The sequence below is a fragment of the Pongo abelii genome, chromosome 19 (genome assembly GCF_028885655.2).
Source record: "Pongo abelii isolate AG06213 chromosome 19, NHGRI_mPonAbe1-v2.0_pri, whole genome shotgun sequence".
NCBI classification, from domain to species: domain Eukaryota; kingdom Metazoa; phylum Chordata; class Mammalia; order Primates; family Hominidae; genus Pongo; species Pongo abelii.
In genome coordinates, this window is record NC_072004.2 from 8,097,202 (window position 1) to 8,236,180 (window position 138,979).

General features: G+C 49.5%; 7 protein-coding genes, 1 long non-coding RNA gene and 1 other non-coding gene across 15 annotated transcripts; 5 read left to right on the top strand and 4 right to left on the bottom strand.

The window, feature by feature from the left end:
* Positions 1 to 980: 980 nt before the first annotated feature.
* PFAS (phosphoribosylformylglycinamidine synthase) lies at positions 981 to 21,046 on the top strand. Its single transcript, NM_001133493.1, is given in 28 exon segments — positions 981 to 1,027; positions 5,536 to 5,736; positions 5,823 to 5,958; positions 6,684 to 6,789; positions 7,158 to 7,347; positions 7,461 to 7,566; positions 7,923 to 8,063; positions 8,182 to 8,306; positions 8,472 to 8,600; positions 9,454 to 9,585; positions 9,721 to 9,849; positions 14,578 to 14,651; positions 14,767 to 14,923; positions 15,233 to 15,294; positions 15,433 to 15,594; positions 15,869 to 15,994; positions 16,127 to 16,258; positions 16,552 to 16,782; positions 16,945 to 17,125; positions 17,213 to 17,296; positions 17,507 to 17,662; positions 17,879 to 17,998; positions 18,431 to 18,576; positions 18,706 to 18,913; positions 19,050 to 19,141; positions 19,230 to 19,344; positions 20,166 to 20,489; positions 20,587 to 21,046. Coding segments are annotated over 27 exon segments (4,017 nt in total). The 5' UTR covers positions 981 to 1,027; positions 5,536 to 5,594; the 3' UTR covers positions 20,898 to 21,046.
* A 5,802-nt stretch (positions 21,047 to 26,848) lies between these two features.
* Positions 26,849 to 40,736, bottom strand: LOC134760458 (uncharacterized). The gene is made up of 2 exons (XR_010137916.1): positions 40,601 to 40,736; positions 26,849 to 30,677 (listed from the first exon to the last, which is right to left on the bottom strand). It is a non-coding gene; the product is annotated as an uncharacterized LOC134760458 (long non-coding RNA).
* Positions 38,355 to 41,792, top strand: RANGRF (RAN guanine nucleotide release factor). The gene is made up of 5 exons (XM_009251277.4): positions 38,355 to 40,567; positions 40,658 to 40,774; positions 40,960 to 41,116; positions 41,205 to 41,290; positions 41,515 to 41,792. Exons 1-5 carry the CDS (start codon positions 40,491 to 40,493, stop codon positions 41,636 to 41,638), a joined length of 561 nt encoding a protein of 186 aa, XP_009249552.2. The 5' UTR covers positions 38,355 to 40,490; the 3' UTR covers positions 41,639 to 41,792.
* SLC25A35 (solute carrier family 25 member 35) lies at positions 41,761 to 47,676 on the bottom strand. 2 transcript variants are annotated; one of them, XM_024234688.3, is made up of 5 exons: positions 46,122 to 47,676; positions 44,217 to 44,282; positions 43,029 to 43,181; positions 42,538 to 42,672; positions 41,761 to 42,374 (listed from the first exon to the last, which is right to left on the bottom strand). In XM_024234688.3, the coding sequence occupies exons 1-5, from the start codon at positions 46,494 to 46,496 to the stop codon at positions 42,201 to 42,203; spliced, it is 903 nt and encodes a 300-aa protein (XP_024090456.1). In that variant the 5' UTR covers positions 46,497 to 47,676; the 3' UTR covers positions 41,761 to 42,200. The 2 variants fall into 2 exon arrangements, with proteins under 2 accessions (XP_024090456.1, XP_024090457.1); XM_024234689.3 differs by lacking the exon at positions 43,029 to 43,181.
* A 15,913-nt stretch (positions 47,677 to 63,589) lies between these two features.
* ARHGEF15 (Rho guanine nucleotide exchange factor 15) lies at positions 63,590 to 74,628 on the top strand. Its single transcript, XM_002827006.5, has 15 exons — positions 63,590 to 64,228; positions 64,510 to 64,842; positions 65,088 to 65,142; positions 66,490 to 66,548; positions 66,650 to 66,861; positions 66,984 to 67,144; positions 67,324 to 67,476; positions 67,588 to 67,717; positions 69,981 to 70,055; positions 70,165 to 70,257; positions 70,345 to 70,505; positions 70,602 to 70,754; positions 70,908 to 70,990; positions 71,095 to 71,199; positions 72,451 to 74,628. The coding sequence occupies exons 1-15, from the start codon at positions 63,631 to 63,633 to the stop codon at positions 72,600 to 72,602; spliced, it is 2,523 nt and encodes an 840-aa protein (XP_002827052.4). The 5' UTR covers positions 63,590 to 63,630; the 3' UTR covers positions 72,603 to 74,628.
* Positions 74,629 to 81,205: 6,577 nt separating this feature from the next.
* LOC112129786 (small nucleolar RNA SNORA69) lies at positions 81,206 to 81,343 on the top strand. Its single transcript, XR_002912139.1, has one exon. It is a non-coding gene; the product is annotated as a small nucleolar RNA SNORA69 (small nucleolar RNA).
* An 11,426-nt stretch (positions 81,344 to 92,769) lies between these two features.
* ODF4 (outer dense fiber of sperm tails 4) lies at positions 92,770 to 99,087 on the top strand. Its single transcript, XM_054535391.2, has 4 exons — positions 92,770 to 93,454; positions 97,907 to 98,080; positions 98,383 to 98,517; positions 98,708 to 99,087. Exons 1-4 carry the CDS (start codon positions 93,001 to 93,003, stop codon positions 98,890 to 98,892), a joined length of 948 nt encoding a protein of 315 aa, XP_054391366.2. The 5' UTR covers positions 92,770 to 93,000; the 3' UTR covers positions 98,893 to 99,087.
* Positions 99,088 to 112,101: 13,014 nt separating this feature from the next.
* Positions 112,102 to 135,583, bottom strand: KRBA2 (KRAB-A domain containing 2). Of its 6 annotated transcripts, NM_001133876.1 has the most exon segments (6): positions 120,480 to 122,225; positions 123,140 to 123,912; positions 126,828 to 127,032; positions 132,206 to 132,346; positions 134,545 to 134,717; positions 135,538 to 135,583. In NM_001133876.1, coding segments are annotated over 2 exon segments (1,398 nt in total). In that variant the 5' UTR covers positions 123,285 to 123,912; positions 126,828 to 127,032; positions 132,206 to 132,346; positions 134,545 to 134,717; positions 135,538 to 135,583; the 3' UTR covers positions 120,480 to 120,972.
* RPL26 (ribosomal protein L26) lies at positions 128,449 to 136,061 on the bottom strand. Its single transcript, XM_024235677.3, has 4 exons — positions 135,538 to 136,061; positions 134,545 to 134,717; positions 132,206 to 132,346; positions 128,449 to 128,618 (listed from the first exon to the last, which is right to left on the bottom strand). Exons 2-4 carry the CDS (start codon positions 134,710 to 134,712, stop codon positions 128,490 to 128,492), a joined length of 438 nt encoding a protein of 145 aa, XP_024091445.1. The 5' UTR covers positions 134,713 to 134,717; positions 135,538 to 136,061; the 3' UTR covers positions 128,449 to 128,489.
* Between the last annotated feature and the right edge of the window lie 2,918 nt (positions 136,062 to 138,979).

The following is a 138,979-nucleotide window of genomic DNA, read 5'->3' on the forward strand; positions in this document are numbered from 1 at the left end:
GCGCGATCTCGGCTCACTGCAACCCCCGCCTCCCAGGTTCAAGGGATCCTCCGGCCTCAGCCTCCTGAGTAGCTAGGATTACAGGCACCTGCCACCATGCCCGGCTAATTTTTGTTTTTTTTGTATTTTTAGTAGAGACGGGGTTTCACCATGTGGCCAGGCTGGTCTCGAACTCCTGACCTCAGGTGATCCACCCGCCTCAGCCTCCCAAAGTGCTGGGATTACAGGCGTAAAACACAGCCCCTGGCCCTCTGATTTTTTTTTGAGACGAGGTCTCGCTCTATCGCCCAGGCTGGAGTGCAGGGGCGCCATCTCGGTTCACTGCAGCCTCGAACTCCCGGGCTCAAGCGATCCTCCCACCTCAGCCCACCGAGTAGCTGGGATCACAGGCGTGCACCGCCACACCTGGCTAATTTTTGTATTTTTCTGTAGCGACATGGTTTCGCCATGTTGCCCAGACTGGTCCCTAACTCCTGGGCTCAAGCGATCTGCCCGCCTCGGGCTCCCAAAGTGTTCGGATTACAGGCGGGAGCCACCGCGCCCAGCCTCCGTCTCCCTTCTAAGTGACATCCTCTCCGGCATCCCGCAGGCCTTCAGATGGATGGGGTGGGAGAGCTCAGGAACTCAAACACAGCCCGCCTGGTGGATGACTTCTAAGCATCTTTCAGTCTCCCTGATCTTGCCAAGCAGAGAAGCGCTTTCTCGTAATGCCACCAAAGCACAACTTTCACATGCTTGCGTTATGGCCTTAACTAACTGATGTCGTTACTTAACTGTCCCCGCAGGGACGGGGAACTGAATGTATTTTCACAAACGTCAATTCAAGACAGATTTGTGGGAGAAACCACCTGAGGATAAACCTCTCCCCACCAAGAACCTAGAATTCTGCCGGGTGGCTGGGAAAAGTGGGCGGGGCGTAGTCGCCCCGGCGCTGGCAGGTCCAGTTTCTGCCCGCGGCTCACCCGGATGACGTAACAAGCGCGCGCGACGATTCGAGGTGCTCTGTGGCCGCGAGTGCATCTTCCACGTGAGTATAGTTACCGCGTGCGGACCTGGATCCTCCTCCAGGTGCAGCGTTTCGTCATCTAGCCCAAGCCTGGTCTGGCCGCTTCAGTATCCCCACCGGGCCGAGCTGTGTCTACTTGGTGCCCGCGTATTTGCTTTAGTGGAGGCGTCCATTCGTCCTATCCTGCGTGCGTTCCGCAGACCCCAGGCATGGCCGACCCCCATGTAAACTTAGCTCCATTGTCCCATTCATGGATTCAACTAACAAAGTCTGCCGGCCGCCTACTTTATATCAGGCACCATGCTGGTCATGGGATACAGCCCTCATGCACGCAAACCCTGTCTCTGAGCTCTTGAAGCTTATATTTTACTGGGAATGATAGACGGAAATCAAGTGGCTTAATAAACAAAATGCCTTCAGGAAGACTGTCCTGAAAGCGGGGGAGGGGCTGAAGAGTGGTGAGAATCAAGAGTTCATTTAGTCAGTCCACAAGTTTTAGAATTTCTTTGCGTTTCAAGCCCTGGTATTGTTCTAAGCCTTGGTAATTCAATGGAAGCGAAGCAGCAACATCCCATGCCCACGTAGAGATTTTTTTCTAGTGGGGAATACAGAGCGAAAAATAAAAACATCCGATAGTGATAAGCGCTTTATAGGAAATTAAAATAGTTCCGGCCATCTGATAGTAACTACTTGAGTGGCTAGTGAAGCCTTTTCCACGAAGGCGAATCACCAGAAATGTAAATAACAAGAAAGAGCTAGCCATGCATATGTCAGGGTGAAAAAAATGCCTTCCAGGACTGAGCTTGGCAAGTTAGAGAAATAAAAAAGAAGCTAAGGTGTGGTTGGTGCATTGTGGGTGAAAAAGAGAATGGTGTGAGATAGGGTTGGAAAGGTAGGCCAGAGAGTGGCCAGACTTGGTAAACCAGGTTGCTGAGTTGGAATTTATACCATGTGTAATGGGAAGCCATAATCCACTTTATGCTGATGTGTGACAAATGAATTGTGGTTATGCGGTGGTCAGGAGGTTAATGCATTGGTCCAGGTGAGTGATGGTGGTGGCTTACTTGAACTAGAGTGAGGCAGTAGAGATGAAGAGATAAGAGATTTGAGACATGATTGGAAATAGATTTCCTGGTGGATTGGATTTAGAGAGTCTGAGGGAAAGAGAATTAAGGATGACTTCTGTGTTTTTGTCTTGAGCAACAAATTGGATGATGGTAGTGTTTACTGAGATGGCAAGACTAGGGGAACAGCAGAGTTTGGTGAGTAAAGCCAGGGTCCCGCTGAGAGGCAGTGGGACCAGAAATTGGATAGGTACTTTGGGATAGATGGGGAGGGCCTTTGAATGTTAGGCTAAAAGTATTAACTGTAATAGTTCTGTTGCCTGATGCACACGGGAGGTCAATACACCAAGACACCAGGTTGCAGCAGAGAAAGAGGTTTAATGATAGGGCTGCTGAACAAGAAGACAGGAGGAAACCTCAAATCCATCTCCCAGAGTACTTTGGGGCTAGGGTTTTTAAAAAGGATTTGGAGTAGGATTGGGATGAAGTGTGAAAATCATTGATTGAAGAGTGCAGGGTGAGGTCATGAGACAAGGAGATGAAGAAACTGATTCTCATGCTCACTTGGTTCCACTGTGGGAGTCTTTTTCTTTTTTCTTTTTTTTAATTTGAAAGATGAGGTCTGCCTGGCGCAGTCGCTCACGCCTGTAATCCCAGCACTTTGGGAGGCTGAGGTGGGTGGATCACGAGTTCAAGAGATCGAGACCATCCTGGCCAACATGGTGAAACCCCATCTCTACTAAAAATACAAAAATTAGCTGGGCATGGTGGTGTGCACCTGTAGTCTCCGCTACTCGGGAGACCGAGGCAGGAGAATCGCGTGAACCCGGAAGGCAGAGGTTGCAGTGAGCCGAGATCATGCCACTGCAGTCCAGACTGGTGACAGAGTGAGACCCCATCTCAAAAAAAGAAAAAAAAAAGAAAAAGAAAGACAGGGTCTTGCTCTGTCATCCAGGCTGGAGTGCAGTGGCACAATCGTAGCTCACTGCAGCCTCAAACTCATGGGCTCAAGCGATCCTCTTGCCTCAGCCTCTTGAGTAGCTGGGACCACAGGTACATGCCACCATGCCCCGCTAATTTTTAATTTTTTTTTTTATAAAGACAGGGTCTTACCATGTTGCCCAGGGCTGGTCTCAAACTCCTGGGCTCAAGCAGTCCACTGCTTTGGCCTCCCAAAGTGCTGGGATTACAGGCGTTGGGATTATAGGTGTGAGCCACTGCTCCTGGCTTCTGTGGGAGTCTTTGAGCTGGTGGAGTCAGCTGTTCTGCTGGAATTCAGGATCTGCTTAAGCAATTCTTTTTTTTTTTTTTGAGTCAGAGTCTTGCTCTGTCACCCAGGCTGGAGTGCAATGGCTCAATCTTGGCTCACTGCAACCTTTGCTTCCCAGGTTCCAGCGATTCTCCTGCCTCAGCCTCCCGAGTAGCTGGGACTACAGGTGCTTGCCACCACACCCGGCTAATTTTTTGTATTTTTAATAGAGACAGGGTTTCACCATGTTGGCCAGGTTGGTCTTGAACTCCATACCTCAAGTGATCTGCCCCTCTTGGCCTCCTAAAGTGCTAGGATTACAGATGTGAGCCACCGTGCCCAGCCCTGCTTAAGCAATTCTATTTTTTTTTTTTAAATAATTTATGGGTCAGAATGGTGGCACACGCCTGTAATCCCAACACTTTGGGAGTCCGAGGCGGGCAGATCACTTGAGGTCAGGAGTTGGAGACCCAGCCTGGCAAACATGGGGAAACCCCGTCTCTACTACTAATACAAAAATTAGCTGGGCGTGGTGGCGCATGCCTGTAATCTCAGCTACTTGGGAGGCTGAGTCAGGAGAATTGCTTGAACCCGGGAGGCAGAAGTTGCAGAGAGCCCAGACTGTGCCACTGCACTCCAGCCTGGGTGACAGAGTGAATCCATCTCAAAAAAAAAAGAAAAAGAAAATAAGTAAATAAATAAATAATTTATGACATGATATCATCAAGCAGTAAATTCTTAAACAAAAGCTTTGTGATCAGAGATCCTTTTTTGTTTGTTTTGAGACAGTTTCACTCTTGTTGCCCAGGCTGGAGTGCAAAGGCTCGATCTCAGGTCACTACAACTTCCGCCTCCTGGGTTCAAGTGATTCTACTGCCTCAGCCTCTTGAGTAGCTGTGATTACAGGCATGCACCACCACGCCCAGCTAATTTTGTATTTTTTTAGTAGAGATGAGGTTTCACCATGTTGGTCAGGCTGGTCTCGAACTCCTGATCTCAAGTTCTCACTGTGTTGCCCAGGCTGGAGTGCAGTGGCTTGATCACGGCTCAGTGCAGCCTCTGCCTCCCCAGGCTCAAGTGATTTCCCACCTCAGCCTCCCTAGTTGCTGGGACTACAGTCACATGCCAGCACACCCAGCAAATTTTTGTATCTTTTTTGAGAGAGATGGGGTTTTTGCCATGTTGCCCAGGTTGGTCTCAAACGCCTGTGCTCAGTCCTCCCACCTCAGCCTCCAGAGGGCTAAGATTACAGGTGTTAGCCACTATGCCCCACCCAATCTGGCCTCTTCTTATAGGGGCAGATTATAAGAGGTTTGGTGAGATTAGTAGCTCATTCTTGAGAGTTCCACTTTCATGACCTAATTACCTCCCAGAGGCCTCACCTCCAAATACCATAACATTGAGGATTAGGGTTTCAATATATGAATTGGGAGGGGGAGATACACAAACATTCAATCCATGGCTGATGCCATTTCTCTCAGGAAATTTTTCCTGACACCTGAAGTGCAGTATTGGTGTCCACAGTCCCCTGACCTTCACCACACGGGACTGGAAATGTCTGGGTACTTGGCCTTTCTCCCCCAATAAAATATAAACCCTGTGAGAGCAGACATAGTTTCTGTCTTGATTCACAGCAGTGTTCCTAAGACCTTGCCTGGGGCCCAACAAAGTGCATGTACTCCAGGAACACGTGTCAAGCATGTACCTGTACACCTCCCTACCACATTAATAAAGACCACATTTTGCAAGATTCCTTAAAATCTCCAAGGTTACATTTTTCAGGTTATCTTGTTTCTCTAAATGTCCATATGACTTTCCCCTACCCTATCCCTAATGCCGCAACTTTCCTTGAAATCTGAAATCAGTTCAACAGATAGGACATAGTTAATGTTATTTTTATTTTATTTATTTATTGAGACGGAGTTTTGCTCTTGTTGCCCAGGCTGGAGTGCAATGGCGCGATCTCGGCTCACTGCAACCTCTGCCTCCCGGGTTCAAGCAGTTCTCCTGCCTCAGCCTCCCTAGTAACTGGGATTACAGGCGCCTGCCACCACACCCAGCTAATTTTCTATTTTTAGTAGAGACAGGGTTTCAGTATGTTGGCCCGGCTGATCTTCAACTCCTGACCTCAGGCAATCCACCCGCTTCAGTCTCCCAAAGTGTTGGGATTACAGATGTGAGCCACCGCGCCCGGCTCAGTTAATGTTATTTTTTAGGAACCTAATTCATCTCTCCAGCAAAGGACACATCTCTCCAGCAAAGGACACCTGCAGAGATGTCCCCAGTCCTTCACTTCTATGTTCGTCCCTCTGGCCATGAGGGGGCAGCCACTGGACACACTCGAAGGAAACTGCAAGGGAAACTGCCAGAGCTGCAGGGCGTCGAGACTGAACTGTGCTACAATGTGAACTGGACAGGTTGGGCCCAGTTATTAGATTCTTGGGGGACATGCCTCGGTGCTGGGGGCAGTGTCTCAAGGTGTCCTTGCCCTGTCTCCCTGCAGCTGAGGCCCTCCCCAGTGCTGAGGAGACAAAGAAGCTGATGTGGCTGTTTGGTTGCCCCTTATTGCTGGGTGATGTTGCTCGGGAGTCCTGGCTCCTTCGTGGCTCCAATGACCTGCTGCTGGAGGTCGGGCCCAGGTAAGTATCTCATCCTACCCACCCCTTTCTCCTGCTTTCCTCTGCTTCCTCTTGTGATCCTTGGGAGATTTGTTTTTCCTTTGCTCTTTGCTACTTCCTGCCCAGGAAACCACGCCTGTGCTTTCCCCATTTGGGTAGATCCCTCCAAAGACCTAGCCTGCTCCAAAACATGTTCTCCAAGCAAAATAAATTAGATTCCAAGTTAAAATCAAACAGTTTTGGCCGGGCGCGGTGGCTCACGCCTGTAATCCCAGCACTTTGGGAGGCAGAGGCGGGCGGATCACCAGATCAGGAGATCGAGACCATCCTGGCTAACACGGTGAAGCCTCGTCTCTACTAAAAATACAAAAAATTAGCCGGGTGTGGTGGCGGGTGCCTGTAGTCCCAACTACTCGGCAGGCCGAGGCAGGAGAATGGCGTGAACCCGGGAGGCAGAGGTTGCAATGAACCGAGATCGCGCCACTGCACTCCAGCCTGGGCAACAGAGCGAGACTCTGTCTCACAGAAAGAAAAAAAAAATCAAATAGTTTTGATGCTAGAGGACAGTTTTGGTATGATTTAAGTGTACTTTGAAAGCAGGTTTCTTGTTGCCCAGCCTGAGGCTGAAAGCCAATGGTGAGGGGATAGCGGTGGGAGGTTGTCCAGACAGCAGTGGGCAGGATCCACCCTCCCAGCTGAGGCCTGCCGGGGGTTCTCCAGTCCTAACCATCAGGCCCACTGTTCAGGCTGAACTTCTCCACCCCAACATCCACCAACATCGTGTCAGTGTGCCGCGCTGCTGGGCTGGGGCCTGTGGATCGTGTGGAGACCACCCGGCGCTACCGGCTCTCGGTGAGGTGATGGGGAATCAGGAGTAGGAGATGAGCCAGAGATACAAGATTAGATCCTAAGTTCTAGCGAGAAGCAGGGACAGGTGCTCCTGGCTTTAGGCCTGCTCTGTATGGTTGTACAAGTTGTTCACTGCCTGAAGGTACCGGGTTGAGGGGTAAATGGGGCAGAAATCCAGCCTATGCTTCCTTTAGTCTGTGCATCCTGGCATGGATTCATACCTGGAAAGGGCGTCTTTTTGTAATCTGAGAAAAAGTGCCATATGGTGTGGCAGTGGGCTAGCCTTGTATGACTAAGGGGGTAGGAGGTGGACCATTTCTCTCCATTCTCAAACTCTTCACCCCTTGCCCTCTGTGTGTCTGCACCCCTAGTTTGCCCACCCCCCGTCAGCTGAGGTGGAAGCCATTGCTCTGGCTACCCTGCACGACCGGATGACAGAGCAGCACTTCCCCCATCCCATCCAGAGTTTCTCCCCTGAGAGCATCCCTGAACCCCTCAATGGCCCTATCAATATACTGGGCGAGGGCCGGCTTGCGCTGGAGAAGGCCAACCAGGAGCTTGGTGAGTAGCTGGGGAGGGAGGTGTGGGGCCCAGGCTAGGCCAGTAGGGGTGCTGAGATCTGGAATGAGGCTGCCTGAGTTCCATAGTCACCTCTTCCTGGATTTGTCTCCTAGGTCTGGCTTTAGACTCTTGGGACCTAGACTTCTACACCAAGCGCTTCCAGGAGCTACAGCGGAACCCGAGCACTGTGGAGGCCTTTGACTTGGCGCAGTCCAATAGGTGGGGAGGAATGGGATTGTTCCCATACCTGAGCCCATGGGTGTTGGGAGGTACCACAGGGACTCGCCTTTATGGCCCTCCCTTGGCTTAGGGGCCTCCCTGAGTCTCTGAGGGCCTGGGCTCCCATCATCCATCAAGGAGTCTACATTCAAATCTTGGTTTTATCTTCACTTTGGCTCTGGATAGCCCGAAATGACAGAATACTTGAAGATTATGACTTTTTGGAATATATTTTGATCTATTATCTAAGTATGAATTTGGCTGTAACTCTGCTGTTAAATGCTGGTGAGAAGACATGGCATTAAGAAATGACCCCGTTTCCACTTGCCTTCCCCTCCCTGCGTCGCCCCCTGCAGCGAGCACAGCCGACACTGGTTCTTCAAGGGCCAGCTCCACGTGGATGGGCAGAAGCTGGTGCACTCACTGTTTGAGTCCATCATGAGCACCCAGGAATCCTCGAACCCCAACAACATCCTCAAATTCTGTGATAACAGCAGGTGGGCTGTGCCCTAGATTGGGGTGGCGTCAGGACCCGGGGAGGGGAGGCCCCAGGCCCTGGTTGGGTTAGTGTAGGTCCCAGAAAGGAAGCAGGGTCCACGACGGATATGTCCACAGTGCAATCCAGGGAAAGGAAGTCCGATTCCTACGGCCTGAGGACCCTACACGGCCAAGCCGCTTCCAGCAACAGCAAGGGCTGAGACATGTTGTCTTCACAGCAGAGACTCACAACTTTCCCACAGGTGAGCTGGGTTCCCTGCAGAAATACGTCAGATCACAGAATAGGGTAGGGGTGGGCCTGGGGAAAATAATCGGGGAAGCTGGTTGTCCTTATTTTCAGTGGGGGTGGCCAGAGATGGGGGTTTGTCTCTGAGGCACCCAGACCTCTCCCCATTCTCTCTTTGCAGGAGTATGCCCCTTTAGTGGTGCAACCACTGGCACAGGGGGCCGGATTCGAGATGTCCAGTGCACAGGCCGCGGGGCCCACGTGGTGGCTGGCACTGCCGGCTATTGCTTTGGAAATCTGCATATTCCAGGTTCCATCTCCTTCCTCTGTATCCACCTTCCATTCCAGATTCCTTGTCTTGGCAGGCACCAGACTTCTATCTGTTAGGTCATAGGGTTATCCTGTGTGCCTTTTCTCAGGAGGAAGGGCTCTAGGATAGCTGGTCTTTCACTAACTATGGTCATAAATGTAGACCTGGGGAGATGAGGTGGCCAGACTGATTTTGCAGGTCCATGATTTTCTTTAGAAACTAGCCTTCATTCAGCCAGAAAGCATGATATTGGGTTGGTCTTATGATCACCACCTGCCCCTCAAATCTGATTTCTTAGAAAGCCAAAGAAACTTGGCTGGGCGTGGTGGCTTACGCCTGTAATCCCAGCACTTTGAGAGGCTGAGGTGGGCGGATCACAAGGTCAGGAGATCGAAACCATCCTGGCTAACACGGTGAAACCCTGTCTCTACCAAAAATACAAAAAATTAGCCGGGCATGGTGGCGGGCGCCTGTAGTCCCAGCTACTCAGGAGGCTGAGGCGAAAGAATGGCGTGAACCCGGGAGGCGGAGCTTTCAGTGAGCCAAGATCACGCCACTGCATCCCAGCCTGGGTGATAGAGTGAGACTCCATCTCAAAAAAAAAAAAAAAAAACAGAAAGCCTGTGTAACTCTGATCGCGAGATTCAGAGGGAAGGCTGGTGTGGGTGGTGGAGAGAAGACCAGTGCCTCACTGCAGGCTCTACGGCTTCCTAAAACAGGACTTGGTGAAGTGGAACATTGCAATCATGCAGGTGGTCCTTGGTGGCCTTGACTCTTCCTGAAGGATGCAGGCTGCTCCGGCCTGTCTTCACAGTTCATTCAGTTCATCCAGTTCTCTCTCCTTCCCTCCCAGGTTACAATCTGCCCTGGGAGGATCCAAGCTTCCAGTATTCTGGGAACTTTGCCCGGCCCCTGGAGGTTGCCATTGAAGCCAGTAATGGAGCTTCTGACTATGGCAACAAGTTTGGGGAACCAGTGCTGGCTGGTGAGGCTGGGGGTGTGGAGGGATGACAGACACCCAGAGGGGCTTGTGGGTGGGGTGTGCAACCCGGGGACTGTGCTATTATTGGGTGAGCACAGGGCAACTGAGTGACGGGTCCCTCTGATGTTCACACTCCAGGCTTCGCCCGCTCCTTGGGCCTCCAGCTCCCAGACGGCCAGCGGCGTGAGTGGATCAAGCCCATCATGTTTAGTGGGGGCATTGGGTCCATGGAAGCTGACCACATAAGCAAGGAGGCCCCAGAGCCAGGTAAGAGCCTGCCACCTTTCTCTGGATCCAGCCAGCTTTCTCCCCAGCACAGGATGGCTACAGGGAGGGAACTTAGGGAACACTTCAGTGGTTAGTTTTTAATGTGTTGGCTTATGTTATGTGTCACATAATGATGGACAACTGATTCTGAGAAATGTGGCTATTAGGTAATTTCATTATTGTGCCCGCTTCATAGACTGTACATACACAAACCTAGATGGCATAGCCTGCTATACAATCCACACAGCCTCTTACTGGCAATATTATCCAGGAATTTTGTACACTTAGGAGCCATGATGAACAAAACAGCCTGAGAATAAATTAAGCACAAGAGAAAATAATGCAATCAAGACGTAGTGGGCCGGGCAGGGTGGCTCGCACCTGTAATCTCAGCACTTTGGGAGACTGAGACAGGTGGATCACCTGAGATCAGGAGTTCCAGACCAGCCTGACCAACATGCTGAAACCCTGTTGCTACTGAAAATACAAAAATTAGCCAGGCATCTGCCGGGCGCGGTGGCTCACGCCTGTAATCCCAACACTTTGGGAGGCTGAGGTGGGCGGATCACGAGGTCAGGAGATCCAGACCATCCTAGCTAACACGGTGAAACCCCGTCTCTACTAAAAAAATACAAAAAATTAGCCAGGCGTGGTGGCGGGCGCCTGTAGTCCCAGCTACTTGGGAGGCTGAGGCAGGAGAATGACGTGAACCCAGGAGGCAGAGCTTGCAGTGAGCTGAGATCCCGCCACTGCACTCCAGCCTGGGTGACAGATCGAGACTCTGTCTCAAAAAAAAAAAAAAATTACGCAGGCGTCATGGTGCACGCCTATAGTCCCAGCCTCCTGAGGCACAAGAACCACTTGAAGCTGGGAGGTGGAGGTTGCAGTGAGTGGAGATCGCACCACTGCACTCCAGCCTGGACAACAGAGCAAGACCTTGTCAAAAAAAAAAAAAAATAATAAGACATGGTAAATATGAGATATATGAAGCTACTGTCAATCTAACATGGCATACTGTTTTTAAGTAAACTTTTTTTTCTCTTTGTTGTTAATTATTATTATTTTTAATCTGCATTTTCTTTCTTAAGTCAGATTTTTTTTCTCTTTTTAGAGACAGGGTGTTACTTTGTCACCCAGGGTGAAGAACAGTGGTTCTGTCCTAGCTCACTGTGGCCTTGAGCTCCTGGACTCAAGCAGTTGTCCTGCTTCAGCCTTCCAAAGCACTGGGATTACAGGTGTGAGCCATGGTGCCCAGCCAAAATAAACTTGCTTTATATAAGTAGAATGAGTACATTCTAAAATAACAGTAAAAAGTATAGTTGGCTGGGCACAGTGGCTCACGCCTGTAATCCCAGCACTTTGAGAGGCCAAGGCAGAGGGATTACTTGAGGCCAGGATTTTGTGACCAGTCTGGGGAATATAGTCAGACCCCTGTCTCTAAAAAAATTAAGAAATAAAACTTAGCTGGATATGGTGGTGTACACCTGTAGTCCCAGCTACCCAGGAGGCTGAGGTGGGAAGATCGCTTGAGCCAAGGAGCTCAAGGCTGTAGTGAGCTATGATCATATCACTGCACTCCAGCATGAGTGACAGCGTGAGACGCTGTCTCCAAAAAAGAATAAAAATAAAAAATAAATGTAGGCTGGGTGCAGTGGCTCATGCCTGTAATCCCAGCACTTTGGGAGGCCATGGTGGGCAGATCACCTGAGGTCAGGAGTTCAAGACCAGCCTGGCCAACATGGTGAAACCGCCTCTCTACCAAAAATTCAAATATTAGCTGGGTGTGGGGGCACGCACCTGTAATCCCAGCTACTTGGGAGGCTGAGGCAGGAGAATCACTTGAACCTGGGAGGTGGAGGTTGCAGTGAGCCAAGATTGCGCCACTGCACTCCAGTCTGAATGACAGAGTGAGACTCTGTCTCAAAAAAAAAAAAAATACATAAACCAGCAATAGTCATTTATTGTCATTACGAAGTATTATGTAGTATACATACAATAATGGCTGCAGTATACTTTTGTGTGACTGGCAGTGTAGTAGGTTTATTTACAATAGCATCACCACCAGCGTGCCACGATGCCACTAAGCAATAGGAACTTTTCAGCACAATTATAATCTTAAGGGATCACTGTTGTATATGTGGTCTGTTGTTAAGCAAAATGTCATTAGTCAGCCCATGACCATAATGGAATCATACAATATGTGGCCTTTTGTGTCTGCCTTCTTTCACTTAGCTTAATGTTTTCAGGGGTTATCCGTTGCATCAGTACTTTATTTCTTTTTATGGCTGAATAATATCCCATTATATAGCTGTGTCACATTTTGTTTGCCCATGCCTTAGTTGGTGGACATTGGGATTGTTTCAACTTTTTAGCTATTATGCATAATGCTGCTATGAACATTTATGTACAAATTTTTTTGTTCTGTTTTGTTTTGTGTTTTTTTGAGATGCATTCTCACTCTGTCGCCCAGGCTGAAGTGCAGCGGCACCATCTCGGCTCACTGCAAGCTCCGCCTCCCTGGTTCACGCCACTCTCCTGCCTCAGCCCCCCGAGTAGCTGGGACCACAGGTGCCCACCACCACGCCCGGCTAATTTTTTGTGTTTTTAGTAGAGACGGGGTTTCGCTGTGTTAGCCAGGATGGTCTCGATCTCCCGATCTCGTGATCCGCCCACCTCGGCCTCCCAAAGTGCTGGGATTACAGACGTGAGCCACCACGCCCAGCCTATGTACAAGTTTTTGTATGAACATATGTTATCATTTCTCCCAGGTATATAACTAGGGGTGGAATTGCTGGGTCATGTGGTAACTATGTTCAGCTTTTCAAAAAATTGCCAAACTATTTTCCAAAGCAGCTATACCATTTTACATTCCCTCTAGCAGTGTGTGAGGGTTCCAGTTTCTCCACATCCTTGACAACACTTGTTATTATCTGTCCTTTTGATTGTAAGGCATAATAGTGGGTATGAAGCAGTATTTCATTGTGAATTTGGTTTGTTTTTCTCTGATGACTAATGATGTTGAGCATGTTTTCTTTCTTTCTTTTTTTTTTTTTGTAGAGATGGAGTCTTGCTCTGTTGCTCAGGCTGGAGTGCAGTGGCACAATCTCAGCTTACTGCAACCTCCGCCTCCCGGGTTCAAGCAGTTCCCCTGCCTCAGCCTCCCAAATAGCTGGGATTACAGGCACATGCCACCACACCCAGCTAATTTCTTTTGTATTTTTGTAGAGATGGGGTTTCACCGTGTTGCCCAGGCTGGTCTCGAACTCCTGAGCTCTGGTAATCCACCTGCCTCAGCCTCCCAAAGTGCTAGGATTACAGGCATGAGCCACCGCACCTGGCCGAGCATGTTTTCGTATGCTAGTTAGCTATTTGTATATCTTCCTTAGAGAAACATCTATTCAGATCCTTTCCTATTTCTTTTTTCTTTTTTGAGATGGGATCCCGCTCTGTCACCTAGGCTGGAGTGTAATGGTGAGATCTCAGCTCACTGCAACCTCCGTCTTCCGGGCTCAGGCCATCCTCCCGCCTTAGCCTCCTGAGTAGCTGAAACTACAAGCTCCCGCCACCATGCCTGGCTAATTTTTGCATTTTTTGTAAAGATTGGATTTCACTGTGTTAGCCAGGCTGGTCTCGAATTCCTGAGCTCAAGTGATCCGCCCGCCTCAGTCTCCCAAAGTGCTGAGAGTGTGGGTGAGTTCTTCCACAGTTTCCACCCTGGAGCCCCCAGGCTTCAGGACCCTTCCGCGTCCAGAGGTTGCAGTGAGCCAAGATTGCGTCACTGCACTCCAGCCTGGGCAACAGAGCAAGACCCCATCTCAAAAAAAAAAAGTTTTTAGTGTATAAGCCTTACTTCTATTGTTAAATTTATTCCTAATTATTTTTATTCTTTTTGATGCTACTGTAAATAGACATACATATTTTTGCCTTTTTCATTTTTCGCTTAGCAGTATATCTTGGAAATAATTTCATATTGATGAAATCATATTACTTCATTACATTCCTATATTCTCTTTTTTTGGTGGCTTAGTCTTTCATTGTATAGACATACCATAGTTTACTTAATGAGGCCTTTACTTAATAATCTTTAGATTATTTCATGTACTTGCTAATACAAACGTTACTGTGGTTAATCTTATAAGTAGGTGATTTTATACCTGTGCAAATAAATCAGCAAGATAACTTCTTCAAAGTGTATTTACCCAATCAGAGACTGTGTGCATTTGTCATTTTGGTTGTTATTGCCAAATCGTCCTCCGTAGTTGATACCAGTTTACTCTCCTATCAACCCAGTCAAGTGGTAAGGCTTCTGGGCTAGGCAGGGTGGCTCACGACTCTAATCCCAGCACTTTGGGAGGCCGAGGTGGGTGGATCACCTGAGGTCAGGAGTTTGAGACCAGCCTGGCCAACATGGTGAAACCCTGTCTCTACTAAAAAAATACAAAAATTAGCTGGGCACGATAGCGGGCGCCTGTAATCCTAGCTACTCAGGAGGCTGAGGCAGGAGAATCGCTTGAACCCAGGAGGCGGAGGTTGCAGTGAGCTGAGATCATGCCACTGTACTTCAGCCTGGGCAACAGAGCGAGACTCCATCTCAAAAAAAAAAAAAAAAAAAAGGTGGTCAGGCTTCTCCTCCCTAACATCAGCTTCCTCTGTGCTCACGCTGCCTTGCGTTCGAGGCCTCTTCTTGTGGCTTCCCCGGTGTTCTGATTCTGCCTTCCCTTCTTACAGGCATGGAAGTTGTAAAGGTTGGAGGTCCCGTCTACAGGATTGGAGTTGGAGGTGGAGCTGCTTCATCTGTGCAGGTGAGTGGGAATTGCTAAAGGTGCAGAATCCTTGATATAACCGGGCCCCAGGCATAGGGGAGCGTACAGGAGCTTCCAGCCTCGCTGAGCTGAGCTATGCCATATATGCCCCCAGGTGCAGGGAGATAACACCAGTGACCTGGACTTCGGGGCTGTGCAGCGAGGAGACCCGGAGATGGAACAGAAGATGAACCGTGTGATCAGGGCTTGTGTGGAGGCCCCCGAGGGAAACCCCATCTGCAGCCTTCATGATCAGGGCGCTGGTGGCAATGGTGAGGAAAGGAGTTGGAACAAGAGACTGGGCCTGCCTGGTATCCTGCCAGGTTTGGTTTAGGGAGAGGTATCAGGAATCTCCAACCAACCACCCAGCTCTGGGTCCCATTCTCCATGCTCTGTACGTTCTAGACAGGTTCAGGGTTGGAAGGGCGGAAGCCTGCTGCCGTGGGATGATTGGTGGTGAGGGTGCGGCAGCAGTTGACACAGGGACACACCGAATTACAGGCTCATTTGGAGTCCAGGGACTGCCCTTTGTTGCCTGACCACCACTAGGTCACTGCTTCTCCTTGCAACCCTCTCACCAGGCAATGTCCTAAAAGAGCTGAGTGACCCAGCTGGAGCCATCATTTACACCAGCCGCTTCCAGGTGGGTCTTGTCCCCTGAAGTCTGGCATTTTCCCACCCCTGCCAGCCCCAGCCCGCTTCCACCCATCTCTCTTGCAACAACATGAGATGTGGGAGTGCCCACTGGCCCTTCTCTTTCCTCCCCACCATGGCTGTGCAGCTTGGGGACCCAACCCTGAATGCCCTGGAAATCTGGGGGGCTGAGTACCAGGAATCAAATGCACTTCTGCTGAGGTCCCACGACCGGGACTTCCTGACTCATGTCAGTGCCCGTGAACGTTGCCCGGCTTGCTTCGTGGGCACCATCACTGGAGACCGGAGAGTGAGTTGGCCCAGGGAGTTGGGAGCAGCACTGGGGCAGACATGAGCCACCTGGGTACGGGTTAGAGGGAGAGCTGTCAAGGGAGAGAGACGAGAGGAAGATGGGAGGTAGTGGCAAACAAGCTGTGGGGAATGTAGGATCCAAGGAGGGGCAGGGACTTAATACGGAAACCAAACAAGGAGTGGAAAGCACATTTGTGCCCTGATTTCTAGGAACATTCCCTGCTGGTGTTCATAGTCTCATCCTCTCTGGGTGGGGTCCCTGCGGTCTACAGATAGTGCTGGTGGACGATCGAGAGTGTCCTGTCGGAAGAAATGGCCAGGGGGATGCCCCCCCGACACCCCCGCCAACCCCTGTGGACCTGGAGCTCGAATGGGTGCTGGGCAAGATGCCTCGGAAGGTATGTGGGGTTGGGGGGATGGGTTTCTCCTGTGGTCCTCTCCACACCACCCTTTACCCTCCGTGCACTTTGTCACCTGTGTGTCCAGCCCGCCCCAGGTGCTCACACTGCCTGTTGCTGTCTGTGTTGCAGGAGTTCTTCCTGCAGAGGAAGCCCCCTGTGCTGCAGCCTCTGGCCTTGCCCCCAGGGCTGAGCGTGCGCCAGGCCCTGGAGAGGGTTCTGAGGCTACCTGCCGTGGCCAGCAAGCGCTACCTCACCAATAAGGTCCTCCCTGCACCCTTCCTCTGCCCCCTGCCTCCTTCCTCCGCTCAGCCTCCTCTGCCCTCCCACCCTTAGAAACTGCTGTGGGGGGTTTTGCCTGGCCCTGGGGGAAGCAGCAGGGGCAGGGCAGCCACCCTGATGGCCTGGTCTCCCTGCTACCCACCTTCTGAGTAGAGCTGTTGTCTGCACTGGGGGAAAGACAGGCCTCCCACCGCCCTGGGTCCCTTGGGGGCATGTGCGGGAGCACAGGCTGTCCCTGTCCCTTGCTGTCTTGCTAACCCCACCTGGTTCCACAGGTGGACCGCTCCGTGGGCGGCCTGGTGGCCCAGCAGCAGTGCGTGGGGCCCCTGCAGACTCCTCTGGCAGATGTAGCGGTTGTGGCACTGAGCCATGAGGAGCTCATAGGGGCTGCCACAGCCTTGGGAGAACAGCCAGTCAAGAGCCTGCTGGACCCAAAGGTCGCCGCCCGGCTGGCCGTGGCCGAAGCCCTCACCAATCTGGTGTTTGCTGTGGTCACTGACCTCCGGGTGAGTTCTCCCACAGCTTCTATCCTGGAGCCCCCGGGCTTCAGGACCCTTCCGCATCCATCTGTAGCCCTTCATTTCATGTTGCAACCTCCCAGTCCCCCTGCACCCCTGGCCTCTCCACATCTCTCTTCCCCTCTAATGCTGTGCCTCTGCCGCCCCCAGGATGTGAAGTGTAGCGGGAACTGGATGTGGGCAGCCAAGCTCCCAGGGGAGGGCGCAGCTTTGGCGGATGCCTGTGAGGCTATGGTGGCAGTGATGGCAGCCCTGGGTGTGGCAGTGGACGGTGGCAAGGACTCCCTCAGCATGGCTGCGCGGGTTGGCACCGAGACCGTGCGGGCTCCTGGTGAGGTGTGGGAGCCCCAGGGAGGGGAGGAGGAACTATGGAGCTGGGTTGGCAACTCATTCCTTTGGACTCCTCCTTGCTCTACAGGGTCACTGGTCATCTCAGCCTATGCCGTCTGCCCAGACATCACAGCCACCGTGACCCCAGACCTCAAGCATCCTGAAGGGAGAGGTATGGACATGGCCCCATCCCTTGTGATCTTTGCTTGTGTGATCTTTGCTTGGCTCCTGCTTTGTGAGTGCTGGGCCCCCATCTCAACACTGGGCTGTGGTGTTTTCTGGGACTGATTGTCTACGTGTCTCACCACATGCTGGGAATAGCAGTGCTGTGAGCACCTCAGGGACGGGTCCTCCTGAGCTGTTCCCCTCCCCGTCTCCCTAGGCCATCTGCTCTATGTGCCTCTGAGCCCTGGGCAGCACCGGCTGGGGGGCACAGCTCTGGCCCAGTGCTTCTCCCAGCTCGGGGAGCACCCTCCAGACCTGGACCTTCCTGAGAACTTGGTGTGGGCCTTCAGCATCACCCAGGGGCTGCTGAAAGGTGAGTGAAGACCCCTGGGAAGATGGCACACAGGGTGCCAGGCGTGCAGCAGGCGTTCACCAGCTGAGCAGTGGGGCAAAAGGGACTCCAATGGACGATGTACCCCAGATCCCCTGACATTCTGACACACACTCTTGATGGACTGACTCCAGAAGGTGGGGCGGGGCTATCAGGTTTGGGCCGTGAGGTTGCTGAGCTTTCTTCTCCTTCCTCCAGACCGCCTCCTCTGCTCAGGCCACGATGTCAGTGACGGAGGCCTCGTCACATGCCTGCTGGAGATGGCCTTTGCTGGAAATTGTGGGCTACAGGTGGATGTGCCTGTCCCCGGGGTTGATGGTAAGGAACCTGGGGTCTAGTCTGAGGCCTGGGCTGCCTTCTCCACCCTGCAGACCCCATTTCCAATATATTAAAGAGTGGAGTGCCCTCCAATCCCCTTTCCCTGAGTCTTCCCTGGCTAGCTTTTCTGTGCCGTCTCTCTGACAGCTGAACTGGATGGAACTGGCTGACACCTGCCATGTTCCTGACTGCACCCCTCTGAGACTTCCCATCCCTGAGATGTCCGTGATGAGACATCCTCAGTCCTGCCCTCCCAGCCCTCATCCTCCCTGATCCCCACGCTACTCTCTGGCTGCGTCCGTCTGGCCCCCGCCCCGGCCCTTCCTGCATCCCTCTGACCCCCGCCCCGGCCCTTCCTGCATTTCCCTGATCCCCGCCCCGACTCCCTTGGCCCTTCTTGCATCCCCCTGACTCCCCTGATTGCTCTCCCAGTCCTGTCTGTGCTGTTCGCTGAGGAGCCAGGCCTCGTGCTGGAGGTGCAGGAGCCAGACCTGGCCCAGGTGCTGAAGCGTTACGGGGATGCTGGCCTCCACTGCCTGGAGCTGGGCCACACAGGCGGGGCCGGGCCCCACGCCATGGTGAGGAAGTGAGGGAGAGAGCGGTGTGCAGTGGGCAGTCAGCGTGGGGTGGCCGCGGTCCATCCCTCTCCCACTGTGGAGGGGGCCGTCCTTTCTCCTAGCCCGTGGGAGATTTGTTCCTCTTCCTAGGTCCGGGTGTCAGTGAATGGGGCTGTGGTTCTGGAGGAGCCTGTTGGGGAGCTGCGAGCCCTCTGGGAGGAGACGAGTTTCCAGCTGGACCGGCTACAGGCAGAGCCTCGCTGTGTGGCAGAGGAGGAACGGGGCCTGAGGGAGCGGATGGGGCCCAGCTATTGCCTGCCCCCCACTTTTCCCAAAGCCTCCGTGCCCCGTGAGCCTGGTGAGGGAGTGTGTGCAGAGGCTCCACGTCCTGGGGGCACTGAGCCTGGATGCCTGGGCCTGCCCTCGAAAAGGTGTCTGGGGAGTTGGGGTGGGGAAGTAACTTTCTGGCCCAAAGACACTTATTCTCCCCCAAGGTGGTCCCAGCCCCCGAGTCGCCATCTTGCGAGAGGAGGGCAGTAATGGAGACCGGGAGATGGCCGATGCCTTCCACTTGGCTGGGTTTGAGGTGAGCAGGGTAGGGGGCAGCTGGGGGGTGGTTGTCCAGCCTCAGCTGTGTGTCCTCCCACCCACACTCCCCCTCCCCACCTTCGCAGGTATGGGACGTGACCATGCAGGACCTCTGCTCTGGGGCAATTGGGCTGGACACTTTCCGTGGCGTGGCCTTCGTGGGCGGCTTCAGCTATGCTGATGTCCTGGGCTCTGCCAAAGGTCAGTGTGCAGGCTTCTGCCCACTCCCTTCCCTCACATTCCTGAAGAGGTGCCTTTAGCCCCCTCTTCCTGGGCTGGGGATTGGCCTCTCACTCCACCGAGCTAGGAGAGAGTGGGCCCATTCGTTCCGGGCCACATGCCAACAGAAGGCTGGTAGTACATTTTTAATTTTTTCATTTAAAAAAAAAGTATATATATATAATTAAAAATATATATAATTAAAAATATATATACTTAAGAATATATATTATTAAATACACATATTATTAAATAATATATATATTATTAAATATATATGTTATTAAATAATATATATTATTAAATATATATATTTTTTAATTTTAATTTTTATTATTATTTTTTTTTGAGACGGAGTTTCACCTTTGTTGCCCAGGCTGGAGTGCAATGGCGCGATCTCGGCTCACCGCAACCTCCACCTCCTGGGTTCAAGCAATTTTCCTGCCTCATCCTCCCGAGTAGCTGGGATTAGAGGCATGCAAAAATACAAAAATTAGCCAGGCGTGGTGGCAGGCGCCTGTAATCCCAGCTACTTGGGAGGCTGAGGCAGGAGAATCACTTGAACCCAGGAGGCAGAGGTTGTAGTGAGCCAAGATCGCACCACTGCACTCCAGCCTGGGTGACAGAGTGAGAGTCCATCTCAAAAAAAAAAAAAAGAAAGAAGGAAAGGAAGGAAGGAGGGAGGAAGGGAAAAGGAAGAAAGAAAAAAGAAAAGAAACAGAAGAGCAGTTATTCTCTTTCATTCCCAATTCCCTTTTCTGAGGTCCTCCACGTCTCACCCTGACTTCCCTATTCCCTGCTAGGGTGGGCAGCTGCTGTGACCTTTCATCCCAGGGCTGGGGCTGAGCTGAGGCGCTTCCGGAATCGGCCAGACACCTTCAGCCTGGGCGTGTGTAATGGCTGTCAACTGCTGGCTCTGCTGGGCTGGGTGGGAGGCGACCCCAATGAGGATGCTGCAGAGATGGGCCCTGACTCCCAGCCAGCCCGGCCAGGCCTTCTGCTACGTCACAACCTGTCTGGGCGCTACGAGTCTCGCTGGGCCAGCGTGCGTGTGGGGCCTGGGCCAGCCCTGATGCTGCGAGGGATGGAGGGCGCCGTGCTGCCCGTGTGGAGTGCACACGGGGAAGGTCAGGCCCAAAGAAGGCTGGGGGAGGGCCTGAGGGTTGGGGGCAAGGGTTGGCATGAAGGACTTTGGCTCTCACTTCCCTCCTCCTTCCATCCCAGGTTACGTGGCATTTTCTTCTCCGGAACTCCAAGCTCAGATTGAGGCCAGGGGCTTGGCTCCTCTGCACTGGGCCGATGATGATGGGAACCCCACAGAGCAGTACCCTCTGAATCCCAATGGGTCCCCAGGGGGCGTGGCTGGCATCTGCTCCCATGATGGCCGCCACCTGGCTGTCATGCCTCACCCTGAGCGAGCCGTGAGGCCTTGGCAGTGGGCATGGCGACCCCCTCCATTTGATACTCTGACCACCTCCCCCTGGCTCCAGCTCTTTATCAATGCCCGAAACTGGACCCTGGAAGGGAGCTGCTGACTGGCCACAGGGGCTCACCTGGGCCCTATGGCTTTTCCCCTAAGTGGGTCCTGCCCCCTCCCCCATGACCTTCAGGAGCACTGCATAGTATTTCCAAAAATATCTTGGACAGACAAGGACCAAAATGCCAAAATCTCAGTGGACTCGTTGATCTGCCTGCTGATGTTCCTTCTGCGGCTGTGTCTATTTTCAGTTCTGCTCTAACATGGCATGCCCTTTCTCAGCCCAGGAAACAGCATGTGGTTCAGAGAAAAGAGCGACAAGGAAAAGTTAGGACTCCTGAGGTCCCAACAGGGGCTTCTGTTGCCTACTTCACAACACCCACCGATCACCGGCATGCATTTGCCTCCTTGGCTCTGAGGGATGTTTTGCGCTCCCTTTTCTCATCATTGGGGTTTAGGGGGTGCAGACAAATTCAGCAATAGTATGCAGATCAGCCCCTCACCACCTCATTGTTCTCATCTGGAACTGAAACTTTCTGGATTTCTCTTGAAGTGCTACACTGCGCTGAATGTAAGGAATTGTTGCTTGTGGAAGTTTCTCAGCGTTTCTGGCTGTCTCAGGGCTGGCCTCAGAACCCAGCATTCCTGTTATTTGCTTCTAAATTAGCAGCTTTTTTTTTTTTTTTTTTTTTTTTTTTTGAGGCAGTCTCACTCTGTCACCCAGGCTGGAGTACAATGGCGTGATCTTGGCTCACTGCCACCTCTGCCTCCTGGCTTCAAGCAATTTTCCTGCCTCAGCCTCCCGAGTAGCTGAGAGTACAGGCACACACCACCACACCCAGCTAATTTTTGTGTTTTTAGTAGAGACAGGGTTTCACCATGTCTCCCAGGCTGGTCTCAAACTCCTAACCTCAAGTGATCCGCCTGCCTCGGCCTCCCAAAGTGCTGGGATTACAGGTGGGAGCCACTACACCTGGCCCAGCAGCTCTGTTTCTGATAGAGGTGGTTGGCGCTCTCATCCCTAGATCCTAACCCTACTCTTCACTTACTCCATTGACTATTGTTGATTAGTTATTATTGCAAAGCACTGTCACGGCCTCAGGGAGTTTATGTGTAATAGAATTAAAAATAATAGCTGCGTATAACACTTACCTCACACGCATGTGTGAGGCATTTTGTATGTATCTGAATTAATTCTCACTAAAATTCAGCAAAGGACTTGATAGCCCCTCCCCGCCTGTTCAGTAAAGGATGAAGGTTGACTGCATTGCCTGGGGTCCACAGATGGTGAGGGGGGCTGGGCTCACCCATACTACATCTGCTTCCTGCCATCCTGCAGTCTCACTTCTTGGAGGCAGTGTGTCCAGACTTTGTGCTGGCAACTGTCTTTGCTTCGTTTGCTGTCTTTTGCTTCCTTTGCTCACAGGACTTTGGATAGAGGTCCCTTCCTCATGACTGTTCTGTTGTACACCTCAAGTCAGTTGGCTCCCTAGAATGTTCAACATCTTGATAAAAGGAGTTTGCCTGAGAATGGAGACTATAATCCCATATCCCTGAGGGCTAGGAGAGCTGGGTGGGGGAGCTGAGCACTTCTGTGTGCTCCTGGTAGAGTAGCCACCCTGAGAAGAAACTGATAATAATGAAACAATGTTAAATGGTGGCTATGGGGAAAACAACTTATTTCAGAGATTTTTCTCATTGCTTTGCAAAGTGACCTACTCTGAGCAATATAGGACTCCTCCGGATCATTTTTGACATTTGAATGTTCTTTCCTGACCCTTGGAAAGGATATATGTATGTGTCAAATTTATGTATCGAACGTACAATTTGGGGGCTGGTACCAAGGCTGAGATATCAAGTTTATTAAGTGCTTGATGCAAAAGTCAAAGGATGGCATGTGAGGTAACCTCCTGGTTGGCTGTGATAAGTAAATTCGTGGATTTTGAAGGGGGAGCAGTTTCTGGTTTGGGTTGCAATGGCCACGTAAGACCCACCCTCCTCAGACACTATCAAGACCAAGTCCATTGGCTTTTCATCCGTGTTTTCATCCAGTAGCCATGTAACCCTGTCCTTGCCGACCCCCACCCAGCTCCATTCCCACTCACCCACTCCCAGGGGCCGTCTGGTGAACCCTCCAGGCTAGCTCTCTGCCCCCTCCTTGCCTTCATGGGAAACCAGCTATCCTCTGAGAGCAACTTCTGCAGCCCCTCCAAGTGGTGGCTTTTCTTCTCAAACCTCAACCTCACGTATCTCATCTTCCCCAGGCTGGGGAGTTGGGGTCCTCGTACCACTGCCAGACTGTTCACCCAGTTCAAAGAAAACCCTGCCCATTGCAGGCTCATGCCATTCTACTACATCCCTTTCACCCAATTCTTTGTGTTCTATTGACTTCCCCAGCGCTCCTGGTGGGAGAGGGTGCCAATTCTTCAATAATTGATTCCTCTCTAGAAATAGAATGTTCCTGCCAGGTGCAGTGGCTCATGCCTGTAATTCCAACACTTTGGGAGGCCAAGGCTGGTAGATCACCTGAGTTTGAGACCAGCCTGGCCAACATGGTGAAACCAGTCTCCTTTGATCTTTTTTTCTTTTTTGAGACAGGGTCTGGCTCTGTTGCCCAGGCTGGAGTGCAGTGGTATGATCACAGTTCACTGCAGCCTCAACCACCTGGGCTCAAGTGATCCTCCCACCTTAGCCTCCCAAGTAGCTTCCTCTTGTTGCTCTGCATGGTACCAATTCCCAAAGCTACTTCAGTATGGCTACTGAACTTCCAGCTGTCGTGTCTGCATTCCAGACAATCGGAAGCAAGAATGGATAAAGGAAAAAATGTACCCTTCTTCTAAGAACACTTGGAAATTGTATACATCATTTTCTCTACCATTGGCCACAATTTAATCATAACTGGGAGGGAAGCTGGGAGATGTCATCTTTATTTTCAGCAGCCACAACCCCAGCTAAAATACTGGAACATTCTATTTCTTTTTTTTTTTTTTTTTGAGATGGAGTCTCGCGCTGTCGCCTAGGCTGGAGTGCAGTGGCGCAATCTCCGCTCACTGCAAGCTCCACCTCCTGGGTTCACGCCATTCTCCTGCCTCAGCCTCCCGAGTAGCTGGGACTACAGGCGCCCGCCACCTCGCCCAGCTAATTTTTTTTGTACTTTTAGTACAGACGAGGTTTCACTGTGTTATCCAAGATGGTCTCGATCTCCTGACCTCATGATCCGCCCTCCTCGGCCTCCCAAAGTGCTGGGATTGCTGGGATTACAGGTGTGAGCCACTGCACCCGGCCCTGGAACATTCTATTTCTTTCCTTTTCTTTCTTTCTTTTCTTTCTTTCTTTCTCTTTCCTTTCTTTTTCTTTCTTTCCTTTCTTTCTTTCCCTCCCTCCCTCTCTCTCCCTCTCGTTCTTTCTTTCTTTCTTTTCTTTCTTTCTTTCCTTTCTTTCTTTCTTTCTTTTCTTTCTTTTCTTTCTTTTTGAGATGGACTCTCTCTGTTTCCCAGGCTGAAGTGCAGTGGCATGATCTCGGCTCACTGCAACCTCCGTCTCCTGGGTTCAAGCAATTCTTCTGCCTCAGCCTCCCGAGAAGCTGGGATTATTGGCGCACACCACCACACCCAGGTAATTTTTGTATTTTTAGTAGAGACGGGGTTTCACCATGTTGGCCAGGCTGCTCTTGAACTCCTGACCTGAAGTGATCTGCCTGCCTCGGCCTCCCACAGTGCTGGGATTATAGGCGTAAACCAAAGCGCCAGCCTATCTTGTTTAAGCACTGTTAATTTTGGTGTTTTCCATCCCTTGTAACTAAACCTTACCCTATTCAACCACTCCTAACTCCCTCTCATTCTTCAAGGGTATTAGGCCCTGGTTCCCTGTCTTGTGCTTCACCTCAGCCCCTTCTGTTATCCTGTATCCATGTCGGTGACCATCCGACACTCTGAACTTTTCTACAGTGACCTTCATTCCACCTCAGCTAACTATCCCACTTGGATTTTATCATCACCCAGGATCGGCTCTATCTCCAAACTTATTTATGCAGGTGTCCTGTTTTCTTCCAACTTTTTTTTCTTTTTGAGATGGAGTCTCACTGTCGCCCAGACTGGAGGGCAGTGGTGTGATCTTGGCTCACTGCAACCTCCACCTCCTGGGTTCAAGTGATTCTCCTGCCTCAGCCTCCCGAGTAGCTGGGATTACAGGCATGTGCCACCACACCTGGCTAGTTTTTGTATTTTTAGTAGAGAAGGGGTTTCACCATGTTGGCCAGGATGGTCTCAAACTCCTAACCGCAAGTGATCTACCCACCTTGGCCTCCCAAAGTGCTGGGATGACAGGCATGAGCCACCGTCATCCCTGGCCCTTTCCTTCCATCTTGCTTCTTTATCCACAATACTCTGAGATTTCAAAGTAATTAGGACCTCCAGTGCAATAATTACTTTACCCCAATCCATTGCTCCTTTTCTTTCTTCCCTCCTTATCCAGCTTCCAGTAACAGCCTTTCCAAAGCCCCTTCACTTGAGCTATGACCTTTTCATCATACCCATTTGGCAAACTCCCAACCTACCTGCTTTCTCTGAGAAAGCCAGACAGAGCAGGTTCTTTCATAAGTTCATCATTAACCACCTATGGGGAAACAGGGAATGGGAAGGAAAAATGGAGGTGAAAGTTTAATAAGAAAGTGCCCAAGTGGGCCTTTGATGATACAATGTGCCATGAACCAAGGGTCATGATGACCTTAGTTCTCTAAACCTGAGGTCTAAAAGCAAAAACCATTTACAGCAACATACACACCTAGTGATCAAGTCCTTCCTTTGGGTTTCAGCTGAGTCAATAGCACTGCTCAAATCCTTTGTGAGAGGTTATTTCAGTAGCACCACATGCCTCCCTTTTCAGCCCAAGTCTCTGTTGTACTTTATTTTTCACCATTGCAATCAATGAACTGTCAACTGTTTTTATTTATTAAGAGATGGAGTCTAGCTCTGTTGCCCAGGCTGGAGTGCAGTAGCATGATCTCAGCTCACAGCAACCTCCACCTTCTCCTGCCTCAGCCTCCCAAGTAGCTGGGACTACAGACACGTGCCACCATATCTGGCTAATTTTTATATTTTTATTTATTTTATTTTATTTTATTATTTTTGAGAGGGAGTCTCTGTCGCCCAGGCCGGAGTGCAGTGGCGCGATAATTTTTATATTTTTAGTAGAGACAGGGTTTTGCCATGTTGGCCAGGATGGTCTTGAACTCCTGACCTCATGATCTGCCCGCCTCGGCCTCCCAAAGTGCTGGGATTACGGGCATGAGCTACTGTGCCTGGCCTGAACTGTTTCTTTGATCAAAGATCTGTCTCCCTGTTAGTGTGTAAGTTCCATGGGTAGGAGATCCATTTTTGCTCCCCACAGTGTCCTAATACCTAGCACAGTGCCTGGCACCTAGTAGGTGCTCAATAAATATATGCTGAACAAATTAATACATATGAATGTTAAAATTAGTAAGTATTGACATACTTTTTTTTCCCTTAATACAAGAGTGAATTAGTGGATTGGGTTCATGGGTGGTTGGACTTTGTATATCCTCTCAAGCATTTCCCCTTTTTACCTCATTTGTCCAGTTAAAGTCACGAGTTCTTGTTATCAGGTCAAATGAAGGGGACTGGCCCTGTGTAAGTGGAAAGACAGGGAGAACCAGTAAGTCTCTTTTCTTTCTTTCTTTTTTTTTTTTTTTTTTTTTTGAGATGGAGTCTCACTCACTCAGCTGCCCAGAGTGGAATGCAGTGGTGCGATCTAGGCTCACTGCAACCTCTGTCCCTCAGGTTCAAGCGATTCTCCTGCCTCAGCCTCCCAAGTAGCTGGGACTACAGGCGCAGGCCACCACGCCTGGCTAATTTTTGTATTTTCAGTAGAGATGGGGTTTCACCATGTTGGCCAGGATGGTTTCGATCTCTTGACCTTGTGATCCACCCGCCTTGGCCTCCCAAAGTGCTGAGATTACACGTGAGCCACCGTGCCCGGCCTCTTTTCTTGCTTAGTTTAACATTTTTTCTTTGTTTTTCTTTTCTTTTTTTTTTTTTTTCCCCCCCGCTTAGTTTAACATTTGCCTGGCAGCCAACAGGGCCCTTCAGTTGCACAGAAAAAGACACAACACTGAACTAAGCACACATTACCGTCATCCTCAGTTGCTGGGGAGGCAGCAGGCAGGGGCTAAGCACAGAGAAGAAGTGTGAGTGGGAGCGTCCAGATGGGACCACCTGGTGGGAGCCACCTGTTTTAGAGAGGCTTCCCTCCAGGGCACCCTCTGCTCTCCAACAGGCCAGCCCACCAAGGGTCTTCGTTCTGAACTGTGTCTGGGACACTGCTCAAACTAGAACATAGATAATGGAGAAAGACTGGAAAGAAGAGGGGTGGGCATCAGTCAGTGGTGAGCCTGGTGAAGGAATGTCTCCCACGGCAGCTGGGTGGTCAGTATCCCGGGGCCTGGCTGGCAGCGTGCTCCCAGCACCTGCTGTATGTAAGACCCTGTGGTGGTGGAAACCAAATAAACCTTCTGTCACTGGTCACTTGGGGGCGGCAAACAGCCAGATGGCAGAGACTGGAGACCTGCTGCAGTGGAGCCTGGGTCTTGGCTTCTTGTGGGGCTTCAGGAAACCTTTCCGTGTGAGCAGCCCACTAGGAATGCCTGCGGCATTGGGCCATCCTCCCCCAAGCAGGAAGGGCTTTGTGCAGCTCCCTCTGCCTGGTCAGGCTGGAGGGGCAGCCTGCGACTACAGAATGAGACAAAACACTGTGAAACAGCCCTGCCCATACTGTCACTCAGGGAACAACATTGTCAAGGGCCTCCTCCTGAGGGGCACACATGAGGCAGATAGACTTGGAACAAGTGACTTCAATCCAGTGCCTTTTAGGGGAAGCTCAGGGTGCCGTGGAGCTCATAGCAGGGGAAGTGGCCCAGACTTTTGGGATCAGGGAGGATTCTCGGAGTGAGCTGAGACCTGAAGGATGAGTAGCAGTTTGTTACATGAAGGTGGGTGGCACTCTAGAAAAACAACAATATTTGCAAAGCCTCAGAGGCGAGAGACATGGTAAGGAGCTAAACAAAGGTGAGTGAGTCTGTCTGGAACATCAAGTGTAATATAACTGGGAAACAGGACAGGCAAAATCAAAGTCCTAACAGAACAGGAATCTGGACTCGATTCTAAGAGCAACGGAAGCCATTTGGAGGGGTTTATACAGCAGGTAGACATGAGCAGTTCTGCATTTTTGAGAAATCACTCTGAGAGGAGGGAGGCAGGAGAGGACATGGGAGTCCACGGAGAAAGCTACACAGTCTCCAGGCAGAAACAGTGCTAGCTCGGACTACGATAGTGGCAGTGGAGATGGCGAGAAGTGGAAGGATTCAAGGGCTATTAGGAGATAGAATCACCATGAATGGCAAGGTGCGGTGGCTCATGCCTGTAATCCCAGCACTTTGGGAGGCTGAGGCAGGCAGATCACAAGGTCAGGAGTTCAAGACCAGACTGGCTAACATGGCGAAACTCCATCTCTACTAAAAATACAAAAATCAGCCGGGTGTGGTGGTGCACGCCTGTAATCCCAGCTGCTCAGGAGGCTGAGGCAGGAGAATTGCTTGAACCTAGGAGCCAGAGGTTGCAGTGAGCTGAGATCACACCACTGCACTCCAGCTTGGGCCACAGAGCGAGACTCTGTCTCCGGGGTGGAGGGGGGACGAATCACCACGAACTGGGTGTTGGGGAAGAGGGATGGGGAGAGAGGAGCCAGTGATGATGCCCATGCTTCTTGCTTGAACCACTGCGTAGATGATGTCATTACCTGTGATAGGGACATGTCTGGGAAGAAGATGATGTGCTTTGCTTACAATGTGTTCAGTTTGAAATGTCAATGAGACATGTAGGTGGAGGGATCCAGGAGGTGGTCAGAAGAGATCTGGGACGGAGATGAATGTTTGGGAAGCACTGGTATGTGGATGGGTAAGGTTATCTAGGGGGAGTGTGCAGGGCCTGGTAGCCCAACATTGAAGGGGTTGACAGAAAAAGAGGAAGCTGAGAAGGAATGGCCACGACTAACCCAACAGTCTAACCAGTAGAGCAGCTTCCCACTGCCCAGCGATCCAAGGCAGCAGAAGAGATTAGGAAGCAGGCCTGTTCACCACAACTCCTCTCCCCTAGATCATTGCCAAACGCAGTACAACGGCCCTCCCCACTCCCAAACATCTCACCTGTGGAAAGTTACAGGGAAGTGGCCTTGGCTAAATCAAGCAGATGGAAAGAACTAAATTAGGCCAGGTACGGTGGCTCATGCCTATAATCCCAGCACTTTGGGAGGCCGAGGCGGGCGGATCACCCGAGGTCGGTAGTTCGAAACCAGCCTGACCAACATGGAGAAACCTCGTCTCTACTAAAAACACAAAATTATCCGGGCATGGTGGCACATGCTTGTAATCCCAGCTACTCAGGAAGGCTGAGGCAGGAGAATCACTTGAACCCAGGAGGCAGAGGTTGCAGTGAGCAGAGATGGAGCCATTGCACTCCAGCCTGAGCAACAAGAGTGAAAAAAAAAAGAAAAGAGCTAAATTATATGGTGCTTTGGAAGCTGGGACCACATGGACTCTTAAGAGGGATGGCACCTTCTAAGAGGTTCCAAGGGCAGAAACAAGGGGCAGTTCCACTGGGTTTCAGACACAGAGATCCCAGCCTGGATTATCGTGGAGGATGAAGCTGCTCCATCTTGGATGCTGATCCGCCATGTTGTCCTCTGGTTAACCCCTGTTCTGGAATGCCTCCTCTAAGATTGCCACTTTAGCTACTGTGACCTTAAATCCTGCTCTTAGATAGATTCACATAGCATTCTGCGCCTTTCCCTGAGGGGTTGACTTCAGTGGTGCCACACATTTCTACTGAGGCATTTATACCTTTCTGGTCAGGTATATCAGCCCTGGGACTCGGGGATAACTGACCGACAGCCGCCTGGCTTCTGTTCTTAAGTCACTATTAAATGTTTCTTTCAGAGTAACTGGATACATCAGTCTCCCTCTTTCTTTTCTTTCTTTTTTTTTTTTTTTTTTGAGATGGAGTCTTGCTCTGCCACACCCAGGTTGGAGTGTAGTGGCACTATCTCAGCTCACTGCCACCTCTACCTCCTGGGTTCAAGTGATTCTTCTGCCTCCCGAGTAGCTGGGACTACAGGCGCACACCACCACACCTGGCTACTTTGGTATTTTTAGTAGAGACGGGGTTTCACCATGTTGGCCAGGCTGGTCTTGAACTCCTGACCTCAGGTAATCTGCCCGCCTTGGCCTCCCAAAGTGCTGGGATTATAGGCGTGAGCCACCATGCCCGGCCTCAGTCTCTTTCTTCAGCCTCTCAGCTCCCTTGGCCTTTGGGTAGGTTTGCATAGACTGGTTGTAGATGTGGAAAGTCCTCCTTCCCTTGTCCATGTTGTGCCTCTGTCTCTGCAGGAGGCCCATAGGATTCTGAAGAGCTGTGATGGGAGCCCCGCCTTGGCTCTCCATCAGACTCAGGACAGGCCAGCAGGGTTGCTATCCATCACCACACACCACCTCTCCCTTTTGACAGTGTCCAAATTGCCTCTTCCTCCCACTTCTGGAATATGTGTTGAGAGACAGCGGTGAGATGCAGGAGGGCGTGTATCTGTGGAGAAGTCAAAACTAAAGGTTGCCAGAATCTAGTTGGAAAAGTACGTCCCTCGTTCCTCGTTGGGAGAGCAGTGGGTCATGTGCTGTTAGCCAGCTCCAGGCACAGGGTCCTTATGGAGAAATGTTACGGAGCACTGGCATATGGATGGTGGTCCCCGCTGCACTGGCACTGATGATCTTATGCTGAAAAGGGATGAATGACAGAATCAGAGGAATTGGACTCCATTGTAGGGAACTAGGGGACAGAGGATAAAGTGCCCAATCTCGTGACTTAGCAGCAGCAAAGAACAGAAGCCCTCTCTCCTCTTTGCCCTACTTACAACCCAAACCCTCCAACTCTGTCTTTCTGTCATTGGTCTCTCCATTCTTCTTTTTTTTTTTTTGAGGCAGAGTCTTGTTCGGTTGCCCAGGCTGGAGTGCAGTGGCACGATCTCGGCTCACTGCAACCTCCGCCTCCCAGGTTCGAGTGATTCTCCTGTCTCAGCCTCTTGAGTAGCTGGGATTACAGGTGTGCGCCACCACGCCTGGCTCATTTTTGTATTTTTAGTAGAGACGGTGTTTCACCATATTGGCCTCAAATTCTCGACCTCGTGATCTGCCTGCCTCAGCCTCCCAAAGTGCTGGGATTACAGGCATGAGCCACCCGGCTGGTGTCTCCATCCTTCTTGACCAGGCTTCCATCTTGGAACCTGCTCTACATTTTTCCCCTCCACCTTGTGCATCGTCCCATATTATTGTTTTCCTTCTGCATTGCTCATCCTGGCTTCATCTCTCCCTCTCCAAACTGTAACAGCTTAGCACAGACTCTCATCCCTCTACACACACTATACAAGTCTGGTGCTGACCACCCGGAGTTAGTGTCAGATCCCACAAGTAAAGGTCTGAGTCTTCCACAAGACTCCCCTCATTTCAGACAGTAGCCAGAAATCTCAGGGGTCCCCAAGTCAGCCACACTTTGCCTGACTGGCTATATATTCAGAAGTTCCCACAATCCCCACAGGCTCAATAATTCACTAGAAGGACTCACAGAACTCAGAGAAGCACTATACTTATGATTGTGGCATTGTGGTTTTATTATAAAGAATATGCATAGGTGTCTGGGCACGGTGGCTTACGCCTGTAATCCCTGCATTTTGACAGGCCGAGGCAGGCAGCTTACCTGAGGTCAGGAGTTCAAGACCAGCTTGGATAACATGGCAAAACCCCATCTCTGCTCAAAATATAAAAATTAGCCAGACATGAGATCGTGTCACTGCACTCCAGCCTGGGCGACAGAGTGAGACTCACAAAAAAAAAAAAAAGGGCCGGGCGCGGTGGCTCACGCCTATAATCCCAGCACTTTGGGAGGCCGAGGCGGGCAGATCACGAGGTCAGGAGATCGAGACCATCCTGGCTAACATGGTGAAACCCCATCTCTACTAAAAATAGAAAAAATTAGCCAGGCGTGGTGGTGGGCGCCTGTAGTCCCAGCTACTCTGGAGGCTGAGGCAGGAGAATGGCGTGAACCCAGGATGTGGAGCTTGCAGTGAGCAGAGATGCGCCACTGCACTCCAGCCTGGGCGACAGAGCAAGACTCCGTCTCAGAAAAAAAAAAAAAAAAAAAAAAAAAAAAAAGAATATGCATAGGGAAGGTTGGAACAGGTCCCAGAATCTGAGCTCCTGTGGGGACTGCTCAGGAGTCAGGGCACAGAGCCCACTGGCACATCAATGTGTTCACCAACCAGGAAGCCTCACTGAACTTCAGTGTCCAGAATTCCTATCGCAGTTTTATTGGGCTGATATCAACGGGGCCAAAGCTCCAACCCTCTAATCACACGGTTGATCTTTCTGGCATGGCTCACCCCCATCCTGATTCATGTCCTTAGCATAACCTATCTAGGGGCCCACCATGAGTCACCTCATTAGTATAAACCATTAGGGCCTATCAAGAATAACAAAGAACTCCAATAATGGGAAATTCCACAGATTTTGAGTTTTTCAGGAACCAGGCATAAAGGGCAATTAAGTTTTCTGTTTGTTTGTTTGTTTGTTTGTTTGTTTTGAGACAGAGTCTCCCTCTGTAGCCCAGGCTGGAGTGCAGTGGCTCAATCTCGGTTCACTGCAACCTCTGCCTCCTGGGTCCCAGTTCAAACAATTCTCCTGCCTCAGCCTCCCGCGTAGCTGGAATTACAGGCACGTGCCACCGTGCCCAGCTAATTTTTGTATTTTTGGTAGAGATGAGGTTTCACCATGTTGGCCAGGCTGATCTTGAACTCCTGACCTCATGATCCACCCGCCTCGGCCTCCCAAAGTGCTGGGATTACAGGCTTAAGCCACCACACCTGGCCTTTTTGTTTTTGTTTTTGTTTTTTTTTGAGACAAAGTCTTAACTCTGTCGCCCAGGCTGGAGTGCAGTGGCGTGATCTCAGCTCACTGCAACCTCCCCCTCCCGGATTCAAGTGATTCTCCTGCCTCAGCCTCCTTAGTAGCTAGGATTACAGGCACCCACCACTGCGCCCGGCTAAGTTTTGTATTTTTAGTAGAGATGGAGTTTCACCATGTTGGCCAGCCTGGTCTTGAACCCCTGACCTCAGGTGATCCACCCGCCTCTGCCTCCCAAAGTGCTGGGATTACAGGCTAGAGCCACCATGCCTGCTCTTTCATTTTTATTTTTATTTTTATTTTTTTTAAGAGATGGAGCCTTGGCCGGGCGCAGTGGCTCACACCTGTAATCTCAGCACTTTGGGAGGCTGAGGCGGGCGGATCACCTGAGGTCAGGGATTCAAGACCAGGCTGGCCAACATGGAGAAACCCTGTCTCTACTAAAAATACAAAAAAAAATTAGCTGGGCATAGTGGTGCATGCCTGTAATTCCAGCTACTTGGGAGGCTGAGGCAGGAGAATCGCTTGAACTTGGGAGGCGGAGGTTGTGGTGAGCCGAGATTGTGCCATTGCACTCCAGCCTGGGCAAGAAGAGTGAAACTCTGCCTCAAAAAAAAGAGAAAAAAAAGATAGAGTCTTGTACTGTCATCCAGGCTGGAGTGCAGTGGTGTAATCATAGTTCACTGCAACCTCAAACTCCTGGACTCAAGCGATCCTCCTGCTTCAACTTCCCTGGGATTACAGGTGTGCATAGCACCATGCCCAGCTAATTATTTAAATTTTTTGTTGAGATGGGGTCCGGTTACATTGCCCAGGCTGGTCTCGAATTCCTGGGCTCAAGTGATCCTCCCACCTTAACCTCCCAAAGTGTTGGGATTACAGGCTGAGCCATTGCGCCTGGTCCAGTCAAGTTCTTTATTGTACAACATCTCTTAACAGGGCCTAATTGGTAAATAACCTATCTCTTAACAGCCATCCAATAAATACAGGCCAGGCCCTGTACAAGTCAGTGGAAAGTTGATGGTGAAAAGACACACATGGACCCCTCTCTCCTGGTGCTTAGTGTATTATACAGCGAGGTGCCTGCAGTGGTGACAGGAGCATAGCAGCACAGCAGGAGCCAGCAGTTAATCCACAAATGTTTTCTGGAGATCTGAGGATGAGCTAGCTAGGGAAGAAGGGGGAAAGAAAGTTCTAGGCAGAGGGCATCACATGTGCAAATGCCCAGAGGCATGAAAGAGGCTGACTCAGTCAAGGGATCGAAGAAAGTTCAGTGTCTAGCACACAGACTATAAGGGGAAAACAGCAGGGCGCAGTGGCTCACACCTGTAATCCCAGCACTTTGGGAGGCTAAGGCAGGTGGATCACCTGAGGTCAGGAGCTGGAGACCAACCTGGCCAACATGGTGGAACTCCATCTCTTCTAAAAATACAAATATTAGCCAGGAGTGGTGGCACATGCCAGTAATCCCAGCTACTCGGGAGGCTGAGGTCGGAGGATCACTTGAACCTGGGAGGTGGAGGTTGCAGTGAGCCAAGATCATGCCACTGCACTCCAGCCTGGGTGACAGAGCGAGACTCCGTCTCAAAACATAAAAGAAAAAAAAAAGACTATAAGGGGAAAATGATGGGATATGGGGCTGAAAATTTCCAGGGAAAGGACTGAGTGACAGGTATAGAATTGCTCCAAACACTAGGACACACTGGTCTTCCTCAGACACTAACTTGGTTATAGCAGGCCTTTGTGTATTGTGTATCTACTGTGGCTACCACTGATTGCCAGACAATTCTAAGCATCTCCCCAAGGCAGGTTTCTCAGCCGGGGACTAAGCAGGGGCACGAACTAGATCTCATTACAGGATATGAACTCTAGCACGCCCTAGCTCTTCCTGTTCAGGCTGAAGGCCCAGAAAGAAGGGCCATGTTTTACCCATTTTTAGACCCTCTCCTAAAGCCTAGTACAGGGCTAAATACACAAAATACTTCATAGCTGGATTTCCTAATCTTTAGTCAATGAGCTTGGATAAAAATTTCATGTTTCTTTTTTCTTTTCTTTTTTTTTTTGAGATGGAGTTTAGCTCTTGTCGCCTAGGCTGGAGTGCAATGGCGTGATCTTGGCTTACTGTAAACTCTGCCTCTCGGTTCAAGTGATTCTCCTGCCTCAGCCTCCCAGGTAGCTGCGATTATAGGTGTGCACCACCATACCCGGCTAATTTTGTATTTTTAGTAGAGACAGGGTTTTGCCATGTTGGTCAGGCTGGTCTCAAACTCCTGACCTCAAGTGATCCACCTGCCTCAGCCTCCCAAAGTGCTGGGATTACAGGCGTGAGCCACTGCGCCCAGCCCATCTTTATTTTCAATATGTATAATATTTTGAGACAGGGTCTCCCTCTATCACCCTGGCTAGAGTGCAGTGGCATCTCGGCTCACCGCAGCCTCAACCTCCTGGCTCAAGCCATCCTCCCACCTCAGCCTCCCAAGTAGCTGATACTACAGGTGTGTGCCACCACTCCTGGCTTTTTTTTTTTTTTTTTGAGACAGGGTCTCCCTCTGTCACCCAGGCTGGAGTGCAGTGGCATGATGTCGACTCACTGCATCCTCAAGCTCCCAGGCTGAAGCAATCCTCCCACCTCAGCCTCCCCAGTAGCTGGGAGGTGTGAGTCACTATGCCCAGCTAATTTTTGTATTTTTTTGGTAGAGATGGTGTTCTGCCATGTTGCCCAACCTAGTCTCGAACTTCAGGGCTCAAGCAATCCTCCCTCCTGGGCCTCCCACAGTGTTAGGATCACAGGGGTGAGCCACTGTGTACAGCCATGTTTTCAGTAACCTTTTAACTGAAATTCAGCATTTCCTTTCACTGTGAATTTAGGTAACAAACCACAGTAATATTAGCAGTATCTGTGGTTTCATCTCAATAGCAGTTACAGATATGCTTACTTTAGAATGACTGTGGATCTCTTGAACCATAATTTGTATGCATCACTAGTTTTTTATTACATTTATTAGAGACTGCTGCTAGATCTAGTTAATATGATAACAAAGAAGTAGATTTGTACCCTATCAAATATCTGGGTTTAATTTTCTTTTTCATTTTTTGAGAAACAGTCTGGCTCTGTTGACCAGGCTGGAGTGCAATGGCGTGATCTTGGCTCATTACAACCTCTGCCTCCCAGGCTCAAGTCATCCTCTCACCTTGGCCTCCTAAGTAGCTGGCACTACAGGTGTATGCCACCATGCCCGGCTAATTTTTTTTTTGGTAATAGAGACAGAGTCTCACTTCATTGTCCAGGCTGGTCTCAAACTCCTGAGCTCAAGCAATCTGCCCACCTAGGCCTCTCAAAGTGCTAGGATTACAGGCGTGAGCCACCGCACCTGGCCCATGCCTGTAATCTCTTTGACAGTCCAGGGTGGGAGATGGCTTGAGCCCAGGAGGTTGAGGCTGCAGTGAGCTGTTATCATGCCACTGCACTCCAGCCTGGGTGACAGAATAAGACCCTGTCTCAAAAACACAGAAAAAATAAAAATAATAATAACATTACACCGAATAGGGGATCATGGGCTTCACAAAACTGCCAAAGCAGTCCACAGTAGAAAAAAAGATGAAAACCCCTGCTTAATAGAAATATTCATTGTCCTAACTCTTCTCAAAGGAATGCTTGACTTTGGGTGTGGTGTTGTCTTTCTGATCTGAGTCCATCTCTTGGTGCCCTAAAGGGGAGAGTCTCTGGGACTCTTGTCCCCAAAGCAAACAGCTGCATCAACTGCATGCAGCGCACTGGATAAGGGAATGTCCCAGGTGTAGAGAATCAATCAGTTGCAGGCCTACTTGCAACCAGTGGGCTGAGAGCCAGCCATACCCTCACATTCTCCTGAGAAAAGTGGCTGCTGGCCATCTCTCTACTGAGATTTGTCTCCTGATACTCATCATCCTAGCCACAGCCAGCTGGATCAGAGATCTCCCTTGTGTTTGGGTGGTGGCCTGAGGAGTGGCCAGGCAGGAGAGCCGGCCAAATAGGTACTTTCAGATTGAATAACAACTAATCGACCCAATTGGATCCTGTCCCTTGGGAAGTTGGAATTTAAACACTTGAGGGAGTCGACAGGTGGCAGGGCCAGCAGAATTGACAGGCACACACACAAAAAAAAAGGTGAAGGGAGAAGGAGAAGTGGAGCCAAGCGTGGGGATTTGCCAAATGAGGGTGGCCTTCCACCCCATTCATTCAGAGGAGGTCCGGCTGAGCAGCCCCCAAGAGCCCACAGAATTGTGGAGGGCCAGGGGTCCCCAGCTGCGCAGGGCTCATGGTAGAACACGAGACAGGCCAGACACCCAAAATGAGGAAGTTGGGGGGGCTTTTTTCTCAGCCTTTCTGACCTAGCGTGACCTCCTCTGGGCCCATGTAACAGGCCTCCACACCCCCTTATGCCTGGTGCAGGCACCCTGTTAACTTCTATGTCCCTGTAGGTCCCTTTCCAAGGACTCTACCTGCTTGACTGCTCCCAAAGCAGCCAGAGCCAGCATTGCCCCTGGTGGGGAACGGAGCTGGAGAGCAGGCTGGCAGCAAGGAGGAGGGAGGGACAGAGAGGTCTGTCACTCATTATCCCAGAGAAGCATCATGGGGTGGACTCCTCTGACCTGGCTCCTTTTGTTTCCCATGGCTGGGCTCCTTCTCTCCCTCTAGAGCCTGTAACGCCCCCGCTCTGTCAAATTCCTTGTACAGCAAACTTATTCTACTCTCTTTACCCAGAAATAGGTCAGACCCAACTACATCCATATCTGATTTCTTCCTTTTTTTTTTTTTTTTTTTTTGTATGTTTAGTAGAGACGGGGTTTCACCATGTTGGCCAGGCTGGTCTCGAACTCCTGATCTCAGGTGATCCACCCGCCTGGGCCTCCCAAAATGCTGGGATTACAGGCATGAGCCACTGCACCTGGCCCATATCTCGTTTCTTCCTAACAGCATTTTATTTCATTTTTGAGACAGAGTCTTGCTCTGTCGCCCAGGCTGGAGTACAGTGACGTAATCTTGGCTCACCGCAGCCTCCACCTCCTGGATTCAAGCAATTCTCCTGCCTTAGCCTCCCTAGTAACTGGGATTACAGGTGCCCGTCACCACGCTTGACTCATTTTTGTGTTTTTAGTAGAGATGGGGTTTCGTCATGTTGGCCAGGCTAGTCTCGAACTCGTGATCACAAGTGATCCGCCTGCCTCGGCCTCCCAAAATGCTGGGATTACAGGTGTGAGCCACGGCGCCTGGCCCACCAACAGCATTTTAGAGATGAGGAAATGAGACTCAGAGAGGAGTCTGATGGCTATAGTAAGAAATGAGGAGTCAAGCTCCTTAGTGTACGCTACAAAAACCCTGCACACCTGACCGTGTTTGCAGCTCCCTGCCACCCATTCCTATCCTACCCTCCCTTGCCAAACAGATACACTTGCTTTCTCCAAAATATGCCCTCTCATCTCCAAGTTTTTGCTCCTGATGTTCCCCCAGCTAGAATACCCCTAGGATGTCCTACTGAATTCTGAGTCAAACTTTAAGACTCAAAGTATGGGCCAGGCATGGTGGCGTATGCCTATAATCCCATCACTTTGGGAGGCCAAGGCAGGAGGATCACTTGAGACCAGAAGTCCGAGACCAGCCTGGGCAACACAGTGAGACTCCATCCCTAAAAAAAAAACACACACACACACACAAATTACCGGAGCATGGTGGTGCATGCCTGTAGTCCCAGCTACTCAGGAGGCTGAGGCAGGAGGATGGCTTGAGCTCACAAGGTTGAGGCTGCAGTGAGCTATGATTGCACCACTACAGTCTAGTCTCGGCAACAGTGAAACCGCCTCTCAAAAAAAACCAAAAAGACTCAAAGTGTGCTCCACTGTTCCTTCAGTGAGGCATCAGGGGCTGTGTCCTAAATGTCTTTGTATCTCCAGCCCTTCACATAGGGCCTGGCAAGGTAAGAGACCAATAAATATGTACCCTTTGGCTTCATTTCACTAAGTCATTAGGGTCCAGAGGTATGGTCAGCACTTGGAACCCTGTGGAATGGCCTCAAGATCAGAGTCCTCTTGCCCAATTCTTGGCTGGGAAGTAGGTGACATCTAGAATCCATGAGGATATGGGTGATCTCCTGGGTTCCAGACATTTGCATTGAGTTTATTCAATCACTTAACAATATATATTAGGTCTGGGCTGGGCACGGTGGCTCACGCCTGTAATAATCCCAGCACTTTGGGAGGCCGAGGCAGGCGGATCACCTGAGGTCGGAAGTTAGAGACTCGCCTGACCAACATGGAGAAACCCCATCTCTACTAAAAATACAAAATTAGTTGGGCGTGGCGGTACATGCCTGTAATCCAGCTACTTGGGAGGTTGGGGCAGGAGAATAGCTTGAACCCAGGAGGCGGAGGTTGCAGTGAGCCAAGATCATGCCATTGCACTCCAGCCTGGGCAACAAGAGTGAAACTCCATCTCAAAAACAAAACAAAACAAAACAAAAACAATATATATCAGGTCTGTTATGCTCTAAACACCGTGCCAGGTGCTGGAGATCAAAGATGAATAGAGAAATGAACTGAAATGATATAGTGAAGTTAAAACTTAAAGAACACAACAAATCTGTAAAAGACGAACAAAAGAGGGTTTAATCTGTGCTTCTGTCCAGGTGTGCGGAGCTGGGGGTGGGGTTGCACCTGCCTGGGAGCATTCCCAAGGCAAATATTTGAGAAGAATTAGATTTCTAATACCCAGGTTGGCTCTCACTTTCAGGAAGATGTGAGACCTGAATCCTAACCTGGACGCATTGTTCCCCTAATTCCCAGCAGCGGATCTATGAATTAGCGGTCTGGGTGGCAGTCCATTCGTCGTTCAGAGGCCCAGAACACCGTGAAACTATGCTTTCCTGACTCAAGAGACCCTACCTAGACGTGGGCCCCTTTCACGAGAATCTGCCCCTCAGGAGGGTCTCAGGCGACCTTCTTGGAAGGTGTGACCACTTGAAAAGGACGAGGAGGCCAGGCGCGGTGGCTCTCGCCTGTAATTCCAGCACTTAGGGAAGCCGAGGCGGGAGGATCGCTTGAGTCCACGAGTTTGAGGCCAGCCTGGGCAAGATAGGGAGACACTCCCTACCCCGCCCCATTTCTACAAGTAATTAAAAATTTAGCCGGACGTGGTGGCGGGAGCAGGAGCCACTCGAGAGGCTGAGGCAGGAGTATCACTTGGGTCCTGGAGGTGGAGACTGCAGTGAGCCGTGATCGCGCCACTCCATTACAGCCTGGGCGACACAGCGGGACCCTGTCAACCAATCAATCAAGAGGAGGCTGGCGGGAGCATGCGCGTGACCACCGAGGGCGACAGAGACCCTAACCCTAAGTCCAACCCCAAGGCAGACCCCACCGTCCCGCCAGGCGCCCTCCTAAGAGCGCGGCTTCCGGAGCAAAGCCGCTGACCCCCGCCCCCAGGGTCTTGGCGCCGATTGGCCAGCGAGAGCGCAGGGCGGAGCCAAATCTTAAAGGATCCGGGAGCTAAGCCAGAACCGGGTGGCGGTGGCAGCGGCGAAACCCAGGGAGCCGATGCCACGTGACCCAATGTGGGCTCCTTTTAAACCTTTCTAATGCCCATAACCCAGCCGCAGGCCCATGGAGCCCACGAGAGACTGCCCATTGTTCGGGGGCGCCTTTTCCGCCATCCTCCCCACGGGGGCCATTGACGTAAGGTGAGAAGGCCGGGGCGCCCAGGGGCTGCTGACCGGGTGGGTGGTGGGAAGAGACCGGGGTCAACCAGGGTCTGCCTCGCCTCACTCCAGCGACCTCCGACCGGTCCCGGACAATCAAGAAGTTTTCTGCCATCCCGTGACGGACCAGAGCCTGATCGTGGAACTTCTTGAGCTGCAGGCCCACGTGCGGGGCGAAGCGGCTGCGCGGTGAGAGAATGGCCCCCAGCTGGCCAATGGCAGGGGCGGGGTCGGGCCAGTGGGCGGGGCCCGCGGCCGACGGTTAATCCGGGCGGTGAGACCTCGCAGGGACCGGGAGCCAGGCCTGCAACTTAAAGATGCTCCTGGGGAGGCGACCAGAGATGTCCCTTCCTGACCCCGCTTCCCTACTCCAGGTACCACTTTGAGGATGTTGGTGGCGTGCAGGGGGCTAGGGCTGTCCATGTAGAGTCTGTTCAGCCTCTCAGTTTGGAGAACCTGGCCCTGAGGGGCTGCTGTCAAGAAGCCTGGGTCCTCTCTGGCAAGCAGCAGATAGCTAAGGAAAACCAGCAGGTGAGGGCCCGAGAGTGTGCAATGTCCTGGAAGGGCGGTAGCGGGGACGCAGAGATCCAGGTAAGCATCCTGACTCTGATCCCCTTAGGTAGCAAAGGACGTGACACTTCATCAGGCCTTGCTGAGGCTGCCCCCGTACCAGACTGATCTCTTGCTCACCTTCAATCAGCCCCCGTAAGGAGGAAGGAACGGGCGGGTATCTCACGACTGGGTTCCTAGGAGAATCGGGCTGGGAGGGACAGAACAGGGAGACTCACTGGTGGGATCCTCCAAGGAAGCGGGAGTGGGCCAGAGGTTTAGGGTAACTGATACCCAGGTCCTCTGGGGAACAGGAATTGGCAATTTCCAAACCTCAGGCCTGGATGATGTTCTCTCTCCATCTGTTCCCCCACCCCAAGCCCTGACAACAGGTCATCTCTTGGCCCTGAAAATCTGTCACCTGCACCCTGGAGCCTGGGTGACTTTGAACAACTGGTGACCAGTCTGACCCTTCATGATCCCAACATCTTTGGTCCCCAGTAAAGGCGCCGAAGCACTGCATGATGTTGCTGAGAACTTGGGGACTCGGTTCTGTGAGGGGGAAAAGGGGTTGAAAAGAGGGTTTCCTCTTATTTCTTCCCTGTGCGTAAACATAAGACACCCTCTTCAGAATAAACTTGCTTTATAATCAATATAATCTCTGTGCCTTTGAATCTAACAGGACACCTGGGTCCCAGACGCCTGGGAATTGGGTCTCTCAATTCCCTTTGGTTTTGGAGGGAGGAGTTTAAAGCTGTGCATGGGAGCAGGAAGGACTCAAGGGTGGCAGTGGTGAGAGGGAGGAAATACACTTTGGGATGACTCAGCCCTGAGAGAGGGGTGTGAGTTACCCAGGGAATGGGTAGGGAAGGTTTAAAGCAACACCCAAGGAAAGAAGGGAAACTCATCTCTTGTAGTGATTCAACCCTGAGAACAGATGGGGAGTGGGGTTGGCTGTCTCCCATGGATGGATGAAAGGTCACCTAATCAGTAGTCACCAGGACATAGTGGTGGAGGCACAAGTGGCCAAGGAGTACTAATTTGGTGGAGACTGGGAGAGCGGCTGTTATTTAGTGTATGTGTAGTAGAGGGAGCGCAGCTGGTCCCAGAAGAAGAGGGAGAGGATGGTGTGGGGGCCGAGGCGGAAGTAGGAGGCACCTATACCCTTGTACATGCCAAAAATGCCCTCGGTCCGAGATGTCTGCAGCAGAGCGTCCAGTATCCCCCGGTACATGAGGCCCTGAGAGCGTGTCAGAGAGGGAGGGAGAGCACAGAGAAGGAGTTTGTCAGGGCCCACCATGGGCAGCACCTCCACAGGCTGCATTTCAGGCTATCCCACCTGCACCCGCAATCTGCCTTCCCCATCTCCTGCTTCCCGCCTGCATCCCAGAGCACTTCCTTACCTTGCCCTGTGCATCTGTGGGCTGGTTGTAGAGCCTTGTGCAGGCCACATCAAAGGGTGCCATGGCCAAGACAACTGCAATGCCACTCGTCATGGCAGCCACCAGCGCCAACTTCCAGCTCTGGGGAGGAAAGATCTAAGGGGGTAGAGAGGAAGAGCATTGTCAACCAGCCAACCATTCCACCCCAAGGACAGGACAGTCCCTGCCCTGGGGACACAGATGCTGGTAACTCAGGGAGCTTCTACTGCACCAGTTATAACAGTGCAAAAACAGTGAGAAGGAGGAAGGCCAGGGTACCCTGAAGGCTCAGGTACCCCTTCTGGGAGGAAGTGACAAGAGAACTGCGGGAAGGGTCTAAAGAGTTGACCTCCAAGCCCTCCTGCCACTCCCTCACCTGTGAATGTTGGGCACCATCTCCTCCAGGGCCTAGTGCAGCTTGCCCTCCCCTTCCCCCCTTCCCGAAACAGACCCACCCATTTCCCAGGCAGTACCTCCCACTGGCTCAGGAGGTCCTTGGTGGATGAGAAGGTGCACAGCTGGGTGGAGGAACCGACGATAACTCGGGGCAGGCCGCCCAGAGCCCCACGCCATAACCCCACCAGACCATGTTTCTGGCCAATCTCGGTTAGTGCCTGAAACATGCCCTAGTGTGGGGAAGACCAGGGGTGGGGTTCAGACAGCCCAGCATCAGGGGCTGCCATCCTAACACTGCCAAGGATGGGTCCTTAATAGGAACCTCTTGTCCAGACAACCAGTTCAATGTGGGCTTAGAGCCAGAATGTGGGCCCTTGGTTGTCTAGCCACCCCATTGTTCCCTCCCTGGGCACCCAAAACTGGGGCGGGATGTATGCAAGTGAGGCCATTCACTGGTCAGGAGAAACAGGGGCAGAAAATTAGAGGAACTGGAGTACATATTGGAAAGGGGTGTCAGGCGCGGTGGCTCACGCCTGTAATCCTAGCACTTTGGGAGGCCCAGGCGGGTGGATCACCTGAGGTCAGGAGTTTGAGACCAGCCTGGCCAACATGGTGAAACCCCATCTCTATTAAAAATACAAAAATTGCCAGGTGCAGTGGCTCACGCCTGTAATCCCAGCACTTTGGGAGGCCAAGGCGGGCGGATCACAAGTTCAGGAGTTTGAGACCATCCTGACCAACATGGTGAAACCCCGTCTCTACTAAAAATACAAAAATTAGCTGGACGTGGTGGCGCATGGCTGTAATCCCAGCTACTCAAGAAGCTGCAGCAGGAGAATCACTTGAACCCGGGATATGGAGGTTGCAGTGAGCCAAGACCGCGCCACTGCACTCCAGCCTGGGCAACAGAGCGAGACTCCGTCTCAACAAAACAAAACAAAACAAAACAAATTTAGCTGGGTGTGGTGGTGCACGCCTGTAGTCCCAGCTACTCAGGAGGCTGAGGCAGGAGAATCACTTGAACCCGGGAAGCGGAGGTTGCAGTGAGCCGAGATCGTGCTAGTGCACTTCAGCCTGGGCAACAGAGCAAGACTCCGTCTAAAAAAAAAGTAAAGAGGGTCTGGGTAGACTCCAGGGGCAAAATGGGACAGAACCGATAGGTTGAGCAGAGCAGTGGCTGGGATTGGAGCTGTTAGGCGCAGGCAGAAAGCTAGGGGAAAAGAGAAAGGATGGTCAGGGATTTTGGCAGACTTGGGAACCCTCACCTGATGCTTATACTGGTGTCCTACAGCAATTTCTGAGGCTGCCTGTGCCTGCAGGTGTGTCTTCACCTGGGAACAAGAGAATATCATAGCCTGTGCCCCAGTGGTCATCCTCCTACCTCAGAACCAAATGTCTCACCCCTCACACTTCATCTAGGGTGTTCAGCAAGGAATAGCCTCTTATTCTGATTATTGTTGTTCCTACTTAACAAACTGGTTAACAAAAAGACTGTCTCTAGGCTCCAGCCCCGGGGGGATGGATCTCCCAGCACTGCAAGACACCCCACCCCCTTCATATCCTCCTTCCCTTGGGGCTAGCAGTGGGGGGTGGAGTGGTTGGAGAATGGCAATATTTCCTAAGGCTGTTCATGTTAGGCAAGACCTGGTGTCCAGCCTCTCATGCTAGCTCCCATTCCCAGACTGGATCTCCAGCCACCACTTCTATCAGGCTCCCCATCAGACTCTGGGCAAAACTTGCTCTCTAGCCCCCAGTCCCCACAGAGGTATCTAGCTGACTTTGGAGACACCACTGTCCCTGAAACTCACACCCTGAGAATGAGACCAGACTGCCTCTGCTACAGGACATACTACTTCCCAGTCTCTTTTGCTCTTAGGAGCACTAAGCAGGGCCTAGCCCTAGCAATAAACAGCTGTGTGACCTTGAGTGGGTCACTTCCCCTCTCTGGGCCTCAGGCTCTTGACCCTTCACCTATACCACATAACTCAAAGGGGCAGACGTTGAGATTGTTAATTCTGTGATACCCAGGGTCTTCCTGATCCCCAGACTCTCTGACGTATGTTAAATTCCTTATCCTCCCCTTCACAAATCCAACCTCAATATCAACACATAATAATAAAAACAAATGCTACCAAATGCTTACTGTCTGCCAGGATTCGCACTAATGCTTTCACGTCTACCGCATTTGTCTCCCTCGATCCTCCCAATAATCACACAGAAAGGGCACTACAATTATCACCATTTTACAGATGTGGCAACTGAAGCTCAACAACTAGTAATTTTCTTTCTTTCTTTTTTTTTTTTGAGACGGAGTCTCGCTCTGTGGCCCAGGCTGGAGTGCAGTGGCCGGATCTCAGCTCACTGCAAGCTCTGCCTCCTGGGTTTAGGCCATTCTCCTGCCTCAGCCTCCGGAGTAGCTGGGACTACAGGCGCCCACCACCACGCCCGGCTAATTTTTTGTATTTTTAGTAGAGACGGGGTTTCACCGTGTTAGCCAGGATGGTCTCGATCTCCTGACCTCGTGATCTGCCCACCTCGGCCTCCCAAAGTGCTGGGATTACTGCCGTGAGCCACGGCGCCCAGCCAACAACTAGTAATTTTCAAAGCCAGGATTTTAGTTCCAGAAAGGCTGATTCCAGAGCCCATAATCTTTTTTTTTTTTTTTTTGTGAGATGGAGTCTTGCTCTGTCGCCCAGGCTGGAGTGCAGTGGCACGATCTCGGCTCACTGCAAGCTCCGCCTCCCGGGTTCATGCCGTTCTCCTGCCTCAGCCTCCCGAGTAGCTGGGACTACAGGCGCCCGCCACCACGCCTGGCTAATTTTTTGTATTTTTTAGTAGAGATGGGGTTTCACCGTGTTAACCAGGATGGTCTCCATCTCCTGACCTCGTGATCCGCCCGCCTTGGCCTCCCAAAGTGCTGGGATTACAGGTGTGAACCACTGCGTCCGGCCCCAAAGCCCATAATCTTAATCAATACATTCAATCGTGTCCATCAGATGGGTGTGTATAGGGCAGATCAGAAGACTCCAAAGCCTACCAGCACTTTCCTGATGCCTTTCTCTGCTTGCAGTGGGGCAGCACCCTGCCACCTATGCCCTTGGGAAAGACCAGGCTCCTATCCTACAACAAGGATCTGCCCTGAAGGTCCCAGGCAAGAGCCCTCTTCTTACCATGTAGATGGGGCTCCCCAAGTAGGCTCCCATGACCCCAGCCATGGCCCCAGCTGCTGCGCTGCGGGCAGGACTGTGGGTGCCTTCCGCTGTGTGCAGGTAGCCCCCAGCCTCAGCCAGCCCATAGGTGCCCAGTCGGATACCATTCATCAGGAACTGGTATAAAAGGGCAGGGGCCAGACCCTTCTGCAGGGCAGCCAGGCCATCCACCTTGCCGATGGTGATGAAGGCATGGAAGACATTTCGGTAGTGCCGCTGGTATGTGCCAGGGGCCTGCAGTTCTCCCTGCAACTGCATCCTGGTCTTCACCACCTCCAGGGGATTGGTGAATACACAGGCCCCGCAGGCTGCCAGGCCACTCATCAAGAAGTCCATGGTGGGATAGCTGTAGCAGGAACTGACCCAAGAGTAAGAAAGTAAAAATGGGTGTCAGAAAGCGGGGTTGGAAGACAAGGGGAAGGCCTGTTTCAGCAGTACAGGCTGCAGAAGGTAAGAATTTAGATTTGCAGTCAAGGGTGCCAGGGTCAAATGTCAAGTGGTCAAACGTCAGCTGGAATTTGGGAGTCAAGAGCTGGCAAGCAGGGAAGAGACAGAAACCTAGGAGATTCTGGTGAGAAGCTTATGGCAGGACCCTCTGAGGTCAAGGAGGGGCAAAAGACAGAAGGTTGCAGGTGGGATGGCTTAGGATGGCGGGCGACGGGGGCAGGGGAGTAGAGGAGAGAATCGCGGGGTTGGGAGATGGAAGCTAGGGAGGCAGGAAGAAGCAAGCCAGCAAGTGAGAGAAGAAAAGGATCCGGGAGAAGAGCCGGTGATTTCCTCGAGCCAGCAACGAGATCTGGATCCGAGAAAGAAGTCAGGACTCTGGCCAGGAATGAGCGTCCCTAGGCAGCCACCGGAGCTCGCAGCAGCTTCAACCCCGGGTAGCCTGCGGAGGCCGGGCCGCCACACTCCTGCCACTGGAGCGCGGGGCCAATGGGGAGCCTTCGAGAGCCACAACCGAGGCTCTCAGCCAATCAGCGCCGAGCCGGCTCCGCGGCCAATGGGAGGAGCTCTCGGCGCTCCCGTCCCCGGAATCACCCGAAGGCGGGTGGAATTAACTCTCCCGGCCCCGCCACCAGCGCTCGGCCGCCGACTGCGGCTCCGGAAGGGAGGCCCGGGACGCGGCGGTTTTGTTATTGGCAGGGAAGAGACCTGGGTTCCCGATCCAACACAGAGGCCGAGCGCAGCAGTCCCCCACTGGGGTGCTGGGACCGCCCCTCGGGTGGGCGGACGGCTTCCTTCTTTAGCTTCTTACCCCGGGTTGTGACCGGGTGGGGTCACATAAGTTCAGGTCCACGCCCTGCTCGGTGCTGGCGCCAGGAGAGCCAGCAAGACGCGGCCCGGTCTGCGGGGGGTAGAGGGACACACCTGTGCTGCGGGACCAGTCTCCTGAGGCCGGGTGGTACTTGGTTAATTAAATCCTTAGTCCTTAGGCTTTTTTTTTTTTTTTTTTTTTTGAGACGGAGTCTCGCTCTGTCGCCCAGGCTGGAGTGCAGTAGCGCGATCTCAGCTCACTGAGAGCTCCGCCTCCCGGGTTCACGCCGTTCTCCTGCCTCAGCCTCCGGAGGCCCGGCCGAGATTTCATCATTGTTTTAAATCTTGAGTTCATGCTGGGTGCGGTGGCTCACCTGTAATTCCAGCACTTTGGGTGGCTGAGGCAGGAGGATTGCTTGAGCCCAGCAGTTTGAGACCAACTTGGGCAAAATGGTGAAATCCTGTTACTAAAAAAGAAGATTAAAAAAAAAGAGATACAAGCCGGGCGCGGTGGCTCACGCATGTAATCTCAGCACTTGGGGAGGCCGAGGCGGGCGGATCATGAGGTCAAGAGATCGACTATCCTGGCCAACATGGTGAAACCCTGTCTCTACGAAAAATAAAAAAATTAGCTGGGCATGGTGGCGCATGCCTGTATTCCCAGCTACTCAGGAGGCTGAGACAGGAGAATCTCTTGAACCTGGAAGGCAGAGGTTGCAGTGAGCCGAGATTGCTCCACTGCACTCCACCCTGGTGACAGAGCGAGACTGTCTAAAAAAAAAAAAAAAAAAAAAAAAAAAGGCTGGGTGCGGTGGCTCACGCCTGTAATCCCAGTACTTTGGGAGGCCGAGGCGGGCGGACCACCTGAGGTCAGGAGTTCGAGACCAGCCTCAACATGAAGAAACCTCGTCTCTATTAAAAATACAAAATTAGCCGGGCATGGTGGTGCATGCCTGTAATCCCAGCTACTCGGGAGGCTGAGGCAGGAGAGTTGCTTGAACCTGGTAGGCGGCGGTTGCGGTGAGCCAAGATGGCGCCATTGCACTCCAGTCTGGTCAACAAGAGCGAAACTCTGTCTCAAAAAAAAAAAGAGAGAGAGATACAGTGGATGCTTTATTCAGATTTCATTGGTTTTTGCTCAAAGTCCTTTTTCTGTTCCAGAATCCCATCCAGGATACCAAGTTACATTAAATTGTCTGTCATATCTGTAGCTCCTCTTTTTTTTTTTTTTTTTTTTTTTTTGAGAGGGAATTTCAATCTTGTCACCCAGGCTGGAATGCAATGGCTCAGTCTCCGCTCACTGCAACCTCCACCTCCTGGGTTCAAGCGATTCTCCAGCCTCAGCCTCCCAAATAGCTAGGATTACAGGTGCCAGCTACCACACCTGGTTAATTTTTGTATTTTTAGTAGAGATGGGGTTTCACCACGGTGGCCAGGCTGGTCTCAAACTCCTGACCTCAGGTAATCTGCCTGCCGCAGCCTCCCAAAGTGCTGGGATGACAGGCGTGAGCCACCGCACCCAGCCCTCTGGCTGCTCTTGGCTGTGACATTTTCTCAGAATTTTCATGTTTTTGATGACCTTAATAGTTTTAAGGAGCACTGGTCAGGTATTTAGTAGGATGTTCCTCTGCCGAGGGCTTTTCTTAGGATTGTACTGGGCTTTTAGCAGGAAGACCCACCAAGGTAAACTGCTGTTTTCATCACATCATATCAAGGGTGGTACTTGATCCGTACTGTCAACATGACTCATCACTGTTGATGTTGACCCTGATCACCTGGCTGAGGTGGCGTTTGTCAGCTTTTCCCATTATAACATTCTTTTTTTTTTTTTTAAACGGAGTTTCACTCTGTTGCCCAGGCTGGAGTGCAGTGACGCGCTCTCAGCTCACTGCAACCTCCACCTCCCAGGTTCAAGCAATTCTCTGCCTCAGCCTCCCGATATAACATTATTATTTTTTCCCCCTTTCCATACTGTACTTTTTGGAAGGAAGTTCACTAAACACAGTTCACATTAAAGAAGTAGGAAGTTATGCCTCTCCCTCCTTGAAAGGGGAGTATGTAAATACATTATTTGGAGGTTATTTTATTTTGAAGATGGAGACTTACTCTGTTGCCCAGACTGGAGTGCAGTGGCACGATCTCAGCTCACCGCAACCTCCACCTCCCAGGTTCAAGCAATTCTCTGCTTCAGCCTCCCAAGTAGCTGGGATTACAGGCACTCACCACCATGCCCAGCTAATTTTTGCATTTTTAGTAGAGACAGGATTTCGCCACGTTGGCCAGGCTGGTCTCAAACTCCTGACCTCAGATGATCCATCCGCCTCAGCCTCCCAAAGTGCTGGGATTGCAGCTGTGAGCCACCAGGCCTGGCCTGGAGTTCTTTCATATGAGATATTTGTCTCTACTCCCCCATTATTTATTCAACCATTTATTTAATCAGTATGGACTCATGGACATTTATACTTTAGGTTCTAATCCAATATACTTCATATTTATTTTCCAGCTAATTTCGTTCTAGCTTTGGCCTTTGAGAGCTCTTTCCGTTGGCTCCTGTGTCTCTTTAGCATACCCTCATCCATTTTTTTTTTTGCACACAAAAGTTTTTAGTTTATAAATCTTGTGAAAAATCCACAATGACCACAGATGTTATTGTAGCATCTTTACTCCTTTGGCTTTTTGCCACACCAACACTGTCCTTTGCAGTCCCCCTTTCTTCATTCTGGTCTTGTGTTCCTTTCATTGCTTTCTTGAGTTCTTTTTCTTCTCATCCAGGCCATGTCTTGGAAGTCAGCATTTGGGTTTATTTTTCTTTGCATAATCCAGTGAATCATAAATCATGCCAAAGCCAGTTGTCTTGCCACCACCAAAATGAGTTCTGAATCCAAATACAAAGATGAGGCCAGGCGTGGTGGCTCATGCCTGTAATCCCAGCACTTTGGGAGGCAGAGGCAGGCATATCACCTGAGGTCAGGAGTTTGAGACCAGCCTGGCCAACATTGTGAAACCCTGTCTCTGCTAAAACTACAAAAATTAGCTGGGTGTGGTGGCAGGCACCTGTAATCCCAGCTACTCGGGAGGCTGAGGCAGGAGAATCACTTGAACCCGGGAGGCGGAGGTTGCAGTGAGCCAAGATTGCGCCACTACACTCCAGCCTTGGTGACAGATGAAGACTCCACCTCATAAAGACAAACAAAAACAAACACAGATGATGACATCTAGTGTAGTCTCATACATTTTGGCTACTTTTTCCTGAATTTCTGTCTTAGGTACTGTTGCCTTCCCAGGGTGAAGGACCTCAATAACCATTTGTTCCTCCTGAAGTATGTAATCAGTTGATCATGAACTCCTAGTTCAGAGAGTTACTAAGTCATTCATGATGGCGGTCAATCCTCAGCCAAGGAGAAACATAAGAGTCCCATCAGTGTCGTTGTCAACGTTGTTGTTTTAATTAAAACCTTGTTTTTGTTTATTTAGTGTCACCTTACTTTCTGGTACTATAAAATGCTCCAGGCTCATTTTGTGTATTTCCTGCCACAGTCCTGCAATCAGCCATTTCTCCAAGGACCCCTATTTTCTTTTATTGGCAAATGGTTTTAGAATCCAAGATTTGGGCACTAGGTGTGCTTGTTGCTTTTGAGGTATCATTGCTTCTGGACCCTCACATCTGAGAAAGCAAGGAAATATATGTGTGTATACTAACCCATGTATATACACAAACACGTATTTCCATATGTAACCATCCATATCTATATTAAGCTATATTAATATACATTAATATGAATTCATACTGATGTCTCCAACTTTAATCCATTACTACATGGATCATTCTAGCCACCTCCCCTGTTTATCTAAACTCCCACCCCAACTGTGAGAAACCTGGCTTCCATAATTTGCCATCTATTTACTTAATTGTTTATTCCAGGACATGTGTATAGGAGTATCAGAATTGTTTTGTTTTTCTTTTTAAATTCTTTATTATTATTATTATTATTATTATTATTATTTGAGATGGAATTTTGCTCTTTGTTGCCCATGCTAGAGGGCAATGTTGCAATCTCAGTTCACTGCAACCTTCACCTCTCAGGTTCAAGCGATTCTTCTGCCTCAGCCTCCTGAGTAGCTGGGATTACAGGCATGAACCACCACACCTTGCTAATTTGTTTTTGTATTTTTAGTAGAAACGGGGTTTCACCATGTTAGCCAGGCTGGTCTCGAACTCCTGACCTCAGGTGATCCTCCCGCCTCGGCCTCCCGAAGTGCTGGGATTACAGGCATGAGCCACTGCACCTGGCCTAAACTTTTTCTTCTTTCTTTCTTTCCTTTTTTTTTTTTTTTTTTTTTGAGATGGAGTTTTGCTGTTGTTGCCCAGGCTGGAGCACAATGGCGTGATCTTGGCTTACTGCAACCTCTGCCTCCCAGGTTCAAGTGATTCTCCTGCCTCAGCCTCCCAAGTAGCTGAGATTACAGGCATGCGCCACCACGCCTGGCTAATTTTGTATTTTTAGTAGAGACAGGGTTTCTCCATGTTGGTCAGGCTGGTTTGCGAACTCCCGACCTCAGATGATCCACCTGCCTCAGCCTCCCAAAGTGCTAGGATTACAGGGGTGAGCCACCGCACTCAGCCTAAAATTTTTCTTTATTTGTGGCCAGGCACAGTAGCTCATGCCTGTAATCCCAGCAGTTTGGGAGGCTGAGGCAGGTGGATCACCTGAGATCAGGAGTTCAAGACCATCCTGGCCAGCATGGCAAAACCCCATCTCTACTAAAAATACAGAAATTAGCTGGGCGTGGTGGCACGCACCTGTAGTCCCAGCTACTTGGGAGGCTGAGGCACGAGAATTACTTGAACCTGGGAGGCGGAGGTTGCTCTGAGCCAAGATTGCGTCACTGCACTCCAGCCTAGGTTCCAGAGCAAGATTCCGTTTCAATAAAATAAAATAAAATAAAATATTTCTTTATTTGTAATCGTAATGTCTCAAAAGAGAATTGTTAACACATACCCCTGTGGGGAACAATCTTATAAACTAGGGTACAGTGCTTATGTGTAGTTCCATTTGCCTTTGATTGTACAGACTCGACTCATTTCCAAAATTACTCAGGTCAGCACCTTTCCCCCCAGCTCCCTTCAGAAAAGTTATTTCATACATTAGTAGTATCATTAAATTCTTTTGCCACAATCTGCCTTCCATATTGGGTTCCCTGACCTCCTAATTTTTTTTTTAATTAAAAATATCAGGAGTCTGGGTGTGGTGGCCCACACCTGTAATCCCAGCACTTTGGGAGGCCAAGGTAGGCGGATCACCTGAGGTCGGGGGTGCGAGACCAGCCTGACCAACATGGGGAAATCTCTTCTCTACTAAAAAAAAATACAAAATTAGCTGGGCGTGGTGGCGCATGCCTGTAATCCCAGCTACTCGGGATCCGTCTGAGGCCAGATGCAGTGGCTCACACTTGTAATCCCAGCACTTTGGGAGGCCGAGGTAGGTGGATCACCTGAGGCCAGGAGTTCGTAGACCAGCCTGGTCAACCTGGTGAAACCCCGTTTCTACTAAAAATACAAAAATTAGCTGGGTGTGGTGGCGGGCACCTGTAATCTCAGCTACTCGGGAGGCTGAAGCAGGAGAATCACTTCAACCCAGGAGGCAGAGGTTGCAGCGAGCTGAGATCGCACCACTGCACTCCAGCCGGGCAACAGAGCTAGACTCTGTCTCAAAAAAAAAAAACAAAAACCCAAAAATGTATAATTAAGCCCAAGGTCACCTAGATTTTCTTTTATGTTTTCTTCTAGAAGGTTTATAGTTTTACTTTTTACATTTAGGTCTATGATCCATTTTGAGTTAATTTTTGTAAATTATGTGAGGTCTGAGTTTGGTTTCTTCTTCCTTATCCTCCTCTTCTCTCTCTTTTCTTCTTTCTTCTTTCCTCCTCCTCCTCCTTCTTTTTCTTCCTCTTCCTCCTCCTCTTCCTCCTCTTCCTCCTCTTCTTCTTCTTCTCCTTCTTCTTCTTTCTTCTTCTTCCTTTGGCCCTTTGTAAAAAATCTGTTTTCTATATTTGTGTGGCTCGATTTCTGTGCGCTCTCTTCTGTTCCCTTCATCTGTGTGTCTAGTCTTTGACCAATATCATGCTGTCTTGATTTATTGCAGGCTGTTATCATTTTTTTCCTGGATGTGAATGTCCTGAATCAGACTTGAGAGGAGTTGCATAGGGAACGTAAAAGTCCCCAGGTGTCTGAAAGAAGGGGTGGTAACATAGAGAGGGAGCGAGAAAGACGCAGGGGCTTGGAGGGCAGGGGGCTGTGTCTTTCTTGCCTCCTCCTAGACACTGATGGGTTCCTTTTGACTGCTGACCCCGCACCCGAAGTGCTCAGACTCCACCTAGTGGTGGTGAGGAAGGATCGTCTGTGTGTATCCTCACCTGGGCCAAAACCTGTATAAATTCCCAGAGCAGGCCAGCTTTTCCTTACTGCTTCTTCCTGATTTATCCCCCATCACAGGCAGGCTACCTACATTAACAGCTTTCCGGACAGAAATGAGGCCCAGGTGTTCTGAGCTCCATGAAAGATTCTACTGGACTTCCAAGTCCTGGCCCTACCGGAGGCAGTTGGACGCAACACTTATTTTATTAGAAGCTCCCTTTATAAGGGATTGTTTTGTTGTTGTAAGTGACAGAAATCCAGCTCAAACTAGCTTATGAAAAGGGAACTCATTGACTCACACAACTGAAAGCTCCAGACACAGAATCAGGCACTCAAATCTGTCTCTCTCCACCTCTGCCATGTTATCGGTTTTATTCTCAGGTCACCTCATTGATGGCCACTAGTAGCTCCAGGCCCATATTCCACCAGCTTAGCATCCTCAGTGGAAATGTAACTGCCCAATGGGCTCTTCCTGTCCGCTGCACAAATAAAGACCACAGCATTGCAGTAAAGAAAGAGTTTAATTGACACGAGGCCGGCCATGCCACATGCAAAATTGATTATTACTCAAGTCAATCTCCCTGAAAATTCAGAGATCAGGGTTTTTGATAATTTGGTGGGTAGGGGGTCGGAAAGTGGGGAGTGCTAATTGGTCAGGTGGGAGATGAAATCACAGGGAGTTGAAACTCTCCTCTTTCACTGGGTCGGTTCCTGGGTGGGGGACACAAGACCAGATGAACCAGTTTATTGATCTGGGTGTTGCCAGATGATGCTTTGAGTGCAGGGTCTGCAAAATATCACAAGCACTGATCTTAGGTTTTACAACAATCATGTTATCCCCAGGAGCAATTTGGGGAGGTTCAGAATCTTGCAGCCTCCAGCTGCATGACTCCTAAACCAAATCCTGCTTTTTTTTTTTTTTGAGACGGAGTATCACTTTATCACCCAGGCTGGAGTGCAATGGCATGGTCTCTGCTCACTGCAACCTCTGTTTCCTGGGTTCAAGCGATTCTCCTGTCTCAGCCTCCCGAGTAGCTGGGACTACAGGCGTGTGCCACCACACCTGGCTAATTTTTTTGTATTTTCAGTAGAGACGGGGTTTCACCATGTTGGTCAGGCTGGCCTTGAACTCCTGACCTCGTGATCCGCCAACCTCGGCCTCCCAAAGTGCTGGGATTACAGGCTTGAGCCACCGCGCCCGGCTACCAGAATCAGAGTTTTTAAAGATCATTTGGTGGGCAGGGACTTGGGAAATGGGGAGTGCTGATTGGTCAGGTTGGAGATGCAATTGCAGGGGGTTGAAGTGAGTTTTCTTGCTGTCTTCTGTTCCTGGGTGTGATGACAGAACTGGTGGTGCCAGATTAAGGTCTGGGTGGTATCAGCTGATTCATGGAGCCAGCGGCTGCATGACCCCCAAACTAATTTATAATCTTGTAGCTAATCTGTCAATTTGTTAGTCCTGCAAAGGCAGACTGGTCCCCAGGCAAGAAGGGGGTCTTTTCGGTTAAGGACTATTAACAATTTTGTTTCAGAGTCAAGCCATGAACTGAATTCCTTCCCAAAGTTAGTTCAGCCTACGCCGAGGAATGAACAAGGACAGCTTAAAGGTTAGAAGCAACATGGAATTGGTGAGGTCTGATTTCTTTCCCTGTCATAATTTCCTCAGTTATAACTTTACAAAGGCGATTTTAAGACCCTGTCTCAAAAACAAACAAACAAACATACAAAAACTATTGTGATCCACTCCCCCTACTCTGCTCTGAAATCTTCAGGGCCTGTCTGCCCAGTGTGATTGCTCACGATATGGCCTCCATGTGTCCCTCTTTTCATTTCACGTAAGTTTGTTTCCCTTTCACAGTTCTCCAGATGTGCCTACTTTCCTTTTCGCTGTGCCTGCGCTTCCCTGGATTCCCACAATGCTCATTCATGCCTTGCCTATTGGCTTGGCTAAACCCCTCTGCCTGATTTTAAAGGAACAGTCTAAGTGCCTCTTCTCCCTGACACCCACTTTTTCCAACCAACAGGTCAGTGACATGAGGAAGACTGAAGGAGGCTGCTGGGTGTGGACACAAAGAGATGGGGCAGACACCTGTGGGCTCCTTCATCCTTCCAGAACAGACTCTCCAGGCAAAGTCTAAACCAGCGACCTTGAAGCTCCTAGGGTTACTTCATTAATAATATTTCAGGCCAGGCGCGGTGGCTCATGCCTGTAATCCCAGCACTTTGGGAGCCTGAGCCGGGAGGATCACAAGGTTAGGAGTTCAAGACCAGCCTGGCCAATATGGTGAAATCCCATCTCTACAAAAAGTTAGCCGGGCATGGTGGCGGGCGCCTGTAGTCCCAGCTACTCGGGAGACTGAGGCAGGAGAATGGCTTGAGCCCAGGAGGCGGAGCTTGCAGTGAGCCGAGATTGCACCGCTACACTCCAGCCTGGGCAACAGAGCGAGACTCCGTCTCAAATAATAATAATAATAATAATATTTCAAAAAGACTTCAAATTGAAGTCTTTTTTTTTTTTTTTTTTTGAGATGGATTCTCTCTCTGTCGCCCAGGCTGGAGTACAATCATGTGATCTTGGCTCACTGCAACCTCCGCCTCCTGGGTTCAAGTGATTCTCCTGCCTCAGCCTCCTGAGTAGCTGGGATTACAGGCTCGTGCCACCATGCCTGGCTAATTTTTGTATTTTTAGTAGAGACGGGGTTTCACCTTGTTGTCCAGGCTGGTCGTGAACTCCTGACCTTAAGTGATCTGCCTGCCTCAGCCTCCCAAAGTGCTGGGATTACAGGTGTGAGCCACCACGCCCGGCTGCACTCATTATTCGTAATGGTAAAGACTGTAAGGTTCCCTAGGAGGACTGTCTCCCATTTGTGCACTAGGTGATAAATTGTAATGGTCAAGATTCTTTCAGCAGTAAGTGACAGAAAACCAGCTAAAACCAGCTCAAGCGCAAAAGGAAATGTCATGCTTCTGGAAACTGGGACGTCCAAGGGACTCAAATATCATTGTAATCCCTCGCTTTTTTTTTTGAGACAGGGTCTTGCTCTGTCACCCAGGCTGGAGTGCAGGGGCGTGGTCTTGGCTCACTGCAGCCTCTAACTCCTGGGTTCAAGTGATCCTCCTGCCTCAGCCTCCGGAGTAGTTGAGACTACAGGCATGCGCCACCACCAGGCCTCCTCCCTCTCTTGGCTCAGCTTCCCTCAGGTATGGGGCTCATTTTCTCCCACTGTTGACTGGCTTCCTCCTCTTTGCAGGGGAAGGAAGAAGGCCAAGGTACAGACAGCTCCTGACTTAGATTGTTCCTGCCTTGTGAGCTTGGAGGAAGGAGAAAGCTTCTCTGTCTCAGAGGCCCAGAAGCTTCTCTTTCTCCTGGAGTCTGTCCTGACCCGCTCATTCCTGGACCCGTCTCCGTGGCCGGAGGAATACGGTACTATGATTGAACAAACCTGAGTCACGTGGCCAGAGGGAGGCTGTTGTGATTGGCTGTCCCACTGGAACCACATGGAGTGGGGTGGGTGATGGAGAGTTTCGTAGGAGATGGGCACTGCTGTTACCAGGATAGTGAAATCCATTTGATGCAACATTATATTCCAGGAAACGTTATAGCTGCAAAGACCACGTAGCGACCTGAAAATTGGTTATAAAGCAATGCTAAGAGAACAAGGCAGAAGACAGACTTGAAACTATGATGGCGCCTTTGGAATATGAAAAAATAGAAAACTTTTGCTCTGTAAGGGTGGAAGAAGAATGAATTATTACGTCAAAAACCTTCAGTGTCTTTGCAAAAGTATTTTATAATAACATGTGCATGCAAAAATAATCTCATGTTTACTGCATAATATGATTTTCGGAGCTCAGTTTCTTTTTGTAATGAGATAAGACACAAATAAAATAGATGGTGATGTTGACAAAAAGAGTCAAACTCTGTAAAATATTTGAAGAGATTTATTCTGAGCCAAATATGAATGACCATGGCCTGTGACTCAGCCCTCAGGAGATCCTGAGAACATGTGCCCAATGTGTTTGGGGTGCAGTTTGCTTTTATACATTTTAGGGAGACATGAGACTTCTATCAAATACTTCTTTTTTTTTTTTTTTGAGACCAAGTCTCACTCTGTCACCCAGGCTGGAGTGCAGTGGTGCAATCTCTGCTCACTGCAACGTCTGCCTCCCAGGTTCAAATGATTCTTCTGCCTCAGCCTCCCGAGTACAGTAGCTGGGATTACAGGCGCTGGCCACCATGCCTGGCTTATTTTTGTATTTTTAGTAGAGACGGGGTTTCACCATGTTGGCCAGGCTGGTCTCGAACTCCTGGCCTCAGATGATCGGCCCGCCTCGGCCTCCCAAAGAGTTTGGGAGGGCATGGAGAGGGCTTCCAGGTCACAGGTAGGTGACAGACAAACTGTTGCATTATTTTCAGTTTCTGATTAACCTTTCCAAAGGAGGCAATCAGATATGCATTTTTTTTTTTTTTTTTTTAGACAGAGTCTCGCTCTGTCACCCAGGCTGGAGTGCAGTGGTGTGATCTTGGCTCACTGCAACCTCCGCCTCCCGGGTTCTCCTGCCTCAGCCTCCCGAGTAGCTGGAACTACAGGCGCCTGCCTATAGCCCTCTCCATGCTTGAGTTGTCCTGCCTTTCTGGACTAAACCAATGTACATCTTACATATATCGATTGAGGTCTTATGACTCCCTAAAATGTATAAAACCAAGCTGTGCCCTAACCACCTTGGACACAGGTCATCAAGATCTACCGAAGCTGTGTCACAGGTGTGTGCTCTCAACCTTGGCAAAATAAACTTTTTTTTTGTGTGTGTGTGTGATGGAGTCTCACGCTGTCGTGCCCAGGCTGGTGTGCAATGGCGTGATCCTGGCTCACTGCAACCTCTGCCTCCCAGGTTCAAGTGATTCTTCTGCCTCAGCCTCCTGAGTAGCAGGGATTACAGGCATGCGCCACCACGCCCGGCTAATTTTTTGTATTTTTAATAGAATCGGGGTTTCACCATGTTGGCCAGGCTGGTCTTGAACTCCTGACCTCCGGTGATCCGCCCACCTTGCCCGGCCAAACTGCTTACTTTTGTATTGTGTTACCTGATTTATTGACTAAAATAGTTACTGAAACAGAGGCTACTCTTGTTTTTTTTCTTTTTCCTTTTCTTTTTTTTTTTGAGATGGAATCTTACTCTGTCGCCCAGGCTGGAGTGCAGTGGCACGATCTCGGCCCACTGCAACCTCCGCCTCCCAGGTTCAAGCTATTCTCCTGCCTCAGCCTCCAAAGTAGCTGGGATTACAGGCACCTGCCACCTCGTCTGGCTAATTTTTGTATTTTTAGTAGAGATGGGGTTCCACCATATTGGCCAGGCTGGTTTTGAACCCCTGACTTCAGGTGATCCACCCACCTCGGCCTCCAAAAGTGTTGGGATTACAGGTGTAAGCCACCATGCCAGGCCAAAAACAATTTTTTAAAATTAAGTTTGTTACATCCATGTATTTTTCTGTATGTGCTTTTAAAGTCCTTGTGACACTGAGTTACAGGGCTTTGATTCTTGGGTCTAAAAAGGACACCAATTCTGCTAAATCTTAAAAACTGACATCAACTAAAGCCTCATCTTCAGGCCCAGTAGAAGATGCCAATCAAAATAACTGTATTGCCAAGACACACGGCCACAAATTAAAGCTATGAAACTCCTCAAGGCCCAGGGGCTATCGCAGAAGAGGTGCGCATGTGAGATGGTAAGGGTGATTTTGAGAAATAAAATAAATTCAGTTTCTCTATAAATTAACCATTGATGTCAAAGACACACTGATGCAAGACCAGCATATGGGCCCCTGTGTCAGATTAACAAGGTTTTCTTGGAGCATTAACTGACTCCTAAATAAAGGTTATAAAGGTTATGGAAGTTACATCTTATGGTCAAGATTAAAATGTTATAGACTGTTTATAAAATTTTTGGGGCCAGGTGTGGTGGCTCATGCCTGTAATCCCAGCACTTTGGGAGGCCGAGTCGGGCATATCACGAGGTCAGGAGTTCAAGACCAGCCTGGCCAACAGGGGGAAACCCTGTCTCTACTAGAAAATACAAAAAATTAGCCGGGCATGGTGGCAGGTGCCTGTAATCCCAGCTACTTGGGAGACTGAGGTAGAAGAATCACTTGAACCTAGGAGGCGGAGATTGCAGTGTGCAGAGATCGCACCACTGCACTCCAGCCTAGGCGACAGAGCAAGACTCCGCCTCAAAAAAAAAATTTTTTTTGGCAAAAATTTAATTGGCTTCATGCTGTTTTTATTGGGGCTTATTGTTTGGAAAATTAAGTCTCTTCTGGGATTACAGGGGAGTGCCACCATGCCTCGCTAATTTTTTTTTTTTTTTTTGAGATGGAGTTTCACTCTTGTTGCCCAGGCTGGAGTGAAATGGCGCAATCTCAGCTCACTGCAACCTCCGCCTCCTGGGCTCAAGTGATTCTTGTGCCTCAGACTCCTGAGTAGCTGGGATTACGGGGGAGTGCCACCATGCCCGGCTAACTTTTCTTTTTCTTTTTTTTTTTTTTCAGATGGAGTTTCACTCTTGTTGCCCAGGCTGGAGTGCAATGGCGCGATCTCGGCTCACTGCAACTGCTGCCTCCTGGGTTCAAGTTATTCTCTCTCCTCAGCCTCCAGAGTAGCTGGGATTACAGGTGCCCGCAACCATGCCCAGCTAATTTTTGTATTTTTTTTTTTTTTTTAGTAGAGATGGGGTTTCACCATGTTGGCCAGGCTGGTCTCAAACTTCTGACCTCAGGTGATCCACCCTCCTTGGTCTCCCAATCTGCTAGGATTACAGGTGTGAGCCACGGCTCCTGGGACATTTTTTATTTTTATTTTTTTTGAGATGGAGTCTTGCTCTGTTGCCTAGGCTGTAGTGCAGTGGCAGGATCTTGGCTCATTGCAACCTCAACCTTCCGGGTTCAAGTGATTCTCCTGCTTCACCCTCCCGAGTAGGTGGGAGTACAGGCGTGCACCACCAGGCCCAGCTAATTTTTTTGTATTTTTAGTAGAGACAAGGTTTCACCATGTTGACCAGGCTGGTTTCGAACTCCTGACCTCACGTGATCCTCCTGCCTCGGCCTCCCAAAGTGCTGGGATTACAGGCATGAGCCACTGCGCCCGACCTCTGCACATTTTTTATTGTTGTTTTCAGACAGCATATTGCTCTGTTGCCCAGGCTGGAGGGCAGTGGTGCGATCACGGCTCACTGTAGTGTCCAACTCCTGGGCTCAATCAAGCAATCTTCCCACATCAGCCTCCTGAGTAGCTGGGACCACAAATGTGTGCCATTATGGCTATTTTTTTTCTTTTGAGATGGAATTTTGCTCTTGTTGGCCAAGCTGAAGTGCAATGGCGCGATCTCGGCTCACTGCAACCTCTGCCTCTTGAGTTCAAGCAATTCTCCTGCCTCAGCCTCCTGACTAGCTGGGATTACAGGCGTGTGCCACCACGCTTGGCTAATTTTTTGTATTTTTAGTAGAAATGGGGTTTCACTATGTTAGTCAGGCTGATCTCGAACTCCTGACCTCAGGTGATCCACCTGCCTCGGACCCCCAAGTGCTGGGATTACAGATGTGAGCCACCTCACCTGGCCTGTCCACGGCTAATTTTTAAAAAATCTTTTGTAGAGACAGAGTCACACTATGTTGCCGAGGCTGGTCCTCCCACCTTGCCTTCCCAAAGTGCTGGAGTGCTGGGATTATAAGGATGAGCAACCACGCCTGGCCCCATGCAAATGTTATACCTCCCTGGAGGAGACAGACCCCAAGTCCACACCTCTCCTCTCTTCAGTCCTACCTCCTGGCCCTCCCCTTTTCTCCCTCCTCTAACACACACACACACACACACACACACACACACACACACACACACACACACACACACACACACACACACACACCAGACACAATGGCTGGGTGGGGCTGAGGAACTGGCTTCCTCCACAGAGATCTCAATCTGGGCCCTGAGTTCCCACCCCAGAATCACAGGAACAGACACTTGGAGACCTCAGCCCTGCATTCCTTGCTCCAAGGGGCAGACAGGACAGGCTGAAAATAGCAACTGATTCCAAAAAGATAAAGGTAAATTCATGGGGACCTACTGCAGAGTTAGGGAGGGAAGCCTGCGGGAGGGTCCCTCGGTGTGAAATAGGCATTGGCTCACGCCCGGCTCAGGAGACAGGTGGTGGGGCAAGTCCGAGGAAAGATGGTGAGACTCACCGTGGAGGGACGCACGCAGCATCCCTTAGCTGAGACAGAGGCATCCAGACACCCATGCTGCCCAGCTAGGCTCTATGCCATTACCGTCTTGTCCTCATCCCTACCCCTGTCCACCTCACCCCTATGAGCCCCGATTCACACAGCTGTGCAGGTAGAAACTGCGCACACGCTTTCCAAGCCTGAATTTCAGCTTTTCCCCAGACCCCTTTAACCTCTGAGACCCTGGATACCTCTGTCTCCTAGGGCCCCGTGTGATGTGCGCATGTGGAGAGTGGTGTGGTTTGTGAGGTGGGGGGGGTGTCCGGTTGGGAGGCGGATCTGATTCCTGTTTCCTGCCCCTACTCACTCAGCCCTGGGAGGTGACTGAGAGTGGAGGGGATTCAAGGGTGAGTGCTTGGGGCCTGAGTACCTGGGTTCCTGAGTTGGGGGGTAGGGAAGGAAGTAAATGCAGGTACCCGAGAGGGGGTGGGATCCCTGAGGGGCAGGGGCTGGGGAGGAGCTGGCCAGTGGTCAAGACCACCGTGTGGGTCACTTTGCTAAATGACTTTCTGCCAGAACACAGAGGCCACTGAGCTGCAAGACCCATCATCTACAACCCCCTTGTTCCCCCTCATCATTTCTCAAGGACCCAATCCGAGGCCTGGAGGGGTATGACTCTCCTGCTGACCCCTGAAGGGAGTTTGGAGGTTCCTCTGCTTCCCAGCCCTGACCCTGCAGCCTTCTTGGGATTGTAGCCTCCTTCCTCGAGGGAGGAAGAGAAACCCAGGCCACAGCGCCCTGGCCCGACTGGTCCTCTCCTTCAGTTCACTCTCCCAGCCACCTCCCCAGGCCTCCTGGCAAGACCCATGCCTGTGCTGGGCCTCTCTCTGTGACCAGACCCGAGGGCAGGCGGGGATGATCAGACGCAGGACAGGAGAGACTGCGCCAGGACCTCCTCATCTCCGGGGGTCAGAGGCTCCAGGAATCTTGATGGCAGGAAAAGGAGACTAAAAATAATCCGGAAAGGGAGAGTCCGGAGAGAGGAACTGGGAAATGGGGGGCGGAGGGCCGGTGGAGCAGGGAAACAGTGATGCATGCCTCGCAGCCCAGGCCCGGCGGACAGGCGCGCCCACGGCCCCCAGACCCAGACAGCACAGAACACACATGGTACACCCACCCTGGCACCGCTATCTCAGACACTCACACCGAGAACTTTCTAAAGGGCCACACGCCACACACTGTACACTCCACTCTCCCCCTGCACACCCACCCGGCAAGCACAGAACTCGCACACTCACAACACACCGTGCCACCCCCCACACAAACCACACACAAACCTCCACAACACACTCCACGGACACACGGTTCAGTGGGCAGACACAGAGCAGCTGTATCCCGTATTGAGTTTTAGGGATTCTCTGGAACCCCCACACCAGCCTTCCCTCCTGACTTCAAAATCCTGCCTTCCGGTGGCCTCAGTTTACCCTCCATGTGGGGCACTAAGGGTCTTTCTCTTTCCCTCCCTCCTCCTCAGGGGATGACTCCAGCAGAGCACCTCACTCCTTTGAAGAGCACAGAGGAAGATGTCAGCCCAGTCCCTTCCTGCAGCAACACCCCCCACGCAGAAGCCCCCTCGGATCATCCGCCCCCGCCCTCCTCGTTCCAGGGCTGCCCAGTCCCCAGGGCCTCCCCACAATGGCTCCTCTCCACAAGAACTACCCCGAAACTCCAATGATGCACCAACCCCAATGTGCACCCCCATCTTCTGGGAGCCCCCAGCTGTATCCCTCAAGCCCCCTGCTCTTTTGCCCCCCTCAGCTTCTAGAGCCAGCCTGGACTCCCAGACTTCCCCAGACTCACCTTCCAGCACCCCCACACCTAGTCCAGTGTCCCGGCGCTCTGCCTCCCCAGAACCTGCTCCCCGGTCTCCAGTCCCCCCACCCAAGCCCTCTGGGTCACCCTGCACGCCTCTACTCCCCATGGCCGGGGTCCTGGCTCAGAATGGCTCTGCCTCAGCCCCTGGCACTGTGCGGAGGCTGGCTGGCAGGTTTGAAGGGGGTGCTGAAGGCCGGGCTCAGGAGGCAGATGCCCCGGAGCCAGGTCTCCAAGCGAGAGCAGATGTGAATGGGGAGAGAGAAGCTCCCCTCACCGGGAGTGGGTCCCAGGAAAACGGTGCTCCAGGTGAGTGTGGGGGGCGGGGGGAGCTGGGTGACCTCAATCCACCCATCTTCTTCGTTTTCAGTGCTAACAACTTTCAGGGGCTACCTTTTCAAAAATGGATTTAATGTTTGGGATATCTGGTTTCTGTATGTCGGGATTTGAAGGGAGTCAGGGTGGAGGAGACGTATAGATGCCTGGACCTTGATGTTGCAGTTGCTGGGCAGGTTAAAGATGGAGATGGTCTGGGCGGGGGTGGAGCTGGGCCCCAAGGGCTTTCTCCTTAGGCTACCCATCTCCCACAGATGCTGGCCTGGCCTGCCCTCCCTGCTGCCCCTGTGTCTGCCACACCACCCGGCCTGGCCTGGAGCTCAGATGGGTGCCTGTGGGGGGCTATGAGGAGGTCCCCAGGGTCCCCCGTCGGGCCTCCCCACTGCGGACCTCTCGCTCCCGCCCCAACCCTCCAAGCATCGGTCACCCTGCCGTCGTCCTCACATCCTACCGTTCCACTGCTGAGCGCAAACTCCTGCCACCCCTGAAGCCTCCCAAACCAACTCGTGTCAGGCAGGACGCCACCATTTTCGGGGACCCCCCACAGCCAGATCTTGATCTGCTTTCTGAAGATGGAATCCAAACAGGTGCAGGGCCTGGGGGAGTGGACCTCTGGGCTGTGAGGGGACAGGAGAGAGGCAGGGGGGACTAAAGCCCAGAAAGCTACAATCCCCAACAGGCCCTGGGCTCTTTGCTTCCCTACCAGCTGCTGCTCTGGTGCTGAAGGGAGTTGCAGTTTTTATAGTAACCGTCCCTGCTGGGGCTGGAGTCGGGAGTCCTGGGCTGGGGATCCTGGAGTTTTTTTTCTCTTCACTGTGGCTTCTGTCTCCAGGGGACAGTCCTGATGAAGCTCCTCGGAATGCTCCTCCAGCAACTGTGGAGGGGAGGTACCGAACACCCCCACCCCTGCTCCCTGGTTCTCCCCACCATGCTTCTACCTGAGGGCAGACTAACCTTCAGCTCCAGCTAAATCCCACCTCCACAAAGGTGAGGGGACAAGGGCCACGGCTCTAGAGATAAGCAGCCCTTGTTTCGAATCCCAGCTCTGGCCCTTATCAATTCTGTGATCTTAGAGAAGGCCGGGCGCGGTGCCTCACGCCTGGAATCCCAGCACTTTGGGAGGCCAAAGCGGGAGGATCACCTGAGGTCAGGAGTTCAAGACCACCCTGGCCAACATGGTGAAACCCCGTCTCTACTAAAAATACAAAAATTAGCCGGGCATGGTGATGGGTGCCTGCAATCCCAGCTACTTGGGAGGCTGAGGCAGGAGAATCACTTGGACCGGGGAGATGGAGGTTGCAGGGAGCCAAGAGCATGCCACTGCACTCCAGCCTGGGCGACAAGAGAGAAACTCCATCTCAAAAAAAAAAAAAAAAAAAAAGATCTATAGCCTTCCTGGGTCTCAGTGTCCTCATCTATGAAATGGGTCTAAGCATAGGAACCACCTCATGGAATCGTGGGGATATGATATTGTGAAGAGCCGGGCCCAGAGTAAGTGAGTGCACCATTTTAACTCCCTTCCCTCACCTTGAGCTTCTATTGCAATTATTGTCTGAAAATCTATTTGGCAATCATGACCATCTCTTCTATGCTATCCAGGCTTGTTAATTATCTTAGATTCACCATTGTTATCAGAAGTTATCTGGGTCCATTCATTTATTCAACAAACATTTACTAGTGTGGTTTTTAGCTTGGGCAAATGGGGGTGTGGTGGTGCTGATGACCAGAGCAGGGGAGATAAGGGGCTGCAGGTGCTGGTGGGAGGTGTGAGAGTTTGCAGTCCATCACGTTGAGCTTTCTTGACACACAAATAGGGCGTTCCAGACAATGGTTGCTATGTGAGACGGCTGACAAGGAGACTCAGAAATCTCTGGTCTACAATAGTTGATATAAGAATGGGGCCCACTTAGTTCAGGGGCTCCTCTCTAAAAGGCACATAAAAAGATCTGGAATTTGGGCCGGGCAAAGTAGCTTACGCCTGTAATCCTGACACTTTGTGAGGCCGAGGTGGCAGGATTGCCTGAGGCCAGGAGTTTAAGACCAGCCTGGGCAACATAGCGAGACCTTGTCTTTCCCCTTAAAAAAAAAAAAAGCCTGAGGTTTGATGTGGGGAGCCGTCAGGGTCCCTACATCCAACCTGCACGTGGGTTGCCCTGTCCAGCGTGGGAACAAGCACCCCTGTGGTGGGCAGCAGTGGTGGCCCTGGGGACTCCCTTCCCTTTGTTTCTCCACAGGGAAGAGGAGGGGCTAGAGGTGCTGAAGGAGCAGAACTGGGAGCTGCCTCTGCAGGATGGTGAGGGACTCTGGACCTGAGGGTCCCTGCTGTGACTATCAAGCAGTGGGGAAGGGTTTGGGAGCCCTGGGCTTCCCTGAAGTGCTATGTTTGCCCTCTAGAACCTCTGTACCAGACCTACCGAGCAGCGGTGCTGTCAGAGGAGCTGTGGGGGGTCGGTGAGGATGGGAGTCCTTCTCCAGCAAATGCTGGAGATGCACCCACCTTCCCACGACCCCCTGGACCTCGCAACACCCTGTGGCAGGAGCTTCCGACTGTGCAAGCCAGCGGCCTTCTGGATACCCTCAGCCCCCAGGAGAGGCGTATGCAGGAGGTGGGAGCTGGAGGTGGGAGATGGGAGGCGGCTGCATGGGTCAGGCATAGGGCAAGAGGGCCCAGGGTCCTAGCTTCCCGCGGTGAACTGGGCTTCCCACGACTGCCTGCTCTTCTTTCTAGAGTCTTTTCGAGGTGGTGACGTCCGAGGCTTCCTACCTGCGCTCCCTGCGGCTGCTGACCGACACCTTCGTGCTGAGCCAGGCACTCCGGGACACGCTCACCCCCCGTGATCACCACACACTCTTCTCCAATGTGCAGCGAGTCCAGGGAGTCAGCGAGCGGTCTGTGGCTTTCCGTCCTTCCAGGGAACCTGCCCTTAGGCTGCTGGGCACGCCCTTTCCTCTCTCCCGGGCCAAGTCCTTCCTTCTACGGACCCAGTTAGTTCCCAGCCCTTCTCTGAAGAACCCGGGAGACCTGGCTCTCTGCCCCGCCCCATTGCTTGCTTCCCCAATTCCTTCAGGTTTCTAGCAACGCTCCTGTCCCGTGTGCGCTCTTCCCCCCACATCAGCGACCTGTGTGACGTGGTGCATGCCCACGCTGTGGGGCCTTTCTCGGTGTATGTGGATTATGTGCGGAACCAGCAGTATCAGGAGGAGACCTACAGCCGCCTCATGTGAGTGTCCCAGGGGTGGGGAGGAAGCTGGGGCAGGGGATGGGGTCGAGGCCACAGCAGGCTGGGGCACCAGGGCCTCCGGGCAGCCGCTAGCCATGCCTGCTTCTGCAGGGACACCAACGTGCGCTTCTCCGCCGAGCTGCGTCGGCTGCAGAGCCTCCCTAAGTGTGAGCGGCTCCCGCTGCCGTCCTTCCTGCTACTGCCCTTCCAGCGCATCACCCGGCTTCGCATGCTGCTGCAGGTACCTGTCCCGGCTGCGGCCGTTTCTGCCCCATCAACCCCATCGGAGAACTCTCCCGAGGGCTTCTTGGCCCTCCAGCTATCACCATGCACTACTCCACCTTAAACATAAAATCCCCCAAATCATAACTCTGAATCTGGGTCTCTCAGCCTAGGACCCACCAAGCCCTACCTTAGGGGCCCTGTGCTCTTCCCCTTACCTGGACTGCCTCTAGGTCCAGGTGCAGGGAAAGGCCCTCTGGCTGGAGACACGAGTTCCACACCTAGCTCTGCCACTGACTCTCTGAGTGACCTTGGGCAAGTCTCTTCTGCTCGCTGGGTCTCAGGGGGAGTGTGTGAGTGGTTTTTGAGGTTGTCTCTGGCTATATTCTTCTACCCACATGCCTTCCCAACTGGGGTGATGTCACCCCCAAGGGGGCAAAAATTGGTTCTTTGGGGGTGAAAATAATCTTAGTTATTCCAACAGTTGTACTCCATTAAGCTTTAGTGCATAAACAGAGTTCCAGTAGATCTGTAGAATTAAACTTTCATGGTGAGGGAGATGTTTAGGGAAAATTATCTTAACAAGGCACCTTAGTGGGGTGATACTGGGAAAAAAAAGTTTGAGATTTGAGACACTTTCTTCTTCCTCCTCCTTCTCTTCCTCCTCCTCTTCTCCTTCTCTTTCTTCTTCTTCGAGACGGAGTCTCACTGTGTTACCCAGGCTGGAGTACAGTGGCACAATATCGGCTCACTGCAACCTCTGCCTCCCGGGTTCAAGCGATTCTCCTGCCTCAGCCTCCTGAGTAGCTGGGATTACAGGTGTGGACTACCATGCCCAGCTAATTTTTGTATTATTAGTAGAGATGGGGTTTCACCATGTTGGCCAGGCTGCTTTCGAACCCCTGACCTCATGTGGTCCACCTGCCTCAGCCTCCCAAAGTGCTGGCATTACAGGCGTGAGCCACTGCACCCAGCCTGAGACACTCTCTTCTATTGCAAAGCAGAGACTCCTTTCTAACCAGGTCACCCAATATGGGGATCTTTAGAGCAGTGGCACGATCATGGCTCACTGCAGCCTCAAATTCCTGGGCTCAAGGGATCCTCATGCCTCAGCCTCTAGAGTAGCTGGGACTACAATGCCACCATGCCCGGCTATTTATTAATTTTTATTTTTATAGAGACAGGGTCTCACTATGTTGGCCAGGCTGGTCTTGAACTCCTGGCCTCAAGCAATCCTCCTATCTCAGCTTCTCAAAGCTCTGGCATTACAGGTGTGAGCTACTGAGCCCAGCGAATGGAGGGATCTTTATGTGAAGAGTTCCCAACTAGATTGTCAGTGTCTTTATGATTTTATTCAGTTTTATCTATCCCCAGTGTAGACAACACAATAATAATAATGATACTAATCATAATAGCTCAATAGCTATTGAGCTTTCTAGGAATAGTTCTAAGTGCTATACACCTGTGTAAACTTACCCACAACTATGTGAGAGTAGGAACTATTATTTGTCCTACTTTAGAGATGAGAAAGCTAAGGCACAGGTCACATAACTTGCCCCAGGTCATATAGAAATAATTGATGGAGACAAAATTGTAATCTAAGCACTCTTAGCTACTCTGCTATATTGCCTGCCCTAACAGTTTTGGTTAATAATTATTAAAATAATAGGGACCTTCGGGCCGGGCGCGGTGGCTCATGCCTGTAATCCCAGCACTTTGGGAGGCTGAGGCGGGTGGATCATCTGAGGTCAGGAGTTCAAGACCGGCCTGGCCAACATGGTGAAACCCCGCCTCTACTAAAAATACAAAAAAATTAGCCAGGCATGGTGGCACACATCTGTAATCTCAGCTACTTGGGAGGCTGAGGCAGGAGAATCACTTGAACCCGGGAGGCAGAGGTTGCAGTGAGCTGTGATCATGCCACTGCACTCCAGCCTGGGCAACAGAGCCAGACTCCAGAAAAAAAAAATAAATAAGAACCTTCTTTTCAACATTTAATATGTGCCAAGAACTATGCTAAGCACTTTACATATATTACCTTCTTGAATCCTCAAAACAATGCTATTGATATGCCAGGTGGGTATTAGCCCCATTTTACAGATGGGAAAGCTGAGGCTCAGAGAGGTAGCAGGACTTGCTCAGGGTTCTGCAGATGGTGAGTGATGAGTTCTGTCAGCCTTATTGAAACTGGCTGAAACAGGCAGGGTCCTCTGAGCTGTGGCCCTTCTGAATCCCAGGGCCACAGAGCAGGGGGCCCAGTCACCCTTCCTCCTTGTCCCCAGAATATCCTGCGCCAGACAGAAGAGGGGTCCAGCCGTCAGGAGAATGCCCAGAAGGCCCTGGGTGCTGTCAGCAAGGTGGGCAGTGGGCAAGCTGAAGCAGGGGGAGGTGACAAGGTGGTAGAGAGAAATGGTAGGGAGTAGGGGGCTGGCCGCTGGGGTGGGTGACACAGCTCCCCTTACCTAGATCATCGAGCGTTGCAGCGCTGAGGTGGGGCGCATGAAGCAGACTGAAGAGCTGATCCGGCTCACCCAAAGGCTGCGCTTCCACAAAGTCAAGGTACATCCCTGCCCAGGCTCCCCATCTTGCCCTGTCCCATGTTGCTGCTGCCACGCTAGAACCTCCTCTGCCTCCGCTTCCTCGCAGGCCCTGCCCCTGGTCTCCTGGTCACGGCGCCTGGAATTCCAGGGAGAGCTGACCGAGTTAGGGTGCCGGAGGGGGGGCATGCTCTTTGCCTCGCGCCCCCGCTTCACCCCTCTTTGCCTGCTTCTCTTTAGCGACCTGCTGCTCATCACTCAGCCTAAGAGGTGAGTCCTAGGGAAGGAAGGAGCCCAGGCTGGAGTGGGCAGGAGGGGTCCAGCGGGACCCCTGCTGTCCTTCTGAACGACCTCATCCCTGGGCAGTGGGCAGCGGTTACAGGTTCTGGACTATGCCCATCGCTCCCTGGTCCAGGCCCAGCAGGTTCCGGATCCATCTGGACCCCCTACCTTCCGCCTCTCCCTTCTCAGCAACCACCAGGGCCGCCCCACCCACCGGCTACTCCAAGCTTCTTCCCTGTGAGTTGTGCTTCCTTCGGAAAACACCCTTGGTACACTTATCTGACCTCTCAGACCTCCCCCCACTTCCCCGGTCTCTCTCTTCTGAGGATCCTGCCTCAGCCCCAGAGGATCTCTTGGGCCAACTGTGACACTTCCCAATATCCCCACCAGATCAGACATGCAGCGCTGGCTAGGAGCCTTCCCGACCCCAGGCCCCCTTCCCTGCTCCCCAGACACCATCTATGAGGACTGTGGTGAGTATCCTCCTAGAGGGGATGAGGGAAGAAAAAGTGAGTCTTAGAGGAATATGGGGGAGAAGCTAAACAGAATCACTTTAATGTCACCCACCCTCAACCAGACTGTTCCCAGGAACTGTGTTCAGAGTCGTCTGCACCTGCCAAGACTGAAGGACGGAGTCTGGAGTCCAGGGCCGCCCCCAAACACCTGCACAAGACCCCTGAAGGTGAGAAAGTCTTTCATTTATTTATTTTGTATTTATTATTATTATTTTTTGAGACAGAGTCTCATTCTGTCAGCCAGGCTAGAGTGCAGTGGTGTCAGCTCGGCTCACTGCAACCTCTGCCTCCTGGGTTCAAGGGATTCTCCTGCCTCAACCTCCCAAGTAGCTGGGATTACAGGCGCACAGCACCACGTCTGGCTAATTTTTGTATTTTTAGTAGAGATGGGGTTTCACCATGTTGGCCAGGCTGGTCTCGAACTCCTAACCTCAGGTGATCCGTCTGCTTTCACCTCCTGAAGTGCTGGGATTATAGGCATGAGCCTCCAGTACCCGGCCTTATTTCTGTTTTTTTTGTTTTGTTTTGTTTTTTTATGGAGGTGGGGGTCTCACTGTGTTGCTCAGGCTGGTCTTGAACTCCTGGGCTCAAGTGATCCTCCTGCCTCAGCCTCCCAAAGTGCTGGGATTACAGGCGTGAGCCACTGTGCCTGGCCGTGCTTCATTTATTCATTCAATAAATATTTATTAAGCACTTATGAAGTGCCACTCGCTGTTCTAGGGACTGTGAATCAAACATATCACACTTCCTTCCTTGCTGGAGCTATGTTCTAGTAGACGAGGCAGACGATAAAGAATGAGCAAAATAGATAAGCAAATTATAAAGTACACGTGAAGGTGATGAGTGTTATGGGGAAAAAAAAAAAGTGAGCAGAGCAAAGAAGGTCAGGAGTTCCAGGGTTGGGCAGAGTGAAATTTTCAATAGGGAGGCCGAGGTGGACCTCACTGAGAAGGCAACATGAAGCTTGATGGAACTAATTTAGACCCATGGTGTCCAGGGGAAGAGTGTTCCAGCTGGAGGCAGCAGGCAGTGCAAAGGCCCTGCGGCTGGTGTGTGACTGAGGAACTGTAAGGAGGCCAGTGTGGCTAGCAGGAGAGAGAAAGGGGGAGAAGCAAATGAGGTCATAGAAGTGGCAGGGATGGGATCACGCAGGACCTGACAGGTCCCTGCAAGGACTCCACCTCTTACTCCAAGAGACATGAGCAGCCACTGCAGGGCTTGACGGAGGAGCAGCCCAGACCCTCTCTGAGCTGCTGTCACCTCCACTTCTGATGCCCTTTCTACCGATGCTCCAGGCTTGTCCATGAATTCCCACACCTACAATGACCCTGAAGGCCTGAGACCCCACGAGGCCCCCTTTCCCTCCTCACCTGCTCCCTGCCCCCACCTCACTGGAGCCCCTGTCTCTCTTCCCCCAGGTTGGCTGAAGGGGCTTCCTGGGGCCTTCCCTGCCCAGCTGGTGTGTGAAGTCACAGGGGAACACGAAAGGAGGAGGCACCTTCGCCAGCACCAGAGGCTTCTCGAGGCTGTTGGACCTTCTTCAGGCACCCCCAATGCCCCCCCACCCTAATGCAGGCTGAGGAGGGGGCACAGATTCGGAGACACCTACCAGTGTGGCATGGAGAGAACAAAGCCCATTCATCCATTGGATTCACTGTCAGTGGAGATACTACCTCTCGTGGCAACCAATAGAGATCGAGCTTCAGGACAGGGCAGCCAATGAAAACGGCCGCCTGAACCCACAGCAATAAGAATGAATGAGGATGCCTTGAATGTGTGGCCAATGGAGACAGAGGCTTAGTGCAGAGCAGCCAATGGGTACTGAGCTGGCTGAGCCTATGGCCAATGAGTATTCCTCCTATGCTCAGGGCCAAGGAAGACAAATCTAGGTCATGGCAGTTAAAAAAGGGCCTCATTGGAGATAAAGTCCTAGGATAAAATTGGGAACAGGAATGAGCAGGAAGCCAACCAGCCAAAGAAAATGCTGATCTGGACCCAAGAGACCAGTAGTCACCCTGCTTGGTTCTGTAGCAATGACTGGTCCTGTCTTTTGAGTCTGGGAAATACTAGTTTCCATTCCTGGGTGCTTCCTGTGCCCTCTCAAGCCAGTTCTTCTCTTCCAGAAGAATTCAGAGTGTGTGTCTCAGAAAATCTGTGTGTGTGCACGTGCATGTGTAGATATGTGTGTATATGTATCAGGGAAGGCATTCTGCTGACTGTGGTGTGTGTGTGGTGATTGTGCTCCTCACCCACAAACGACTGAGTGCTCCATTTCTTCCTTTACCTCCCATTTTTCCTATTACTCGCTCCAAGAAAGATGCTAAGTCTGAGCTCCAGAAGAGACTGTGCTAGGTGTGGCTTGGCACCCAGGGGATGAGAGCCCTGAGCTCTGGGTCTCTTGGAGGCTAGGGTTCTGTGGCAGTTGCAGGGCAACGTTATGGAGCAGCCAACAGCCTGGCAGAGGAGCCCAAGGGACTGAAGATGGCCAGTAGCTGGGTCCTGAGGCCCCTGAAGTCTGCAGACCCTTCTCCTTGCCCCAAACACTGGCCTCCATAATTCCTGCCTGCAGATCTCCCAACTTGAACTATAATCCACCAGCCAGCCTCAGCCTTGAGCTTCGGAACCACATTAGATCCTGCATCTGGGTGAAGAAACAGGAGCTGTGGACCACAGGCCAGCCAGTGAACCTCCTGGGCTTTCTTGCCTTTGTCCTGATCCTCTCACAGAAACACTGGGCCAAATAGTGGGGAGAGATTGGAGGGTGGGTGTGGCTGCCCAACCCCATCCAGAGCATCTGCCTCCAGATGAGCAAATGCCTTGCATGATACCAGAGGAGGTGAGGGACAGAGACAGCAAGGCAGACAGTGGCTGGCAGGGGGGCCCAGGCCCGGGACAAGGCCTCCCCTTCAGCTCAGGCACAGCAACTTGCCCAGGACTGATGCTGTCACACTGACTGCAGGAGGCACAGGGACTCTGGGAGACTCAGAGGGTGAAGAGCACAGGCATTTGGCATGTCCATGACATTGGAGACTCCCCTAGCAGGGTGCCTGACGTGGGGAACCCTCAGTAAATAGTGGTGCATTTGTATTGAGGCTCTCTGGGGAAGTGTGTGCTTATAGGAGCAGTGGTCTCCAAGTGTGGTTTATAAGGGGGATGGGGCTGCTTGGAAAGGGGTCCAGAGCAGGGGTCAATTCTGTTGGGAACTGGGGCTTGAAGGTCATGTGCAAGACCTGAGTGTGTCAGCCCACTCGCAGTTCCTGAGGGGTCTCAGGTGGTGGTGGTGGTGGCGATGGTGGTGGGTTTGCAGCAGCTGTGGTTGGGGGCTGCTGCAGGCTGGGCAATGCCTGGGGCTCTGGCAGGGGATGAAAATGCAGCAAGAAGGATAAAAAGGGCAGTCGAGGGGGCACGGTGGCTCACACCCATAATCCCAGCACTTTGGGAGGCTGAGGTGGGCAGATCACTTGAGCTCAGGAGTTTGAGACCAGCCTGGGCAGCATAATGAAACCCTGTCTCTACAAAAAATACAAAAATTACCCAGGCGTAGCGGCACCTATAGTTCCAGTTACTCGGGAGGCTGAGGCAAGAGGATAGCTTAACCCCGGGAGGTCGAGGCTGCAATGTGCCATGTTTGCACAACTGCACTCCAGCTTGGGTGACAAAGCAAGACCCTGTCTCAAAAAAAAAAAAAAAAAAAAAAAAAGGGCAGCAATAAAGGCCCTTTACTGACCAGCCAATCATCTCTGTGTTTAATTCAATTATACCTATTTATTGAGTGCCTTCTATGTGCCAGGCATTGTTCTAGGATCTGGGGATACAGATATGAAAAAGACAAAGTCCTTGCCCTCAGGAAGCCTTCATCCTGAGGGTGAGAGGTGACAGGGACAATTACCATGTCAACAAATTAGTAAGTAAGATAAGATCAGGGCGGGCGTGGTGGCTCACCCCTGTAATCCCAGCACTTTGGGAGGCTGAGGTGGGCAGATCTCTTGAGGTCAGGAGTTCAAGACCGGCCTGGCCAACATGGCGAAACCCTGTCTCTACTAAAAATACAAAAATTAGGCTGGGTGCAGTGGCTCATACCTGTAATCTCAGCACTTTGAGAGGCCGAGGCGGGCGGATCACCTGAGGTCAGGAGTTCGAGACCAGCCTGGCTAACATGGTGAAACCCTGTCTGTACTAAAAATACAGAAATTAGCTGGGCGTGGTGGTGCACGCCTGTAAGTCCCAGCTACTCGGGAGTCTGAGGCAGGAGAATCCTTTGAACCTAGGAGGCAGAAGTTGCAGGAGGTTGCAGTGAGCCGAGATCGTGCCATTGCACTCCAGCCTGGGCGACAGGGTGAGATTCCGTCTCATAAAAACAAAACAAGGGCCGGGTGCAGTGGCTCATGCCTGTAATCCCAGCATTTTGGGAGGCCGAGGCAGGTGGATCACCTGAGGTTGGGAGTTTGCGACCAGCCTGACCAATATGGAGAAACCCCATCTCTACTGAAAATACAAAATTAGCCGGGCATGGTGGCGCATGCCTGTAATCCCAGCTACTCAGGAGGCTGAGGCAGGAGGATCCCTTGAACCCGGGAGGCAGAGGTTGCAGTGAGCTGAGATGGCACCATTGCACTCCAGCCTGGGCAACAAGAGCGAAACTCCATCTCAAAAAACAAAACAAAACAAAACCCCCACCCCCCCCCAAAAAAAGCAGCAGTAAGATAAAATCAGTAAGCAGTAAGCAGAAAATACAGCAAGCGCTGTGGCATAGAATGTTGTGTGTGTATGTTTTGGGGGAGGGTGGTGGCTTTAGGGAAGATCCTGGAAGAGATGACATTTGAACTGAGACCCAGATGACTTCCAGAGGAAGTAGCCCTGGGAAGATCTGGGGAAAGAGTATTCGAATGGAGGCAACAGGGCGCGATAGTCCAGGAACAGAAGGTAGTGGTAGTGGGGATGGGAATCGGTGCACGTGCCCCTTCAAGAGTCCTGGTAGGTGGAGCCCCTCCCCACCAAGGTCTCCCTCCCTCTTTGGCATAAGATGGAGACACACTGGGATACTCAGACTGACAGTCATCCGGGGGCAGACATGTGCCCCATACACCTTCTCTCCTGGCTCCTCGTCCCCTACTGGAGTCCTGCCACTAAGGAAGCCCCCATGCTCCAATTCAGATGTTCCGATGGTGGGATAATGGGGAGATGCCGACCAGGTAAGGGTTATTTTGGAGGCATAAAGTACATAAAATACATAAAATATGTTCCAAAAGAGACTGAGAAGACAGTAAGGGAGGGGACTGCCATGTTTCCTGACTGTTGGGGGTTGGATTCTGTTATCTCAGAGCCCGCTTTCCATTTTGGGGTGACCTGAGTGTGTTTGTCCTGGAGGAGTCTGCATTCTGCTGGCCTGTCTAAGGGGGCCGAAGGGCATGAAACACAGTTATATGGGAAAGGGGCAGATGTGGGGGAATGAGGACCACAGCAAGGAAAGCGTGGATAGACAGAAGATGGGAATGTGGATGGGGTAAGGAGGACAGAAGAGGGAGGCTGATGGGGGGTGTTGCAGGACAGGTGGCAGGAGGTAACTCGGCTCATTCCAAATTGTCTCCCTCCCTCTCCCTCAGGCATCTCTGCTATGGGTGTCCAGCGTCCCCTCCCTCCTGTGTTCTTCCTGCCCCTCTGGGTTGCCTCCTGCAATTCCTCATAGGCGGCGTAGGAGGGCCTATGGGAGAAGCCTCTCAGCGGTGCTGTCTGCGTTCCAGGCATGCTGGTGGGGGTAGTACAGAGAGGTTCACTGAGTCAGCTGGGAAGTCCTAGAGCCACTATCACCTTATTCCCTCACAGTCTATCATGCTGGGGAGGTGGAGGAAACCAACATTTCCACAGGCTCAGGAAAGGTGCAGGTGTCCCGGGGGGAGATGCCTGAGGCGACAGGGTGGGAAAGCTGGCCCCAGTTGGGGACCTCTGTCTGAGTCAGTGTGGGCACTCTTTACCCGTGGCCCTGCTCCTCATAGCTGAAGGCTCCATATTCTGGGAGTCGACTGTCAACCTAAAAGGAAGAGGCTGAGGCACAAAATATGGTTGAAAGAGTTTACTTGAGCCCAAGGGGGCTAGGCGTGATGGCTCACGCCTGTAATCCCAGCACTTTGGGAGGCCGAGGCAGGTGGATCACCTAAGGTCATGACTTCGAGACCAGCTTGGCCAACATGGTGAAACCCTGTCTCCACTAAAAATACAAAAAATTAGCTGGGTGTCGTGGTGCCCACCTGTAATCCCAGCCACTTGGGAGGCTGAGGCAGGAGGATCGTTTGAACCCAGGAGACAGTGGTTGCAGTGAGCCGAGATCGCGTCATTGCACTCCAGCCTGGGTGACGAGAGCGAGACTCTGTCTCAAAAAACAAAAAAACAAACAAACAAAAAACAAAGGGAGGACGGCTGCCAGGAAGACTCAGACCCAAGTAATCTTGGATATGAGCTCCATTAGGGCTTTGTTACAAGCAGGTTTTCAAAGGCAAAAAAGGGGGACAGGGAGTGGGCTGTGGGCTGATACAAAGTTGTTAGGAATTCTCATTGGTTTAAAGGAACCTCTTTGATTAGTGATTGGCTATATACTGTTAAGCTATAGGGGGTGGGTTATAGTGTCCAGTGTGGCATTACTAGGTTAATTCATAGCTACTTATGGCAATAGCAAGCCAATGCAAGCAGTTCAAGAGGTGAATACATAGCTCAAAGGGGGTAATGGGATGTCACTGTTGTCTCATTTTAATTCCTCTCTGGCCCTGATTTTTTATTTTTTATTTTATTTATTTATTTTTTATTTTTTATTTTTTTTGTCACAAGGTTTGGCTTTGTCACCCAGGCCGGAGTGCAGTGGCACGATCTTGGCTCACTGCAGCCTCGACCTCCTGGGCTCAAGCGATCCTCCTGCCTCAGCTTGCTGAGTAGCTGGGACCACAGGCAGGAGCCAACACACCCGACTAATTTCTGTATTTTTTGTAGAGACGGCGTTTTGCCATGTTGCCCAGGCTGGTCTGGAACTCCTGGGCTCAAGCGATCCTCTCGATGGGCCTGATAATTTTAAAAGGCTTGCCTTCCTCAGATAAAAAGCTTTTCTTTTCCTTCAAGATAAGGCAGAGAGTAAAGGGCACGGGCCTCTCTTTGAGCTGGCCTTCTGCGGGCTCCGGGTCAACATCTTCGTGGCTGACATTGCAGATAAGTGGGAGTGGGGGTTGCAATCATGCCCACAAGCAACAGAGGAAGGAGAGGAGCCTCGCCCTCTTCCCCCCACGCCCCGGCCCCCCAAGCCTGCTCACTAGCTCTCTCCTCCTCCTTCCACCCGCAAGGAACCCTCCAGCCCACTTCCTGTGATCCTTTCCGGAGCCCTTCAGCCTGGCTGGCCCTCCAGCCATCTCGGAAAGCTTCTCTTTCCTCCCTCCATACTCGCAGGTTCAGCTACAGAGGTAACTGCAGGCTCATGTTCTCCAGGGTGGCCAGCGCACCAGCCCACCGTCCCGGTGCAGCAGTGCCTCTCCCGCGACAGCTCCACCGCGAGCCTGGCGGGCTCCCGACCTTGCTCCCCAGCACGTCCTCTCCAAGGCACGGTCTCACCACCCTCCAGCAGCCTCGGGCGACACCAAAGGGAGCAGAGCGCTGGAGCTCCTCGAAGTCCCCCCGACCCTAGCGGGGCTCCCCTCATCCTCCGGTGCGTGGCCAGGCCCCGCTCTGGCCCCGCGCCCGCCCCTCCCGCGGGGCTGCCCCTGGGTCTCTGCGGGAGACCCGGACTCAGTGAGTGAGCGCAGCTTCCTGCAGTGGGGTGTCAGCACGTCTTCTGGCCGGACTCTGGGGTCTCCTGGCCTGGCTGTGTCTCCTGGTTCTCAGCGCTCGCCTCCCACGCGGGGCGGAGTGTGGGAGTGGGCTGCTCCCGCGGAAGAGTCCTGGGGAAGTTGAGGCACTGGCTCCCGCTGTCCAGAACACTGCCCGACGTCCCCTGAGCGCGCCACTCCTCCTTCCCACTCTCGAGGTCGCAACGGCAGTCACCAGGTCCCGGGGCCTGCGTTCAGCTGCTTGATCCGACTAGGTTTGGCTTTGGACCCGAATGGGTCAGCTCCACGCCCGATGGAGTTTTTCAAGCTGGTGCCTGCACGTGCCCCCGCCGCGGGGCATGGAGCCGTGGGCTGCGCCCGAACTGCCTCGCAACCACCGCTGACCGAAGCCTCTCCCACTCTGTCCACCTCCACCGTTAGAAACCTGAAGCTGCCCTCTGTGAGAAAGCATTGGGATTGAATCCGGACTTTTGGGGAACCTCAACGATAAAGAATACAAAATAGTGACGAAAAATTGAATTTGAAAGTGACCCTGAGTTGCTGTTGTTGTTGTTTTTTTAGACGGAGTCTCACACTGTCGCCGAGTCTAGAGTGCAGTGGCGTGATCCCGGCTCACCGCAACCTTCGCCTCCCGAATTCAAGTGATTCTCCTGCCTCAGCCTCCCGAGTAGCTGGGACTACAGGCGTGCGCCACCACGCTCGGCTAATTTTTTATATTTTTAGTAGAGACGGGGCTTCACCATATTGGCCAGGCTGGTTTTGAACCCTTGACCTCATGATCTACCCCCTCGACCTCCCAAAGTGCTGGGATTACAGGCGAGGCACTGCCCCCAGCTACTCTTCTTTGATTTAAGACAACCTTGGTTATTGTGATTGGGTCGAGATGGGTATGTGTCCCAATTTGGACCAATGAGTTCAGAGACAGTTAATTCGAGACCCACCCAAGAGCCACTTGAATGAGCCATTCTCTCTTCCCCTGGACATTGTGGTGTGAGGATATAAGGTTGGGATCAGTGGCTACCATTTTAGTGCAGTGAGAGGCAGCTTGGAGTTGCTGAGGAGGCCACTGGGTACAGCCTGATGAAGGAGCTAACACCACAAAACTGGAAATGGAGAGACAAGGGGAAGGCCAGGTCCTTGTTATCATCACTTGAGTTCCAGGATCAAGTTTCATCTGAAGCTTGTATCTTGATTTTTCAGTTATTTTTGTTTGTTTGTTTGAGACAGGTTCTCGCACTGTTGCCCAGGCTGGAATGAAGTGGCACGATCTCGGCTCACTGCAACCCTCTGCCTCCTAGGTTCAAGCTATTCTCATACTTCGGCCTCTCTAGTAGCTGGGACTATAGGCATACGCCACCATGTCCAGCTAATTTTTTTTGTTTTTATTTTTGTTTTTGTTTTTTAGATGGAGTCACACTCTGTCGCCCAGGCTGGAGTGCAATGGCACGATCTTGGCTCACTGCAACCTCCGCCTCCCGGGTTCAAGTGATTCTGTTGTCTCAGCCTCCTGAGTAGCTGGGATTGCAGGCGCCTGCGATCATGCCCTGCTAATTTTTGTATTTTTAGTGGAGATAAGGTTTCACCATGTTGGCCAGGCTGGTCTCAAACTCCTGACCTCAGGCGATCTGCCCGCCTCAGCCTCATAAAGTGCTGGGATCACAGGCACGAGCCACTGAGACCAGCCTGGATTTTTCAGTTCTATAGGTCATTAAATTCCCTTTATCCCTTAAACCAGTTTGAATCTTCTTTCTTTTATTAGCTACAGTCCTAACTGATTCAGATAATCCACAATACAATTGTACTCTTAGCTATTCCAGAGAGGCCATTTATCTCACTGGCAGCTCTTCCTCTCCTGTGTGCCTTCCTGTTCAGACTTTGTGGATCATGCAATGAATTCCCAAATGGTAGGATGCAAATCTGAGGTGGGCAGGTCCACCTCAAGTCTGCCTGCTTGTTACAATGTGTAACTTTGCCAAAGTTGCTTCAATTTGGTCCTCATCATGGCTTGCCATTTTATTTAAGATGAGACCAGGCTGGGCGCGGTGGCTCACGCCTGTAATCCCAGCACTTTGGGAGGCCGGGGCGGGTGGATCACTTAAGGTCAGGAATTCGAGACCAGCCTGACCAATATGGTGAAACCCCATCTCTACTAAAAATACAAAAATTAGTTGGGTGTGGTGGCACATGCCTGCAATCTCAGCTACTTGGGAGGCTGAGGCAGGAGAATCGCTTGAACCCGGGAGGCGGAGTTTGCAGTGAGGCGAGATGGCACCGTTGCACTCCAGCCTGGGCAACAAGAGTGAAACTCTGTCTTAAAAAAAAAAAAAAAAAAAAAAAAAGACTAGATTGGGCATTTAGAATGTCAGAGTGAAAAGCAAGCTGCAATTACAATGCTTCATTTTGTGAAATACTAAATACCATCATTATCCTGCTGAAAGAAAAGCTGTTTTAATGATTTTTGATTTTGTCTTTGTGAGAGTAAAATCATGACAGATTGACATGGACAATTCTAAGGAAAAAAAAAATAAAAGAATACCAGAATGAAAATACAGAACGTTGCATGTTGGTTTCGTTCTCTCAGAAGAAACTGAGGCACAACGAGTTTAAGTATTTCAGGTTCACAGAGCTAGCAATTGGCAGAGATAGCATTTGCATCTGACAGTCTCACTCGAGAGTTCTGGATATGTTCAAAGTGTTCTGGAAGCAGCATATATATGATGATCCATGGGGACGAGAAATAAATATTTAGAAACATTCCATATTTTTAATCTTTTTATTTTGAGACGGCATCTTGCTCTGTTGCCCAGGCTGGCGTGCAGTGGCACGATCTCAGCTCACTGCAACCTTCACCTCCTGGGTTCAAGTGATTCTCCTGCCTCAGCCTCCTGAGTAGCTGGGATTATAGGTGTGTGCCACCACTCGTGGCTAATTTTTGTATTTTTAGAAGAGACGAGTTTTTACCATATTGGTTAGGTTGGTCTTGAACTCCTGACCTCAGGTGATCTGCCCACCTCAGCCTCCCAAAGTGCTGGGATTACAGGCATTAGTCACCACGCCCGGTCCCATATTTCTACTCTTATTATGCCCTTTATAAAATATATTATTGTAAATGTTTAAAGCTATTAGTGTAGTAGTACTTATATATTATTCCTGGATAACATATATATGTGTGTATATATATGCATCTACATATCATTATATATGTACATACACATGCACACAGATACATTCACACATACATATATGTGGGTATCACAAAGTATTAGTTAAGTGACTCTAATACTTTGAATGTAATATTCAAAGTATTATTTGAATGTAGATTCTGAAATAATACTTTGAGAATCAGCAGGGTAGGGGCGGGGGTCAGTGGGCAGAGGAGTGGGATTCCCCCAGAATGAAAGGAATTTCTCATAGACTCGTAGTTCAGCCTCATAGTTTCACCACCAACTTGGCACTTGACTTCAATTACAAAGTCCCAGAGAAGAACTCTAGAAGGATCTAGCTTGGGTCAAGCATTTTTTTTTTTTTTTTGAGATGGATCTCACTCTGTTGCCCAGGCTGGAGTGCAGTGGTGAAATCTCAGCTCACTACAACCTCTGCCTCTTGGGTTCAAGCGATTCTCCTGCCTCATCCTCCCAAGTAGCTGGGAGGACAGGGGTGTGTCACCATGCCTGGCTAATTTTTATATTTTTAGTAGAGATGGGGTTTCTTTTTTTTCTTTTTTTGAGACGGAGTCTCGCTCTGTCGCCCAGGCTGGAGTGCAGTGGCGCAATCTCGGATCACTGCAAGCTCCGCCTCCCGGGTTCACGCCATTCTCCTGCCTCAGCCTCCCAAGTAGTTGGGACGACAGGCACCCACCACCATGCCCGGCTAATTTTTTGTATTTTTAGTAGAGATGGGGTTTCACCGTGTTGGCCAGGATGGTCTCGATCTCCTGACCTCGTGATCCACCCGCCTCGGCCTCCCAAAGTGCTGGGATTACAGGCGTGAGCCACCGCGCCTGGCCTAGAGATGGGGTTTCACCATGTTGGTCAGGCTGGTCTTGAACACCTGACCTCAGGTGATCCGCCCGCTTTGGCCTCCTAAAGTGCTGAGATTACAGGTGTGAGCCACTGCGCGCCCGGCCGTGGGTCAATCATTTTGAGTTTGGGTCACGTGTTCACCACTTTGCAGCCCCCACTGGAACCACAGTGATGAGTTTTCAGGCATCAACCAATAGGAGACAAGCATATGTAGATCAAAATAGTACCATTATTACTGGTAAAGATGTTTGTAAATGTGGCTTTATTTTTTCTGATCAAATTGGCTTTTTAACAATTCACCCTTGCCGGGCGCTGTGGCTCCTGCCTGTAATCCCAGCACTTTGGGAGGCCGAGGCGGGTGGATCACCTGAGGTCGGGAGTTCAAGACCAGCCTGATCAACATGGAGAAACCCCATCTCTACTAAAAATACAAAATTAGCCAGACGTGGTGGCACATGCCTGTAATCCCAGCTACTCGGGAGGCTGAGGAAGGAGAATCACTTGAACCTGGGAGGCGGATGTTGTGGTGAGCTGAGATCACCCCATTGCACTCCAAACTGGGCAACAGAGTGAAACTCCATCTCAAAAAAAAAAAAAAAAAAAATCACCCTTGATTGCCTAGTCCTGGGGAGCTTTTACTGTGTGACCAAAAGCAGGCAGGAACACATGCCCATTCCAGGTGAGCAGGTTGCCAAAAGAGAACCCAGATGAAGCTGAACCACCACACATCCCTTCATCCCAAACCCACTGTGCTAATTATTCGTCCCATTAATGAAATAGCTGCATTTCTTCTTCTGGGAACATGGTGGGCTCCCTCTTAGAGTGAAGTGCAGGTATGTGACTTGCTTTAGCCAGTTACATGTCATTAGTTGTGATGTGTGTCACCTCCAGCTGGGAGCTTTAAGAGCCTGTGGTTGATTGGCTGCACAAACTCTTTTTCCATTTGATATGGCAAGAGTTAGTGGTCCAGGTGGTACCTGCTTCATTATCCTACGTTCTGGAATGAGGATGACATGGAGAGGAGCCCCAAGACAACAAACAGTGACATGGAGCTTGAGCAACAAAGAAATCTTTGCTGTTTTAAGCAACTGAGATTTTGCAGTTGCTTGTTACCACAGCATAACCTTGCCTATCCTGACTGCTACATTCACCAATCAGATAAGGTGCTCCATCTTCTTTGCGGGAGGAATGAAGAAGAAGTAGGGAGAGAAGTTAGGGGTTTTCTTCTATCTACCTGGAAATATGAATGGGAAATAAATGCTTCTTCCTAATACATATTATTAAAATGAGGATGGAGGAGCACTTCCCAAAAGGAAAAATGGATCAGTCTGGATTATGGTTATAAGCAGCAGAATACAACTTTGGTGATGTTTGTAGAAAATGGTGTTTGCGGACAGGATATTGGATAGTCACTGAGTCTCCAGAAAAGCTGGAGAATCGAGCCTATAAAACAGGCAGGAGTGTGGGAGGTAACACAGTCCAAGCTACCACCAAAAGCACTCCACAGAACTGGTCTGTCAAGCATGCACCATAGATTCACACAACCTTCACCCCCTGCCACTGGGTGTCCTGGTCAGCATGACAACAAAGCCCACAGTGACAGGAATGCCCACAACAGATGCTGCTGCTTGTACCGCTGACAGTGCCACTCCTGCCCCTGCTGCTGTCACCACTGTAAAATAGACTCTCCTCTGTCCCTGCTTTGTGTCACTGGCTCCAGGGACATTGTGTCTGTTTGGTTGATCCTAGGTCATGTAATTAGATCAGTAGTTAGGAAAGTGAACCTTTGGCTTGTTCAACTTCTGCAGTTGGACCTGGGCTGTCTCCAGTCTAGGGCTTTTTTTTTTTTTTTTTACAAAGTCTTGTTCTGTCACCCAGGCTGGAGGGCAGTGGTGTGATCTTGGCTCACTGCAACCTCTGCCTCTCGGGTTCAAGCAATCCTCCTGCCTCAGTCTCCCAAGAAGCTGGGCTTACAGGTGTGTGCCATCATGCCCACCTGATTTTCATATTTTTAGTAGAGATAGGGTTTCGCTATGTTGGTCAGGGTGGTCTCAAACTCCTCCCTCAAGCAATCCATCTGCCTCAGTCTTCCAAAGTGCTGGGGTTACAGGCGTGAGCCACCGCACCTGGCGACGACCATGTAAGTTAATATAGATCAGAATGTGCTTGGGAACTGTAGGGACAATTGTAGGGATAGGTAAATTCAATGGTTGGGGTTAGGGAAGCCCTCATTCAGAGGACGGCATGTGAGCTCAGCCTTGAAGGATGGTTCCCTCACATGGAGTTCTCACTCCATAGGACACTTACTGGGTAACCCACCCAACCTTCCTGAAGACTGTCCATCCCACCCAGGGATGGATTCCCAGGAGCCATATTCTGCTACGTGGCTCTCACCTCTCTCCAAGGCTGATTGGTGGTCTAAGGGTCTACAGCTTCTCCAAGCTGGGCCAATCAGTGTCCATCTCTAGACCACTGGAAATTTGGGATTCACACTAAGAAATGTCCCTTGTAGTCTAGGCTCTTTGAACAGAACACATGTAAAAATTTAGGAGTAGCAGAGAAGAATGAAACAGACAGAGGCGTTATAGATTAGAAATTGCTTTTTTTTTGTTTGTTTTTGAGATGGAGTTTCGCTCTCGTCACCCAGGCTGGAGTGCAATGGTGCAATCTCGGCTTACTACAACCTCTGCCTCTTGGGTTCAAGTGATTCTCCTGCCTCAGCCTCCCGAGTAGCTGGAACTACAGGCGTGAGCGCCATGCCCGAGTATTTATTTATTTATTTTTTGTATTTTAAGTGTAGATGGAGTTTTACCATGTTGGCCAGGCTGGTCTCCAACTCCTCACATCAGGTGATCTGCCTGCCTCAGCCTCCCAAAGTGCTGGGATTACAGGCGTGAGCCATCGAGACCGGCCTGAGAAATTGAAGGAGAGTTCATTTACTGCTTCCAATTTCTTTCTGAGGCTGGTTTGCTTCCCCCTACATGTTCTATGTAAAATCTTTTCCACCCTTTACAGAAGATTTACTCTTAAACCACAAACTTAGATGTGCAAGACATTATGTAATGTTCATTTCTTATAGTTGAAATTAATTTCTGAAGTAGAACCTTTATTCCACCACGGTTGTAATGGAAAACAAAATATAGCTTGCTCCCCATCCCCTGTTACTAGGGCTTGAGCATGATGTCTCAGAGAATCCCCAAGGCCCTGGTCAGCTGTCCTCCCAGATTATACTGATATATCCATTGTCTTTTTTTTTTTTTTTTTTTTTGAGACAGAGTTTTGCTCTCGTTGCCCAGAGTGGAGTGCAGTGGCGTAATCTCGGCTCACTGCAACCTCTGCCTCATGGGTTCAAGCGATTCTCTCGCTTCAGCCTCCTGAGTAGCTGGGATTACAGGTGCCCGCCACCATGCCTGGCTAATTTTTTGTATTTTTAGTAGAGACGGGGTTTCACCATGTTGGCCAGGCTGGTTTTGAAATCCTAACCTCAGGTGATCCATCCGCCTCGGCCTCCCAAAGTGCTGGGATTACAGGTGTCAGCCACCACGCCTGGCCATGAGGTCTCTTTAGATCTGGTGGCTCTCTGCTGCTTCCAAGTCATGTTTGGGCCATGAGATTATTTTGGGAAGCTGCCCAAGCTCCTGCATGCCTAGATGCCCTGTAATCATCATTCCCTGGTGTTGGCGGCTTCCCTGACGGTGCTGCAAGGAGCAAGTGCATGTCTGTCTCTGTCCTCTCCACTACTCTGGGGCATTCTTTTCACACTGGGGGAGATCCCCACTCCTCTGACCACTGTCTGCCTACCCTACTCTGCAGATTTTCCAGGATGCTTTGAATATATCCGGAGTGAGACTGGCCAGTTCAAACGCTGGCTCTGTGACTTAGAGCAAAGGACTTAGCCTTTGTGCCTCAGTTTTTTCTGCTGAAAAACACTGATAATAGGCCGGGCGCAGTGACTCATGCTTGTAATCCCTGCACTTTGGGAAGCCGAGGCGGGCAGATCACGAGGTCAGGAGATCGAGACCATCCTGGCTAACACGGTGAAACCCTATCTCTACTAAAAATATAAAAAATTAGCCGGGCATGGTGTCGGGCACCTGTAGCTACTCGGGAGGCTGAGGCAGGAGAATGGCGTGAACCCGGGAGGTGGAGCTTGCAGTGAGCTGAGATCGCGCCACTGCACTCCAGCCTGGGCAACAGAGTGAGACTCCGTCTCAAAAAAAAACCAAAACAAAACACTGATAATAACAGTTCTTACCTGTGTTTATTTGGGTTCTCCCAGAAGCAGACCCCGAGACAAAGCTTTGAGAACAGGTAGTTAACAGGGAGGTGACTCCATGATGCAATAGTAAAGGTGTAAGAAACTGAGATAGGGAAGGGAAGAGAGTCAATAAGGTGGGGTACAAAACCAGTTACTACTATGAGCAACTAGAGATTGATCCCACTGGGGAACCCTGGGTGACAGCATACAGCAGGGTTGAACAAACTGTGGCCTGGGCCATAAAATAAAGTTTTATCAGAACAGCTGCTCCTATTCAATTATATATGGTCTGTGGCTGATTTCACAGTATAATAGCCAAGTGGAATAGTTGGATAGAGACTGTATGGCTCGCAAAACCTAAAGTATTTACTTATTTATTTTTAACTTTTTTTTGTTTTTGAGAGAGTCTCCCTCTGACTCCCAGGCTAGAGTGCAGTGATGCGATCTCTGCTCACTGCAACCTCCGCCTCCCTGGTTCAAGCAATTCTCCTGCCTCAGTCTCCTGAGTAGCTGGGATTACAGGCATGAGTCACCACGCCCGGCTGTTTTTTGTTTGCTTGTTTGTTTGTTTGTTTTTGTATTTTTAGTAGAGACAGGGCTTCACCATGTTGTCTAGGCTGGTCTCGAACTCCTGACTTCGTGATCTGCCCACCTCGGCCTCCCAAAGTGCTGGGATTACAGGCATGAGCCACCGTGCCCGGCCTATTATCTAGATTTTTTTACAGAAAAAGTTTGTCAGCTCCTGATGTAGGACATGTGTTAGAGATATCCCAACCTAGGAGCAAGGAAGCTAGGGAATTTCTCTGTCAATTCTCCCTGTGTTACTAGTGGACAGCTTCCCTTCAGCTCTCTTCTCCTCCTTCCACCTTTCAGTTTCCGTCTTCTAGGCTTTTGCTTGTGCAACATCAAGGCCAATGACAGTTACATTTACTTTTTGGCTATAATTAAGTCTTCCTTGCTTTGTCCATCTGTTGATTCTAAGAGTTGAAACGCAATGAACAGTGTTTACCTTATATATTGTGACTATATAAATATCTTTTGTTGCAGAGCTAGTAATCACTTAGATTACATTTCCTTTCTTGAACTATTTGTAATTACCTTCTGAAAAACAATGTTTGATACATTCACAAGATGTTATGAAATCTATGTTAGTTGTAAATGATTATAATGTAATAAATACCTGGCCAGGCACAGTGGCTCATGCCTGTAATCCCAGCACGAGCTGTAATCCCAGGTCAAGGCAGGAAGATCGCTTGAGCCCAGGTGCACCACCACACCTGTAGTCCCAGCTACTTGGGAGGCCGAAGTGGGAGGATTGCTTGAGCCCAGGAGTTTGGCTATGATGGTGTCACTGCACTCCAGCCTAGGTGACAGAGCGAGATTTGTCTCAAAAAAAAAAAAAAAAAAAAAAAATACACGTGCACCTATCACCCAACCCAGGAACTAGACTCTTACTAATAATGCGTACGTGTAACACTCCTCATCTCACTCCTCTGCCTTCTTGAGAAGTAACCATCATATGATATTTCATGTTTACTGTGCCACTGCTTTATAAAAACTACCATGCAATCATAAGCTTACATAAGCTTAAACAATGCTTTGGTTGTTGAGCTTGGTTATAGGCTCTATAAAAATGGCATCATATGTACTGTGTAGTCTTCTGGGGGTTACATTTTTCAGGAAACATTCTATTTCCAAGATTCTTCTGTGTTGTGTGTTGCTGTGAGAAATGCTTGTTATTAAAAACCCTTAGAAACTCCAGGAAAAAGCTGGGTGCAGTGGCTCACGCCTGTAATCCCAGCACTTTGGGAGGCCGAGGCGGGTGAATCACGAGGTCAGGAGCTTGAGACCCACCTGGCCAACGTGGTGAAAGCCCGTCTCTACTAAAAATAGCTGGGTGTGGTGGCGGGCACGTGTAATCCCAGCTACTTGGGAGGCTGAGGCAGGAGAATTGCTTGAACCGGCGGGGGCACAGGTTGCAGTGAGCCGAGATCACACCACTGCACTCCAGCCTGGGGGATAGAGTGAGACTCCGTCTCAAAAAAAAAAAAAGAAACTCCAGGAAAAACTTAAAAACTAAAGAGGATTCGAGGGAGGAAGCCCAATCCTGACGACACTGGCTCTGTGTAAATGACCTTCCCAGCAGGCCCACCATCCCCTCTCTCAGTGCTCTCCCCTCCTTCTCCCATCTTCAAGCTTCTGTCTTCTGGCTGGGTGCAGTGGCTCACGCCTGGAATCCCAGCACTTTGGGAGGCCAAGGCGGGCAGGTACGAGGTCAGGAGATCGAGACCATCGTAGCTAACACGGTGAAACCCAGTCTGTACTAAAAATACAAAAAATTAGCCAGGCATGGTGGTGGGCAGCTGTAGTCCCACCTACTTGGGAGGCTGAAGCAGGAGAATGGCATGAACCTGGGAGGCGGAGCTTGCATCACTGCACTCCAGCCTGGACGACAGAGCGAGACTCTGTCTCAAAAAAAAAAAAAAAAAAAAAAAAAGATTCTGTCTTCTGACCCAGTGCCCCAACTGTAGCTGCTTGTTCTAAGGATGACACTCGTCCCTGGCAGGGCCAGAGAATGCTTGGACTTGGGACTGAGAGGTCTCCCCTCCACCAGTTGGAGGTGTTTGATACACAGCTTGGAGTGTGAGGGCCACGTTTCCACCATGTGGACCAGAGCGGAGGAAGAGGCTGGTCTGCAGAGACGGAGGAAGACGCCCAGGGAGGGGCAGAGACCAGAGCCAGAGGAAGTGCCCTCACAGGCTTTGAATTTCAACTTTCAACCATTCCTGAGGTCCCACTGCACAGGTGACATCAGGATTCATAGTTCACTCTCCTTTTGCTTACAAGGAGAGTTAATTTGGAGAGTTAATCTGTTCCATGATTTGCAGACGCCACTGACTGGCAAGGATGCTTGCCAGGAATTATCTTCTGCATTTTTGCTCTTTCCCTGTTTGCTAGTGAAAGACTGTAAAAACAATTAAAATGATAATTTAACAACATAATTACCAGTTGCTGGGAATTTACTATGAACTAGTGAGTGTTTTTTGATCATTATTTCATTCAGCACTCTTACCAAGTCTGTGAGAAAAATATTGTTCCTATGTTACAGATGAGTAAACTGAGGCATAAGGAAGCTATATGACATCCAGGTTCACAGGGCTGTTAAGAGGAAGACCTGGCCGCGTGTGGTGGCTCATGCCTGTAATCCCAAGACTTTGGGAGGCTGAGACAGGTGGATCACCCGAGGTCAGGAGTCTGAGACCTGCCTGACTAACATGGTGAAATCCTGTCTCTACAAAATACAAAAAATTAGCCGGGCGTGGTGGCGCATGCCTGTAATCCCAGCTACTTGGGAGGCTGAGGCAGGAGAATTGCTTGAACCCAGGAGGCGGAGGTTGCAGTTAGCTGACAAAGATTGCGCCGTTGCACTCTAGCCTGGGCAACAAGAGCGAAACCCCATCTCAAAAAAAAAAAAAAAAAAAAAAAGTCGTGGAAGACCCATTTTTCATACCTTTGCCTGTTGGACCCCAAAGCCTATGTTCTTTTTTTAGACAGAGACTCCCTCTGGCCTGAGTGATGAAGGAAGACTGTCTCAGTACATAAATACATAAATAAATAAAATTATAATAATCTCAGAAGGCATGACACCTCTAGGACCCATTCTCATCCTACATCCTCCTCTTTCTGGTGCTAAGAAAAAAAGAAAGGAAAAAGAAAAGTCAAAAGAAGAGGGAAGGAACTGGTGGTGGTGATTGACTAGCAGTGAGTAGAGCTGGGAGGGAGGTAAAGGGTTGGGGAAAGCAGTGGCAAGCTCGATGACATCTTTGCAAGACATGTCCAAAGAACAATGGAAGGAGGATCTTTTCCTGGGGACAAGCTCCTGCTCCCTCCCCCTGCTCCATCAGTGAGCATTTGGGGTTGGGGTTAGGGCAGAGGAACTAGGAAGAGAAAGGGGGACTGTCCTAGTCCATTTTGTGTTGCTATAACAGAATACCTGTGGGTGAATAATTTATAAAGAAAAAAAGGGCTATTTGGCTCACAATTCTGATGGCCAGAAAGCTCAAGATTGGGCATCTGTTGAGGATGTCAGGCTGCTTCCACTTATGGTGGAGGCGAAGGGGAGCTGGCTTGTGCAGAGCTCACAAGGTAAAGGAGGAGCTGAAACTGTGCCCCAAACAGTTAAATAAACCAGTGATTAACAGACATTTTCGAGTTTACAGGATGGCAGCTAAGAAACAGCTTGCTGAAATGCTGAAAATTCCCTTTGCTTATAACAGGACTGGCTGAAATCAGTGGGAACCCATATGGCTGACTGCAATCTGCACAGAACGAGCTTGCTGATGTCACAGCCTGAATTTCCACCTGACGTTTCATACTAACGCCACCAAATTTGCACATGCAACCCATGAAGAAGTTTGAAGAGATAACTGGACACGGTTAAGGACTTTCTAGACTTCTCCTTTCTTTCCACCAATCACCTGCTAATCCCAGAATCCTCCCCCTAAACCTTTTCTAATAAAAGTACTGCCTTAAGGCCAGCAAAGGGAGACAGATTTGAGCTGGATTTCCGTGTCCTTGTGGGTCAGCTCACAATAAAGCTTTTCTTTTCTCAAAACCTAGTGCCCCAGTATTGGAGTATTGGCTTCTATGCATATCTGGCAGTGAGCACTTTTGCTTGGTAACAGTGCCAGGTTCTTTTTAACAACCAGCTATTGTGGGGAGCTAATGGAGTGAGGTCTCAGGGAAGGTGTTAATCCAATCACGAGGCATCTGCCCCCATGACCCAAACACCACCCACTAGGCCCTCTCACCTTCCATCACCACCGCACTGGGGAGCAAATTTCAGCATGAGGTTTGGTGAAGACAAATTAACCATATGCAGACCACAGGAGGGCCTCTCACAGACCATTGCTCATATGTAAAGGGAGGCAGAAGCTGGAGGGAGGTGTCAGATCCACAGTTCTGAGCTGTGGCCTGAGAAACAGGATTTCCAGAAAGAGTTAGAGCTGGAGCCACAGGCCAGGTGAGGTGGCTCACACCTGTAATCCCAATGCTTTGGGAGGCCAAGTGGGGAGGATCTCATGAGACCAGGAGTTTTTCTTTTTTTTGAGGCTGAGTTTCACTCTTGTTGCCCAGGCTGGAGTGCAATGGCGCGATCTCAGCTCACCGCAACCTCCGCCTCCCAGGTTCAAGCAATTCTCCTGCCTCAGCCCCCCGAGTAGCTGGGATTACAGGCATGTGCTACCACGCCCAGCTAATTTTGTATTTTTAGTAGAGATGGGGTTTCTCCATGTTGGTCAGGATGGTCTCGAACTCCCGACCTCAGGTGATCCACCCACCTCGGTCTCCCAAAGTGCGGGGATTACAGGCGTGAGCCACCGTGCCTGGCAGAGGCCAGGAGTTTGAGACCAGGCTGGGTAACATATCAAGACCCCATCTCTACAAACAATTGAAAAATTAGCCAGGCATGCTGGCACAATCCTGTAATCCCAGCTACTCAGGAGGCTGAGGTGGGAGGATCACTTGAACCCAGGAGTTCAAGGTTGCAGTGAGCCAAGGTTGTGCCACTGCACCCCAGCCTGGGCAATAGAGGGAGACCCTGTCTCTCTAAAAAAAAAAAAAATTGCCGAAGCCTTGGCTCCCCTCCCCCATCTCACTGTGCCCCAGGAAAATTCCGTGGCAGTTAGGGGACCTGGCCTGCTGAATGGGTTGGGGCCTTCTCTTGGATCAAGAGTCTCTTTTTTGATCGAGGTCTTTTATTAGACTTTCATTCTTTCTCAGACCTCAGGCTGCATGGTGGCAGCTGATGAAAATATCTAAAAGATGAGAAGAGACGATTGAGCCTGGTGAGGGAAGGGGGAGACAGGGGGTGAAGTGGTGCTCAAGATGGATGCAGAGTACTCTGGGAATGAGTTCCCCAGGTCAGAAGGAGAAAGAGACCAACATCAGAGACCTGGAAAGGAAAGGAAGAGTGGGGAGGCAGGATGGGGCACAGGTGAGCTGGGACAAGATGGGAGACTGCTGTCCTCCACCCTCTCCCTCAGTAGTAACAGGTCCTTGGGCCAGCGCCGGAACTCTCCGCTGCCCTTTCAATGGAGAATCACACACAGCTTCCGCTGGATGGCCCAGGTGTTGGCTTCTGAGCTCAGCCTGGTTGCCTTTATCCTACTATTGGTCATGGCCTTCTCCAAGAAATGGCTGTACCTCTCTAGGAGCCGCTTCTACCAGCGCTGGCCCGTAGATGTCAGCAACAGAATCCACACATCAGCCCACATTATGTCCATGGGGCTCCTGCACTTCTGCAAATCCAGGAGCTGTTCTGACTTAGAGAATGGGAAAGGTGAGCCCCTCCACCCCCCATCCCAGCCCAGGCCGCCAGCCTGTCTTGGCCTCTGTATCTGCACCCTGGATGTATTCTTGTTCCCTCTCTCTGGTCATCTTTACTTTTTGGCCTGCAAGATGGTTCCACTGGCACTGAGACCTCCGATGATCATTTCTCATCCTGTAGCCTGGCTAAATAGATTTGATTGGTGCAATGGAAAATGTCACTGCTTTTGATAAAACCCAGAGCCAAATCTGTGTTTCTAAGAATGCTGTGAGAGAGTTGGGCATGGTGCTGCACACCTGTAGTCTCATCTATCCAGGAGGCTGAGGAGGGAGGATTGCTTGGGCCCAAGAATTTGAGTCTAGCCTGGGCAACTTAGTGAGACTCCTGTCTCAAAAAAAAAAAAAAACAAAACAAAACATCAGGCTGGGTGCTGCGTCTCATGCCTGTAATCCCAGCACTTTGGGAGGCCAAGGCAGGCAGATCACCTGAGGTCGGGAGATGGAGACCATCCTGGCTAACATAGTGAAACCCCGTCTCTACTAAAAATACAAAAAATTAGCCAGGCATGGTGGCACATGCCTGTAATCCCAGCTACTCTGGAGACCGAGGCAGGAGAATTGCTTGAACCCGGGAGGTGGAGGTTGCAGTGAGCCGAGACCGCACCACTGCACTCCAGCCTGGGCAACAAGAGTAAAACTCTGTCTCAAAAAAAAAAAAAAGTTACGAGGGGCATGGACTGTTAGCACAAGAGAATCATTCATTAATCGCCTAATTTACCAGGGACAAGAGCCCCAGTGAGATGGGGATTTCCTTAGTCTTGTGTACCCAGAGCTTTGAGAGGACTGCTTGCAATGTCCCCTCTCAGGCCCTGATTCCACACATTCTCCTTTCCTTCTGCCTCAGGCCTTGTTTTTTCTGGATCATTTTCCTTTTTCCACATCTGGCTTCTGTGTTCCTTCCTTCCCTGAATTCTTGCAGCTGCTTCATTCCTTATCCTTGTTTTTTTCTGTTTGTTTCACTGATTCTTTTAGAGACAAGGTCTCACTCTGTCACCCAGGCTGGAGTACAGTGGTGCAATCATAGCTCACTGCAGCCTCGAACTTCTGGGCTCAAGGGATCCTCCTGCTTTAACTTCTGGAGACGCTCAGACTACAGACCGTGGCCACCACACGTGGCTCTTATTCTTGTTAGTCTCTGGTTATGCTGTTCCCTCACCCCTCAGGAATTTGGAGTTCTTTCTCTGCTCCTGGGGAAAACCAGAGCTTTTGACCCTTATTTCCATTTTTTCACTCTCCTTAGCATGAAAAAAAATCACACAGCTATTATTTTCTGAAAGTATTACGTCCTTATTATATGAATATGAAAGTATTCATATAATGAATTATGAAAGTATTATGAAATATTATGTCCTTATAATAAATTTGGAGAAACAAAAGCTATCCTTTATTGTACACTTAATCCATTTGTTCAATTTAGTCCTCAGTCAACCCTAAGGGATAGGGATAATTATCCCTATTTTAGAGATGAGAAAATTGGGACTCAGAGAGATTAAGTACCTTGCTCAGGGTCATAAAGCTATTAGATTGAACCAAATGACATGCTAATATTTGACTGCTTTTCACCTACGAAAGGAGCATTTCACATGGATCAACCTAATAATGACAGGTTTGGAATAGCAACTCAGGTGTGCCTGGCTCTAAAACTCACATAGGCGCCTTGCTCTATGGAGTTACTCAAAGACAGCCAGGCTTTTTATTTATTTTTGTTTTTTTATTTTTTTGAGACAGAGTCTTGCTCTGTTGCCCAGGCTGGAGTGCAGTTGTGGTCTCAGCTCACTGCAACCTCTGCCTCTGGGGTTCAAGCGATTCTCCTGCCTCAGCCTCCCAAGTAGCTGGAATTACAGGCGCCCACCACCATGCCCAGCTAATTTTTGTATTTTTAGTAGAGATGGGGTTTCACCATGTTGGCCAGGCTGGTTTTGAACTCCTGACCTCAGGTGGTCCGCCTGCCTCGGCCTCCCAAAGTGCTGGGATTACAGGCGTAAGCCACCGCATCCGGCCAAACATCACTGATTTTTAAAATTTATTTAATTAGGATTAGGTAGTGTATAAAAAGTGAAAATTCAAAGAATACAAAAGATTGTATAGTGAAGTGAGTCTGTTATCTCTTAGTATCCAGTCTCCCTCCCTAGTTTCTCCTGTTTCTTTCCAGAGACACTCTATTCAGAGACAAGCATCTATTTTTATTTTTATTTTGAGACAGTGTCTCACTCCGTCACTCAGGATGGACTGCAGCGGTATGATTGTAGTTTATTGCACTGCAGCCTCAAACTCCTGGGCCCAAGTGATTCTCCCACCTCGAAGCTCCCGAGTAGCTGGCACCATAGATGCCACCATGCCTGGCTACTTTTTTTTTTTTTTTTAAATTTGTAGAGACCAGGGTCTCCCTCTGTTGCCCAGGCTGGTCTCCAACTCCTGGGCTCAAGTGATTCTCCTGCCTCCACCTCCCAAAGTGTTGGGATTACTGGTGTGAGCCATTGTGCCCAGTCTATCACCTATCACCATTTTAAATGAACACACAATAACGCAATGTATGGGGATAGTATAATTTATTTTACAGATCTCTTGTAAATCAAGGAGCTTATTGGACATTTTTTTTTTTTTGAGACGGAGTCTCGCTCTGTTGCCCACGTTGGTGTGCAGTGGCGTGATCTCGGCTCACTGCAACCCCTGCCTCCTGGGCTCAAGTGATCCTTCCACCTCAGCCTCCCCAGTAGCTGAGACTACAGACAGGTGCCACTGCACCTGGCTAATTTTTGTATTTTTAGTAGAGATGGGGTTTTTACCATGTTGGCCAGGCTGGTTTCAAACTCCTGACCTCAAGTGATCTGCCCACCTCAGCCTCTCAAAGTACTGGGATTACAGGCGTGAGCCAGCGCACCCAGCCGACATATTAATATCTCTGCAAAGAAAATTCCTGTACCGAGATTTTGCTGCAGATCTCTGATTATTCCTTAACATAAATTCCAAGAAGAAGCATTGTAGGGTCAAAGAATGTAGATTTTCTGGATCTTTTGTACCAGATCATTCACCACAAATGCTGCCCACCAGGAGTGTATGAGAGGACCTCTTTTCTCTACATACTCTCCTATACTAGGTGTTATCAATCTTATTTTGATCTTTGCTAATTTGACAGTTTATATATATATGTATGTAGAGACGGGGTTTCACCATGTTGGTCAGGATGGTCTCCATCTCCTGACCTCGTGATCTGCCCACCTCGGCCTCTCAAAGTGCTGGGATTACAGGTATGAGCCACCATGCCCAGCCAAGTGTGTGTGTCTGTGTGTGTTTGTGTGTGTGTGTCTATATATATACATATATATATATATATTTTTTTTTTTTTGCGACGGAGTCTCACTCTGTCCCCCAGGCTGGGATGCAGTGGTGTGATCTCAGCTCACTGCAACTTCGGCCTCCTGGGATCAAGCAATTCTCCTGTCTCAGCTTCCCAGCAGCTGGGATTACAGGCACGTGCCACCATGCCCAGCTAATTTTTATATTTTTAGTAGAGATGGGGTTTCACCACGTTGGCCAGGCTGGTCTCGAACTCCTGATCTCAAGTGGCCTGCCCACCTCGGCCTCCCAAAGTGCTAGGATTACAAGGGTGAGCCACCGCACCCGACCCCAATTATATATTTTTAAAGAGACAGGGCCTCCCTATGTTGTCCAGGCTGCTCTCAAACCCTTAGGCTCAAGAGATCCTCCCACCTCAGCTTCCCAAAGTGCTGGGATTACAGGTGTGAGCCACTGTGCTCGGCCTCGATGGTTTTTCACAAGTCACATTTAATTAGCAATTCTTTGTGTTGAGCTTTATATGTTTATCAGACATTTGTACTCCTTCTTTGGAGAATTGCAGTTTAAGTCCTCTGTCCATTTTTTTCTGTTGAGTTATTTATTTGCATGTGGTTGTGGTTATCAAACAATATCCAAATCAAGGATCTTGGATTATTTAAGAAGTGAAAGCAATATTTCATTGTTATTTCAAATGTGCATTTCTCTGATTATTAATGGGCCTGTACATTTTCTTTCCGTCTTTTTTGTTTTTTGTAGGCGGAGTCTCACTCTGTTGCCCAGGCTGGAGTGCAGTGGCTCACCACAACCTCCGCCTCCCAGGTTCAAGTGATTCTCCTGCCTCAGCCTCCGGAGTAGCTGGGATTACAGGCACGCACCACCATGCCCAGCTAATTTTTGTATTTTTAGTAGAGACAGGGTTTCACTATGTTGGCCAGGCTGGTCTTGAACTCCTGACCTTGTGATCCAGCTGCCTTGGCCTCCCAACGTGCTGGGATTACAGGCGTGAGTCACCGCGCCCGGCGGTACATTTTCTTATGTTTGCTCATTTGATTATGTTTCGTCTTTTGTAAATCCTTAGTTGATCTTGTTTGTTTGTCATTTTCCCCAGACAGTTTTAAGCTGTGGACAAATCAGCCTATGTTTAAGGTGGCTAAGTTAAGCTTCAACCTGACTCTGGGGCTGGGCCTCGTCCTCACCATCTGGTTGCACCTGCCCTACCTGCCCGCTGTTCAGAAATTGCCCTTTGTCGGCTTGATCGGGACCATCTTGAGCTTCTGTGAAGGTGCCTCCTAGCTCTGGAAAGGTCCTTTGTTTTCCTAATCCCCATCTTCCTGGGCACTTCTCCTTCTTCTTTGGGTGTGGTATGGGGGGTTTTGTGGGTGGTGGGAGAACAGAACTGAAAATGGAGTTACATCATTCCCCCGTCACAGGAGAGGTAGAAATGGAGGGGTTGACTCCTGGAGCCTCGGGGGCCAGTCACTCTGTGCGTGGTGATGTGGTTTGTGGCTGTAGCCCAGCAGATGAGGAAGAACCTCCTGTGGGACTCTTGTATGACAATGAGACCCTCTGCTTCCTGTCTCCTAGTCACCTTCATCTTCTCCACCCTCATGCTATTCCCCATTAACATCTGGATCTTCGAGGTGGAGAGGAATGTATCCATCCCCATCGGCTGGAGCTATTTCATCGGTTGGCTGGTGCTTATCCTGTACGTCACCTGCGGTGAGTGGCCAGAGGGCCCTGGGGGAAGGAAGGGACATGGGTAGGTTAGGGCAGGGAAAGTGTGGAGGGAAGAGGCTGGCAATCCCCAGGGCTAGATTTTTAGGGTCTTATCTTCCCTTTGGTCTCACCCTGCTTGTCACTTAACCTCCCAGTCACAATTTTCCTCTCCCCTGTCCCTGTCCTTTCCCAGCGATCCTTTGCTACTTCAACCATAAAAGTTTCTGGAGTCTGATTCTGAGCCACCCCAGTGGCGCCATGTCCTGCAGCAGCAGTTTCAGCTCAGTAAAAGAATCTCCAAGGGCACAGACGATCACAGACACCCCTATCACCCAGGAGGGAGTCCTGGATCCTGAGCAGAAGGGTACACACGTGTAACCTTTTCTGAACTCCTGGCACCAAGTTCTGTCCATTCATCTGACCCCATCTCCTCATCCTCCCCCCAGCCCTTGAATAGGTTGGTCCTCATCATTGCAAGGAATGAGAAAGGGAGGATTTTGCACTCCTCTGTTTTCTCCCTGCCTTGATTGAGCTTGAGTGATGTGGAATAAATTGTCCGTCTCTTTTTTCTCATATCTGGCTGTTGTTGAGGCAAGCTAGAGGAGGAGGGAGAGGAAGGGAGAAAGAAGAAGTTTGTTTTCCAGTTCTTCCTGCCCAGGAGCCTTTTGGCACCCGTTAGTGCCTAAACCTGCCCAACCTCTACCAGAGCATACTTGTACATGGGCAAACACCTCTGGAGAGCTAAACCTCTTTTTACTTTGTTATCCCTGACCCAACATTTGCTAGTTAGTGGGTGGAGGAGGTAGAGCTGATTAGGAGAGAGGTATCACTTGCCAACTTGTTGGCTTAAGCATAGTGAAGGATTCAAAAGCCAAATGGCTCAAAGATAAGAGGCAGGTTAAACAAGGAGCACCACAGCACAGGTGGTCAGCCCAGGTGTGTGTCCTGGGCAGCAGTCCCACCCTCTTTGTACAGCTCCGATGACAGAGCGCATAGAGCCTGTGCCCTGGAAACCACCACTACCACCATCCCCCCTGGCTGCTATAGCTTTCCACCCAAGCCTCCCACACCCTCCACCATGTAACAGCAGGAATAAAACATGGCAACAAAGGAAAGCATTAGGGTTAGGTCCTAAGACCAAAAGTTAAGTTGCATATTTGGGTTTTAAAGCCAGCTTGGGGAGTGCTGGCAATGCCCATCAGGCTTTGGACATGTTGCCCAGAGAGGCCAGCCTCCTAGGAGAGCATCCATAGCTGATCTTGGTCATGTCTATCCCTCCAGATAAAACCACAATACATCCCGCTGATTGGTAGAGCCTAGTGGTCTGTTTTGATAGGGCGCTGATTGGTGCGTTTACAATCCCTGAGCTAGACACAAAGTTTCTCCAAGTCCCCACCAGAGTAGCTAGATACAGTGTCGATTGGTGCATTCACAAACCCTGAGCTAGATACAGGGTGCTGATTGGTGTGTTTACAAACCTTGAGCTAGATACAGAGTGCCAATTGGTGTATTTACAATCCCTTAGCTAGACATAAAGGTTCTCCAAGTTCCCACCAAACTCAGGAGGCGAGCTGGCTTCACCCAGTGGATCCCGCACTGGGGCTGCAGGTGGAGCTGCCTGCCAGTCCGGCGCCGTGCACCCGCACTCCTCAGCCCTTGGGTGGTCGATGGGACTGGGCGCCGTGGAGGAGGGGGCGGCGCTCATTAGGGAGGCTCGGGTCGCACAGGAGCCCACGGAGGGGGTGGGAGGCTCAGGCATGGCGGGCTGCAGGTCCCGAGCCCTGCCCCGCGGGAAGGCAGCTAAGGCCCGGCGAGAAATTGAGCTCAGCGCCGGTGGGCCGTCACTGCTGGGGGACCCAGTACACCCTCCGCAGCCGCTGGCCCGGGTGCTAAGCCCCTCATTGCCCGGGGCCTGCAGGGCCCGCCCGCTGCTCCGAGTGCGGGGCCCGCCAAGCCCACGCCCACCCGGAACTCCAGCTGGCCCGCAAGCGCCGCGCGCAGCCCCGGTTCCCGCTCGCCCCTCTCCCTCCACACCTCCCTGCAAGCTGAGGGAGCGGCCTCCGGCCTTGGCCAGCCCAGAAAGGGGCTCCCACAGTGCAGCGGTGGGCTGAAGGGCTCCTCAAGTGCCGCCAAAGTGGGAGCCCAGGCAGAGGAGGCGCCGAGAGCGAGCGAGGACTGTGAGGACTGCCAGCACGCTGTCACCTCTCACAGGGACAAATTGTGAGTAGATCAGGTATGTTAAAAATATATGTATTAGGTTGGGCCGCATGAGGTGGCTCATGCCTGTAATCCCAGCACTTTGGGAAAACGAGGTGGGCGGATCACTTGAGGTCAGGAGTTCGAGACCAGCCTGGCCAACATGATGAAACTCCGTCTCTACTAAAGATACAAAAATTAGCCGGGTGTGGTGGTGCATGCCTGTAGTCTCAGCTACCTGGGTGGCTGAGGCATGAGAATCGCTTGAACCTGGAAGATGGAGGTTGCAGTGAGCCGTGATCGCGCCACTGCACTCCAGCCTGGGTGACAGAGTGAGACTGTCTCAAAAAAAAAAAAAAAAAAAAAAAAAAGCGCCAGGTGCAGTGGCTCACGCCTGTAATCCTAGCACTTTGGGAGGCTGAGGCGGGTGGATTGCCTGAGTTTAGGAGTTCGAGACCAGCCTGGGCAACACGGTAAAACCCCATCTCTACTAAAATACAAAAAATTAGCTGGGCATGGTGGCATGTGCCTGTAATCCTAGCTACTCGGGAGGCTGAGACAGGAGAATAATTTGAACTTGGGAGGCAGAGGTTGCAATGAGCCGAGATTGTTTCATTGCACTCCAGCCTAGGTGACAGAGCGAGACTCCATCTCAAAAAAAAAAAAAAGCATATATATAATAATATATAACATAATTATATAATATTTGGTTATAATAACCTAATACATGTATATATGTATTAGGTTGAACCATATATGTTGTGTTAGTAGTTAAATGTGGCAATTTTATATGGTTCAACCTAATGTATATGACCGACTTTATTTATTTATTTATTTATTTATTTATTTATTTATTGAGACGGAGTTATGCTCTTGTCGCCCAGGCTAGAGTGCAATGGTACCATCTTGGCTCACCACAACCTTTGCCTCCCGGGTTCAAGCGATTCTCCTGCCTCAGCCTCCCTAGTAGCTGGGATTACAGGCATGCACCACCATGCCGGCTAATTTTGTATTTTTAGCAGAGACGGGGTTTCTCCATGTTGGTCTGGCTAGTCTTGAACTTCTCATCTGCCCGCCTCAGGTGATCTGCCCGCCTCAGCCTCCAAAGTGCTGGGATTACAGGTGTGAGCCACCACGCCCAGCTGACTTCTATTTAATATGAGCCCCTTTTGAGATTCTTGTTCTTACCACACCTGATCAGCAATTGTAGAATTCCTAACCCAGGAAAGGTTCCTAACAAAGCAAAGATTCTGAGCAAAGAACATAATACAAGGGCTTGAAAATTAGGCACAGCAGACATTCCACAAATCTCTACTCTGTATCCCACTTTAATCCTCTCCCCAGCAGCTAACAAGGATTTACTGGGGGACTTACTGAACTAGTCATCCTGGAGGCAGGGACACCAAATAAAGGAATGTCATGGTCTCTGCCTTAGGTACAAACACACGTGTATATATAATGTAATTAGAGAAACTAACTTTGTGATTTTGTGGGGGTCACAAACTCCAATGCATACAGGGGCTAGGCGGGTAACATAAATAAAGGGGGCCACTCTCACAGTCTGTATATAATTTTTCCCTTTTGATAAAGATCTGGTGTATTAGCTATTTATTGCTGGATAACAAATTACCCCACATTTAGTGGCTTAAAATAATAAATATTTATTATCTCACATCATATCTGAGGGCCAGGAATGTGAAAGCAGCTTAGCTGAATAATTTGTCAAAATTATTTAAAAAATTTTAAAAAACTTTTAAAAATTATTTTATCATATACAACATGATGTTTTGAAATAGGTTTACATTGTGGAATGGCTGAGTTGAACTAATTAACGTATGCATTCCCTCACGTACTATTTTTTGTGGTGAGAACACTTAAAACCTACTCTCTCAACGTTTTTCAAAATGCAATACATTGTTATTGACTATAGTCACCACGTTGTACAATAGGTCTCTTGAACTCATTCCTCCTAATTAAAATCTTATAGTGTTTTTGTTTTTTTTTTTTGAGACAGAGTCTCACTGTCTCCCAGGCTGGAGTGCAGTGGCGCGATCTCAGCTCACTGCAACCTCCACCCCCCGGGTTCACGCCATCTCCTGCCTCAGCCTCCCGAGTAGCTAGGACTACAGTCGCCTGCCACCACGCCCGGCTAATTTTTTTGTATTTTTAGTAGAGACGGGGTTTCACCCTGTTCACCAGGATAATCTCCATCTCCTGACCTCGTGATCCGCCCGCCCGCCTTGGCCTCCCAAAGTGCTAGGATTACAGGCGTGAGCCACCGCGCCTGGCTTTTTTTTTTTTTTTTTTTTGAGACCGAGTTTCATTCTCATTGCCCAGGCTGGAGTACAATGGTGAGATCTTAGCTCACTGCAACCTCTGCCTCCCGGATTCAAGCGATTCTCCTGCCTCAGCCTCCTGAGTAGCTGGGATTACAGGTGTGTGCCACCACGCCCGGCTGATTTTTTGTATTTTTAGTAGAGACGGGGTTTCACCATCTTGGTCAGGCTGGTCTTGAATTCCTGACCTCAGGTGATCCACCCGCCTCGGCCTCCCAAAGTGTTGGGATTACAGGCGTGAGCCACCACACCCGGCAATCTTATAGTCTTTGACCAATATCTCCTCAGTCACATCCTCCCCCAGCCCCTGGCAAACACCATAATACTCTTTGCTTCTATGTGTTTGACTAATTTAGATTCTACATATAAGTGAGATCATGCAGTATTTGTCTTTCTGTGCCTGGCTTATTTCACTTAACATAATGCCATCCAGGTTCATCCATCTTGTTGTAAATGATAGGATTTCCTTCTTTTTTTTTTTCTGTTGAGACGGAGTTTCACTCTTGTCGCCCAGGCTGGAGTGCGATGGTGTGATTTTGGCTCACTGCAACCTCAACCTCATGGATTCCAGCAATTTTTCTGCTTCAGCCTCCCAAGTAGCTGGGACTACAAGCGCCCACTGCCATGCCTGGCTAGTTTTTGTATTTTTAGTAGAGACGGGGTTTCACCATGTTGGCCAGGTTGAACTCCCGACCTCAAGTGATCCACCTGCCTTGGCCTCCCAAAGTGCTGATATTACAAGCATGAGCCACCGCGCCCGGCCTGTGGACATATTTTATTACCATTACATTTTGGTATAAAAAATATCTTACAACAGAAGGGCATAATTACAAATGGAAACTGGAATTTCATTTTAATTTTAGGAGACAAGTGGGATTGGGACATCCCGGAAGACTGCCTTATGTAACAGGGGAAGGTGCAACTCAGCTCCATGGGTTATTGCTGTGAGGAACATTTGTCATTTGGAGCTGCTCAGCATTCATATGGTTTTCCTATTTGGGGAGAGTGTCAACGTAAGTGGGAAGTGGAGTCGCTTCCAATTATAGAAGGTGCAGGAGAGGAAGACACCTGGGACTGCTTTCAGTCAGCCAGAGTGCCAACATATAACTAAGATTGTTCACCTGAGGCAGGGCACAGTGGCTCATGCCTGTAATCCCAACACTTTGGGAGGCCGAGGTGGGCGTTTCACTTGAGGTTGGAAGTTCGAGACCAGCCTGCCAACATGGAGAAACCCTGTCTCTACTAAAAATACAAAATTAGCCGGGCGTGGTCATGCATGCCTGTAATCCCAGCTAATTGGGAGGCTGAGGCAGGAGAATCGCTTGAATCTGGGAGGGGAAGGTTGCAGTGAGCTGAGATTGTGCCGTTGCACTCCAGCCTGGGCAACAAGAGCAAAACTCCATCTCAAAAAAAAAAAAAAAAAGATTGTTCACCTGCGACTTTGTATCCTTTTCATTAAGTGCAAAGAATTAAGGGAATATTGGAATCACTCTAGTCCATGCAGGATCCTGCATCCTGCAGCAGAGGTGACAGGGCCATGGTCTAGGGGACAGCACAGGGTCGTTCTCCCAGAAAACTCATGTGGCATGACTAGGGTTGTAGCTCTGACTGCTCAGCCTCCCTTTGTTCTTACTCCTCTAAGCCTGTTCTTCAACTTTCTGTAAGTTATTTCATATCCTTCCTTTTCTGCTTAAGTTAACCAGGGTTGATTTCTGTTGTATACAACCGAAAACCTTAAATAGAATATTTGCTAGAGCTTCTGATTTTTTCAAAAGATGCCCCCAATCCAGATGTTTTTGTAAATTCTGATCTTTAAATTTTATTACTCTAATTTTTTTCTAGAGAGAGACTCTTGCCCTGTCACCCAGGCTGGAGTGCAGTGGCATGATCATGGCTCATTGCAGCCTCAAACTCCTTGGCTCAAGCAATCCTCCTGCCTCAGCCTCCTGAGTAGCTAGGACTACAGGGATGCGCCACCATGCCCGGCTAATTTTTATTTACAAAACGTTTTTTGGGCCAGGTGCGGTGGCTCATGCCTGTAATCCCAGCACTTTGGGAGGCCGAGGCGGGTGGATCACTTGAGGTCAGGAGTTCGAGACCAGCCTGCCTAACATGGCAATACCCTGTCTCTAATAAAAATACAAAAGTTAGCTGGGCATGAGGCCGGGCGCGGTGGCTCATGCCTGTAATCCCAGCACTTTGGGAGGCCAAGGTGGGCGGATCACCTGAGGTCAGGAGTTCGAGACCAGCCTGACCAACATGGAGAAACCCCGTCTCTACTAAAAATGCAAAATTAGCAGGGTGTGGTGGCACATGCCCGTAATCCCAGCTATTAGGGAGGCTGAGGCAGGAGAATCGCTTGAACCTGGGAGGCGGAGTTTGCGGTGAGCCGAGATCGCGCCATTGCACTCCAGCCTGGGCAACAAGAGCGAAACTCCGTCTCAAAACAAAACAAAAAAAATTAGCTGGGCATGGTGGCAGGTGCCTGTAATTTCAGCTACTCGGGAGGCTGAGGCACAAGAATCACTTGAACCCAGGAGGTGGAGGTTGCAGTGAACCGATATTGTACCACTGCACTCCAGCCTGGGCAACAGAGCAAGACTCTGTCTCAAAAAAAAAAAAAGTGTTTTTGGAGATGGTGAGGGGGGATCTCATCATGTTGCCCAGGCTGGTCTCGAACTCCCAGCATCAAGAGATCCTCCTGCCTCAGCCTCCCCAAGCACTGGGATTACAGGCATGAACCACCGTATCCAGCCTAAAATTTATTTTAATTGAATGTCTTGGTCCATTTGTGCTCTATAACAAAGTACCTGAGATTGGATAATTTATAAAAAACAGAAATTTATTTTTCACAGTTCTAGAATCTGGGAACTTTAAGATCAAGGCACCAGCAGACTCAGTGTCTAGTGAGGGCTTGCTCTCTGTTTCCAAGATGGTGCCTTCTTGTTGTGTTTTCACATGGTGGAAGAGAGGGAAGGGCCAAGCAAGTCTCTGAAGACTTATTTTAAAAAATTAGGGCCAGGTGTGGTGGCTCACGCCTGTAATCCCAGCACTTTGGGAGGCCGAGGCGGGCAGATCACCTGACGTCAGGAGTTCGAGACCAGCCTGGCCAACATGGTGAAACCCCGTCTCTACTCCAACCCAGGCTGGAGTGCAACCTCTGCTTTCATGTGTGAAGAGACCACCAAACAGGCTTTGTGTGAGAGCAGTAAAGCTGTTTATTTCACCTGGGTGCAGGTGGGCTGAGTCCAAAAAGAGAGTCAGCAAAGGGTGGTGGATTATCATTAGTTCTTATAGGTTTTGGGATAGGCGGTGAAGTTAAGAGTAATGTTTTGCGGGCAGGGGGTGGATCTCACAAAGCACATTCTCAAGGGTGGGGAGAATTACAAAGAACCTTCTTAAGGGTGGGGGAGATTACAAAGTACATTGATCAATTAGGGTGGAGCAGGAACAAATCACAATGGTGGAATGTCATCATTTAAGGCTATTTTTACTTCTTTTGTGGATCTTCAGTCACTTCAGGCCATCTGGTTGTATACGTGCAAGTCACAGAGGATGCCATGGCTTGGCTTGGGCTCAGAGGCCTGACACCGCCTCCTGGGTTCAAGTGATTCTCCTGCCTCAGCCTTCTGAGTAGCTGGGATTATAGGCATGTGCCACCACGCCCGGCTAATTTTGTATTTTTAGTAGAGACAGGGTTTCTCCATGTTGGTCAGGCTGGTCTCGAACTCCCGACCTCAGGTGATCCGCCCGCCTTGGCCTCCCAAAGTGCTGGGATTACAGGCAGGAGCCACCGCGCCCAGCCTAGGATTGGGTATTCTTTCTTCCTTACCTATTTGGTGTATTGTGTCAGTTTAGCTAAACTGCAACTATCTTCCAGAAGTCTCTTTCCTGCAGTGTTTCAGGTTAGCTTGAGCCACAGAGATATTTGGTAGGAGATTTGGAAGTGGATGTGGAGCATTTAATTACTAGTGTGAATTCCCTCTGCCACAGTAACGACATTCAAGGTAGTGGCTGATCTGTCACCCTGGGTGCTGGAATGAGGAGACGTGGAGAGGAGCCCACAGCAGATACCTGATGGATAGGTAGTGCTATGGATTAAACCGTTTCTCCCTGAAATTCATATGTTGAAGCCTTTACTCAATGTTGCTGTATTTGGAGATAGGGCTTTTTAGGAGGTAATTAGGGTTAAATCACGTCATAAGGGTGGGAGCCCTATCCGATAGGATTAGTGGTTCTTTATAAGAGACACCAGAGCTGTTTCTTTCTCTCTGCAAACATGCACTGAAGAAAGGGCATGTGGGGACATAGCTAGATGGCAGGTGTCTTTGAGCTAGGAAGGAAGCCCTCCCCAGAAACGGAATCAGCCAGAACCTGGATCTTGAATTTCTTGCCTCCAGAATTGTGAGAAAAATAATTCTGTTATTTAAGGCACCCAGTCTATGGACTTTTGCAATGGCAGCCTGAGCAGACCAAGACACACGGTGTGGGTGAGAATTTAACCTGGTTGTTGTAAGCATCTAGGATTTTAGGGTTGTTTATTACCTTAGCATAACTGAGACTGTGCTGATGGACACAACTTCTTTGGCTAAAGGGAGGATAAAAATAGATTGAAACTAAAATTGTTCTGCTTTACAAAGACAACTCCCGATCTGCAGACCTTAATTTGAATTACAATCAGACAGCAAGGCTTGAAGAGGCTGGTAATATTGCATCAGAGAGAACAATAAATGTATGAAGTCTGAATAATGAAGGAAACATTTACAAATAAACTTGACAGAAGAAGGGAGGCAGGGTGGTGGCTCACGCCTGGAAGCCCAGCACTTTGGGAATCCAAGACAGGCAGATTGGTTGAGCTGAGGAATTTGAGATCAGCCTGGGAAACATGGCGAAACCCCGACTCTACAAAAAATACAAAAATTAGCCGGGCATGGTTGCACAGGCCTGTAGTCCCAGCTACAAGGGAGACTGAGGTGAGAGGAGTGCCTGAGCCCAGGAGGTCAAAGCTGCAGTGAGCCGAGATCGCACCACTGCACTCCAGCCTGGGTGTCAGAGTAAGACCCTGTCTGAAAACAAACAAACAAAAAAAAAAGAAAAAGAATGTAAAGATTTTAAGATACAGCACAGTTATGCTTTTGATGATCATGTCTTCGTTCCTCAATATAGATTAGAATTTACAGTAGTTCCCTTACTATCTGGTAGTTCCTTATTATCAGTAGTTCTCTCATTATCAAGAAATCCAAGATCAAGGTATCTCGTGGTTTTGCTTCGCTTTCCATGGTGTCAGTTACCCGTGGTCAACTGGGGTCCAAAATTATTAAGCATGGCCGGGCGCAGTGGCTCACGCCTATAATCCCAGCACTTTGGGAGGCCCAGGTGGGTGGATCACTTGAGGTCAGGAGTTCAAGATCAGCCTGGCCAACACGGTGAAACCCCGTTTCTACTAAAAATACAAAAATTAGCTGGATGTGGTGGCGCGTGCCTGTAGTCCCAGCTACTCGGGAGGCTGAGGCAGGAGAATCACTTGAACTGGGGAGGCGGAGGTTGCAGTGAGCCAAGATCGCACCACTGCACTCCAGCCTGGCGACAGAGCAAGACTCTGTCTCATAAAAAAACAAAAAAACAAAAACAAGCAACATTCTTAGGTTTTATTAGTTTCCTAAAGTGACTGAGTGCTAAGCATATTGATTTTGATTTTCACAGCACTGGAGTAAACTTATCTTGAAAACAACCTTTTTTTTTTCTTTTAAAAATCTCTATTGTTGTTAGTTCAATAGTTTGTAGTCTCTGGCTCTAGCCAAGATTAGCCAGCCAGCTCTGAAACAGAGAAATAGAAATAGAAATAGGGTAAATAAAAACCAAGTGTTGGGCCGAGCCCAGCCATGGGGGAGGCTGAGGCGGGAGGATTGCTTGTGGCCAGTAGTTCAAGATCAGCCTGGACAACATAGTGAGACAGTCAAGTGTCTCAAGAGTATGAAAAGACAAAGCACTCACTGGGACAAAATACTTGCAAAAGACATATCTGATAAAAGACTGTTTTCCACAGTAGGCAAAGAATTCTTAAAACTCAACTAACCAATTAAAAAATGTGCAAAATATTTTAGAGTATGCAAAAGATCTACAGACAGCAAAGATGATATACATATGGCAAATAAGCATATGAAAAGGTGTTCAACATCATATGTTCTCAAGGGAATTGCAAATTAAAACAATGAGATACCGCTGCACTTATTAGAATAGTTAAAATCCAAAATACTGATAACACCAAAAACCAGTGATGATGTGGAATAAGAGGAACTCTCATTCATTGTTGATGGGAAGGCAAAATGGCCAGCAACATTGGAAGACAGTTTGGCAATTTCTTTTCTTTTTTTTTGGGGGGACAGTGTCTCCCTCTGTTGCCCAGGCTGTAGTGCAGTGGCGCAATCTTGGCTCACTGCAGTCTCCGTCTCCCGTGTTCAAGCAATTCTCCCACCTCGGCCTCCGAGTAGCTGGGATTACAAGGGCGTGCCACCATGCCCGGCTAGTTTTTTTTTTGCATGTTTAGTAGTGACGGGGTTTCACCACGTTGGCCTGGCTGGTCTTGAACTTCTGACCTCGGCCTCCCAAAGTGTTGGGATAACAGACATGAGTCACTGTGCCCGGCCTGGTTTGGCAATTTCTTAAAAAACTAAACATACTTTTTTTTTTTTGAGATGGAGTCTCGCTCTGTCGCCCAGGCTGGAGTGCAGTGGCGCAATCTCGGCTCACTGTAAGCTCCGCCTCCCAGGTTCACGCCATTCTCCTGTCTCAGCCTCCAGAGTAGCTGGGACTACAGGCACCCACCACCACACCCGGCTAATTTTTTTGTATATTTAGTAGAAACAGGGTTTCACCGTGTTAGCCAGGATGGTCTCGATCTCTCGACCTCGTGATCTGCTGACCTCAGCCTCCCAAAGTGCTGGAATTACAGGCGTGAGCCACCGTGCCCGGCCAAAACTAAACATACTCTTAAAATACGATCTCGTGATCATTGTGCTTCTATTTACTCAAATGAACCAAAATCTGATGCCCACACAAAAACCACACACAAATCTTTATAGCAGCTTTATTCATAATTGCCAAAAATTAGGAGCAAGCAAGATATCCTTCAGTAGGTGAATGCATAAACTGTGGTATGGATCCATACAATGGAATATTACTCAGTGCAAAAAAGAAACGAACTATTCAAGCCACAAAAGACGCGGAGGAACCTTAAATACACATTGTGAAGTATAAGAAGGCAGTCTGAAAAAGGAACATACTATATCATTCCAACTATATAACATTTTGGAAAAGGCAGAACTATAGAGAGTAAAAAGATCAGTGGTTTCCAGGAGTTTGGGGAGTAGGAAGGGAGGGATGAATAGCTAGCTAGAGTACAGGGGATTTTTAGGGTAGTGCAACTATTTTGTATGATACTTTAATGGTAGCTACATGTAATTTTACATTTGTCAAAACCCATAGAATGAGCCAGGCATGGTGGCACATGCTGTAGTCCCAGTTACTTGGCAGGCTGAGGTGGAAGGATCGCTTAGGCTCAGGAGCTTGAGGCTTAAGTGGACCATGACTGCGCCTCTGCACTTCAGCTTGGGCAATAGAGTGAGACCCTGTCTCTAAACAAACAAACAAACACAATAGAATGCATAGCACAAAGAGTGAACCCTAATGTAAACTACAGACTTGCAAAGGCAGGAGAATCACTTGAACCCGGGAGGTGGAGGTTGCAGTGAGCCGAGATCGCACCATTCCACTCCAGCCTGGGCAACAAGAGCGAAACTCCGTCTCAAAAATAAAAATAAAATAAAAATGAAGTCCATTATTAAACAATAAAAAAGCACCCCAAAAACCAAGGGCCAAGAAAGAGGGAATATTATTTTTTTTCTTTTCTTTTTCTTTTTTTTTTTTTTTTTTTGAGACGGAGTCTCCCTCTGTCGCCCAGCCTGGAGTGCAGTGGCGCGATCTCGGCTCACTGCAAGCTCTGCCTCCCAGGTTCACGCCATTCTCCTGCCTCAGCATCCCGAGTAGCTGGGACTACAGGCGCCCGCCACCACGTCCGGCTAATTTTTTGTATTTTTAGTAGAGACGGGGTTTCACCGTGTTAGCCAGGATGGTCTCGATCTCCTGACCTTGTGATCCGCCCGCCTCGGCCTTCCAAAGTGCTGGGATTACAGGCGTGAGCCACCGCGCCCGGGCCTCTTTTTTTTTTTTTTTTTTTTTTATGGAGACAGAGTCTCTGTTGCCCAGGCTGGAGTACAGTGGCGCAATCTCTGCAAACTCTGCCTCCCAGGTTGAAGCGATTCTCGTGCCTCAGCCTCCTGAGTAGCTGGGGTTATAGATGCCCGCCACCTCATCTGGCTAATTTTTGTATTTTTAGTAGAGACAGGGTTTCAGCATGTTGGCCAGGCTGGTCTCGAACTCCTGACCTCAAGTGATCCACTCGCCTCGGCCTCCCAAAGTGCTGGGATTACAGGCATAAGCCACCGCACCTGGCCTGATTTTCTATAATGGAGAAAACACAAGGCTTATGATTTTCTGCTTCCACAAAGCATTGGCAGAAATAGGCCAGGAATCCCTATTTTGTAGCCAGGGGAAAGGAATAATTGTTCTCAGCAGGGAACCACTCTCTAGGGTGAAGCCTGGTCAGTGCCATAGAAACTGTCCTTGGTATTTCTGAGAATTCTGGTTCCATGCCTGGTTAGCTGAGAAACTTGTCAGACACCATATTCTAGTGAGTGCCTGGAAGATACCTGTGAACAGAAGGGGTACAAGGCCTGGGGGCTTTCAGGCAGCTTTTGGGATCTGCTACATAAAATGCCAGGACTTGAAGACAACTGACTCTCACTTACATGAATACTGCCTTTGCAGGCCAAAGAGCAAACTGCCAAGTTATTGCCCTGTATTTCCATGTTCAAAACTGTCTCTCCTCTTTGGTGGGACCTTGTCAATTCTTCTAACTTTTTTTGGATGTAATTGTAGACTTACAGAAAAGTTGCAAGAATAGTACAAAGAATTCCCACTCTTCACCCAGATTCCCCAAATGTTAACATTTTACTGCAATTTTTTTTTTTTTTTGAGACGGAGTCTTGCTCTGTCACCAGGCTGGAGTACAGTGGCGTGATCTTGGCTCACTACAACCTCCGCCTCCTGGGTTCAAGCAATTCTCCTGCCTCAGCCTCCTGAGTAGCTGGGATTACAGGTGCGTGCCACCACGCCTGGCTAATTTTTGTATTTTTAGTAGAGACGGGGTTTCACCATGTTGGTTAGGCTGGTCTTGAACTTCTGACCTCATGATCTGCCCACCTTGGCCTCCCAAAGTGCTGGGATTACAGGCGTGAGCCATCGCACCCAGCTGCATTTGTTTTATATCTCTCTGTCCCTCCCTTCTCTCTCTCTCTGCACACACACACACACTCACACACACTCATTTTCCTGTACTATTTGATAATAAGTCGCCGACATAATGCTCTTTATCTCAAGATATTTCAACATCTATTTCCTAAAAACAAGGACATTCTCTTACATAACCACAGTACAATCCTCAAGATCAGGAAATTAACTTTGATACAATATTATACTCTTCAGACAATATTCACATTTTACCAACTGTCCCAGTGATGCTCATTGTAATAAAAGAATATCCTGGATCATGCATCGCATTTGGTTCCCACGTCTCTAGCCTACTTTAACTGGAATAGCTCTTCAGTCTTTGTCTTTCTCAACATTGCCATTTTTTAAAGAGTACAGGGCAATTATTTTGCTGAATGCCCCTCAATCTGGGTTTGTCTCTTGTCTCTTCATAATTAGATTCAAGTAGCGCATCTGTGGTAGAAATGACACAGAAATGTTCTCAGTGCATCCTATCAGGGCAGCAGTAGTTGTACATGTACTGGGGAGGTTAACTTTGATCACTGGGTTAAGGTGGTGTCTGCCAGGTCTCTGAGTGAGGATCCTGCTGATTATACTTCCCCTGCAAGAAATCCTCTAATACAAAGTAGGCCGGATGGAGAATGTTCAGCAGTGATCTGCAAATGGTCCTTCGAAACTTAGTTTGTGTGACTTCTCACTGAGCACTCCTTTACAGACTTACAAGTCTTTACTCTGTGCCCATTTTTCTGCATTTAGCAGTCTCTTTATTTGTTGGTACCACCAAAGGCCAGCATGCCTGGTACATACTTAGTGCTTATAAATGTCCAATGAATGAGTGAAACTGACAGGCTAGAGAAGGGGGTAGGTAAGGAGAGCTGGTCAAGGAAAAGCCCAGAATGACAGTGGATTTCAGAGAGGCTCTCTTCCTGATACAGAGGGCCCCTGCACCTACAGATGAAGAAGGGTGGCAGTTTCAGGTGTCTGGACTGGTTCTCTGCACCCCATTCAGGGCAGAAAGGCAGGGTTTCAGGACTGGGAGGCAGCTGTGTTATTACAGGTGACCTGGGTTCTGTGTTGAGCGAGATCCTAATGGTCCCTACATTTAAGGCAGCCATTTCCAGCATTCTGGCCATTGCATCAGGAGAAAGAGAGGCAAAAACAGAGGGGATGTCATTCAAAGAACAGTAGACTGAATTGTGGGGTAGAGTGGGGAGGAGGAAGGAAGCAAACATCTGGCCACTGAATGACTCACCAAAGTTAGGAGTGAGCCATCTGTGTGAAACCCAGAGGAAAGGCTCACAAGCACTCATCTGCTACATACTCACCCTGTAATATCGCGGGAAATGCATAAAAGTGAAAAGAACTCCTACGCCAAAGTTCCAGGTGTGGAAAAGTTATTCTGAGCAAGGAGCTAGTCAACAGAAAGGATGTAGCAATTCAAATTAAATAGAACAATAAGATTTAACAAATTGAGGCATGGGGAAGCAAAAAGCAAAATATCAGGACCAAATTTTAAATGGAAAAGGGAAACTCTAACTAGATCCAAACCAAAATGATAATAATAATAACAACGAAGAAAAGTAAACATATGAAAAATATGATTCTAAAAGGCAAAGTCGCATATTAAAACGGAAAGGCAATTTGCTCAGGAAGCTCACATTTCCTGCCTTCTTTGTTTGCTTGGAAAACACAGTAGAGTCGACCATCTGGGGTAATTAGTTCTAGGGTAAAAATGTCAGAACCTGGGTAAACAAAGATTAGCACCATGATAAAAATAAGGAAGAACCAGGAACTAAAAAGGAAACTAAATTCAATAAGTTCAAAGGGATAGAATTCTGAAGAAAATTCTGAAGATTCCAGGGACAAGCTTGTTTTGCCATCAGTCAACTTTTTGAATGAGAGTCCTGGGATAACTCTTGCTCTTTTATATTTCAAAGTATCTCAGGTTTCAAATCAATTTCTATAAGGCTTCCACAAAACAAATGGAAGGAAGAACTGTGAATCACAAACTAAAACAAACAAAACAAAAAACCTTTCTCCCTTATAATTCAACAACCCAAAGTCACCAAATTGAAGAAGGGTAAAGTAATTGCAGAGGTAACAGGCTCATGCAGTGATTGAACCTAACCTTGGCAAACCATACTTCAATGGTCTGTTGTACTAACGTCCAGAAAGCATGCAAAATAATTTGGAAGCAAGAATGTAAGTCTGAGCTTCTCGGTTGCCTCCCCCACTGTCCTTCCTTCTCAGTGCTAATGACATTCCAATGCTTAGTCTCAAAAAAACCATTGGTAATAGGGATCTCAGAAATATCAGAAGAAAACGTTCCTTCTACCCCTAGAGTTGCAGACAAGCAGATTCTATTCCACAATATAAGGCCAAAGCTAGTTCTGAAAAAGTGGGTAAATAGAGAACATTCACAAAAGCATTCATCTCTAAGTCTCCCATCTTCTCTCCTTCTTGGAAGTGGGGATATGTGCCCTGGCAGGAAGCTCAGGCTGGGGTTCTAGAAGAGGTAGGAAGTACAAAAGTACAAGATGACAGTCTTCACACTACACAGGGCAGAACTGGAAGAGAACTTTAAAACGAGTTGGTTCAAGTGTCCTCATCACCTTAGATGAGGAAGACAAGTTCTGGAAAGAATAAGTGACTCTGGCAGTGCCTAGAGTAGCCGATGGCCTGAGTTTCTTCCTGCCACCCCACACAAAACAACAGCAACCAGGAAATTCATGTGCCTAGACCTGATGCCTGAATTCCAAAGCTGCAGCCTTGACCTCCTGGGCTCAAGCGATCCTTCCACCTCAGCCACCCAAGTAGCTGGGCCTACAGTGTGAGCCACCAAACCTGACTTATACCATGCCTCTCTATGTTGCCCAGGCTGGTATCGAACCCTATGGCTCAAGCAATCCTCCTGCCTCAGCCTCCCAAAGTGCTTGGATTACAGGCATGAGCCACTGCACCTGGCCCAATGGAGATTCTTGAGCAGGGGAGATGGTTATAAGCACTGACCTCGTACTTGACACTTAGGTTTGAACCCTGGGCTAGTTATTACTTTCTGAGCTTTATTTCTTTCTTTATAAGAGAGGAAAATTAAGTTCTTAATACACCTATATAAACTTACTTCTTCAGCTTCAACTGACTTTGTAGGGCTGTATGAATTTAACGCCAGGCACGGTGGCTCAGGCCTGTAATCCCAGCACTTTGGGAGGCTGAGGTGGGTGGATCACGAGGTCAGGAGATTAAGACCAACCGTCCTGGCTAACACAGTGAAACCCCGTCTCTACTAAAGATACAAAATAGCCAGGCGTGGTGGCAGGTGCCTATAGTCCCAGCTACTTGGGAGGCTGAGGCCGGAGAATGGCGTGAACCCGGGAGGCGGAGCTTGCAGTGAGCCGAGATGGTGCTACTGCACTCCAGCCTGGGTGACAGAGCAAGATTCCATCTCAAATAAAAGAAAAAAAGAAAATGAATTTAAAGCTCAATACTAATACTGTAGGTAAGTCAGTATTCAGCAGTGTTAACTATTATTCCAAGCAGAGCTTTACTTCTGGAAGATTCAGTGGGTGGGTTGTCTCCAATCAACCAAGGTAACAAGGGCCTGTCCTGGGGGAATGGAGAGATGGTAACAGATTTAAGACATTTCAGAGTTAGCCTATCAGTTATGTATTGTTGCATAACAAACCACCTCTAAACTCGGTGGCTTGAAACAACAACATTCATTTATTTTGCACATGACTCTGCAATTTGGCCAGGGGTTGTCTCTGTTCTATACAGTATTGAATGGATGATGAACTGGGGGCTGGGGAGTCTCCTTTTAAGATGACTCACTCACATGGTTGGCAGGTTGGTACTGTCTGTTGGCTAAGAGCTCAGCCAGGGCTGAGGGCCCAGGGCTTTGGCTCCTCTTGATGTGGGCCTCTCATTAAATGTTTAATGTTTAGGGGGTCAGACTTCATTTTTGTCAAATGGACAGCCTATTGATCCAGCACCGTTAACTGAATAATACAACCCTTCCCACTGATTGAAATGCCACTTCTATCATAAGTTCCTAGAGATACACAGGTCTGTTGCTGGCTTTTTTTTTTTTGGAAACAGGGTCTCTGTCACCCAGGCTGCAGTGCGGTGATACGATCACGGCTCACTTTAACTTTGGCCTCCCAGGTTCAAGTGATCCTCCCACTTCAGCCTCCCAAGTAGCTGGGATTACAGGTGCATGGCACCACGCCCCGCCCTGGCCTTTCTTCAGCAGTGGGCCACAGAAACGCATATGCATGTGAGTGGCTGAGGGTGGCCACCTGGAGAGTGCCACATGCACTGCATCTCCTCATTTGCTGCCGAGCAGAAATTGTGGACCCACTGTGGCCACATATGTCGAGTTCTCAAGAGGTGCTAGACATCCAGATTTTTATATGAACTCTCCAGTGTTTAAAGTGTTGGCAATTAATTAAAACAAAAAAATTTAAAAGGCCAGGCACCATGGCTCACATCTGTAATCTCAGCACTTTGGGAGGCCAAGGTGGGTGGATCACCTGAGGTCAGGAGTTTGAAACCAACCTGGCCAAAATGACAAAACCCCGTCTCTACTAAAAATACAAAAATTAGCCAGGCGTGGTGGCGGGCACCTGTAATCCCAGCTACTCAGGAGGCTGAGGCAGAAGAATCACTTGAACCCGGGAGGTGGAGGTCGTAGTGGGCCGAGATCACGCCATTGCACTCCAGCCTAGGCGACAAGAACAAAACTGTTTAAAAAAATAAAAAATTAAAAACATTATGTGGACAAGATATATTTGCAAGCTGAGACTAGCCTGTGGCACAGCAGTTAGTGACCTCTATTCCAAATGCTGAAATAATGCAGGCCAGACTGGGTCCAGGAATCCACCTCTAACTCTTTCCCACTGCTAATATTAAGATGCAAAAGAGGAAGAGTGATGTGGCAGCTCCTGGAAACCCAGGCATCTCTGGGAAAGCAAGCAGTGTTATGGCTCATGTGTCACCTTTTACCCACAGGAGTTGATGATGTGGTTCCCGGTATGCCAAGTAACTAGGAGGGAGGAGGTCAGCACTGGGGAGGGGAGGGTAACATCCTCAGTCAAAGTTGGACCTCCCAGACCTGTTAGGCGGAGTTACAAAGAAAGACAATGGGTTGGAAGGAGGATGGAAAGTGAGGTGCTGGCCAAAAACATAGCAAGATTTTGGCCCCCCAAAACAAGCTGGAAAGTGATGTCACTTCCTATGTAATAATAATGCGGCTTCCGTGGAAACCTTCCAACTTAACACTGCAGAATCTGAAAAGAAATGGCAATGAGCAGAGGTCTCCCACTCTCACGTGGAGGACAGGGTCTGCAGATGAGTCACATTGTAGAACTTCACTATTCACAGAGAAGGCCCCTTCACATGCAGAATGTCGCTGGTCTCTCAGGACAATCCTGTGAGGTAGGCAGCACCAGGGGTGTTACTAGCCCCTTACAGAAGAGGGAACTGGCATTAGTGATGATCAGAATGGGTCTTAGATGGCTCTGGGATGTGCAGGAAGGACATTTGTATAAAGAATAAAAGACTGGCCGGGCGCAGTGGCTCACGCCTGTAATCCCAGCACTTTGGGAGGCCGAGACAGGCGGATCATGAGGTCAGGCGTTCGAGACCAGCCTGGCCAACATAGTGAAACCCCGTCTCTACTAAAAATACAAAAAATTAGCCGGGCGTGGTTGGCGGGCGCCTGTAATCCCAGCTACTTGGGAGGCTGAGGCAGGAGAATCGCTTGAACCTGGAAGGTGGAGGTTGCAGTGAGCCAAGATCGTGCCACTGCACTCCAACCTGGGCGACAGTACGAGACTCCATCTCAAAAAAAAAAAAAATAATAATAATAAAATAAAAATAAAAGACTGCAGGCCCTTTCTCCTTCCCTGTGCCCATTTCTGTAGAATCATTTATTCATTAAATTCACTGAACACCTTCCATGGGCTGGGCACTCTTAGGCGTTGGGAATGTAGGAGTACACAGATCCTGGGCACTGTCCTCCCTGTGGCTGGGTCAGTCATCCTTATTCTGAATCATGACCCAGACTGGCCTTGCCCTACTCCTCTCTAGGTAGAGCAGTGATGTCAGGCCAACTCTTGCATTTTGTTCCAGAAACCTTGATTATTTCCCTGACTACTGGTCACTTCCCGAAATGCACTGAACTGTGCCAGGAATAGGATATGTTTTTAAGTGCTTGAGACACAGACAAGTGGCAGACGCATACTCAAATTCCAACCATACCTTACTTCTGACCTAATTTTAATATATGTTTCATGCAGTTACACAATTATCTGTGCATAATGTTCTGAGAAAAGGGATGGCACAGTTTCTCCTGAAGCGGGAAACAGAGCCGTTGGTAAGGTGGCCAGTCTCTAGGGCATCTTAGATGAACCTCGTTTCTTCCTATTACTTTTCCTTCATCTACTTTTTTTTTTTTCTGAGATGGAGCCTTGCTCTGTCACCCAGGCTGGAGTGCAGTGGCATGATCTCGGCTCACTGCAACCTCTGCCTCCTAGGTTCAAGGGATCTTCCCACCTCAGGCTCCTGAGTAGCCAGGATTACAGGTGCATGCCACCATGCCCGGCTAATATTTTGCATTTTTGTAGAGACGGGGTTTCACCATGTTGGCCAGGCGGGTCTCGAACTCCTGACCTCAAGTGATCAGCCGCCTAAGCCTCCAAAGTGCTGGGATCACAGGCATGAGCCACTGTGCCCAGCCTTCCTTCATCTGCTTATTTTCCTGTGATGCCTCCATGTTTTAGGGTATGTGTCTGAGAGGCAGGAATATGTATTAGATATATCTAGGGCAGTCCCACCAGCTTTACATTCTTGAGACCTCATCCATCAGTTCTTGTTTTGCAAACATATTCTTCTATTGACTATAATGAGAACTGTGTCTCTTAAAAATGTAAGTCCAGCCGCATGTGGTGGCTCACGCCTGTAATCCCAGCACTTTGGGAGGCAGAGGCAGGTGGATCACGAGGTCAGGAGATCAAGACCATCCTGTCTAACGTGGTGAAACCCCATCTCTACTAAAAATACAAAAATTAGCTGGGTTCGTCGGGGTGCGTGCCTGTAGTCCCAGCTACTTGGGAGGCTGAGGCAGGAGAATCGCTTGAACCTGGGAGGCGGAGGCTGCAGTGAGCCCAGATCATGCCGCTGCACTCCAGCCTGGGCGACAGAGTGAGACTGTCTCCAAAAAAAAAAAAAAAAAAAAAAAAATTAGCCGGGTGTGGCAGTGCACGCCTGTAGTCCCAGCTACTGGGGAGGCTGAGGCAGGAGAATTGCTTGAATCGGGGAGGTGGAGGCTGCAGTGAGCCCAGATTGTGCCACTGCACTCCAGCCTGGGTGACAGAGCGAGACCCCGTCTCAAAAAAAAAAAGTCAGTCCTGGTTAGGTGTAGTGGCGCGAGCCTGTAATCCTAGCACTTTGGGAGGCCAATCCCTTGGGCCCAGGAGTTTGAGACCAGCCTGGGCAATATAAGGAGACCCTGTCTCTAAAAAAATAAAATAAATTAAATTAAAAAAAAAAAAGATAAGTCCAAGTTCAGGTCCCTAGTACCTGTGAACGTCACCTTACTTGGAAAGAGTATTTGCTGATCTAATTAAGGTAAGGATCTCGAGATGAGATCATCCTCATTAGTGTGGGCCCTAAATCCAGTGACACGGATTTGGTGTCCAATGATGTCTTTACAAGAGACAGGAAAGAATACACACAAGGTGTTCCTGTGTATCTCAGGTCAACTTGTACATGGTAGTCCTTGCTTAACAAGGGAAAAGTTCGGGTCTGTGTATTTATTCTCAGGGGAGAAAGCCACATGAAGACAGAAGCAGAGACTGGACTTACACTGTCACAAGCCAAGGAATGCCAAGGATTGCTGACGGCCACTAGAGGAAGGAGAAAGGCATGGAATGGACTCTCTCCCAGAGCCTCCAGAAAGAACCTACCTTAACTAACACTTTCATTTCAGACTTTGGGCCTCCAGAACTGTGAGACTCGATTTCTGTTAAGTCACCCAGGTGGTGGTAATTTTTTTTTTTTTTGAGACAGAGTCTTGCTTTGTCACGCAGGCTGGAGTGCAGTGGCATGGTCTCAGCTCACTGCAACCTCTGCCTCCTGGGTTCAAGTGATTCTTCTACTTCAGCCTCCTAGTTAGCTGGGATTACAGGCACACGGCTCCAAGTCTGGCTAATTTCTGTATTTTCAGTAGAGACAGGGTTTCATCATGTTGGCCAGGCTAGTCTTGAACTCCTGACCTCAAGTGATCTGCCCACCTCGGCCTCCCAAAGTGCTGGGATTACGGGCATGAGCCGTGCGCCCAGCCGGGTTGTGGTAATTTTTTATGGCAGCCCTAAGAATAAATACACAGACCCAAACTTTTGTCTTTTTGAGCAAGGACTGCCATGTACAACTTGACCTGAGAGTGCAGCCTTCAATCCTTTCTGCCGGGGCCTCTGGCAACAGCTCTCAGATGACTATGCTCAGAGAGACACCTGTGACTGTCCACCCAGTGGCCATCTGTTCACCAGCAGAGGAGACTGGAAGTCCCTTGTGAGGTGCTGGGTTCTGCAGCTTCAGGAGTGGGATCCATGTCATCGTCCATATCAGATCTGTCTGCTCCAATCTCAGCCCTTTCTTCCTGCCTGATCCAAAGGCTATTTTCTAGCTGTTCTTCGGCAATTTCTAGCTCTTCTTCCGTTTGTAAAGTAGCCACAGTTTCCCGGGGCAAGTTTGAGGAATATAGCCCAAATTTGGCTTTACAACCAAACATTGCCTCAAATGGACTTTGCTGCAAGGAAACGTCGAAAGCCTGATTCCTCACCATCTGCATGAATCGGAGGCCTTTGGCCCAGTGACATGAGTGGTTACTCTGCATCCAGGTACTTATCATGTTCTTTACATCACGGCTTGCTTCTTCCAGGGAGCCCTGGCTTTGGCCAGGGTGGTACTTACCAGACACAATCTTTAGGTCTGGCCACAACTCATTGAGCTCATGAACAACCTGGTTTGTGAACTCAACGCCACTGTCAGAGTCTAACACACTGGGTGTACCAAGAATTGTGAAAATATCTAACAAGACACTGACCACCTCATGGGCCTGTTTGGTTCTTAATGGCCGTAAAATAATAAACTTGGTTAAGTGGTCCTGGTAGTATAAAATGAACTTGAACTCACCATCGGCACTTGACTGCATGTCGAGTATTTCAACTTGGCACGTGGAGTCTATGTCCTTAAAAGTCATGGGCTTTGGTGCAAGGCCTCTCTTGGGTACTGGGTTCTTCTGGTGGCACTGTTTACACAGAGTCAGATATAAGACAATAACTTCTTTGGTGACATTCCCATATTTTCCTTGCAGCTCTTTGAGCATGCGTGTCCGCCCACCATGTCCAATACTGAGATGTGTATCATGAAGAATATCAAACAACTCTTCCTTATGTACATAATACCGTATTCGATCACGTTCTCCATGAGTAGCCTCTATCAGTTTCTCTGTGCCCTGTACAGAGATCACATCGTATTTTGCTGCACGGCGATAATCACGTGATGACTTCTTCCCTTTTTCTTTAGCTTCTTTAACTTCCTTTATTGTTTGAAAGTACTTTTCTTTGGAAAATACCTTGCTGTTGTAACTTTTGCTTTCTACCAGCTTTGTTACACTCATAAGAAACTTTTCTCTCATGTTACTTATCTCCATTTCCATTTCACTTGCATTTGAAACCCCAGGTGGATCATTTCCAGCTCTCTGAGGCATCATGGAGAACTTTAAGAAGGATCCTAAGAAAGGAAGAAAAGAGAACAAAGTTAAATTCACTGACACTCCCACCTGGAAGACTTTCCCTCTAAAGTTCCTCATCAATTCTTTCATCTAATTTTTGAAGATGATTATATGGAAGAATGATAATAGAATAACAGTTAAAAAGCAACTAGAAAGCCAACTAGCACCATCTAAAACCAGAGCATAGCAATAGAATTTGAATCAGTAAGATCACAAATATGTAGAGGTTTTAGACTTTAGGCAAACAGCAAAGACAATGAAGCCATTAGCTTATAGCAAGAAACCTAATCAACTGGTTTTTATTAATTGAATAGGAGAGAGAATAAACAGAAACTCCTAAGGCAGTAAGCTAAAATCTTACGCTCAGTACCCTTTAAAATAATATAAATGGGAGAATGTTGCTAAAAGGTACCACATAATAACAGCAAACTCTTAAATTTGTACCAGGGATTGCTTCTGAGCCTTCCCATGATCAACAGAAACAATTTCTTGGCCGAGCACAGTGGCTCCCGCCTGTAATCCCAGCACTTTGGGAGGCCGAGGTGGGTGGATCACTTGAGGTCAGGAGTTCGAGACCAGTCTGGCCAACATGGTGAAACCCTGTCTCTACTAAAAATACAAAAATTAGCCAGGTGTGGTGGCAGCAGCCTGTAATCCCAGCTACTCGGGAGACTGAGGCAGGGAGAACTGCCTGAACCCAGAAGGCGGAGGTTGCAGTGAGCTGAGATTACACCACTGCACTCCAGCCTGGGCAACAAAGCGAGACTGTTTAAAAAAAAAAAATTTCTTATGGCTGAAGAGTCTGTCCTTATCTTGGGGGAATCGAGAAGAAAGCTGTGGGGATATTTTTAAATGACGGTTTCCCCTTGACAGTTGCCCACAAGATTAATAAAGGAAGATTCTGAGTCCTTACCCTGTGGGACCGTGTTCTCATAACTGTCCAGCATTGTGTCTCTGTAGCAGTCCTTTTGAGAGCCTTCTAAATAATTCCAATCTTTGGTCATATCTTCAAATGCTGTTGCCTCCTGAAACAACACTGGCTCTGCCACAGGGACCATACAGTCTTGGGGCCTGGGCTAAAGAGCAGCTTCAGCAGGACTGGGGAAGAGACAAGAGAGGGCACCAGGAATGAAGGCGTGCAGCATAAAGGACTCTGAAAGCGAGTCAGGTGAATAAATGGAAGAAATAAGAAATAGGTCTCACATCCAACAAGATGAGTACAGCTTCATGGATGAGGGAAAGGAGTTTTGCTTTCCTGGGAGGTCTGTTGGTCTGGCCAGTTTTGATGCTGCCAGAGCTGTAACCCATGTATTAATCTTTCCAGAATAAAGCAGAGTCCAAGTGAACTTGGGCACAGGCTTGATGACTCCTAACGGGTGGCAGGATCTGTTTCCAATGGAAATATTATGTCTGTGTACATAGAGATATGTCAGGAGATTATCCTGCAGAAAAGAGATACCCCAAATGGAGTCTACCTGCCACTGTGATCAGATAATTCCTTAGGGAGAGAACTTGATACTACTCAGTTGTCTAAACTGGGATTCCTTAGTCAGAACAGCCCTAAGACAGGATGCTGATGAGGCCAGGGGAGTTCACATGAGGACTGCAGGAATTCCAGCAAGCTTAGGAAAACAGGATCCCGAGATCCCAGCTGTCAGATGCAGAGCGGAGAGGCAGGGCAGAATCCTGAGAAGCAGAGAAAGATGGAAACTTTTAAAGGCTCTGAGCGAGAGTCTCAGTTAAGCAGGGCCTGCTTCCAGGTCCTGAAGGTCCTCCACTAAAAGGGCTTCAAACTCCCTTCTTCAGCATTGCTGGTTAATCATGAATATTCCTGATTCTAAGACATTACTGATTGTAAAACCACTAACTTAATAACAACTTTCTTTTGAGAGGAAAAACAGTGTGTATTAAATGAATGTATTGATAAGACACATCCAAAATTTAAAATGTGAAAAATATGCATTTTCATTTTTTCTTTTTTTGTATTTTTTTATAGAGATGGGGTTTTGCCATGTTGCAAAAAACCCAGGCTGGTGTCGAACTCCTGGGCTCAAGTGATCCACCTGCCTCAGCCTCCCAAAGTGCTAGGATTACAGGCCTGAGGCAGTGTGCCTGGCCAAAACTATGCCTTGCAGAAATGAAGAAAATGCACATTTGCAAAATGTTCTTTACTCTAAGCCTGTGTTCAAGATCTTCTGCAAACTGACGTTTTAAAGGCTCTGAGGCCAGGCATGGTGGCTCACACCTGTAATCCCAGCACTTTGGGAGGCCGAGGTGGGCAAATCACCTGAGGTCAGGAGTTCGAGACTAGCCTGGCCAACATGGTGAAACCCTGTCTCTACTAAACACACAAAAATTAGTTGGGCATGGTGGTGTATACCTGTAGTCCCAGCTACTCAGGAAGCTGAGACAGGAGAATCGTTTGAACCCAGGAGGCAGAGGTTGCAGTGAGCCAAGATCACGCCACTGCACTCCAGCCTGGGCGACAGAGTGAGAGTCCGTCTCAAAAAAAAAAAAAAAAAGGCTCTGAGAAGCACTGCAGTAAAGAAACCAGCTTCAATTTGTTTCATCGACTAGTACCATTCATTCATTGACATGGGACTTTGTTTCCCAAGGAATATCTATTACCATCTTACTAGTTTTTTTTTTTTTTTTTTTTTTTCTACACCGGGGCACACCACTACGCCCGGCTAATGTTTTGCATTTTTAGTAGAGATGAGGTTTTGCCATGTTGGCCAGGCTGGTCCTCGAACTTCTGACCTCAAGTGATCTGCTCGTTTTGGCCTCCCGAAGTGTTGGAATTACAGGTGTGAGCCAGCGCACCCGGCCGGTCCTACTAGTTCTAACAGACTTGAAACCACAAGGTATTCAATGGAATCCCGAAAAAGCACCTTCCAGATTCCTTTCTGAAACCAGCATCTCTCAGAACCTGAGTGCTGTGTTGGTTGTTATTTGAGTCCCTTCAGGGGACCGCAAAGGAAGGAAAAGCCTCATCTTCATTCTATAAAATAATGAAGGCAACTGGGCACGCTGGCTCATGCCTGTAATCCTAACACTTTGGTAGGCCAAGGTGAGAGGACTGCTTGAGGCCAGGAGTTCAAGACCAACCTAGTCAACATAGTGAGACCTTGTTTCTAAAAATAAAAAAATCAAGAAGAATGAAGGCAACAAGCTAGAAACAATTTATAATCAAAAGATGTAGAATCTCAGTCTTTAGTAGAGGTACAGTCCTTACCATACCATGAAATTCTATAGTAGAGTCCGAGGTACAGTCCTTACTATACCATGAAATTCTATAGTAGAGTCCAAGGTCTACAATTGTCTAATAGACCTATTTTGGTTGGTCCATCTAGTGATTTTAAAAAATTTGAATGACTCGGCTGGGCGTGGGGGTTCACACCTGTAACCCCAGCACTTTAGCAGGCGGAGGTGGGTGGATTACAAGGTCAGGAGATCGAGACCATCCTGGCTAACACGGTGAAACCCCGTCTCTACCAAAAATACAAAAAATTAGCTGGGCATGGTGGCGAGCGCCTGTAGTCCCAGGAGGCTGAGGCAGGAGCACGACATGAACCCGGGAGGCAGAGGTAGCAGTGAGCCGAGATCGTGCCACTGCACTCCAGCCTGGGCGACAGAGCCAGACTGTGTCTCAAAAAAAAAAAAAAAAAAAAAAAAATTCAATGTTTCACCTATATTTACAGATTGGGAGATTTCACATAAAAATCTCGATTTCTTGCTTTCTTTTTTTTTTGAGACAGAGTTTTGCTCTGTCCAGCCTGGAGTGTAGTGGCGTGATCCCGGCTCACTGGAAGCTCCGCCTTCCGGGTTCACGCCATTCTCCCGCCTCAGCCTCCCGAGTAGCTGGGACTACAGGCGCCCGCCATTGCACCTGGCTAATATTTTGTATTATTTAGTAGAGACGGGGCTTCACCGTGTTAGCCAGGATGGTCTCGATCTCCTGACCTCGTGATCCACCCGCCTCGGCCTCCCAAAGTGCTGGGATTACAGGCGTGAGCCACTGCGCCCGGCCTCGATTTCTGGCTTTCTTGAAAAGGCAACGTTCTGGCTGCACTGGCGGCATTGCTGCCTGGCAATAGTTGGCTGTGATGGAGAGGCGGCATCTTCCTTTGGATCAAGCTTGTCCAACCTGTGGCCTGTGGGCCGCATGCAGCCCAGGACGTCGGGACCTACTAACCTATTCATCTTACTTGCCCACTGCTGCAGATTTCTAAGCTTTCAATATCTTTTTTCCTTTTTTTTTTTTTTGAGAGGGTAGGGTCTCACTTTGTCACCCAGGCTGGAGTGCAGTGGCATGATCACGGTTCCCAGGGTCAAGGCATCCTACCGCAGCCTCCCGAGTAGCTGGGACTACAGGCATGCGTCACCAGGCCCGGCTAATTTTTTTTTCTTTTTTTTTTGTAGAGACGGGGTCTCATTATGTTGCCCGAGGCTTCAGGATCTTTTCCAAAGCAACATGAAAAAAATGTGACCGTAAATCAATCAGCTTCTTGGTGTGATCTATGCTGACGGCTAAGTGATAAACGAGTTGGTCAGAGAAAACTGGAAATATTTCCAAAGCCATGTTTACTCCCTTCACCCACCTGTGAGTTTTTGCCTTGACTGTTTCCGACTCGGAATGGCCTCGCATTGATCTTCCTAATCACAGCCAGCTGAAACCAGCCTCCTTCCTGACGTATTCAGTAACTTCAGCTGATTGCCATCTCTCCTTCATCTCAACAACCTGTACCACACTCACTGGAGCACTTGGCTTTGCATCTTTAGTCGACCAGTTCAGAGGTATACAACCTAGAAGGTAGGGACGGAGGCTTCTACCTGCCTGTACCCCCTTTGGAGGGCCCACGAATACAGAGCTGAGCACAAAACATGTTTAAAGGACATTTAGTCAAAAATGTCGCTTACAGGTAGGTCGTTATTAGCAAGGTAGAGCAGCGGTATGGCTGAGTCTACGCTTGGGAATTCATTTGCTCACTCATCATTTACTGACTAAAGCAAAGTTACTGAGGCCTCAGTTTCCTCATCTACAACCCGGGGAGATGACCAGTACCCATCACAATCGATTGCTATGAAGATTCAATGATAATGCAGATAAGGCATTTAATACAGTGTCCCCTCACCGTCCACACCACACGGGCACGCCCGCTTATTCCTGAGGACCGGGCTGGGACGTCGCCTCCTTTGTGTAGCCTTCCTACCCTGACTTCGCAGACTGCTCCCACCGCCTGGATCCATGCCCGTCCACCCGCCAGCTCTGCAGGGCTGAACGGCTGAGGCGGGCGCGCAGTGGAGAAAAGAGCCGCAGACTGAGGAAGGTCGGGAAGGACAAAGGGACACACCAGACGCGGCGTCTGAATCCCTCTCCACCCAGAAGCCCCCGAGCACCAGCACCTCCGCCCCACCTCCCGCCCGCTCCGCCGGAAGCCGGTCAGGGCCAGCCGGAAGACCCGCCCCCTAGAGGCACCGCGGACACCGTGCAGCGCTGTTCACCCAAATGCCAGCTGTGACCTTGGTTAAGCCAGTGACTTAACTCGGGCCCGTTCCCCGTTCCCACGTTGTTGCCAAGTCTCCAGCCTGGAAAGTAAACTGGCTTCAGGTATCCTGTTTAGATCCTTAAAATGAGGAACGGCAGGAGCACACACACTGCTGCCATCTCACACCTTTTCACTTCATCCTGACGAAGCTGCAGTTTAGTTCGTATTTCAACTCAAAGACGTGTTAGGTTTTGGTTTGATGGCACTCACTCAGCACTTGTGCAGAAAACAAGGTAAAGGGGGCCCATGGGTCTATCAGATAACCTGAACCCGAGACCTCTCAATCTAGAGGAACAGCTTGAGGAAGTGATCTAGAAGCTATAGTCACAAAAGCTTCTTATCCTATTGAAAGCAAGACTTCCTATCCAATGGCAATACAAACTTTTACACAGTAAGTGAAAAAATATAGCCTGTCCATATAGCAACCTATCCATAGTAAGAAAGTTAAAAGACAGGTTCAAGAGGAAGTGTTTCCAACTAGCTTTTCTTATAGGCCGTCTCAATGACACCCCTCCAGCTTCTGATATACCCGCAAATGCTGCTGCCCACTATAAAAAAAAAATCTCATCAGTCCTGATTTCAGAAAAATTTTAGACCAACAAATCAGAGGTAAGAGACTGATACACTGAAAACTAGGGAGTGTCCTAAATCACCACACACAAAACACAGGCTCTTTGTTTTAAGTTTTAATCAAAGCTTGTATATAAGATTACTTTATTCCTGCATCTTCTCAATTGTTTCTTCCTTGTATTTGCCCTTTTCCTTTCCTACTTGGCGAGATTTGGCTTTCCGTTCAAGGATCTTTTTGCGGTCTTTGTCCAGTTTTAGCCTAGTGATAACCACCTGCAGAAAAATAAGAAAAAAACACTCCCAAGCTTTAAATAATCACTAAAACACAAGGGAAAGCCGAACATTCAATACCATTTTCCCAAACCTGGGGTAGGTGGATGCCTAAAAAGAAAAGATTATTTAACTTTTAAAAAACTCCAGAAATCACTCTTTAGCCATCAAACCTGGCTTATTTACTAATTTCCTACCAACAAAGGAGAGAAGGCAAGATGGTATCAGTAATTCTTAAAGCCTCTTCTGTGCTTCATTATAAGATTTGTTTCTTTTTCACTGAGAAATATATGATTCTGCTCTTCTCACTACAGTTTTACAAGCTGTCATATACAAATATATTTGTTTCCAAAGTAACTTCAGGCTGGGTGCGGTGGTTCATGCCCCCAATCCCAGCACTTTGGGAGGCAGAGGCAGGCGGATCACCTGAGGTCAGGAGTTTGAGACCAGTCTGGCCAACACGGTGAAACCCTTTCTCTACTAAAAATACAAAAATTAGCTGGGCATGGTGGCACATGCCTGTAATCCCAGCTACCTGGGGGGCTGAGGCAGGAGAATCTCTGGAACCCTGGGGGGCGGAGGCTGCAGTGAGCTGAGATCGTGCCATTGCACTCCAGCCTGGGCGATCAAGCGAGACTCCATCTCAAAAAACAAACAAATAACAAAATAGCAGGGTGTGGTGGTGAATGCCTACTCAGGAGGCTACTGCGGGAGAATCGCTTGAATCCGGGAAACAGAGGTTGCAGTGAGCCGAGATCGCACCATTGCATTTCCAGGCTGGGCGACAAGAGCAAAACTCTGTCTAAAACAAAACAAACAAACAAAAAAAACCCCACCCCCAAACAGAAAAATAATAAAGTAACTTCAGAATTTTAATGGTAGAAATTAAAGGTAGCATCCACACATAATTCCACCTGCAAAATCTTTAGTGAGAAGATGACAATACAGATCTTACTCCAACAGTTCCAATCCTAAAAGACATCCAAATTATGATAAACTTTCGTCTTATGAATGCAAGGAAAGGGTGAAAAGAGGTGCTAGAAATACAGCATGCAGACCAAACAAAAATCTCCAGAGTCACTGAACTCATATTCTAGTATAGGGAGCCCGAAAACATTTACAAGTGAATCTACATCACTTTGATAGAGAAAGAAGGCAAGTATGAGGAGGCCGAGGGGCTTTCCAGAGTGATCAAGCAAAGCCCTACATTTGAACAGAGACCTAAAGTAGTGAGCAATCTATCTATGCACAGGTATCTGGAAGAGAACAGCAAGTTGAAAGGTTCAAAGGCAGGAGATTATCAAGTTTCATAGGTTGGTAAAACTTATTCAGTTTCTCAAACTTGAGTAAGAATCAACTGGAGGGCTTATCAAAACATACACCTGGGTCATAAACCCTAATTTTGCCTCAATAGGCCTGGGCTCTTAGAATTTATAATTCTACCAAGTTGCTAGGAGGCAAGCAGACTAGCACATATAGAATGGAAAAAGATGTCAGAAGTAAGGGAAGATCAGTTAAGGTCTTTTTTTTTTTTTTTCTGAGACGGCGTCTTCACTTGTTGCCTAGGCTGGAGTGCAATGGTGCGATCTCGGCTCACTGCAACCTCCGCCTCCAGGGTGCAAGCAATTCTCCTGCCTCAGCCTCCCAAGTAGCTGGGATTACAGGCGCGTGCCACCCTGCCTGGCTATTTTTTTTGTATTTTTAGTAGAGATGGGGTTCACCAGTTGGCCAGGCTGGTCTTGAACTCCTGACCTCAGGTGATCTGCCTGCCTCGGCCTCCCAAAGTGTTGGGATTACAGGCGTCAGCCACTGTGCCCAGCCAGATCAGTTAAGGTCTCACAGGCCAATGTGAAGGGAAAAAGCAGACAGAATTCTAGGTGTTATAATGAGACAGCAGCCCACAGATCTCATAAACTGATGTGGGGTATATAATACATCAGTCAAAATGACATTTTTGGTTGGAAAAGGCAGCTCACGACTATAATCCAAACACTTTGGGAGGCCTAGGTGGGAAGATAGCTTCTGGCTAGGAGTTCGAGACCAGCACCTGGGTAACACTGCAAGAGCCCGTATTAAATTTTTAAATGACATTTTGGCCTGAGCAATTAGGAAGAGAGCTGCCATACACTATGACGGTTTGAACATGCCAAATTTGGGATACTAATTAGATATCTAAGTTGAACTGCGCAATTGCCAATTGGATACTGAGTATAGAGTTTAGGGGAAGAGGAGAGTCCTAAGACTGGAATGAGACATGAAGATGATTACTGAGTTACTCAAAGATCGACCGTCACATGCCGCACTAACATGTACAGTACAAAAAGACTAAGAATCTGCTACCAAATTGGTGACCTTTTGAAACAACTTATCTGGTGATGAGTTGACTGGAGTAGGAAAAATGACTGGAGTAGGTTAAGGAATGGGAAAGTCCTTACTCTTAAGAAATACACACTGAAGTAATTACAGGTGAAGTGTCATGATCTTTTTTAAGTAAATTCACTAGGGGTGGAGAAAATCGATAAAGAACACATGACGAAATTTTAATAGAGAATTCTAGGTCAGAGATATACAGGTGTTTTACTATACCAGCCTTTTGACTTCTCTGAGGTTTAAAAATTACATTTATTGGCCGGGTGCAGTGGCTCACACCTGTAATCCCAGAACTTTGGGAGGCAGAGGCGGGCAGATCACGAGGTCAGGAGATCGAGACCATCCTGGCCAATATGGTGACACCCCGTCTCTACTAACAAACACAAAAAATTAGCTGGGCGTGGTTGCGGGTACCTGTAGTCCCAGCTACTGGGGAAGCTGAGGCAGGAGAGTGGCGTGAACCCGGGAGGTGGAGCTTGCAGCGAGCTGAGATCACACCACTGCACTCCAGTCTGGGCAACAGAACAAGACTCCATCTCAAAAAAACAAAAACAAAAAAACAAAAAAACAAAAACAAAAACCAGGGCCAAAGTGCCATTTCATCTTACAAAAACCTACTTCCCAAATTTTAAGATCTATGAATTATTGATTGTTAATCAGCTTACTAATAGCTTTTGAAGAAAAAGCACATTTAATATACATAATGGGACGGGCATGGTGGCTCATGCCTGTAATCTCAGCACTTTAGGAGGCTGAGGCAGGCAAATCACCTGAGGTCAGGAGTTCAAGACCAGCCTGGCCAACATGGTGAAATTTTGTACTAAAAAGTACAAAAATTAGCTGGGTGTAGTGGTGCACGCATGTAGTCACAGCTACACTCATGAGGCTGAGGCGGGAGAATCACTTGCACTTGGGAGGCAGAGGCTGCAGTGAGCCGAGACTGTGCCACTGCACTCCGGCCTGGGTGACAGAGCAAGAATGTCTCAAAAACAAACAAACTAAGAGAAACATAATGACCATTAAAGACACTTTGATGTCAGAAACATTTTAAATGGTATTAGAATTTTCAATACAAGTGCAGTAGTATTTACTTTAAAATATGTTTTTTGCCAGCACATGTAAAATCAAGGACTATTTCTATGGGCTTGCTCTGTAAATAATCACATGTCAACAATAATTACCATAATTTCCTTCTCTTAAGCATTCTCAAAAACACCTACCTTGCTGGGGTGAATGCCTACGTGGACAGTTGTGCCATTAGCCTTTTCCCGCTGCACCCGTTCAATGTAGATAACATATTTCTTCCTGTAAACCTGGACTACTTTGCCAATTTGCTGACCTTTATAGTGTCCACGTACAACCTAAGAGCAAATTCAAAAGTAACAAATAATTGAATAAAAGATTAACCTTGTAAATCAAGTAAACAAACTCATGCATACACCACTCACCCTATCATTATATTAAAAAGTTAAAAAAAAGAGCCCACTTCGGCAACTTGTAAGAAGTTGACAACAAGGAATCTGTTACTCCATCTCAAAAGCAGCAACAGACCAAGAGTATTTAAATCTGAACCCATTAATGTGTCCAACCTAGTGCTAGTCAGAGGGCAGCAACAAATGCTTAACGGAACAAACCAATTCTTTCCCAAAGGTTAATGGACAGGAATCCCAGCGGTCCTCAGTTTGTGAGGACAAGTGTTTCTGAACAGATTCTTCTTCCCAGTTTGTGACTTCCTTGCATTGGTATGTATTGAAAACAGAGATGACTGTTTTCAAGGTCTACTGGCAAGTTTAGCACTACTGCAGCAGGGACCAATGGCTGTTCTCAACCCACACTGCTTATTTGGGAACCCATTTCATCTTTTTGAAATAGGCATGAAAAAATATTGATGACGTGTATGTAAATGGCTTTAGAGACTGCCTGAATTCTTTAATCACTAGCTGCACTACAGATTGCACCTGAGGGTCATTTATAGAAACCTTCACCTAAATAGATCCAACAAATTATTTACCTGTAAGCACAAACGATAACGTGACTATGCTTCAGTTACAGCTCCTGAATCTAGATTGGGAGCAATTCTGTTTACTGGTCCTCAACTGCCTCTTCAATGACCAAACATTGAAACCTCGTTTGCAAAAATTGCAACAGTGAGAAAATTACAGCAGTTAAACAGATCTGACATAACTCCCATCTTGCTTCTAACCTCCAAGATGTTCTTGTTCATTCCTGGGCATAGATCAAACTAACTTTGGGAGGAACTTAGTCTACAGTTTAACTTTGAAACAAAGACGCTAACAGTCCTTTCCTGAAACAAACCCCCTTCTTGCCTGGGTACCAGACTGCCTTTGTAGGCTAACAAATTAGCTGCAAGACTAGAAATTACAGTTTAGGCAGCTAGAAGCTTCCCCAATTGCTCCTAGGGATAACACACTATAAAGTCTAAGATTTGTGTGATTTTTTTTTCAGACCCTGCACTGATGGATCCGCTGGTGCCACCCAGATCAATAAACTGGCTCATCTGATCTTGTGGCCCCCATCCAGGAACCAACTCAGAGCAAGAAGACAGCTTCAACTCCCTATGCCTTCATCTCTGATACGACCTATCAACACGCCCCACTCCCTGGCCCCCTACCTGCCAAATTGTTCTTAAAAAAACTCCTGTCCCTAAATTTTCCAGGAGAATGATTCGAGTAATGAACTCTGGTCTCCCGTTCCGGCTCTGCATGAATTAAACTCTTTCTCTATTGCAATTCCTGTCTAGATAAATCGGCTCTATCTGGACAGCAGGCAAAATGAGCCTGTTGGGTAGTCACAATATATTGATAAAAGGATAATCCAAAAGCAATGTTCTCATTATGTCACCTAATTATGGTCACATCATGTGACGTTTGAGGAAACTGATTTTCGGGCAGGATCCCCAGGAGTTGGAGACCAACCTGGGCAGTAAAGTCAGACCCCTCTCTACAAAAACAAAAAAAGGTCCCACATGGGAGCATCACTTGAGCCCAGAAGAGCCATAACCACGCAACTGCACTCCAGTCTGGGTAAGAGACCCCGTCTCAGCCGGGGGCGGTGGCTCGCGCCTGTAATCCCATCACTTTGGGAGGCTGAGGCTGGCGGATCACCTGACGTCAGGAGTTCGAGATCAGCCTGCCCAACATGGTGAAACCCCGCCTCTACTAAAAACACAAAAATTAGCCGAGCCGTGGTGGCGGGCACCTGTAATCCCAGCCACTTGGGAGGCTGAGGCAGGAGAATCGCTTGAACCCGGGAGGCGAAGGTTGCAGTGAGCTGAGATCGCACCATTGCACTCCAGCCTGGGGGGACAAGAGCGAGACTTCGTCTCAAAAAAAAAGAAAGAAAATTGATTTTCACCAAATAATACAATTAAAAACTGAAAAGCAGCATACTTACTGTTTTTTGGTCCCTGGCTCAACTCATCTTGCCACTCTTTGGGAGCAAGAGTCTCAGATGCATCTTTCTCAGGAGTGCAATCCCTCTTCTAAGCTGAGTGCGTAAAATATCCATCAAGACAACGAGAACAAGTAGGGATACATACCTGAACTTCATCATCCTTTCGGATGGGCATGGATCGCACATTGTATTTCTGTCTCAGCTCTTTGGAAAGAGGAGAAGACATAATCTTCCTTCGAATGTGGGAAGGTGCATTGAAATGCCTTTTGCGATTCTTGCTCCGGTCGGAAGTCACAAAGGGATTAAACTTCATTTTGGCTAAACAAAAAGTTAAAAAGACTCTTAAATGACCAAAATCTCATTCAGCTTCCAAACAAATAACCGCAATGATTTTATCTTGATAGTCTAGAATGATCATAGGCATGTTGTGCAACTTCAACAAAACCTGTTTGATCGGAAGGGCCTATCAACCGAAGCTCGAAACTTTTTATTTTTTGTTTTATTCGGGTGTTTTCCGTATATGTTTACGGACTAAAGACTTTTGCATCAAAAACACTTGTCCTAGTTATAAGACCTTTTAGTTACACTCTCCCAAGTCCTCAAGTAGTGCCTGAGGGAATCAAGACTGGAGTTACATCTCTGCTGAGCAGACCGACAACGCAATTCTCTTAACTATAACCTCACGTTTTAGAAGATACAATCAACATTCATCTTCTACGGGCTTAAGAGTGAATACATATAGCCCCTCCAAAATGAATAAGGCCCACCATCCCGAACCTGGAAAAGCCTGCACACGTCTCGGGTCCTAAAAGCCTCCCAGTGGGCAAGTGTGGTCTGGAAGTTCCGTGAAGACTTTACCGAGAAGTTACTTCGAGACCATTCTCTAGGAAACGACACTACCCAGACTCCAGTCTATTTCCACAGGCTCCCTTTCCTCAGCTCGTTTTCGAGTCCCCAAATCCCCGGTCCCTCCATCCCTCTCCGGCCCGGCGGCCCTTGATTTAAGAGAGCAACAGGTAAAAAACCATCCCAGCCTCTCCTTCCTGGCTGCTACTCGGCCGACGGGAGACTCTCCGGGTCCCCGCGGTCGGAAGCCACCATGCCCAAGAACGGATGGCTGCGGATTACACCGGCTTACCCGCCGAATCCTCACCCGCTCCCGCTTCGGTGATGGCCGCAAAAGGGAAGAGAACTACACGCTGCTTCCGGTTCTGTAAGTTTACCAAAGATCTCGCGAGACCTATGTCTCTCGGAGCGAGAGGGGCGCGGAGTTTGAGCGAGAGGAGTAAACTGGGAAATAAATTTATGGCTAGTGTCACCTACTGGCTAGGAGGGGAACTGCGAGGGATTGCAAAACTCCCCTCCTCCAGGTCCTAGTGTCTCCCTTCCGAGACCCGGGTGCTGCCGCTGAATCCCCTGGGAAGGGTAGTCCCCGGGCTATTGGCTAAGGCTGCTCAGGGTCCAACTGCCCCTGGGGGTGATGAAGGAACGAGCGGCCCCAGGAGACCGCCCAGGAGACACCCTGGTACCTTCACTCCCAGGGGCCGGGGCGGGGGCCGGCACCCCTTAGCCGGGGGCCGGCACCCCTTAGCCGGGGAAGGGCAGGCCCTGCTTCTGGCCGCCAGGAGGCGCGGGGACGCCGGCCGGCCGGTCGCCTGGGTCCCTGCACTCACCGTCCCCGCCCGCCCGTGGCGTGGGCACGGCCAGCGTGCCGGTCCTTTAACGAGCTCCACCGCGACGCCGGCCACGCCCCCTGCACCTGGGCGTCTGCTGACCGCACAGCGGGGCCCCCCAGAGATTCAATTCTGGGTGGTGAGGGGCCTTGCGAAGACCGGGGCCACCGATCGCCGCCTGCCCCCGCGGAAATAGGTCCAAGGCCGCGTTTCTAAGACGCCCCCAGTGCTGTGGGAGGTGCTGGTCCAGACCACGCTTCGAAGGAGCCGGGCGAGAGGAAGCCTCTCGGTGCGGGGAGCTGCGCGGGTTTCTAAATGCTCGGCCTGTTTGCGTCCAGTTCAGGACCAGACGGAAGCCGTGCGCACCCTGCAAATGGTTTATTTCTTTTCTTCTTCTTCTTCTTCTTCTTTTTTTTTTTTTTTTTTTTTTTGCGTGTGTGTGTGTCTTTTTCTTCTTTTTGAGACAGTTTCGCTCTTGTTGCTTAGGCTGGAGCGCACTGGCACGATCTCCACTCACTGCAACCTCCGCCTCCCGGGTTCAAACGATTCTCCTGCCTCAGCCTCCTGAGTAGCTGGGATTACAGGCGCCCGCCACCACGCCTGGCTAATTTTTGTAGTTTTAGTAGAGACGAGGTTTCACCATGTTGGCTAGTATGGTCTCGAACTCCCGACCTCAGGCAATCCGCCCGCCTCAGCCTCCCAAATTGCTGGGATTACAGGCGTGAGCCACCGCGCCCGGCCCCTGCAAATGGTTTCTGAGGCAGCGGCAGTGCAGCAGGCACCGGCGCTGAACGGCTTCTTCTGAATGAATGACACGGGTGTCACAGTGACAGAGGACACGCGTTTCACAAGAATACCGAAGACATAGTGAGCCTTCTGAGTGTGGGGACGCTCTTCTCTACACTTTACATCATTAATTCTTTTAATCCACAAAATGGCCCTGTTGTTGCTGGTATTATTGTCCCCATTTTACAGATTGGGCAACTCAGTCACAGAGAAATGAGAGGAACTTGGTGCAAGGTTATACAGGACCCATACGTCACAGCAGAACCCGTGCAAGCTGGCTCCCCGGCCTCTTCTGGGAACTGTATATGGCCCCAATTTGTGGGAACCTCACAGTCAGGACTGCCCACAGGATGGTCAGCGACGAACATGCGTTTTCATGATTTAAAAATAGTTGTGTTCTTAAATATGCTGTGAAGGAAGTAGCCCTAGATTTTATTCATAACTGAAAAATTCAGCAAGAATTCCTCTGCTGCGACCCTTTTCAACAAATATTTACGAGGCATCTCTCCTGGGCCAGCCCTGAAACTAGACACTGGCGATGCAAAATAGGTCAAAGTTTGTGCCTGCCGGAAGTTTACTGTCTACAAGGAGAGAGAGACAAGGGAATCAACAGCCACGAGACGACAGGAAAAGTGCTCGCTGAGCCAGCTGCCTTTGCTATCTTTGTGATTCGGGAGCAGAAGGGAGCTCTGGGGTCAGGAAAGACTTCTGGGGTGAGGTCAGCATTGACTGGAATTGGAAGAATGTTAACATTCGCTCCACAAGGCAGTAGGAATTGCTTGACGGAAGGCTTGGAGGTGTGAAGCAGCGTGACTTGTGTTTTCCAGGAACCAGGTCCTTGCCGCTGAAGACAGGCATTTAGACGGGAGCCCAGGGGCTCTAGGGCTGAGCTGAGTGTCATTTGGGTCTGGAAGTCCTAGGGAGCTGCCGAAGGGGCCTGCCTTCCTTCCTTGCTTGCCTTTCTGGCCTTCACATTGTCACTCCTTCTCTTTCTTCCTACTGTCCTTACTAGTTTCCCAACTCCCTTCCTGTTCGGGTGTCCCCATCGTCTTCCTCTGTTCCCACCAAGGCCCTCTCTGTTTCCTCAGCCCTCGCATCCTCTGCTGACACCCTACCCTCCCAGGCCTTCCTTCCTTTCTCCCTCTGTTCAATACCGAGTCTCAAAATGAAACCTTCAGGCCGGGCATGGTGGCTCACGCCTGTAATCCTACCACTTTGGGAGGCCGAGGCAGGCAGACTTGAGGTCAGAAGTTAAGGCCAGAAGTTTAAGACCAGCCTGGCCAGCATGGCGAAACCCCATCTCTACTAAAAAAACAAAAATTAGCCGGGCGTGGCGGTGTACACCTGTAATCCCAGCTACTCGGGAGGCTGAGGCAGGAGAATGGCGTGAACCTGGGAGGCGGAGCTTGCAGTGAGCGGAGATCATGCCACTGCACTTCAGCCTGGGAGACAGAGACAGACTCTGTCTCAAAAAAAAAAAAAAAAAAAAAAAATTAAACCTTCAGCCCACCATCCATACAGCATGACACTTGATACAGTGTGAAAATTTGCAGGGTACAAATTGTCCATACAGATGCAAATGGCCAGCAGCCTAGTTAGAACGTCCCTATCTGTTTCTTTTTTTTTTTTGAGGCGGAGTCTTGTTGTGTCACCCAGGCTGGAGTACAGTGGCGCAATATCGGCTCACTGTAACCTCTGCCTCCTGGGTTCAAGCAATTCTCCTGCCTCAGCCTTCTGAGTAGCTGAGATTACAGGCATGAGACACTACTCCCGGCTGGCTAATTTTTAAATTTTTAGTAGAGATGGGGTTTCACCACGTTGGCCAGGATGGTCTCGAGCTCCAGACCTCAAGTAATCTGCCCGCCTCGGCCTCCCAAACTGCTGGGATTACAGGTGTGAGCCACCATGCCTGACCGTCCCTTTCTCTGTCTCTCTTTTTTTTTTTTGAGACGGAGTCTCGCTCTGTCGCCCAGGCTGGAGTGCAGTGGCGCAATCTCGGCTCACTGCAAGCTCCACCTCCGGGTTCATGCCATTCTCCTGCCTCAGCCTCCCGAGTAGCTGGGACTACAGGCTCCTGCCACCACGCCCGGCTAATTTCTTTCTGTATTTTTAGTAGAGATG

What these genes read in the sequence shown, in the direction of transcription:
- RANGRF (XM_009251277.4), top strand. Translation starts at nt 40,491, where the DNA reads ATGGAGCCCACGAGAGACTGCCCATTGTTCGGGGGCGCCTTTTCCGCC. An exon ending in TAGCTAAGGAAAACCAGCAG is followed by an intron (nt 41,117 to 41,204) that starts GTGAGGGCCCGA and finishes TGATCCCCTTAG; the next exon opens with GTAGCAAAGGACGTGACACT. An exon ending in CTCACCTTCAATCAGCCCCC is followed by an intron (nt 41,291 to 41,514) that starts GTAAGGAGGAAG and finishes CCCCACCCCAAG; the next exon opens with CCCTGACAACAGGTCATCTC.
- SLC25A35 (XM_024234688.3), bottom strand. Translation starts at nt 46,496, where the DNA reads ATGGACTTCTTGATGAGTGGCCTGGCAGCCTGCGGGGCCTGTGTATTC. An exon ending in TGGGGAGCCCCATCTACATG is followed by an intron (nt 44,283 to 46,121) that starts GTAAGAAGAGGG and finishes TCTTGTTCCCAG; the next exon opens with GTGAAGACACACCTGCAGGC. An exon ending in ACCTCCTGAGCCAGTGGGAG is followed by an intron (nt 42,673 to 43,028) that starts GTACTGCCTGGG and finishes CTACCCCCTTAG; the next exon opens with ATCTTTCCTCCCCAGAGCTG.
- ARHGEF15 (XM_002827006.5), top strand. Translation starts at nt 63,631, where the DNA reads ATGTCAGCCCAGTCCCTTCCTGCAGCAACACCCCCCACGCAGAAGCCC. An exon ending in CTCATCACTCAGCCTAAGAG is followed by an intron (nt 70,506 to 70,601) that starts GTGAGTCCTAGG and finishes ATCCCTGGGCAG; the next exon opens with TGGGCAGCGGTTACAGGTTC. An exon ending in CCTGCACAAGACCCCTGAAG is followed by an intron (nt 71,200 to 72,450) that starts GTGAGAAAGTCT and finishes CTCTTCCCCCAG; the next exon opens with GTTGGCTGAAGGGGCTTCCT.
- ODF4 (XM_054535391.2), top strand. Translation starts at nt 93,001, where the DNA reads ATGGATGCAGAGTACTCTGGGAATGAGTTCCCCAGGTCAGAAGGAGAA. An exon ending in CATCTTGAGCTTCTGTGAAG is followed by an intron (nt 98,081 to 98,382) that starts GTGCCTCCTAGC and finishes CCTGTCTCCTAG; the next exon opens with TCACCTTCATCTTCTCCACC. An exon ending in TATCCTGTACGTCACCTGCG is followed by an intron (nt 98,518 to 98,707) that starts GTGAGTGGCCAG and finishes GTCCTTTCCCAG; the next exon opens with CGATCCTTTGCTACTTCAAC.
- KRBA2 (XM_063717919.1), bottom strand. Translation starts at nt 123,284, where the DNA reads ATGGTCCCTGTGGCAGAGCCAGTGTTGTTTCAGGAGGCAACAGCATTT. An exon ending in TGAGAACACGGTCCCACAGG is followed by an intron (nt 122,226 to 123,139) that starts GTAAGGACTCAG and finishes TTCCTTTCTTAG; the next exon opens with GATCCTTCTTAAAGTTCTCC.
- RPL26 (XM_024235677.3), bottom strand. Translation starts at nt 134,712, where the DNA reads ATGAAGTTTAATCCCTTTGTGACTTCCGACCGGAGCAAGAATCGCAAA. An exon ending in GAAAGGATGATGAAGTTCAG is followed by an intron (nt 132,347 to 134,544) that starts GTATGTATCCCT and finishes ATTTGCTCTTAG; the next exon opens with GTTGTACGTGGACACTATAA. An exon ending in TAGGCATTCACCCCAGCAAG is followed by an intron (nt 128,619 to 132,205) that starts GTAGGTGTTTTT and finishes ATTTTTCTGCAG; the next exon opens with GTGGTTATCACTAGGCTAAA.